Genomic DNA, 144179 nt, shown 5'->3' on the forward strand with positions numbered 1-144179 from the left:
ATGCAAATTGACCAAATGGCGGAACAACAAGTCACTATGATGCGCACTGACCACCAGGGGGCAGATGCTCAATGCAGGAGCTGCCCCCTGGTGGTCAGTGCTCAACGCAGGGGGGGGGGGGGGGGCGGCGCGCGGGGATGGGGGGGGTGGTGCCACTCAGCCAGAAGCCAGGCTCACAGCTGGTGAGTGCAGCGGTGGTGGCAGGAGCCTTCCTGCCTCCGAGGCAGTGCTAAAAATGTCCACAGGGAGCAGGCCTAAGCCATCAGTCAGACATCCCCCCTGAGGGCTCCTGGACTGCTAGAGGGCGCAGGCTGGGCTGAGGGACCAACACCCCCCACCCAGTGCATAAATTTTGTGCATCAGGCCTCTAGTGGTAAATAAGTTCATACCAAGGCACATGCCCCCAACTCCTCTTATATCAGACCAATTCCCTGCTTCCTAGTCCAGAAAACAAGTCCTTGCTTAACTTCTTAACTTCCTTTGCCTCTCCCAACACTATATTACGAACAGCTCAAATCTTGTTCCACCACGTTTTACCTCCTGTTTTTGTTCCTGTTTCCTTTCCAATTTGTCTCTTTTCCTCATTACTCCCCAAAAGAATGACTCAAGACCACACATTCCCAGATATGGAGACAAATCTTCATTAACTGGAATTTCTCATAAGGGAGAGATAATAGTGCATAACTATCCAAGTAATTAATCCACTGCCTGTTCTTTACACAGATGAACACCAAGCAGCTAGAAGCCCTGGATGCTGGCTTTGACTCTTCTGTTAACATCTCAGGCCCTGGGTAAGTCTCACACTGCTGATTATAATCCTGGCTCTACCACTTACTTGCTGTTTAAACTTGGGCAAGTTAATCTTAGCCTCTTTGTATTTTGGTTTCCCCGTTTTTAAGGTGGAGATCATCATAGTCCTATCTGATAAGGTTGTTGTGAGGGTTAAATGAGTTGATACATATAAAACACTCAACAGAATCAAGAATATGGTAAAATGTGTTGGCCATTACTTCATGAAAGGAACTGGAACTATAGGACTGAGTGAGATAGAAAAGGTCCTTGTTCGCCTGGACTTTACATCCTAAGAGGGGAAAAGATAATACACAGGTAAATAACGTTCATTACAGATTGTGATCATGCTCTAAACAGGATGATGGAGTGGCAACGGAGACTTTAGATAACATGCTTGTGTAAGGAAGAAAGATGAGAAGGAATCCATAATTCAAGGAGCTAGAGAAATAAACAGCAAATACAAAGGCCATGAGGCTGGGAGAGTTTGCAGGGTTCTCGGAATAAGGAGAAGGGCCTGGCTGGGGAGCTCAGTTGGTTGAGCACTGTCCTGATCTGCTGTTTTCAGGTTCAAGCCTCAGTCAGGGCACATACAAAAATCCAACCAATGAATACACAAATAAGTGGCAGAACAAGTCTATGTTTCTCTCTCTTTCTCTCTCTCTCTAATATCAATAAATAAAAATTTTAAAAACATAGAAATAGAGAGAAGGGAGATGTGGCTGAAGATTGGTGAGCTCAGGGAAGAGTTGTAGAAAACAAGATTTAGGCAAAGGCCTAATGATATGGGCCCTGTTGAAAGGCTAAATTTATTCTAAATACCATGGGAATTCATTGGGGTATTTTAATCAGGAGAATAATATGAGATCTGTTTTTAAGGGGACCCTTGCTCGATCTCTGTGGAGTGCACAGCCCAAGGGCAACCTGCCCAGCTTACAGAATTTGAACACCGCCCAGGAACTTAAAGGTCATCAAAATTCATCTCCAGAGACCCTCCCAGCTCCAACAATCATTGGTTCTATGATGAAATTGAAAGAAGAGACCTTTGATTTCTTTAATTTCTTAGTAACACAATCAAAGTATATAGTTTCATCACTCCTCTCTCCCTCTGTGCTATTGGTTTTGAATGGTTGAGTTGTGTCAAATAAATACTTTTAATTGTTCTTGCTTCTTTCCTCTAAATTCCCAAGTATTTTTTGTGTTGTTGTTTTTTTTTTGTCTTTTTTAAAAAATATATTTTATTGATTTTTTACAGAGACGAAGGGAGAGAGATAGAGAGCCAGAAACATCGATGAAAGAGAAACATCAATCAGCTGCCTTCTGCACACCTCCCACTGGGGATGTGCCCGCAACCAAGGTACATGCCCTTGACTGGAATTGAACCTGGGACCTTTCAGTCCGCAGGCCGACGCTCTATCCACTGAGTCAAGCCGGTTACGGCTAAATTCCCAAATATTAATCAACACTTTTCCACTAATGAAGTGTCCACTACAAACAGCATCCCAGGTGCTACCTCACTAGGGCCAAACGGAAAGAGCCGTTATCTTCCTGCTTTGTGACAAGAGGCCCGTGTCATATTTTTCTCGTAATATCTCAACAGACATATATCTAATTTGCCATTTAGCATCACCCTTGGGCCTCTTCGAGCCATTACTATTTTCCAGGTGTTGCCCTCCCCATGAAAACTTTTCTTTCCAATTACTTTTCCCCAGATGCCTCTCTTTGAAAATTTTCCAAGCTGAGTGTCGTTCTCTTTGCCATATTGTTTATGTTTTATATAATTTCTTTGGCTTTCCTGGTGTTTGCTGCATATCCTCTTTTGGGGTCATCTGCAAATTTCATTAACGTGTTTGTGAAGAGAATGTAGCTGGAAGGGAATTGTTGAGGGATCCATCCTCTTTCTGTTCCTTTATTAGTTAGGAGCTGGTTCTAGAAATGGAGGAGGAACCCCTTCATCGAAAGTAGAAATCACTTCTGCACTTTCCTTATACACACACATATGTGCACACATATACATACTTTTAAATGCTCTCAATTATCTAAACTTCTCTCTTAAAAAAACAAAACAAAACAAAAAACTCCTGCCCTGGCCAGTGTTTTCCCAGTAGTTAGAGTGTCACCGGTTCAATTCCTGGTCAAGGACATGTACCTGGGTTGCAGGTACAATCCTCAGCACCAATTGGGGCATGTGTAGGAGGCAACCAATCGATATGTCTTTCTCACATTAATGGAAGAAGTATCCTCAAGTGAGGATTAAAAGCAAAAACAAAAACAACTCCTTGCATCATAAAGAACAAATCCTATATGTCAGGGATCCCAAATGTAAGGATCATGAATATGATGCCACTGGGGTTCCCATGAACACCTGCAATTCATTCACAACATATTCACATTATCCTGTCCTTGAGTACAAGTGCAGTTTTCTAGGGAAAAAGCCCATAGTTTTTATTAGAAATTTCCAGGAGTGCATAAATGTAAAAAAGATTAAGAACTACTCTTTTATGTCATTGTTTCTCAAAAAGTGAGTCAACAGTCAACTGTATTGAAATCACAGGGGACACTTATTAAAATGCAGATTCTTGGGTCCTATTCCAGACCCACAGACTCAAAATGGAGATAGGAATGTGCATTTTTTTTTCTTTTTTTCAATAATTGGTTGATTCTTATATGTGCCCTGACCGAGGATCAAACCCACAACCTTGGTATATCCAGACAACTTTCTAACCAACTGAGCTAACCAGCCAGGGCCTTAAGTAGTTTTTATTCTTTTGTTTTTAAATTTATCTTTATTGTTGAAAGTATTACAGATGTCCCCTTTTTCCCCACATTAGCCCCCTCCCAGCCCACACATGACCCCCACTCCAGGCCTTCATTTTTAAGGCCTCAGGAACATGCATGTTTAAATTAAATGTAAATTATTTTTGTATAGAAAATGTATGTTAATTATATAAAATATAAAGATCAAAAGGGAAAAGCTTTCCTCCTATCCTTGTTTCTCGGCTACCAGTTTCTCTTCAGAGAGGCAACCACTGTTACCAGTTTCCTGTGTATTCTTTTGGAATCTGTTAAAAAAAAAAAATCAAACCTCCCATGTGATTTTTATGCATAATAAAATTTGAGAATCATGGCTTTATAAAGACAAAAATGAATATTTGCCTGCATTAAAGACTCTCTTAGATTGACTGCCCCCTGCCCATCTAAGAACCGGATTATCATGAAAAACAACACTCAAGCCAATATTATATGAATAACTTTGAATTTTTCCCATCTCCTCTCAGTAAAGAAAACATCATCAATATTTTTCATTATTTGGCTGGAAGTTACCATCTCTGCTTCCAGCATTTTGTGCCCCCGTCTGGTACCCCACATTGGATTGAGGTGTTTAATACACTGATTAGCTGGTGATCAAAGTGGGATTGACATTCTAACTACCCAGATGCTGGGTATTAATGATGAACAAAGAAAATTATTGACCTTAGGGGGGGTGAGGGGAGGACCTCTCTGCCCTGGGTAAGAGTTTCACTTATTAACTGATAGAAACGCCTGTACCTCAGAAATACTGTGCACACAATTAATGGTTTATTGTAGATATTAACGAGTCCAGACTGCCTTACCCCTGCTCCACTGGGAACCTCCATCTCCATGCTTCTGTGTGAATAGGGTCCAGGGCTTCAAGCAGAGTAAAGTGTGTGTTAGCATGTTCAGATATGAAGCATGCTTGAATATGCGTCCCATAAAAGAGGAGATGTACTTTAGAAGCCAGCCCAAAACTTTAACCCTACTCCGCCCAATTTCACACCTGAAAGGCTAACAAATAATAATGAGATTCTCAAAGTTGTTAGGACATTCAAGTTTTTTAAAAATGAGATAGCACTTCATGCTCATCGGCTTGGCCAGATTTGAAAAGTAAATACTAATTGCAGGCTAGGCTATGGGGAAACAGGAAAATTCAGGCACTACTGGTGGAGAGTATTCTGGCTATACTAAGAAAAATTAAGTGTATGTACATACTGTGGCCCAACAGTCTCAGAGTGGGTACATCCCAGAGGAGTCTCCCACAGGTCCGGTAGGGAATGGTCAAGTATTTCGCTGTGGCTTTTGGTAGTGGAAAGTTGATGGCAATCTGTGTCCCTCTCTAAGGGAATAGATGAAATTAAAGTTGTGGCTATCCAATGTGGAAGACCACCCAGCATTTAGAAGCATCAAATTAAGCACATGTTCAGCAACATGGACAGATTTTATAAACATCGGGTTTAGTGAAAATGTAAGAGACAGAACAAGTTTTATAGCACATTTTATGACAATTAAAAGCATATACATAGGCAGAAATTATATAAGTGGGACAGGGGGTGGGGCTTTCTTTTGGGGGTGATAAAAATGTTCCGGAAGTAGACAGTGATGATGGTTACACAACTTAATGAATATACTAAAAACCACTGAATTTTATAGTTCAGAGGGTGAATCTTAAGGTATGTGAATCATCCTATCTAATAAAAGAGAAACATGGTAATTGGCGTACTACCGCTACCCTTCCCACTGGCTAATCAGGGCAATATGCAAATTAACTGCCAGCCAAGATGGCGGCCGGCAGCCAGGCAGCTTGAAACTAACATGAGGCTTGCTTGCTTCAGTGATGGAGGACTCCAAGGTTCCCCGCCTGCCGCTGCAGGCCTCTGAGCTGCAAGCAACTATGTAACAAACATAGAAGCTAAACAAAACCCCAGAAACCTGCCGGGCTTCAGCCAGCAGGATCGCAACATTGTAAGCAAAGGCCAGAAACCTACTTTCAGCAGCGGAGGCCTAAGAGCTGGAGCCAAGCCTCAAAGCTAAAGCTGGCCCAGAATAAAATAAAAAAAGAAAAAAAGGAGCAGTTGAGAGCTTCAGTCACCCCCAGCCTGAAAAAAGCCCTCAGCTCCTCACCCAGGCTGGCCAGGCACCCCAGTGGGGACCCCCACCCTGAAGGGTGTGTGACCAGCTGCAAACAGCCATCATCCCCTCACCCAGGCTGGCCAGGCACCCCAGTGGGGACCCCCACCCTGATCCAGGACACCCTTCAGGGCAAACCAGCCGGCACCCACCCATGCACCAGGCCTCTACCCTATATAGTAAAAGGGTAATGTGCCTCCCAGCACTGGGATCAGCGGAGCCGATAGGCCTCCCGGCACCGGGATCAGTGTAACAGGGGGCAGCGCCCAAACCCCCTGATCGCCCTGCAGCTCTGTGTGTGACAGGGTGTGGCGCCCCAACCCCCTGATCGGCCCTGCTCTGTTTGTGACAGGGTGCGGCGCCCTAACCACCCCCCCACGGGCCCTACTCTGTGTGTGACGGGGTAGAGCCATAACCTCCCCATCGGCCCTGCCCTGAGTGTGAGAGTGGCGGCACCCCAACCCCCTGATCGGCCCTGCTCTGTGGGTGATAGAGGGCGGCGCCCCAGCCCCCTGATGGCCCCTGCTCTGTGCGTGACAGGGGGCTGCGCCCCAACCCCCTGATTGGCCCTGCTCTGTGCGTGACAGGGTACAGAGCCCCAACCCCCCTGATGGGCCCTGCTCTGTGAGTGACAGGGGGAAATGCCCCAACCCCCTGATTGGCCCTGCTCTGTGTGTGACAGGGGGTGGAGCCGCAACCTCCCCATCGACCCTGCCTTGAGTGTGACAGGGGATGGTGCCCCAACCCCCCAATCGGCCCTATCCTGGCGTGACTGAGGGTGGAATCACAACCTCCCAATCGCCCTGCTCTGTGTATGACAGGGGGCAGCACCCCAACTCCCCAATCGGCCCTGCTCTGAGCCCGACCAGGGGCTGCACCTAGGGATTGGGCCTGCCCTCTGCTACCCAGGAGCGGGCCTAAGCCAGCAGGTCGTTATCTCCCAAGGGGTCCCAGACTGCAAGAGGGCACAGGCCAGGCTGAGGGACCCCCCTCCCCCCCGAGTGCACAAATTTTTGTGCACCGGGCCTCTAGTATCTCAATAAAATAAAAACACACAAACCAACACTGTATATTTTACAGGGATACTTACCTGTAAAAGACCATATCAAGATATTGGAGTGGCTGCCTGAATGAGGAAGGGATGGGATTAGGATTGAAAGGAGGCCTTTTCTTAGCCCATGAACTGAGGAAAATGATTAACTCAATCCTCTGTGCCTGTGGTAAAACCAACAAACAACAATAACAATATTGGTGTTTTCAGATATGAAGCATGCTTGAATATATGTCCCATAAAAGAGCAGATGCACTTTAGATGCTAGCCCAAAACTTTAACCCTATTCCACCCAATTTAGTGTAAAGAGAGGAAAGGAAAAAATGTGTATGGTTTTAAGAAGGGAAAATAATTACACTATAATGGGGAATGAAAGGAAGCAATACTACAATTGTAGAACTGTTAGAAGTGCAACTATATAGGGCCACGTATATAAATGGGCAAAAGTTTGACAGATAGCTGTAGTGTAGTGCAGTGTAGTGGCAGTGTTTCTGCTACTGGTTGTAAAATCCACCAAGGTACTTAATTTCTCTGTAGCTTAGCTGCCTCAATTAAAATGGAAATGATAATAGTACCTACTTCCAAAGGTGCTTATGAGAATTAAATGAGTTAATTTATGCCTGATATATAGTAAACCTGATCTAAGGGTTATTGGTTTTATTATTTTTCTAACTTTTTAAACTGTAGACTCTGGACTCAGACTCTCTGTATGGTTAGGCCCCACTACCCATTAGTGATGTGACTTTCACAGACTTATCCAGTTACAGCCACAGTTTTCTCACCCATTGTAAGGATTAAAAGAGATAATGTATTTGGCACAAAGTAAGCATGCAATAAATGCTAATGGATATTAGTAGGAATGTTATTAATACATTGTCATAATTTTAAAAGTAGTACAAAAGGAATAGAAGGCACAAAATACTAAATTTTTCATCTTCTTCCTAATGTATAAATTCTTCCATTTTTATTAAATTTAATTTGGGGTTATAGTCTTCCCAGACCTTCCTCTCTAGATGAATGACACTTTGAACATCTTCTTCATAGGAGTAATTAATTAATTAGGTAGGTAAGCAACTTCTAGTTCATCTCTGTCATCCTCAGTAGAAATTAGGCTCCATGAAGGCAAGGATGGTATCTGTCTATACCCAATACTTAGCACAGGGCCTAGTACTTTGTTGCCTAACAAATATTTGTTGAATTAATAAACAAGTAATAAAAAAACATTTTAATATATGCATTCTAAAATAGCATAGTCATGAGATTAGAGGCAAGTATCATTTCCTCCATCTGTCTGAGAAGTGAGGAGTTGCCCGTTTTGTAAGCTAGGAAGACAGTCAACATTCAGATTCTGAGGAGCTATTTTGCAGCTCTTCCTTACTAGAATCACACTGCCTGAACCTGTTTTAGGAATCCTTCCAGTTCTAGTAGAACACTGGAAACCCAGTACTTTTCCAGGCCCTCCTGTTCAGTAAAGGAAAAGTACTCAGTCTCTCTGGATTATCCTCACCCAGTATACATTAGCCCTCAGACACTGACTCATGAACGGGGAGGGACCCTAAAATGGTCTTTCATTTCATAGATGAGGAAATGGGCCCAGAAAGGTGGGTTGACTTTCCAAAGCCTAACACTTGCTAATAATCGAGCTGGTACAATTGGAAATAGAATCATTCTTACAGTTCTCTCTCTCTCAATATTATACATATATATGTAATAGTATCATTCATTAAAAACGATCTTTATGAAATAAGTGTTATTACATTATGGAAAATGCTCTTAATATATTAAGTGACAAAAGCAGACTAGAATTATATGTATAATATGTATTTAAATATAAAATATACAAGTATGTGTGTGTATTTCTCAGTTATCTGTCTATATAGAAAAATTTTAAAGTGTGCTATAATATTAACAGTGTATATTTCGGGTTGGTGGTGTTATCGTTTCTTTATACTTATTTTTTTTTACATTAAAAATATATCTTCAATGAGTATGTAATTTTTTATCATTAGAAATTTAGGTTTCAAATTCCTGACCTAATATTTTTGAAAGGTTTTATTTTGACACTAGAGGCCTGGTGCACGGATTCGTGCACTAAGCAGGCGGGCAGGGGGGAGGCGGCGGGGGGGGGCCTCAGCCTGGCCTGCACCCTCTCACAGTCTGGGACTCCTCTTGCAGTCTGCAGTTCGGGGCTTTCGCAGTCCGGGACCCCTAGCTCCTTACCACCCACCTGCAGTGGAGGTGGGAGAGGCTCCCAGACCTGCCGCTGCGCTTGCCAGCTGTGAGCCCAGCTTCTGGCTGAGAGGCACTCCCCCTGTGGGAGCACACTGACCACCAGGAGGCAGCTCCTGCATTGAATGTCTGCCCCCTGGTGGTCAGTGCGCATCATAGCAACTGGTCGTTCCACCATTCGGTCAATTTGCATATTAGGGTTTTATTATATAGGATTAGTCAGGACTGCGGGGTGAGAGAGTATCAAACTAGAGTCCGAAGATATTTTACTGGTCATTTAATCTAATCTGTAAAATGGGGATAATTATATCTACTTCACAGGGCTATTGTGTGAATGAAATAAAATTCCTTTGTAACTCTAAATCTTGATAAAGGTGTTAGGTGGTATTATAATGATGATAAAGTCCTATGGCTTAAAAGAGGTGGGAGAACCCTTAGGATAACATACCTTTGTACTGAGGAGCTTTAGGTTGAGAGAGGAGAGAGATCAAACTGTCAAGAGAAAAGTGAGAGCTTTTATCCCCCAATACTTAAGGGAAACAATCACTTGCCTGACCCCCCTTCTCCTGTTCCTCTATATATCCAGTAAATGCCTCAATGTTCCCCCTTCAGATTAAATCATCAGTGATCTCTTAAGCAGCCCATGCCAGAGGCAGCTTGTAGTGCATGGACAGGATCTAGTGTATTTGAAGGCAATGGCAGGGTTGTTTCACCTTCCCTGCAGAGTGACAAGAAAACCTATGTAGGGCCCTAATTGGTTTGGCTCAGTGGATAGAGCGTCAGCCTGCGGACTGAAGGGTCCCAGGTTCGATTCCGGTCAGGGGCATGTACCTTGGTTGCAGGCACATCCCCAGTGAGGAGTGTGCAGGAGGCAACTGATTGATGTTTCTCTCTCATCAATGTTTCTAACTCTCTATCCCTCTCCCTTCCTCTCTGTAAAAAATCAATAAAATATTTTTTTTTAAAAAAAGAGATAAAAGAAAACCTATGTAGGAACGTGGCCAACTAGCCCCTATCTAGTCTCAAAGCAGAAAGGGGCTATTCCCACTCTGGATGATTAGAGTTTGTTATGAAAAGATGACTTTTAACTGGGATCATTTGTATTGAGCTTTATCCTCTGCAAGGCTTTCTTAATATTTTGGGGTCTCACACATTCTATGGAAATTAACATTTCAAACAAAGCAATGATTTTTTAAGTTATTAAGAGGTACCAGCCCAGCTGCTTGTACAGCTGCAGTGGGTGTCAGAATATATTTCAGTGGTTAAGCGTCAACCTATGAACCAGGAGATCATGGTTTGATTCCTGGTCAGGGCCCATAACCAGTGCAGGAGGCAGCTGATCAATGATTCTCTCTCATCATTTATGTTTCTATTTCTCTCTCACTTTCCCTCCCTCTCTGAAATCAATAAAAATATATATTTAAAATGAAGTAAAAAGTAATACAGACCTATGGTAATTTCACACAAGAGAAATGAAAATGTATGTTCACACAAAAACATGCACATGAACATTTATAGCTGCTTTATACATAAAACTGGAAATAAATGTTCTTTAACTGGTAAGTAGATAAACAACCTGTGATATACCCATATAATGGGATACTACCCAGCAATAAAAAGGAATGAGCTCTTGATAAACACAACAACATGGATAACTCTCAAATGCATTATGCTTACTAGGGAAACCAGATTCAAAAAGCTGCATATTGTATTATTCCAATATACTGTATAACATTCTGGAAAAGGAAAACTATAGTGGAGAACAACTCAGTAGTATCCAGAAGATGGGATGAGGGAAAGTGGACTGCAAAGAGACAGTGAGAGGGAATATTGGGGGGTTATGGCACTATTCTTGATTATGATGGTTATATGAATATGTATTTGTCAAAATGTATAGAATATAAGCCAAAAAGTGAATTTTACTACATAAAACTTAAAAATAAATGCATAAAAATGAAGTCACAAGCCTATGGTACATTCAAACAATACACAGGAATTCAACAAAAAGTCTCCCTCTCAGATCTTTGTGGTGATAGAATAATGGTTCTGTATTTTCATTGCAGTGATGGTTATATAAATCTATGTGTGTGATAAAATGACATAGAATTATACACACATTATGCCAATATCAATTTCCTGCTTTTGGTATCTATATATATAAAAGCCGAGTGACCAAATGGTGCAACGACCAGAACGACCAGTGCCTATGATGCACACTGCAGCAGCCAACCAGCCTGATCCCGGCCCTGATCAGCCCCACCCCCCCACCCCCCAGTGGTGCTGCACCAGATCAGTCCCCAACACCCCAATTGGGGGCAGGGCTGGCTGGCCAACCGCTGGCTTCCCCTCCCCTGCTCTCCACCAGCCTGGCCCTATGGGCCCCCATGGGGCAAGCCACTGGACCCCACCCATGCACAAATTCATGCACTGGGCCTCTAGTTATGCTATAGTTAAAATATAACCATTGGGGAAAACTGGGTAAAGGATACTTGGAATCTGCACTTTAAGTATCTCTCAACCAACCTTCCAGACTCTTGTCCTGTTCCCCACTCCCCAGAGGGGAACATTACAAATTTCTTTTATACTCTCTGTATATTAAATCTAATATATATGTTTATGTGTACATATAAGTTTATACACAAATACTTTTAACACAAACAGTAGCATATTACACACATCGTTCTGCACCTTGCCATTTTCCAACTAACTCTTACTTTGGAGACTTTTCCATATCACAATCACAAGGATCCATGTTATTCTTTTTTCCTGCTGCATAGTATTCCATCACACCGTAGTATCATGACTTATTTCAACAGTTTCTCACTGACGGACATTCCAGTCTTAAGAAAGAATTGAATGTAAGTGATTTAGAAAATTTTAAACATGAAAGATCAGCTGGAGTTGAGACCAAACATAATGTTTTACAGATTCAAGACTTGCCTCCAGAATATATTTTTACCAGAAGGGGGAATGCTAGCAGGAGGAGAAGCAACACGAGGGGAAATTTCCCTGGCCAATGGGGAAGAAGAGGGGCCGGGGGGGGGGGGGGAGTACTGCCGGGTAGGAGTTCGCTAAGGTGCTGCCTGCTGCTTCAGCAGGAGGCCCTGCTCCCAGCCAAGCTTTCCCTAGGCTGCAGTTCAGATATACCAGAGTGCGTCAGGGTTATGCACCGTGCAGTGATGCGTGGCCATGTCCAGCCTCCTGCTGGGACATCCTGCCCAGGCAGGGTCCGAACCCCCACCGCCGCCAGCCCACGCGCGCAGGGAGCGTGCACGTGGTGACCTGCCTGGGACCGGTTCCAGGCGCTGGCTCCTCCTCCCTCAGGCTCTCGCTCTTCTTTCTGCAGTATCACGTGCAGCCGCGCCGGGTGCAGGATGGCGGCAGCGGCAGCTGCAGTGGGTGTCAGACTCCGAGACTGCTGCAGCCGGGGCGCCGTGCTCCTGCTCTTCTTCTCCCTGTCCCCTCGGCCCCCGGCCGCCGCCGCCTGGCTGCTGGGCCTAAGGCCCGAGGACACCGCTGGAGGCCGCGTGTCCCTGGAGGGGGGCACCCTCCGCGCGGCAGAAGGCACCAGCTTCCTCCTGCGTGTCTATTTCCAGCCCGGGCCCGCAGCCCCCGCGGCGCTGGTGCCCGTCCCCACCCTTTCCTCGGGGGAGAACGGCACGGGCGACTTGGCTCCACGGCTCGTGTTTATCGAGGAGCCGCCGGGCGGGAGCGGCTTGGCGCCCAGCGCTGTCCCCACGCGTCCGCCGGGGCCGCAGCGCTGCCGCGAGCAGAGCGACTGGGCGTCGGACGTGGAGGTCCTGGGGCCCCTGCGCCCCGGAGGCGTGGCCGGATCGGCGCTAGTCCAGGTGCGAGTGCGAGAGCTGCGCAAGGGTGAGGCGGAGAGGGGCGGCGCGGGCGGTGGCGGGAAACTCTTCTCGCTGTGCGCCTGGGACGGACGCGCCTGGCACCACCACGGCGCCGCCGGCGGCTTCCTGCTGCGCGTCCGCCCGCGGCTGTACGGCCCGGGCGAGGGCCTGCTGACCCCCGCGTGGCTGCGGGCGCTCGGGGCGCTCCTGCTGCTCGCCCTGTCCGCCCTGTTCAGCGGTCTGCGCCTCAGCCTGCTCTCGCTGGACCCCGTGGAGTTACGGGTGTTGCGGAACAGCGGCTCGGCCACCGAGCAGGAGCAGGCGCGCCGCGTGCAGGCGGTGCGCGGCCGGGGGACCCATCTGCTCTGCACGCTGCTCCTGGGCCAAGCCGGAGCCAACGCGGTCCTGGCCGGCTGGCTGTACACCTCGCTGCCGCCGGGCGTCGGGGATCCGGGGGAAGACTACGGCGAGGCGGGGATTCACTTCCCGTGGCTGCCGGCGCTGGTGTGCACCGGCGCCGTGTTCCTGGGCGCGGAGATCTGCCCCTATTCTGTGTGTTCGCGGCACGGGCTGGCCATCGCCTCGCACAGCGTGTGCCTGACCCGGCTCCTGATGGCGGCCGCTTTCCCGGTGTGTTACCCGCTGGGCCGCCTGCTGGACTGGGCGCTGCGCCAGGAGATCAGCACTTTCTACACGAGGGAAAAGCTGCTGGAGACGCTGCGGGCCGCGGACCCCTACAACGACCTGGTGAAAGAGGAGCTCAACATCATTCAGGGCGCCCTGGAGCTGCGCACCAAAGTGGTGGAGGAGGTGCTGACCCCGCTGGGCGATTGCTTCATGCTGCGCTCCGACGCCGTGCTGGACTTTTCCACGGTGTCCGAGATCCTGCGCAGCGGCTACACTCGCATCCCCGTGTACGAGGGCGATCAGCGGCACAACATTGTGGACATTCTGTTTGTCAAGGACTTGGCCTTCGTGGACCCCGATGACTGCACCCCACTCCTCACCGTCACCCGCTTCTACAACCGGCCCCTGCACTGCGTCTTCAATGATACTCGGCTGGACACGGTGCTGGAGGAGTTTAAGAAGGGTGAGCAGTGGTCTATCTCCTTTCTCAACTCCTACCACCTTCAAAAGTACTACCCTTTCATAAACATGAGGCTTCAGGCACCCAAAGCACTTCTTCCGCGGTTCCAAAAGCTCAAGAGAGACCCCACCTCATGACGCACGGGCCCTTCTCATTTCACTTCTCCCTACCTTCCTTGCAGATGACTGAGCTCCAAGTCTCTTCTCCTTGGCTTGGCTCACAAGATGCCCCATAGTTCTCTTTCATCTCATTCCACTATTTTTTCAGGGCCTATCATTTGCCAGGTATTGTCCAGGATGGACTTTGGAAATAGTCCTTGGAGGTCATTGCTTATAGCTTCCCACTCATTCCTGGAGGAACCTTTACCAGTTCCCATAGCAAGCAGCCTTTGTTTTAAACTCCTCCCAGGGCTGGAAGCTCACTATTTCCAGGGCAAACTCAGTCCACTGCTGGACAGCTCCGCTGCTGACAGTGTCTTGCATTGGAGTAGAAATTTATTTCTCCTAAGCTGCTCTCTGGGTCCTAGTTATAGCCTTTGAATCACATAGAGTAAACCCCAAACACCTTAGACATTCTTCCCCCCTATTGAATTTTCCATCAGCTATTCACTCCGCATATCAAGTACCCACGTTGGAATTAAAAATTGAGTAGGGCAATGAGGTCCTTGTACTTCTTGGAACTGTGGTCCCATGAGGTAGGGTAGATCTGGACCTGAGGAAATATTCTGGTAAAGGGAACCACTAGAAAACTTGCATAACGACATGAAAAGAAAACTTGTATGTTTACTTCAGAGCAGTCACCCCCACTCCTTGATGTCATGCTTATAACATGTTCACTGCATGTCTGGAGTTGGTCTTTGGTAACTGCCTTTTGGGGTTGAGTACAATTCACCCAAGAAACATCAGCCTGGGTACTTTGGTGTCAGTCGTCTTGGCATTCCACAGTTTTGCTGCTCCCCCTAGTTAGCTAGAGTTGACCCAGAAGGCCCCTTGATTGTTTTTCAAAATCAAATCCACCTTCAAGAGTCACCACTGAGAACATTCAGAAGATTATCTCACAGACCCTGAAAACAATTCCAGAAATGATTTGAGAACAGTGACATAGTTAGAAAAAGGTAGAACCGTCTAGATCAGCGGTTCTCAACCTGTGGGTCGCGACCCCTTTGGCGGTTGAACGACCCTTTCACAGGGGTCGCCTAAGACCAGCCTGCATATCAGATATTTACATTACAATTCATAAAAGTAGCAACATGACAGTTATGAAGTAGCAACGAAAATAATTTTATGGTTGGGTCACAACATGAGGAACTGTATTTAAAGGGCCAGAAGGTTGAGAACCACTGTTCTAGATTCTAGAATGACTATTTTGAAGGAGGCACTCATCTATACATATGAGTTGGCATGTTTATTACAAACTAAGCTAAATAAAAATAATAATTCCCCGGCTTTAGAATCAGGTTTCAAATGTAGCTTCCCTGTGACTAGCAGGAATCTCATTTGACTGTGTGTGTTTTAATTTGTTTGTCAAAAATTCAGTTTCGTTGCCTTATCATCACAGGTACTCTCTAGCTCTTTGCATAGAGAGGTGCCTGGGGTCTTCCTTCTGCTACCAAGGGGAAAAGGAGTCAAAAAGCTGTTTACTTTGTGTTGGTATCATGAGAAGGGAGGAAGTGTGTGTGTGTGTGTGTGTGTGTGTGTGTGTGTGTGTGTGTAGCAGCTGTTTTAGCCCAATTTAGGCTACTATCTAACCTTCTTCTGTCTGTCTCCCCCCAGTTTTTCCATAATTCATTCCCACTGCACTCTGGGGTTCATCCATCCACCCAGAATTATTCTTCCACTTTGTGTGCCCTACAAAAGGGAGTCTGGATCTGGGCATAAAAGCTGTGAAAATCTGTATAAGTTTGTTGGGGATGTCATAACAAAATACCGCACATTGAGGGGCTTAACAGAAACTTATTTTCTCACAATTCTGGGTGCTGGTAACCTAGGACCAAGGCTTGGTTTCCTCGGAGGCCTCGCTGCTTGGCTTGCAGATGGCCGCCTTCTCACTGTGTCCTTATCCCTGGCGCCTCCCTCTGTGTTCTAATCTCCTCTTTTTATAAGGATGCCAGGCAGATTGTATTAGTACTCAGCCTATCAGCCTCAGTTTAACTTAGCCACTTCTTACCTGTGATACTTAGGATAGAGTGCAGTTTAAGAGTGTCCCATTGTCATGTGCTTCGAGAAGACATTTTTAATGAAACTCCTGTGAACTTATTGACTCACTTATTTAGTATTTATTGAGTATCTACGTAGTGTTAAGCAATAGGGGAGACAGTAAGACTGCCCTCAGAAAGTTTGTCTACAAGGGCATGCAGTGTTAGAATGAGGACAGTCTTCAGAAGCAGGAATTGTGTCTTACTAACCTGTATATCCCTGGCACCTTGCACAGTGCCTTGCACAGAGTAGGCTACTCAAAAAAAGTCGCTATTGATCTGAAATGAGTCCTGTTGCGGGATTTCTACATCTGGTCTGAAACGGGCTTGTTAGTGTTCTAGCAGTTAGTTTGCAAATTTGGTCGATCACAAAAGAGAAGCAGGCCATTACAGTGAACACCGCGCCAAGGAAGATATGTCCACGTCCCTTCAGAGCCTTGCTCTTTCCTCAAAGTGTGGCCCATGCACCAGCAGCATGGACCTTGCCTGGGAGCTTCTGGAAAGTCAGAATTACATGCCCCACTCTAAATCCACAGCATAAAAGCCTGCATTTTAACAAGCCCTCAGCTGACTCATGTGTACATTAAAGTTTGAGAAGCATTGCCTTTGGAGAACCCTTATTAATGGTGATTGATAGATTTACTTAGGATAGACTAAATACAAGGAATAATTATCAAGGTGGGTGTTCTGTGGCTCCAAGCTATAGAGTACAGTGCTAATTTCTACAAGAGTTATGTTTGCACCATAGGTTAGGAGAGGAAAGCCGAGTTGGGCTACTCTTTTTTTTTTAACTTTTAAAAGTAACTTTTTAAGTCAGTCGTAAAAACCCTTCCATTTCCCTCACTTCTTGGCATCTCAAGTTACTTCACTACCTACACAAACCCCTTAGGAGATAGGAGAGGAAAGTGATAATATTTTAATAGGAGCAACAGTTACCATTAATTGAGCGACAACTCTGCCAGGCACCATGCCAAGCCCTTTACATACTCAGAACAACCCTCCAGGGTTGGTATTATTAACTCCATTTTACAGATGAAGAAACTAAAGCTCAGGTTAATTATCTGACTTGTTCCATTTCCCATAGCTGATAACTGACTGGACTGTGATTTGAACTAGGTCTATAGGGCCCCACAGCCTATTCTATGTCCCACTACCATCCCAGAACTCCTGCCCCCACAGGGTTCAAAGCGGCCATTTTAGCTCTGACTTGTTGCCTATGGCTGATTCACCTCTAGTTTCTGCAGGTGAGAAATGTAGCTTTTATAATAATTATTATTATTAACATGCATATTGCATTTGACAAAACATTTCTACCTGCCTTTTCTTCTCTGACCTTAAAACAACTCTGCAGTTGTAACTGAGAACCCTAAAACTGCCTATGATCATCACTCAGCTTTTACACTCCGAGGCCTGTATGCAAATCCAGTTCAGATGACTCTTTTTTTTTTATTGTTTAAGGTATTACAAATAGTAGTACATATGTCTCCTTTTTCCCCTCCATTGACCTCCCCCGCCCCAGCCTCCTGTACCCCCCTCAGATGACTCTTTCTTATTCATATGGGATTTTACCTCTATAGTTCTGATGATCCCAGGTCTTTAGAAAATGGAGAAAGGGAAAATGGTCTTTCCAGCTAGCATGCTAGCTATACAAAAGGGAACAATATTTCTCCTCAGTGGACTGTGAGTTCCTTGAGGTCAGAGAATGACCCTCATTTACTTTGTATTCCCAGGATAAGCACGGCAGTCACCATGGCTAGGGGATGAGTACACATTTATTGGATAAGTGGTTTTAAATAGCTGACTTCGATATTGCTGTGTTTGAGTGAGGTAACCCCGAGTTCAGAAAAATTAGTGTTGTTTGTTCCATTAACCACAACCAATCTCTCCTCTTCCTCTTGCTGGGTTCTTTACCTCAGTTACTGGCACCACTGTCCCTCTAGTCTTCCAGGCTTACACACCTCTCCTTCACCACCCACCTTCATCCTACTAATCACTGTCTTGTCTGCTCCCGCTTCCATAACAAATCATCATACACTGGGTGGCTCAAACAACAGAAATTTATTTTTTCACAGTTCTGTAGGCTAGAAGTCCAAGATCAAGGTTCAAGCTGATTTGTTTTCTGATAAAAGCCTCTTCCTGTTGACAGAGGGCCACCTTCTCACTAGTCCTCACATGACCTTTCCTGAGTGCATGCTCAGACAGAGAGAGGGAGAGAGAGAAAGACAGAGGGAGGGAAAGAGAGAGAGAAAAGAACAGAAAACACACTCTAGTTTCTCCTCCTCTTCTTATAAGGACACCTTACTGTTGGATTAGGGCTCCCCCCTTAGGATCTCCTTTAACTTATTTGGTTCCTTAGAGGCCGCACTGGGGTCTTAGGATTTCAAGGTGTGAATTTGAGGAGGAGCAACGTCTGAATTTATGGACATTTAGTCCATAGCAATCACCAAAGTCTGCAAAAAGTTTGCCAATATTTCACCCAAATTATTTCTTACATGTATACGTAATTTAGTCCACTGTTTCTTTCACTGGGGTTATTCATTGATTTTATTCAACACATAGTTACCATGTACATGTTGTGTAGGCACAGTAGAAAACACCAGCAATATGGTTCCGGTCTGCATGGAGTTTTCATTCTAATGCAAGAGACAGACATTAAATAAGTGAGGTAGTGATTAGGAGCATAAGCTTTGGTGCTAAACTGCCCAGGTTGCATCCTAACCTTAGACAAGTTTCTTAACAGTTTGTCTCTTTTGTTAGCTGTAAAATTAGGGTAATAATAGTATTTATTCATAGGCGTGTTTGAAATAGTAAGACAATATTGCATTATAGTGCTTATTTAGTAACTTTCGTATAATAAATGTTAGCTATGATTATTCAATATAAACACAAATCTACTACTCATTTGTGCAAATGCCTCCTAAGAGGGTTTGCTTCTTCCAGTTTTTGTCTGCCTCAAATGAATCCTCTCCAGTGCCACTAAAATAATCTCCGGTGATGTCATCCCCTGCTTTAAACTCCCCCCCCCCCCACACTCTTGCAGGATGAAGTCCAAGCTGTGCCCTCATCAACTGCTCCCTGCTCACCCCTCTGGCCTCATCACTCACCACTCCCTGCCTCAGCTGTATGCTCCAGCACCATTAAACTTGTGGCCATACTGTGCTATTGCTTGCCTTTGCCCCTTTACTCAAGCTGTACTCTTTGTCAGGAATATACATTGCCTGACTGACCCCTACTCCAGTTCCTCTTCTAACACTCAGCACACCGGCCACCTCCTCTGTGAAGCTTCTCCTATAAACCCCATATTGCTGGTATTGAACGAACAGGCTCTATTGTCCATATTTAATTATTTGTGCTACCAACACATATAATGAGCAGCTGGAGAGCAAAGAGTCTTTGTAGCTATAGCACCCTAACAGTGGATATGACACATAGTAAGTTTTCAATAAATGTTTGTTGGATGAATGATTGAAGGACTTTAATATAATGGAAGGGATCTACAGAGCTCTAGTAAATGAATTAATTATCCCAGCCCCATCATCTGGGACTATGCAGCAGGACAAAGTCAAATTGTATGTTATTTATTTTTAAAATTTGTATGTGTTGATTTGAGAGAGAGGATGGGAGAGAGAGAGAGAGAGAGAGAGAGACAGACAGACATTCAAACAGACAGTAAGTGCTCAGTAACATTTTCATTGAGAAGTAATCTGGTTGAAAAGTCAGTGTTTTGCTTATGACTCCAAATTCTTACATGAGCTATTTTATCAGGAAGAGTATCCATCCCATTGTTTAATTCTTTAAAAAGCTGCCAAAACATTAGCGCTGCATTTTGTGTCTTTCATAAAAGTTACTTTCACTCAAAGTTATATTTCACTGGTATAATTAGATGTAATGTGCTTTAAAATATGTTAAACGTTGCTAAATAATAATTAGTAATATTTAGGATGAGATGCTAACCTTCTAAACAATAGTTAGAGCAAACAGTAAACAAAGTCTAGTCCATCATGTACAGGCAAGAAGAAAGAACGGACATTAGCAAAAGTAAAAGTAATTAATTATACAAGGCATAATATATTTCTTTAAAAGTTTTCATTATGATTATTATAATATTGTTCCACAATAATTTTTTTTCTCAGCCTGACAAAAGAAATACCAGGTAACAGTAGAATCTAAGCTGGAAGAGGCATTGAAAAACCTGAGAGAAAATCTAATTCACTCGTTTTTTTTAGATCTAGTTATCTTTTCCAGGGTATAATAGCCTTTATTGTCAGGCTTTCTTTTTATCTAATATAAATCCCACAGGCTGCAGTTCAATTCAATTTCCTCTTTTTTATCATCCTTTGTGAGTCCTCTTTTATTTGAAGAATATAGTACCTCACCTCAATTCCATTTTTTAACAACCAAATACATTTGGTTATCTTTCTAGCTCCCTGAAAGCATTTGGATGTCTCACAGGAGGTGGTCTGTGGATTCTCCTAATACGAATTCTCTTAAACTGGTTTACCTCTGGACCCACATTTGGGACCCCTGGACCTTCAATAACAACTCTCAGTTCTCTTTATTTTCTGCTGTCTGTTCCTTTCCAGATTGAGATTTTTCTCAATTCATTTCTTCCTTCCTTTCCTTCTTCCTTCCTTTTTTCCTTCTTCCCTTCTTTTTTCATATGACATTATTCTATGTCAAGCCTCCTGCCCTCCTGGTGCTTACAGTTGAGTAGGGATATATACAATAGCCAATAAATAATTACAAACGGTGACAAGTGATTTGAAGAAAAAGCATAGGGATCTATGAGAGCATATAATAGGGGCCCTGGTTCTGTGGGTAAGGATAGACTCCCGCTCCTCGAGGGCTATTTGAGCGGAGTCCTCCAGGATGGTGAGGAGCGTGCCGGAAGAAGAGCTCAGGGGAAGGGAGCAGACATGCCAAGGCTTGAGGAGCAAGGGCCAGCCTGGGTGCCATGCGAGGTTCCTGGGCCATTTAACATCCATGAGGAAAAACGCCACCTTCTCCAACCAACTCTCCCTCGACCTCTAGTGACTGCCAACATTGTCTGAGCAATTGAATGCAGTAAGAATCCCTGAGTGCCGGGCTACCAGGGCTCTGGGAGATGGATGTGGATACAAGTATGGAAAAGGCCCTGTCCCCCAGGAGCATGGAAGGAGGAAGGGCCCTGATGGAAATGATACAAAGCACCGTGGAGGACAGGCAAGGGCATCCAGACAACATCTGCGGGAGAAGGGAGAAATAATTCCCTGGGAGGGCCTGGGAAGTGGAAAGAGAGGGGCTTTGGTAAGCAGTTTTAACGGAAAGGGGCATTCCAGCTGAGGCAGGAGCTTGAGCTAGAAAAATAAAGGCAGGGAGGGAGCCAAGGCAACATTTGAGTGCTGGCAAAGCAATGATCCTATGCTGCTTTTCTTGCAGTAAAATGGGGGACTAGGTAGAATGAGGGATTTGTCAAACATTTGTTTCCTCCAAATGCTGAAAATGTATCTCTTCACCATTTTTGGTGGTGATATTTCTAAAAGGTTTTATACCCATTTCTGCCTTTCGGAACAAAGGATTCTAAATGTAACTTAATCTTTCCTTGATGACACAGGAGCATGGTCATGAGAATGTAGTAATTTTGTGCAGTATTATAAAGCAGTTCTCTGTCTACTTTTTTTTTTTTCTTCTGCTGCTGGCTATCAGCTGCTGGTTCTCTTCGAGCCGGCCTCAAGCAAATCCCTGCCCCACTCAGCACAAAACCACTCTTTCTGAGCCTATTTGAGAACTCTGTTTAACTGAGAAACCAAGTAAATACACATGTTGGGAATCGTGTGCCTGGTATACAATACACTTGAATAAATATTTGTTGAATAAATGATTAATTAGACTTTGACTAGGAGTTGGGGTACAGAGTTGGTATACAAACCTGGGATAGTTCCTTCTGGGACCAGAGTCAAAGCCGTGCAAAGTCAGACCTCCAGATAATGGGTCGTTACACTGCTATTTTTATAGTGTTGCTTAGCAAGCCAAACTGCCAATCGGCTTAGTTTCTAGTGACTAACAACTATTTTTTCATGCGCCAGTGATGCTGGTTACCATGGTGCTCTGGGTGACACAGTTGGCTTTTTTATAATTGCCTTTCAGTGGCTTAAGAAATTTTTTTGTGATAAATGGGTTGATTACTCTATTTCCAATGAATTGGAGCAGGATAATTACTACACAGGACAGCCTCTCTCACTCCTTATTTTTAAACTAGTAACTAGAGAAAGGGACTTTTGTTTTTCCAAATCAAGGTGGTTGCTGTATGACTGGTAGGGTAACGTTTTTGTCTTTCTCTTTCTGATTTGATAGAAAATGATTTTATTTGATTGTATATGTTTTTTTAAATACCAGCATGTGTTAAGGTAGCTTTTTCTCATCTGATTCCAGTGGAATTCTTCAATATTAAAATATAAACATTAGGACTTCACAGACCTTTATAAACACAGAAGCTGTAATTATTGGCACTGTTAAAATTCTGACATATCATATATCATCACAGAGAAGTATCCTCTAAAAAGCCAAACTGTTTTTGCAGTCCAGGACTTTTTCAACTTATTAAAGTACTAGAGGCCCTGTCCATGAAATTCATGCACGGGTGGGGTCCGTAGGTCTGGCTGGCAATCAGGGCTGACCGGGGTCAGATAGACCGGGGCCTGCGGCCAGAAGGAGGGACGGGGGTAGGGGAGGGAGGGACTGTGGGAGGTTGGCCACCAGCCCCAGGAGGGAGCCAGCCCTCAGTGGGATCGGGAGAAGAGGCGACGGTTACCAGGCTGGGCGTGGAAGGAACAGTCAATGCCACCGTTGAGCACCTCTCCCCCTCCTCCTTCCCTCAACACTGCGCCACCACCATGGCAGGAGGGCGCTGATTGGAGCCTGCCAGCTGGGGGGAGGGACAGGGTGCAAGAGGTTGGCCGCTGGCCCCATAGAGGGAACTGGCCCTCGTCCCCCTGGGAAAGGGGCTGCGTCTGCCTTCACCCACCCCCAGTTCCCCATCCCAGACCGGGGCCCAGCCCAGGGCCCAACCCGGATCAGGCAATCGGGGCCTGCCAGCTCGGGGAAGGAACCACGGGAGGCTGGCCAGCTGGGGAGGTTGGCTATGGGAGCGCACTGACCACCAGGGGGCAGCTCCTGTGTTGAGCATCTACCCCCTGGTGGTCAGTGTGCATCATAGCGACTGGTTGTTCTGGTTGTTTCAGTCATTCCGGTCGTTTGGTCATAAGGGTCACTTAGGCTTTTATATATATAGATAGAATTATAGAGCCAGAAAAGGCACCTAGGGGAACATCTGGTCCCATCCTTTGATTTTAAGGTGGAGAAAACTGAAGCACTGAAAAAAAATAATAAAAATAGCAATGATAAGCTCTTGAGTTGCAAAGCCTTCACACTGGCAAAGATCTTTCCAAAACAGTAGCTCATTTGCTAACCGTGCATGTGAAGTCAGTAGAATTTATCCCTTTTTTGTATATGAGGCACCTGAGATCTGGAGACACAAGTGTCCTGCTCAGTGTTAGTGACTGAGGCAGAACCAGAAGCCACATCTGTGACTTGCTGCCTCCGACCGTGGAGCCACAGACAGAGAGTTGTAGACGCCTGGGCTCAGATCCCAGCTCCTCCTTTTACTAGCTGTATGATTGGGGCAGGTTCCTGTACCACTTCAAATGAGGCTTATCTTCCTTCTTAAAATGAGAATAAAGGTACTACATTGTAAGTTTACTGCAAAGGCTAAAGATAATGCCTGTAGAGCCCTCAGGACACTCCACCATGTGCTTCTTACCTCACTGGTCTAGTTACATGAATAGTATCTAGTTAGACATTTTGTATAGCCAGTGCTGATCCAGCCCATGTAAAAGTCACTGTATAGAATAAACAAAAATGAGAGCTGTTTACTTTGGATAGGGACCAGGAACCAAAATTGAGTTCTGGCAATATCCTTACATTTCTTTTATCCTGTCGTCAGTTAGCATTAGGTTTCTTCACCCATCACTCTGCCCTTCCGCAGGCATCCCAGGCAAATAAAAACACACACACACACAAACATCAGATCAATGAAAGCCTTCAAAGCAATCCACTAAGATGAAATGCCAGGCAAAACACTGGCAGGGTTGGACCAGAAGGCAAAAGTATGGTGGAGAGGTGGGACTATGACTCCTTTCCCCTTCCCCGTTCAAAGCCCTCCTCCTCCCTCGCTAATTCACCAGTGAGGTGCTGGGCAATAGGTCTGTATAGTACTTTCCTCCAGGCTCAGGGCCTTTACAAAGTAAGTTTCATTGCTTTTAAATACATCGAAGATAGGAAGCCTGAGATTTGGCCTGAAATGTGGAGTCTGCAAGGTGTGTTGGGAAGAGCAAGGCTGTGGAGTCAGACAGACTTGGGTGTGTTTCCTGGTTTTGCTACTTAATAACTCTGGGCCTAGGGCAAGTCACTTTATTTTTCTGAGTCTCAGTTTTCTTGTTCACAGATCAGTAATAACGATCCCCATTTTGCAAAGATATGATGAATATATACACCCAGTGAACACTGGCAATCACCACTATGGCAAACACTGGAAAATGGGGTAAATGTTAACCTGTGCTCTCAGGTCAGCTGGGTTAGCTCAGAAACAGTATGGAGATCACTGGAGAAGCTGTAGGTGGTCTTCACGTAAATGAGGACCTTCAAGCGCGTTTTGTCTGGCTTACTTCACGTAGAGCCACGTCTCCCTCTTCTCGCAGGGACCAGCCTAGGTTGACCACACCCCCTCGGCTGTCCCAGAATTAAGTACTCTGTGGGCAACTAAGACCAGCCCTGTTTACCTTTCCATGTATCTTTCTCATTCTGAGGTTGGTTTATGGCCTGAGAATGTCTCCATGAGCCAAAGCTTAACCAGATTCTGGGGTCATCGTGGTGATTTTTAAGCAGGGGGTCCTGGTTATGGTTAGTTGAAGCTGGAGAGAGACAAACTGGCCTCAGGGGCAGCCTCTAAGACCAGTTCTGAGTCTGAGAGGCCTGGGGTTAAAGTTTCCATTTTTGGTTAGGATGTCTTAAAGTTTTCCACAAACCCCAGCTAGGATGGGTCCTATTTAATTCCCTGAATTCAGATATTGGCTCTACCATTTATTAGCTAAGTATCCTCAAACCAGTTATTTTTTGAATGGCAAATGAGCACAGTACATTTTAATAGAGTGGAGGAAAAGAAAGCAAGATATATACCAAAAACCACAGAGGCCTTTAATGGCAGCAAGAAGACTTCAGAAATGATCCTCCCTGGTAACTGGAAGATGTTACTGAGATGGGGAATAACCTCATAAATGACCAGGATGGACTAGAGCTGGAAAAAAACAAAAAGGAGGACTGCTTAGGATATCAGAACAGTCCGCCAGGATGCAGTGAGGAAGCAGAAATTAAGGACTACATAAACTTACAATTGGAACAGGGTAAAAATCTGAGACTTCATTACCTTGTGGATGCTCCTTCTCAGTCTGCTTTGTTAGTTCCTCCTACATCATGTGCAAAGATATGTCCCCAGCACTTGGAGCAGGGCCTCTCTGTATCAGATGCTCAAATATCTGTTGCATTAACGTTGCATTTCTGTGACCTCTAAATGTTGGAATTCTCCAGGACTCAAAAGAGGATCTCTTTGTCTAGTCTCACTCCCTTGGTTATTTCGTGCATTCTACCAAAGATATTGCCAACTTGAGACTTGTATGTCCAGCTGCTACGTGATGTCTCCACTTGGAGATCTAAAAGGCATCTCAACCTTAAGCCTGTCCAAAACTGAGCGCTGCTCTCTTTGCCAGACCTACTCCTCACACAATATTCCCAAACTCTGTAAATTGCAGTTCCATTCTTGCAGTTGTTCAGGCCCAAAGTTCTCTTTCTTTCCCCACAGTCAGTCCCTCACATTGGCTCTGCTTTCAGCATATGCAGAGAATCTGTCTACATCTCACCACCTCACTGCCGCCATCCCAGTCCAAGCCGCCACCATCTCTCACTTGGATGTGTGCCAGAGTTTCCCATGAGGTCTCTCTGCTTCACCTTTGCCCACTTTGTGTCCATCCTTAACATAATTGCTAGAGTGATCCTTTTAAAACGTAAGTCAGATCATGTTACCAATTTTGCCAAAAAACAAATAAACTTAAAAAGGCACGAAACTCTATAATGGCTTTATTTCACTCAGAGTGAGAGCCAGCGTCCTTACAAAGCCCGTTCAGGGCTGATCATAGCTGCACATACCCCACCCCTTACATGCCTGCCCTTGGCTCTTACCGCTGTCTTCTCCCACGCTCTGCAATCACCCGGTTGCCATTCCTTAAGCACATCAGTTACAATTCCAACTCTCACGGCCTTTGCATTTTGTTCTACTGCCAAGATATCCCCCAGATACCCACAGGGCTCCCTACCTCACCGCCTTCAGATCTTTATTCAAATAGCACCTTCTCAGGGAGTTCATCCCCAGCCTCCCCTACCTAAAATTGTAACACCTACTAACTCACTCCCACACTCCCTCATCCCCCTTCCCTGCTTTGCTTTTCCTCTTAGCACTGCGCAATAGATTTTATCTGGCTTGTGCTCTCTCACCCCCATTTACTAGAATGTAAGCTGCAGAGGAACATTACTTTGTCCATTGTGTTCATTGCTGTATTTCTAGCGCCTAGAAGAGTGCTTGGCCCATAGTAGGCATTCAATAAGTTCTTTTGAAAGAATGAAGAAAATACAAATTGGAAGAATGTGAGGATTTCTTCTAAATAGGAGCAAATGAAAAGAAGGTTAAAAATGACTCCTAGGTTTTGACTCTGGGTGACTAGAAAGTTGATGGTGCCACTTATTATAGCAAAGAGGGAGGAAGAGCTGGAATGATGGGGCTTGAAGATCATGTGTTCCTGTTTGGATAAATGATTTTGATGAGACCAGGGGACAGCTCAGGCAAAAATGTCTAAAACAGGATGAGAGTTCGAAATAGACACTGATATTAAGATACCAATTTAGTTCTCAGGAAAGAGGTAATGGTGATACAAAGTGATGGGCTCTGCTGGGATCGTTAACAGAGAGGGGAAAGAAGAACAGAGGATCATGGACTGGAGTAGAGGTTCTTTTTTTAATATAGTTTTATTGATTTCAGAGAGGAAGGGAGGAGAGAGAGATAGAAGCATAAATGATGAGAGAATTTTTGGTTGGCTGCCTGCCGCACTCTCCACACTGGGGATCGAGCCCACAACTCAGGCATGTGCCCTGACAGGGAATTGAACCGTGGCCTCCTGCTTCATTGGTCGACGCTCAGTCAGGCCCACCAGGCTGGAGCGGAGGTTCTTAACTACACCTGCCTACTGGAGTCTCCAGAAGAATGTTTAAACATCCCCATGCCTGGACCATGCTGGGACTGAGGCCGAACTTCTGCATCCGTCACAAGCTCCCAGGTGATACCAGTTCCTCTGGTAGCAATTGTCAAGCGCAGTGCCTCTCAAACTTTAGCGTGTCTACGAATCACTTGGGATATCATTAAAACAGCTATCTGGGCCCCACCTCACCACCCAAGATCCTGATTCTGTAGGTCAGGGGTGGACCCAAGAATCTGCATGTTGAACAGAGGCCCAGGTGATATTCAGTGCTGCTCCCCCAAGGAACACACTTCGTGTGGTAGAAGGTCACCAAGACCAAGGTACGAAAGAACAGGCATTCAATACTTTCTACCAAATGAATAAAAGATGCCGCAGGGACTCCAGGGAGAATTAAAAAAACCACTGTATTTTACAAGGTGAAGGTCATAAGTGAAGCAGAAACCATAAAATGGTCTCTGCTTTCCTTAATTCTATATTTCTAAGCAATATGTTTACTTCCAAGCTTCTGTATTTTATCTTGGGAACACTTTACTTTACCAAAGGACTGTGGCTATTTTTGAAAGAGAGGAAGCAAATCAATTATTTGCTTTTTTTGTTCAAAGCATAAGAAGTGTACTAATAGGGTCCTTGGAAGCTCTTCTCTGTGGACGTGCCTAAACCATTTAGAGGCTATATTTATTAAAGACACGTCAGAAGATACTTATTTAAGTACCAAAATGCAGTTGTGATGTTTCTGCCACTCTCTAACTTTCTGTCTCTTTAAAGCAAGGTTTCCAACCTCAGCACTGTTGACATTCCTTGTTATGAGGCTGCCCTGGCCTCCACTCACTAGATATCAGTAGCACCCCCCACCCCAAATGGTCTCCAGACATTGCCAAATATCCTTGGGGGACAAAGTCAGCCCCAGTTGAAAACCACTGCTTTAAAAGCATCTGCAAACCTAGTCGCCCTTCTAAGAAATCTGACCTGTAGTTTGGGTGGTGAGATAGAACACCCTTTGGATTCTTGGGGCAACAGAAAAGACTAGTTTGACTTTCAGTAGTAGGAAATTTTATTGACCTCGGACACAGCCAGAGCCTAATAGATAGTGTAGTACCTCAAGTTTGTCTTAGAGGAGATTGATACAAAAACTACAAGAAACCCCTTTCCAAGCTCAGTATTTTTTTTAAATATATTTTATTGATTTCTTACAGAGAGGAAGGGAGAGGGATAGAGAGTTAGAAACATCCATGAGAGAGAAACATCGATCAGCTGCCTCCTGCACACTCCCTACTGAGGATGTGCCTGCAATCAAGGTACATGCCCTTGACCGGAATCGAACCTGGGACCCTTGAGTCCACAGGCCGACGCTCTATCCATTGAGCCAAACCGGCTAGGGCCCAAGCTCAGTAATAAACAGTCAACCACCATTCTCTAACCCCATGTCAACAAAATACCTTAACCACTACATCATATGAGAGAGCATTCATCAGCTTGCCCTACAGCTACTCTTTGAGGAGGTTCTTTTCTGTCTTTTCAGGAGTACTTAGCATCTTGTGACTTACACCAAGGTTACCAAAAGGACCAGGTTTTAACTAGACAGCTCAGTGCTTGTTTCTCTTCCTCATTAATAGGTCATCTGACACCTAACCAGAGTACCACAGAACCTACCCATAAACCAGTGGGTAGGTTCAAACTTTAGCCTGCATCAGAACCAGATGTAAAGCTTGTTAATCTACGGAACCTCAGAGATTCTGATTTACTGGGTCTGGGGTGGGGCCTGAGAATTTGCATTTCTAACTAAGTTCTCGAGAGATGCTTGACAAATTGTGAAGTTCTGTATAAATATTAATGATTTCATCATTTTTAGCCTAAATTAATTACCAGGCATCATGCTTTTCTAGTAAGTTGGTAGGAAACTGAAGTTAATGAACTAATAGTTGTGAGAAGGCACCTGAAAAATTCTGCTAGTTTATACAGGGACAGCTCAACCAGAAAGAGCATGGTTCCCATAGAAGGGCAGAGGAGGGGAACAGTCAAAATTTAAGCCCCATCCTCATCAATATTTATTGCTTATTGGCCAGTTGTATATCTTCTTGGATAAATGTTTATTTGCATCCTTTACTCACTTTTTTTATTCAGTTGTATTTTTATTAGTTGTAAATTTTCTTTAGTATGTTCTGGATACAAGCTCCCTATCAGATATATGATTTGCAGGTTGCGTTGGTGGTATAGTGGTGAGCATAGCTGCCTTCCAGATATATGATTTGCAAATATTTTCTCCCATTCTGTAAGTTGTCTTTCACTTTCTTTTGATGGTGCCCCTTTTTAATTTTGATGAAGTCCTGTTTGTACATATTTGTTCCTTTGGTTACTTACACTTTTGGTGTCTTATCTAAAAAACCATTTCCTACTCCAAGGTCACAAAGACTGACTCCTATGTTTTTCTCAAAGAGTTTTATAGTTTTCACTCTTACATTTAGGCATTTGGTCCATTTCAAATTAATGTTTGTGTGTAGTGTGGCATAGGCATCCAACTTTATTCTTTTGCATGTAGATATCCAGTTATCATCCATTATTTATGGAGTTCTCTCTCTATGCCAGGTGCTATTCTAGATTCTGGGAAAACAGAGATAAGTAGAACATAGCTGTTGCCTCATAGTGGGGAGGATCATGCATAAGTAGAGAACAGCAACATGGTGAAATAATGTGTGTATGATGCTTAGTACTGTGCCTGGCCCCTAAAGTGTGTATAGCAAATAGTAGCTGCTACTATAATCATAATATCTATTAATGTACTTATAAATTTCAGTTAAAGAGGTATGTTCAAAGTGCTATGGCAGGAGGGAGTGACTAACTTATCCATGTCTCAAGACTGGCTTCACTTTGGGCCATCCCCATCACTTCTGGGGCCCAGGAAGAGGAGGGCTACAGGAAGACAAGTCTCTCAAAGGCCAACCTTTTTGAGAAAGGAAGGACCTCAGGAGCAGGTGTCATGGGAACATCTGGTTTCCTTGTCCCTGTGAATGTCAGCTCAGAACAGGGTTATGTGATTGCTGATTCCTGTTCCAGTCTGTACCCAAGAAAGAATGGCTTCTTCATGTGTTTGTAGATCTCTACAGGCACTTGAGGGAATCATGAAGGCTGTTTATGGATTATAAAATGTTTCTAAAAAGATTATATAAGTACATTGTCTTGATATTACATAATTAGGATTTAAACTCTCTATTCCCTGGTAATCATATAGTATATCCTCAAATTTATCTTCTAAAGTGTAGACCAATGGGAGATTTTTCACACGGAAGATATGGTATTTTGTGTGAAACATCATAAAATGTTATTTTATTTAATCCCATCATATGAATTGATCTCTTAGTGGCAGGAAGTATGGCTGTGTTATATATATTTTGGGCTCCACAATAAAAAGTTATCCAATTATAGAAAGTAATCTTATGAAATCACTTTTTCAAGTCTTTCCATTATAGTAGTTTTTTGTTTGTTTGTTTTTGTCATCTGCTAGTACATGTTAGCAGAAAGGTGTGAACAAGTGCCATACGTGTAAAAACACTGTGTTGGGGTGAAAAAACTTTAAATTAAGCACGTTCTAATAATCAGTATACCCTAAGTCAAACTACAAAACCCTTCAGTCCAGTTGGATAGGATAGTTGTTTCAAAGAAGGATAATTTTAGAACCACTGAGTCAGAGTTTAGATTTTAATTTAAACACATTATATTTTATCAAAAAGTAAAGGTTTTAGTGTCTGGTCTTAACATCACGTGTTATATCCACTATGGACTTTTGTTCCATCTTGGCTCAGGTCATCAGAAATTTGCTGGCTGCCTGTTATAGGGGAGGTAACCTATCTAAGTCTAATGTCCTGCAGGAGCTGATGGCCTGAGGAAGATAAATAGTCCATAGAGGACACACACACTGCTAGTAATAAGAAGCAGCAACTTGTGTGACAAATGCTCTAACAGAGTTATCAGGGGCTTAGGAACACGGGCAAGGAGAGGCTGGTTCAGATTCAGAATGGGGAAGATCCGGGAGAGCTTTCTTGAGGAGCTGGCATGTGAGCTGAAACTTGAAGGACCAGTGGAGCTGGAATGGGAGAAGGAAACTGTGAGTGAAGACTTCGAAAGTGGAGATGGAGGACGTTGAGGAAGTAGAGGTAATCTGGAATATAGAATGAGTAGGAGATATAGGAAGATAGGGAAGAGGCGCATTTTACACTCTTTATAATACCCAACTCATGAGTCTAGCTTTGATGCTCCCAACCAGGGAGCCATGGGGGGTTTTGAGCAGGGCAGTGGCATGATCAGATCAGTTTGGGAGTAAGTCAAAGGATGGGTTAAAGGTGGAGAAGAAATTATAAACCATTATTGAAAGAAATGCCATCTTTTCCATTAAAAATTCCAATAGGTAGCTTTCTTGTGATTAGAAGTATTTGACACAGAAGTTCATGTATTTAAATTGTAGTGGTTAATTATGCGTCCAGCAAGCTGGCTACTCCTCTTATCTGATAGCAATGACCAAACATAAGCTTATAAAAAGTAACACTGATAAAGCATGAACTTCCCTTTTTTCTTTTTTTGCAAAAATAACATCCTAGTCAGTACCCTAGATTTTCTCCTGCAATGTCTCTTAGACAAGGAAAAGAGCCACCCAGATTTTCATTTTAGAAACAGGACAAGGAAATGTGTTTATCAGCAAATGAAAACAAACCAAGGTGAAGGAAGACTGTAGGTAAGACTCATTCTCTAGGTTAGGATTGAACCCAATTACCTGGATTTGCAATCCAGCTCTGCCATTTATGAGTGACTGTGTAACGTTGGGCATCTTACGTAACCATTCTGTGCCTCAGTTCTTTCCTCTGTAAAATGGGGATAATAATAGTATGCATCTTAAGGGTTGTTATGAGGATCAAATGAATCAATATATAGAAAGTTCTCTGAGCAATGCCTGGTATGTAGTTAGAGCTCAATAAATGTTAACTGTTATTATTCAGTTGTTGGACAATAAAAATGAACTGCCTGTGACACATTACAATTTACAAAGTGCTTTCACATACCCACTAGGTCATTTGAGCTTCAAAATGCCTTATGGGTACATTTTATTCTGTGAATCAGGAATTTGGACAAGGTACAGTGGGAATTGCTTACCTCAGCTTTGCAATTTCTAAGCCAGCAGCTGGAGATGACTTGAAAGCAGAGCTGAATCAACTAAGATTACAGGTCCCCTGCCATGGTGGCTTCTTTGCTAAAATCTGGCTGGCGCCTTGATGGGATGGCTGGAAGGCCAGGCTCAGCTGGAACATGTGGTTTCTACACCAGGGTAGTCATCACACTTCTCACTTAGAGTGTTTCTGCAGCAGAAACCGCATGACCTTTGTGACTTAGCCTCAGCAGTCTCATAGCAAACACTTCCCTGTTCTCTACTTGTTAAAGCAGTCACAACCTGCTCAGACTCACGGGAAGGGGATAGAGACCACGCTTCTTGATGGGAAGCCTATCGAAGAATTTGGAGGCATGTTTTAAAGTCACCATACTGGTATTTCCCCCTGATTCTAGATGAGAAGATCAAGACTCAGAGAGGTCAAATAATTAGGTGAGGATCAGTTGCACAAATGGTAACTAGGATAGTTAAGGGGTATGGGATGGGGGAAGTTGGAGGAGGAAAAGGCTTCTAACCTAATTCTTTGACTCCAAGTTCTTGGTCTTTCAGTAGCTCTATTCATCCTTCTTTAGCTTAGATATACTAGTACAGTTAACCCCTGAGTAACATTGGTTTGAACTTCGTGGGTCCACTTACATGCAGATGTTTTTCAGTAAATATATTTGGCCCTTCATATCCATGGTTTTTGCATCTGCAGATTCAACCCACTACAGCTCAAAAACAGTATTTTCCCATTCCCAATCCTGTTTCAATCAGCAGTTGGTTGAATCCACGGTGCAAAGGGCTGACTGTAGAGTCAAAAGTTACTCATGGATTTTCAACCGTGCAGGCATCAGTGCCCCTAACCCCCATATTGTCCAAAGGTCAACTGTGCTTGCTAATGTGTGAAAGTTAAAAGGAGAAAAATTTAACTGACTTTGTGTACAGGGTGGACAAAAGTAGGTTTATACTTGTGAGTGCGCAAAACACTGAGTTAATAAAGCTATTGTAATCATCATACCCTGCATGTCTTTTTCCATATGAGAAACTGTAAACCTACTTTTGCCAACCCCTTATATTAGGTAACTTTCCTAAAAAGAAACAGATGTAAAAGTATAGTTTCCATTTATATAGGCTTGTATACAAACTTCGTATTTTAAGGAGGTCCTGGGGTGGGTCAGTCCTGAGATCAGTCAGAAAGCAACGTTGTATAATTTTCTCCCTAAGGAAGGATCTCTGAAAACATCCCAGATGCTTAACTGTGATCTCATTTGTTCTCTAGGAAAATCTCACCTGGCCATTGTCCAGCGGGTGAATAATGAGGGAGAAGGGGACCCCTTCTATGAGGTGATGGGCATTGTCACACTGGAGGACATCATAGAGGAGATCATCAAGTCAGAGATCCTGGACGAAACTGACCTCTACAGTAAGTGCATGGCGTTGGCTGTTGTCCAAGGTCATCTGCTTTTCCTCTGTGACTCTCAGAGCTGGCTTAGTGTCATAGACAGTGTGAAAGAGTGTATATCAAGCCCATGCATTCTGTGTGTCAGCCCCCTAATGCCAGGTGCAGGCATGGCAAGGTACTCTGGCTTGAATTACCTGAGTCCCTGAGAACATGCTAGCTCAAAGATTTTCACCCTTTTTTATCTCGTGGCACACATAAACTAATTATATTTGGAGCCGAGTTGACAAAAAAAAAAAAAGCTATAATTTTGATTCATTCACACCAGACAACTATTGTTGTATTGGCTATTGTCATTTTTTTAATTTTACAGTATAATCTAAGGGAAAAGAGGTCAGTGTCCCTGACTAAGTAGTCAGGCATTGCATGTTTTAAAAATTCTTGCAGCGCACTGGTTGAAAATTGCTGTGCTAGCTAAATGTTTATCAGGAAAGAACCTTCAGGAACGAGGACTATGAAGAGGAGACCTCCTGGCCTTTGGATGAAAAAGGAACTAAAGGAAACAAAGTGTGCCTGAGGTGGCCACTCTGCCCTTGACTCTGTCCTGTGTTGTTCCTGTGTTGTCTCTTGAACCACCCAGATACAGACCCCAACACACCCTGGGATTCCACTCAACAACCTACTTACACCAAAATGTCGTGCGCAGTGGAGACTGACCTGAGATTTCATACCGCGACCCAAGCCAAACCTTCAATGTCCCTTCGTCCACACGGCTCTTCTCCCTTATGCTTTTTCAGCCCTACCGGCTGGTTTCTTCTCCCTTCCCCACCCCTGGCTCCTGTCCCTGCTTCTGGCCCTGCTCCCTCCTTTCTGGTCTCCTCACCTTCCTACCCACTCTCCCCCAGGAACGATATGGACTCCTCCATGCAGACAGTGACTGCTTTTGGTTACCGAGTCTTATCAAAGCTTTCCTTGCAAATGTTACAAAGTTGTCTCTAGAATGGGAGTGTTATCTAAATCCATGGGAATCCCTAAACCAGGAAGTGTTTCCTCCGAATTTCAGCTCATGGGACAACAATCCCTTCTCCTCCCCAATTCTCTCCGCGCAGAGGGGTCAGGGTTGAAGCAGGAGAATTGTGAGTGGGAAGAGGAGGTGGCATGCCTCCAGTTCTGCTCAGGGCGTGGTTAAAATCATCAGGAAGAGACCAGGTGAGCCCAGCTCTGGGGACAGAAGAGGGGCAGAGGCCCAAACCCTCTGGGACTCCCAAATCCCTAGATGCTGAGAATGCAAGTCCCTGATGTTTGAATGCCTTTTTATAAGTACTTCACAGGTAGCTTTTGGTTCAAGTCTCATACTAACTCACTAGATGAGTAGAAGAGTTATTAATTATTAACCTCGTTGTATAGATTAAAACAAACAAACATTCTGATGCTTACAGAGGTTGCACAGCTCATAAATAGGGGACCAGCTCAAGAACCCTGACCTTGGGAGTCCCAGGCCACCCTTTCCCCTTTTCCACCGTGCACCACCTAAGTGTAGATAACACTGAGACAATTACAGCACCTCTCACCTTCTGTCCCTGATCAACATCCTTTCACTCCCTCGGAGAGGTAATGTCATCTACAGTGGACACTGCAGAAATTCAGGTGGTCTCAGAGGATCTGTCTGTCCCCCATAACTCCAGGAAAACCTCCAAAAACCAACAGTGATTCTGAGTTGCTGCATTCTGTCCCCTGTGATCCCCACAGCCGACAATCGGAAAAAGCAGAGGGTCCCGCACCGGGAGAGGAAGCGGCATGACTTCTCCTTGTTTAAGCTTTCTGACTCGGAGATGCGGGTGAAGGTCTCCCCACAGCTTCTGCTGGCCACACACCGCTTCATGGCCACAGGTATGACTCTGCCCACCATGTCTCCACCCCAGGCAGAATCTGGAGGGTGGGACCCATGCACCCATCATTTCTAATACTTCGTGACCTAATTCCAGTCTAAGACTAAGAACCACTGTTCCAGGAGAGGAGATTGCCTCAGGCAAGGGTGACAGGATGCCACATACTGTCAGTGCCAGTCCCCGCCTGATCTTCTAGGGAGGGAATGAATACAACCCAACTCTGCTTGTTGATCAAGAAAAAAAGCTAAAGAAACCACTGCTACACTTTTCCCTTCCTCCACTCGCTTCTTGGTGGGAGACAGAGGCCGACCTGCATCCTGTTGGATTTGGGGTACCCCAAACGATCTGTGGGGGAGGGAAAAGCATTGTCCTATCCAGCAACAAGGCCCTGGGGTCCAGTACCCTCCAGAGACCATATAGAGATACGAGTTCTTAAAATATGTAAGTGGATTGTGAATCTTGGGATCTTTAGAAAGAAAAAAAAGTAAGAGGATCCAAAGATAAACTTGTAAAGAAGGTAAAGTTTGTCTTTGAACCTTCTGACCTTCTCACACAGGCCTAATTAATGTGCAGACCTCAAATACACACCCATTACAAAGTGCAATATTTAATTGATCCAGCATATGATTATTGACTATATGATGAGTACCAGTACTATTCCAGGTGTTTAAAAAAAAAGTAGAAAACTTTATGTTGCAATTCTTTAGAGTTTTCAACATGTTATCTAGTTCTGAATACAGGTTTCTTTTAACTACTGACTGATTTCCTAGAGTAAAGCAGCTGTGTCTTTTAATGCTATAGTATGATATAATATAATATCTGTTAACATATAAATGTGATGCAAGGATGCTATACATTATTGAGAACATATCACTTAAATAATTACCATTTCTATTAACTTGGAATTTCATTTCTTTCAACAGATATGTCACAAATAAGTCAGATTAAATTCGCTGTGTTTCACTTGATCATTACAGTGAAAGTTTTGCTGTTTACATGCTTACTTAGCCATGCCCAACTCTGTTTGTTTAACCACTTTATTGAGGTATGATTGACACACACAAAAACGGTACATATTTAATGTATACAATTTGATGTGTTTGGAAATAAGTGACACTATCACCACAGTCTATGCCATAAATATGTCCATCTCCTCCAAAAGTTTTCCTCCCACTCTATTGTTATTTTTCTCTGTTAATATAAGATCTAACCTCTGAGTAAACTTTTAAGTATACAATACAGTATTGTTAACTGTGGGCCCTGTGCTGTGTGGTAGATCGCTAAGGTTTATTCATCTGGCATAACTGAAACTTTGACTAATCCCACCCTTCCATCACCCTCCCACCGCCCCAGGCAATCACCTTTTTGTCCTCTGCTTCTATGAGTTTGACTATTTTAAATTCATCATATAAGTGATATCATGCAATGTTTGTCCTTCTGTGTCTGGCTTATCTCACTTAGCATAGTATCCTCCAGGTTCATCCATGTTGTCACAAATAGCAAAATTGCCTTCTTCTTTTTTTTTTTTTTGTATTGATTTTTTAGAGAGAGAGGAAAGGAGAGGGAGAGAGAGACAAAAACATCGATGACAGAAAAACATTGACTGCCCCCTGCACGTCCCCCACCAGGGACCGAGCCCACAAACCTGGCATGTGCCCTAACCAGGAATCAAACCAGCGACCTCCTGGTGCATGGGTCAACACTCAACCACTGAGCCATGCTGGTGGGGCAAAAGTGCCTTCTTTTTTAAATTCACATGCAACTTTAAATAAAGTCAAGTAGAAAATTAATAACAAAACTGACGTTTCCAAAATGGTGACCTGTTTCTCCTGAGGTGCCAATACAGGGACACACATCCCCAGGGAGCAGGGGAAGGCCTGAGACACACATGGGTTTAAACACACACACACACACACACACACACACACACACATTCACCTGAGTCACAAGAGCCCTTCCAGCCTCGTGCCTGGAGCTCGAATGGAGGTGGCTCTAGACACGTGGCCTGGTTGTGCCCACCCTGACTCCTCCCAGCTGCCGATTCTTCCTGCCTCCCGCTCTCCCCTAGAAGTGGAGCCCTTTAAGTCTCTGTACCTTTCGGAGAAGATCCTACTCCGGCTCCTGAAACATCCCCACGTGATCCAGGAGCTGAAGTTTGATGACAAGAACAAGAAAGCCCCGGAACACTACCTCTACCAGCGCAGCCGCCCCGTGGACTACTTTGTGCTGCTGCTCCAGGTGCGTGAACATTCGAGTCCCTCTGAGGACACGACAAGGGCCTCCCTAGGCTGGAGAGGAATGGCCATGCCTCCCCACTGCCGGGTTCCAAGACTCAGCTGGCTGCCCTGGGAGCAAGGCCAGGTGGGGTGGGTGTTTGTCAGCGACCCACAGAAGGGGCCAAGTGTGACTGGTTGGTGTCCTAGGACTGGGGGGGGGGGGGGGGGGGTCTTGATGGCGTTTAGTCTGACCACTCAAGGATGTTCGTGGTGGGGTGTGGCAGGTACTTCTCCAGCAGAGGGGTTCTGTGACTGAACTTTCAAAACTGCTGTCCCACAGAATCCCTGACCCCTTCCTGTCTCTGCTTGGACATGCCCAGAAGTGGACCTGTCCTGTGCCTTCTCTCAAACCTCAGACACTTCATATTTAAAGCTAACTCTGTCGATATGAAATCTCATCATCTCTGACTTCCACCTGGAGGTGCACAGAGCACATCCACTCTCTTGGAAACTTCTCAGTCTCTGCAGTCCCTGATGCCTCCTCCTTAAGAGGATACAGAAGGAAACTAATGACCGAGTAAGAGCGGGGCAGCATCTTCCCGGTCCTCACCTCTGCCCTTGTGCCCGGATAGGCCTGTAAATGCGTGCCAGGCGTGGTTCCAGCACTGGATCCTGCTGGCGCCCTGGCCTGGCTCCACCATTAGCTCTGTCACTGCTCCATCTCTTCCCAACAATATGTTCTGAACCCTAAATACAGTGACTGGCTTAAAATCTTCATTAAAGTTACAGTAACTTACAAGTGGGCTCTATTTTGTCTGTCCGCCTGCACTCCGTCTGCTCTGACACGGCAGTGTGCCGCATGCCCACTCTTCCAGACAACCTCAATAAAATGACCTTCTCCAAAATGGGTCACATTCGTCACTGTTGGAAATCAGGAAGGGTTCCATCACTTTTTAAAAAATAACATAATGACCCATACAATTTACTGTTTTATGCTTCCTATAAACTTAACTGTTTTTAAATCAAAGCTGGAGGAAGTAAAATATATAGTGGCAAGAGTGTAAATTCAGATATTGGAAAGATCTGGCTTTAAAATTCCAATACTGCCGTTTCCTAACTAGCCTTGACCTAAGTGATTTAACCTTTCTGAGCCTCAAAATTGATTCATCTATAAACTGGAGGTGAAGGCAGGAGGGGCCTCATAGGGTTGTGGGACCGATTGAATGAGAAACCATGCCAAGTACATAACACAATGTCAGCCCCATAGACACACACTGTATGCTACACATAAGCTGTCGTCATTAGTGGTGATGGGTTAAACAAGCTTCACACAGAATCAGAATTAGATTTTATTTCAACCAGATTTAGAGATGGTCTCTTCTCAGAACAAGCCAGTGAGTCCGTTTATAGGACCCTGGGCCAACTGATGCCTGGGCCTGCATCGTGGGAGGGCCGTTGCAGTATGCAAGGAGAGCTCGGGGTTATTTGTGACTGGATGCAGCTTTATAAATTAGGCAATTAATTCACTGCAAAGGGCTACTGAAGCTGGCAGTGCTACTTCTGACACGTAAATCTGGACAGAATTCACATTTCCCTGTGATCAGCTCTTAAGTCCGCTTGTTGTCCAGACAGAAGCTTAAGGTTGTGGTCAGTAATCGAACTGGAAGTGCGTGCACACACCCTTAGCACACTGCCTTCTTTCTCCAGGGGAAAGTGGAGGTGGAGGTTGGTAAGGAAGGCCTTCGCTTCGAGAATGGAGCCTTCACCTATTATGGTGTCCCAGCCATCATGACCACTTCTTGCTCAGGTATTCCAGTTCCCAAGCCATGGCGTATTGGGGAAGCAGTGGGATGTTGTAGAAAAAAGCAGCTGGGTCCAAGTCTTTGCTCCTGTTAGGAACCCTGGGCTTTAGTGTCCTCCTCCATGAAGTGGGAATAAGACTCATTTTTCGTTCAGAGAGCTTGTTTGTGGAAGTACATGGCAGACAGTAATGTTATCAGATGTTAGGGATGGATAGTGGGGTATTTTAGTGTGAAAAGACAAGTTTATTTTTCTTTTTACACTTCCATTTGATTGTCTGGTGTGTTGTGCTGTTGTTTTTCCGAGTTCATTGATGCTGGGGGTGGGGTGGAAGAGGGAGAACCTCGATAAGAAGGTGTATTTCTGAATTGCCTCTGAAACACGTTGCATCTTTCTGCCCTCAGATAATGATGTGCGGAAGGCGGGAAGCCTGGCTGGATCCTCTGCCTTCCGTATGTATTTCTCAAACCCCTCCCTCATGCTCCCCATCGTAGTCCTGCCTCAGCCCCCTCTGGGGACCCGGACCCAGCACTCTGAGCCTGGGCTGGGTCTGGGGCTCACACAAATGCTGGCAGCCTCTCTGTAATGCTCTGCCAGGAACACTGCTTCTTGCCAGGTACTCACAGACCACAGGGCCTTCGTTTCTGTGTCTGGAATGTTTTCTGCTGCTGCTCTGCTCATGTTCAGTGATGAACGGCAGGGAGGGAGGTTGTGAGGGGAGGCGTCATTTATTGTCACACATTTGTGTGTTCTGGTGGAGGTTCGGCCTTTCCTTCTCTGCGGTGATAACTCACCCACTGGCCTTTACTTGAAAACTTAATATGCCGTTCTTGTGTCTGTGGGGTTAGTAGGAAGTGACTGCAAGATCTTGGGATAGAAGTCCCCGGCTGGTGCGATATGTTGCTTACCTGCTTCTCTTTCCTCCTTCGCCACATCTCAGCTGGAGGAGAGGTGTCTGCCAGCTGGCCGTGCATGCTGATGGTGGTGGGGGCTGGCACGGGGCTGCTGGCTGGTTTGCTCTGCCCCTTCTATGCTTTACCTACTTGCTGTTTCCTGAATAGAATTGTTGTGCTTGTGTTTAGAAGGCATGGCATTTATTGTGATGTGAGTGTGATGCTGAAAGAATGATTTCTCTAGAACTTATTTTTACTCACTGGTCTGACTTTTGCATTGCTTTCAGCTGTTATTGTTTAAAGTGGCTATTTTAATGCCAAGTGGAGTGTTTCCTCTTATCATAAAAAGCATTTTACGTAGTGTTTTATATTGGATTTCTCAGAGGGTCCCAACGCTGGATATCAGCCCCTGGCACATGAAAGATAGACACCGTTTTAACATGGAGAAACTAAAGAAGCGACTTGCTCCAAATCACCCAGCATGTTGGTGACTTACATAGATGCATTCCGGTGCCCTGACTATTGCACACAACACAATGAAATACAGATTGGAGAGCCATCATGTTCCAGAGTGCAATCTCTATGTGGGAATATTGGAACAATGTATGGTATAATTTCACATCCTAGCCCAGCATAGGGTGTAGCTACCCACACCCAAGGGGAGGCCCAACATGAGTTGAAGGAGATCTGTAAAATAAAAACCCTGGTTCATTAGTATACTTATATAAGCCAACAAATCTCAAGTAAGGTAGATGGAGGAAACCTCAGTACTCAGAATGAGAACTCTGTGTGGGTGAGGGATGTGCTCCAGGACCGGACTTGGTTCTCTAAAGGAGATGTCCGCCCATCACATGGCTCAATGTACAGCAACTTCCTGGATTCTAAATTTTACCTAGACTTGTTGGCCCTCTTCTGGCTATTCCAGAAGACCAAAAGAGGTGGGAACTCTGGGGGAAGGGGATAATTACAACTCCCCAGCCCACCTAATTTAGATGACATTTTAAAAGTATATATAGTTTAAAGTAGTAGGAAGATGTTATCCGGTTTTCTCCTTTCCTTCATTTCCATCTCTAGTTTTTTGTATCAGAATCCTTCCATTTTATCAATGAGATGGGAATACACTTGCAACACAGGTCTCTCCTTCAGAACTGGTTAACTAAAAGGAAGCATTACACACTTTTCCTCTCCCCACTTTTGAGCATCTTTAGAAATCTTCAGGAGGAAAAAAATCGAGTTAGTCTGTAAGGGGCATAGAGACATTTTCCATTCTCCCCCAGACCCTCTCCACTTAGTGAAGTGTGAAATAACTCCAAAGACTAGCCACACCAAACATGTCAAACTCAAAGGCTAAAATAGGCCAAATAAACAAGGTTTAAGTTTACATGGGCCACAAAAAAACAAAAGCTTCCATTTCCATAAAAATGTAGGTTTATTTCTATAGAGACATGCTGAATACAAAGGGCTGAAATGAATGATCGTTAACATAAAATATAGAACATTTTAATAAAAATTAATATTTTTTCTTGAACATTAACTTACCAGACACTGAATAACTGCACCAATTAATAAGCGTAACACAAATAGACCTATTTTTTTTCTCTTTGAAAGTGAAGTATTTCCTGTTGCGCACACCAAACAAGTCAGTCCAAGACTAATGACGTGGCCATCGGCTGCTAAAACATTCGCTGCTGGTATTAGTGGAGAGAAATGGTGCGCCTGTGCATAAGGCGCGTAAGGGAAATGAATGCAACACGATTATAGAAATCAGTCATTAGCGAACATTGTAGTTCATTATTAATAATTATGTATAACAGGATATTGTAAAAATTAAGTTACGAAACTTTTATTAAAACGTTTCTTACATACTGTTATATTGACTGGGCCTCAAAAATATTCATCGTGGGCCACATGCTGTGAGTTTGACATGCTTGGGCCACACCCTACAGTTGTCCCTGCTGGACTTTCAGCCCCGGGTCCAGCCACCCAGCATCTTTCACTGGCCAAGAACCTTGGCTTGTAGGTCAAGGGAGAGTTTAAGGCTGAGCCACAAGGCAGTAAACTCTTTTAGGATCTCACTTTAGCAAATTGCCCCTGTCCTAGAAGCCAGCCTGTAATTCTATCAGCCTTTGAAGGTGATTAATGAGATGATGAGTTTGCCAGAACACTGCCCATGACCAAGGCCTCAGAGTTGAACTCCAGGTTACAAGTAAGCCACTCTGGCTTTCCTGTGCAGAGTAAAGGGAACAGCCTGCACTGTCTCCTTCATCTTGGTACTGACTGCCAGGGAGCCCAGGAGGACCATGTTGAGCCTGGCGCTCTGGAGGAACTGGGTCTGAGCTCAGGGTAGCCAGAAAAGCAGCCCGTGGGGCTGTGCAGGTGGAGAGAACGAGTCCTTGATTGCTTGGCCAGGGCATGCATTCAATTTGCAGCCCAGAAGTGTAGGATTGTTCTTGAGACTATGGGGTTTCTTATTCCAGTGTATCTCACGACATTAAGGGCCTGTTCGAGTATCCTTTGATATCTCGTATCAGAGTAAATGATTGTCAGGTATAGGGCTCCAGACACACACACTCCCCTGCACCTGTGGGTCCTTTCAGTAAAATCATCTGATGCTGCAGAAGCTGCCTACTTTGATGTGCCATCACCTGCAGGCTGGCTTCATTTAGCTCCTTGGAAGGGACTGGGAATGACCATATCAGAGAGGTGAAGACAGATTCCCATGCAGAAACACCGCTTGATCAGGGTCCAGCGTGGGGAAGGACTAGAGTACTGCTACACACCATACCACATCCAGGCCCCAATTGATGGCCAGCGCCATTTCAGACCCGGTGGGGAAAGAGAGAAGGAAAAGGGGACAGTCAGAGAGGTGCTCTGGAGCACTTTAAGTGCTAAGAAGTGACGATGAGTTAATTCACCAAGTTGATTCCCATTAAGATTGTTGGAAATGCTGCCTGCCACTCTTGTTTCCCAAGCCTCTAGCACAGTGGTTCTCAACCTTCCTAATGCCGCGACCCTTTCATATAGTTCCTCATGTTGTGGTGACCCCCCAACCATAAAATTATTTTCGTTGCTACTTCATAACTGTAATTTTGCTACTGTTATGAGTCGTCATGTAAATATCTGATATGCAGGATGTATTTTCATTGTTACAAATTGAACATAATTAAAGCATAGTGATGAATCACAAAAACAATATGTAATTATATATGTGTTTTCCGATGGTCCTAGGCGACCCCTGTGAAAGGGTCGTTTGACCCGCAAAGGGGTCGCGGCCCACAGGTTGAGAACCGCTGCTCCAGCAGCACACAGTTCCTCCACGGAGGGAGCTCCTAGGAGTCCCAGGGAGGATACAGCTTCCTCAAGGATGCCCCTAGTAGGAGCATGCATTTTGCTCTCAGCCCTCTGGTTGGTGAGCAGATACATGTGGCAGCTGGGAGAGCCTGGTGGGAATGCAATGCTGGGCTCCCGGAGATGTGCTGGCTCAGAGAGAATGCTGCTGCGGATGCACACGCCCCACTGGGGCACTGCTGCTCTTGTCCTTGGCAGGTCTGCTTCCCTCCAAAAGTGTTATACACCTTTTTGGAAGACCTTCAGGAAGGTATTTCCTTTCCCTCTTTCTGGAGAGTGACTTTGTAAGAGGGTGCAATCTCCATGTTTTCAGGGGCACGATTCCTTTTGCAGAGAAATGTGGTGCTTTGAAGATCCAGGAACAGACTATCTCACCACTCTTTGTCTCTCTCCTTTTGTGTTTATCTTCCCCTTCACAACTCACAAACCCTTGGCCCTTGACTCTTTAGTGCCCGTGTCTGTGTCTCGTACCTTCGCCTTCAGCAGAGGGGACTCTCTGGCAGGCTCGCCAGGTAAACATGCATGGGTGTCTTGGGTCCGCATAGATCCAGTGAGGTTTGCAAGAGGCCTTTGGTCTCTGTCACTTCACTGTCCCACATGAGAACAGTCTCTCCCAGCAGGCATTCTGGTGCCTAAGGCACAGCACAATGAACAGATAACACTCCTTTGCACATGTAGCCCAGGCATTGCTAGTTGAGTGGTGTCACTTGTGAATTTAGCTCTCAGGGTTGTATCTGTGTATGTAAATAGAGAAATAATGGGATGAGAGATGATGTGAGTTCTTCCTCAGCATTTGTCTGACTGTAGAATGGAGAGGTGAAAAGTGCAGCAGGAGAAACATAGGAAGGAACAATAGAATATTATTAATCCTATTTTTCCTATTAATCCTATTAATCCTATTTTTCCTCCACCTTTCTTTCAGTGTGGTCTCTGCCTTTAGCTAACCACTAACCCATCCTCATTATCTTCCTAGTAATGTTACCATGTGGTGACCATATTCCCTCTGGCTCTGTTCACACAAAGGATGCTCTATGTAAAATTTCAAAACAACTTTTCATTAGATTTAACCTCTCATTAATTAAATACAAGTTACCAGTTTCTTTTTAATTGGGTAAAGCAGCTCCTCATAGAGCTACACAGTAACTCAAAGATTAAGTAGAATGTAATAAATCTGAGCAGTCAATTAAGTGTTTGTATTGTTTTCATCTCTAGAGGATCATCTGCTAGGCTCAGGGAATAAGTAATGACCAAGCCAAGAATTTATTTGTTCAATTGCTCTGAAGTTGGAACACAATTTCCCACACCCTCTACATCTGTCTCTCTTATCCCAGTGCTATGGTAATGATTCTGAGGGCCCCCCCCCATATTCTCAGTCATCAAAAATCCAGTTGTGTTTTGCTATCTGCAGAGTAAACCCTCAATATTCAAAAAAGGCTATGTGAGACCTCAAACCCCCAAGTTTGCAACTTCAAAAGTATTTATGTTGACTTCTCCTTTCTCCCAAATCACATTTTCCCATCAAAAACCATCTGGTTCCCATGTTTATCTGTACAAGATACATCAACCACATTCTCAAATTTTCTCTCTCACTTGATGGTGATTTTCCACCAAGAAATAAAATTTTTCTCACTTTGTGAGAGCCCATGCCTTCACGATGACCAAAGGACAGTATGTTCAGTATGAGATGCCAAACTGGTGCCTCTGCCAGCTAACTGGTCTACTCCCACATGCCAGCAAAATTAGAAATGACTACATCATGGACCTTCACAATCCTTTACATATGGGGAATCTTGGTGAATGAAGAATGTCCTATGAGTTTCAGCAAAAGGGAAGATGCCCATTTTTAAAAGATTTTCAACCAAAAGGATCAAAGCATTAAAAAAAAAAAAGGCAAGTCAGGGTATATTTTCCTTTTTAATTAACCCTCAGTTAACCAGACAGCCTAGCTAATTGTAACTTCCAGTTAAAGTAAAGGTTAATTCTAGTTCATCAGTGTTTATTATGAAGACCTTCATGGTAACCTAGTGTCAGACAGAGATTAAGGTGTCTCATTCCTTCTGGGCGAGACCCCCTAGCACAGCGGTTCTCAACCTGTGGGTCGCGACCCCTTTGGGGGTCGAACGACCCTTTCACAGGGGTCGCCTAAGACCATCGGAAAACACACATATAATTACATATTGTTTTTGTGATTAATCACCATGCTTTAATTATGTTCAATTTGTAACAATGAAATTGGGGGTCACCACAACATGAGGAACTGTATTAAAGGGTCGCGGCATCAGGAAGGTTGAGAACCACTGCCAGGCACTGAGACTTCCCATCCAACTGGCTGTTGCCATGTGCTCCTGGAAGCTCTTTTAACCACCACCACCCCATTTTCAACCCAATAGGAAACAGATGAAGGACAAGGAGGTGAGAGCAAGGCCAGCTTACTCCAACCCTTGGTTTAACTGCAGAGTGGAGCCCTGACCAGCACAGTAGGAGAGAATGAGAAGTGGGGATGCCTTGCTTCTCCTTTGGCTGGTTCCTCCCTACCTTCTTTTGTCTGGTCTCTATCTATAGCCAACCACCAAGCCTTCCCAGCAGTTGGGTGACATCTTCATACCTATATTATGGTATTGCCACTGTCACTCTTGCTTCTGCTCCATATCAGCAGCAGCAGAAGCGTCAGTCATAGGAGTATTGTGGAAAGCAATCCTGGCACCTTCTGGCCACCATACTTGATTTGTAATCCAGATAGCATATTATGTATAGTATGTCTTACCCCCATCTTACACAGGCAAGAATGTAAATACTGGAAATTAATAGGGCCTTTAAGTTTAAAAGGAACCTTCATTTTATTTGATCCTCACAACCACCTTAGGAGATGGGCAGGAATTGTTGTTGGGAGGCAATAGGTCTGAGAAATTAAGTCATTGGATCAGTGTCATGGGTGTAGTAAGCAGGTAGAGGGATGAGGACTAGAATCCAAGATTATTAGGTCCTGCTCTCCCATAGCCCAGGACCTTGCTGCCCCTCTGAAAGTAGGCATTTTGTGCCCCCCAGAGGGTTGTGACTTGTTTGCATTTTGAAAGCAGATGTGCTAAAGAAGATGGTGCTCACGCTGGAGCGAGGCCAGTGGTCCCTGTACCAGATATCAACCATAATGAGTTTCCTTCTGTTTGAGCCTCAGTTTGGAATGAGGAGAGCAAAGTGGTCTGTGGATTAACTCCCGAGTAGGGTGTAATTAGCCAGCTTTGCAAGCGTCTTCACTTAAACGCAAAACTTCTGACCAACCCGCTGAGAGTATGAGGCCCGCTGCAGTTAGTTATCGTTCCCTCTCCCCAGATTCATTCCTTCTTCTCTCAGCAGAGATGATTTCACAATCCTTCCGAACCCACAAAAGCACAGAGGCAGGAGAGAGGCGGGAGCAAGGGTTCCTTTTCAATGCTTGACTGTCCATCTATAATGTGCTTTGAGATCAACGAGAATAGAGTTTTCTCTCAGAATATATGAGGAGTCCCTAAAAATAATCATTTTACTTTGTGAAATGTGGTAAGTGGAAATATTCCTTTGGGTTGGCTCTTGCGTCGTAAACATTTGGGAACCATTAAAGCCTCATGTAACGTGAGCGAGTTCATCTGGGCTCCCAACTTGGGCTGATTTGCAGAGTTCACATTGTAGCTTTGACGGAGTGCTTTTGACATTTGGTTGTCTGATGTTGACTGTTACCCCAGAATGATGCATGTTTATAACCCTCGTTTGTGCTCTTATAAGCCTCTATAGTTAAACTCCCCGTGCAGTTTGGAGAACACAGATGGCACATGGCACAGTGACCATGACCAATGTGGACTGTTCCCCCTTGGGCCTCATTGAATGCTCCAAAAGATGTACCCAGGCAGCCACTGAAGCTCACTTCCCCCTCAGATCCTCAGACTGAACAGGGAGTGGGGATTCTTCTGTATTGTGGGTCCTTCTCCCGGGATAGAGTTGTGATCACTCTCCTGATACAGTTGTCACAAGTGAAGCAAGAGTCCCAGAGCTGTGTATAGGTTTCCTCAGCCCCTGCCTATCAATGAAGAGTGAAGGGATATTCCATCCAGCCCCAACTACAGTGGCAAGTCCTCTTCCACCCACCCCCAGTTTCACCACAGTGTCTTCTCCACCCCACCTCAGTAACGCCAGTTTGCCACCTAGGGCAGATCTGTCTTGCAGACTGACTAGGCAAAGACTGCAGAATGAGTTCTGCCACACTTCTCCATGGCACCTGGAGGTCTAAGGTAGAAATCCCTGGTCTTCTACCACCCTGTCTTTCCAGGGCCATGATGAGCAAGAGTCGACAAGTGATATACCGGCTGCTTGGCCTCACCCCTGTGAGGGGTCCTGTGGTCAGTTTTATGCATCACAGTTTGGTCTGTTCCCTCTTAGACCTCTTTGTACTACAGTTAGGATTTCCCTCCTCGCTTTACTTCCCCAAGCTGTGCCTCTGTGCTCTTAGGAAATGCCAAGGAGAATTATACAACTTGAACTAGTTTGCCATGCTGCTGGGACACTCGTCTGTTACTGATTTCTTCTCCTTTTTATTAAAAGCATGCCCATGTCCCTTGCTCAGAAACCTCTGCGTGTATGGGCACAATTACCAAAATGCCGAGTCATCGCATCCCACCTATTGAGGAATGTCAGGCTCCGGGACATGAAAACATGGATCTTGCACAACCCTCGATGAGCTGAGACTTTCTTTGTCATGAAACGAGGGCTTCTTTTCCTTTTAAAAATTACTTTTATAGACCAGACCTCTGTAAGATGGTTGGAACTTTTTGTGTTTGGAATCCTCCAGGGTTTTATGAATAAACCTTCAATAGCATTGTTTTTACTTAAAAAAACAAAACAAAAACATGTTTCTCATCCCAGCACAACAGTGATGTTGCTTGTATTTGACATGCAGGTCCTTGTGAGTGGCAACAGGGTGACAGTCCTAAGCTGGGTGTCAGTGAGGAGGAGAGCTTTGGGGGGGAATCCGGATGTAGTAGCTATTGCCTCCGTTTCCAACAGGGAGTAGAAGTAATTCAGGCAGAACCTTCTATGGATGGAAGTTGTTTAGTAGATAAGACAGGGCTGTGTTTCCCTGTCATCTTCCTTGAATGTACCTTGAGTTGAGACAGAAGGGATGGGAAGGTGGAACAGCAGGTGTAGAGTATGTGAAGCACATGTCCGACCAGGCAAAGGGAGGGTTATCAAGGAGTGAAACTGAAGCCACAGGCCCTGCTCACACTCTCTCCCCTTGTTCTAAACTGAATTGAGGACAGGGCCCACCAGGTCAAGATATGGTTTCTGAATTCCACTCACATGCCAAAGAAGCCGCTCTCCTGCAGGACTCCCTAACCGTTGCCAGAACAACGTGCCCAAGGAAGCACCATCCACTGACTTAGCCGGCCACCACCTTAGAACGTCACAAATGGATCTAGCCAAGCCAGAACTCAATCAGTTTGTTTTCAAGGAACTGGGACCAGAAATGAAATACATACTTTTCTGCCCAACTCTACTGCCCTTTACAATCACCTTGGCGCTTCGCTCAGTTCTCCGTGGCGCCATCACTGTCCCTCTCAGTCCTTGGTTACTCTGGAGGAGGCTCTGACTCAAACGAGCCTATTTCACAAGCTTATTAGACAGACAAGCAAACAAACAGAAAGTTCTAATGCTTCCTGTTGCCTCTTCCTCAAGCTGCTATCAGGCCAGCGCCTGAGGCTTCTCGGTGCCCTGTGATTCTCATTGCACATGATCTCACTCTTCAGCTGCCCACTCCTAGCTTCTTGGAGATGTTAGCTTTCTCAGAATGACTTTAAGTTGCAGAGGAAAGGTTTTCTGATTCCAGGATGATTTGAGATCTCTGAAACCTTTTTTAAAATAAAATTTAGATTTTAAACTTAAAAGTTCCTTAAGGGACTCATACGTGCTGATTCATTCATTCTAAACATTTTTATTGAGCACCTACTCTAGGCCATGCACTGTGCTAAGTACTGGGTGTACAATGATGACCAGAAAAGACAAGGTCACTGTCCTCATGGAATTTAGTTAAATTGAGTGGACAATTAAAACTTGAAGGAATGAACAGAGGGCAGTGATAGAGGAAAATAGAGGAATCTTCTTGGGGCAGCCAGACCAGGTCTTCAGGGAAGGTGGTGTTTCAACTGAGACCTAATGACTGGGAAGTGAGAGTGGTTGGGGGAAGGGGTGAGTATGGGAATGTGGGGCTGGGGAGCTGAAGGCTGGGTGGGTAGGAGGTGGGATAAGAGAAGGGGGAGCAACACGATGGAATACTATGCTGCTGTAAAAAAGAAGGAACTCTTACCATTTGCAATGGCATGGATGGAACTGGAGAGCATTATGCTAAGTGAAATAAGCCAGTCAATGAAGGAAAAATACCACTTGATCTCACTCATTCATGGATAATAGAGACCATTATAAACTTTTGAACAATAATAGAGAGGCAGAGCTGCCTCAAACAGATTGTCAAATTGCAGCGGGAAGGCCGAGGAGGGTTGGGGGCAGGAGGGAGGGGCAAGAGATCAACCGAAGGACTTGTATGCATGCATATAAGCATAACCAATGGACATAAGACACTGGGGGGGTAGGGGAGGCCAGGGGATTGTCAAGGGCGGGGGGGGGGGAGGACACATATGTAATACCCTTTGTAATACTTTAAGCAATAAAAAAGAGAGAGAGAGAGAGAAGGGGGAGCAGAGGAAATAGTATCGACTGAGGGGGGAGATGCTTGCATGATTTAGGATCCCCAAGGCGGCCAGTCTAGCAGAGCAAGCAGGGGAGGGGAAGGGAATCCCGAGATGAGATCCAACAGAAGAGCAGAGGTCAGGTCATGGTGGGGCTTAAGGGTCCCAGCAAAGAGTGTGGATTTTTTCCCCATTCAATAGGAAACTGATTTGTGTCTTTAAAATGTGCTTCTGGCCGCTGAGGTGAGAACTGATTATAAATAAGATTATAAGTGGGGAGACCAGACTGTGGGCCAGATGAGAGTGATGATAACTCCGACGGGAGTAGAGTCAGAGAGGCAGACGGGCTTATAATGTCGGAGGTGGAGATAAGAGGACTTGATGTGGGGCTGATGGTGGCAGGAGTCAGGTGGACTCCCAGGTTTCTGATTTAAATAGCAGTATATGTGAATGACATTTACTGAGATGGGGAAGACAAGTGAAATCCTTAATTCTATAATCCTATCGAGGCAGTGAATATTATGGTTTCAATGAGGAAATTACTCAACCTATTGTTGGTTTAATCTTTCTGAAACACAGTTTGCCAGACAACAATAATAGCTTGGCAGCTGACCAGATCATCAGTGCTTCAGGACTCACTCCAAATAGATGCTAATGGGATATTTTAATTGATGGCAACATTATCTCAAGAGACAGAATTAAATTCCTGAAGTTCTACCCTGAAAGAACAAGGAGCAGAACCTCTGAATGATCGGACTCTTCATTTGAACCCCTGCGCTAAGTCTGTGTTATGAGAAGCTGAGGGCTCCTGTTCCTCTTTTTTTAGAAGAAATGCATTGTAGCATCAGTTGGGAAGCTGGGGGGTGGAAGGGTCTTATGCCCAGGTTAAGATAAAGCTGGCGTCATCTTCAGAACCTCTCTCCTGTTAATCCTGGGGAGGGTAATTCACATAGTTCATTTTGAAACCAAGTAACAGAGTCTTAATTGAACTTTCCGAAGAGGTGGTTCTTGAAAATAGAAAAGAAAAAAAACTGAACATTCAGGAGGTCTTACTCCTTCCCCACCCCCATTAGGCCTAGGCAGTGGTTCTCAACCTTCCTAATGCCGTGACCCTTTAATACAGTTCCTCATGTTGTGGTGACTCCCAACCATAAAATTATTTTCGTTGCTACTTTATAACTGTAATTTTGCTACTGTTATGAATCTTAATGTAAATATCTGATATGCAGGATGTATTTTCATTGTTCATGACCCACAGGTTGAGAACCGCTGGGCCCTAGAGGGTGCCCTGACCTAGCCCCACACTAGAGGGCCCCACTTTGGCCCTCCTAAGTCCTGGCCCTCTCTGTGGGGTGAGGAATTTGCAGGGCCAAAGGGATGTGCCCACCCAGAACCTGTGTTCTTTCTTCTAGACCAGTGGTCAGCAAACACATTAGTCAACAGAGCCAAATATCAACAGTACAACGATTGAAATTTCTTTTGAGAGCCAAATTTTTTAAACAAACTATATAGGTAGGTACATTGTTATTAACTTAATTAGGGTACTCCTAAGCTGGCCTTTGCTAAAGACGTCCTCAATTTGATTGAGGTACGTTCACTGAGATCGACCCCTTCCAACTCTCCCCTTCTCAACTCATGCATGAATTGTGCGTGCCCCCCCCATCTCTCCCCTCCCACACACACACTCCCACTTCCCGCGCTACGTATCCCTCGGCCCCCCTGTGCCACATCTCCCGTCGCCCGACCAACTGACACCCCCCCTTCTTCTAACACCACTTCTTCAAAATAGACTTGCCCAGGCCGAAAACCGACTTCTGCGCATGGGCCACGAAGTTTCAATGCACTGTACGTGCGTGCCCGCACGTGGTATTTTGTGGAAGAGCCACGCTCACGGGGCCAAAGAGCCGCATGTGGCTCGAAAGCCGCAGTTTGCCAACCACTGTCCTAGACCACATTTCAGATACCAAAATTCCAGAATTCCCCATTCCAAAAGGGTGCTGGGGATTGGTCCTCCTCATACAACTCTATTTTCTGGCATAAAACTCTAAGGAGTTGGACCTGGCCTTCCAGGTTGTTGAGGACAACGATAGAACCTATTTTAACAGTTTATTAGTGTGATTTAAATATATGCCCTGTGGTCTGTGGGCCTCCACTTGTCCCGGGCCCAGCCATTGTTGGGGCAGACCTGGGTCATCCCCACTGCAGTGCATCAGTGCAGTGCGGATTGGTTATCGGTGCTGTGGCAGATGGTTTTGAGGGCGAATCTTGGCCTTTCTAAAATAAGGTTTGTGAATGGAGTTTATCTAAAGAAACTCAGTCTAGTACAGCCGTGGGCAAACTACGGCCCGCGGGCCGGATTCAGCCCGTTTGAAATGAATAAAACTAAAAAAATAAAAAAGACCGTACCCTTTTATGTAATGATGTTTACTTTGAATTTATATTAGTTCACACAAACACTCCATCCATGCTTTTGTTCCGGCCCTCCGGTCCAATTTTAAGAACCCATTGTGGCCCTCGAGTCAAAAAGTTTGCCCACCCCTGGAGAAGGTCTCATGGGCTGGGTAGCTAACCACGCTCACAAACGGGCCTCACCTGCACTGTCAATGTGAGAACATCCAAACCTGTAGGCATTTTTATGAGAGTTTATGTGAGCCAAACTGACAACATGCCAGGGAGCAGGATCTCACAATGCCCCAGAGAATGACAGCTTTGCTGTTCCTCCGATACATTTGGAATTAAGGAGGGAATGTAAGGTCAGTTACCTGGAGGTGGGAGAAAGCAAGGCACAGAGGAAAGTTACAAGAGTATGTGCTCCCTTGAGGGTGGTTACCTCCCCAAAGCGTCTGATAAAGAGGGTTACCCTGGCATTTCAAAGGCGTGTGAACCTCAGTGCACAAGAGCAATGGACAGGGCTTGCTTAAACCTTTTTGTAGGCCTGGAGCATGACTGCCCAGTTAGAAATTTATGATCAGATCAACCCGTGAGGTCACTTTTCATCAGCTTTCTTTCAGAGCCCCTTTTCTCTCCATGGCACTCAACCCTGGGTGAGGTCTTGGGGAGCAGGAGGAGCCTGAGCAGAGTGGAGCCATGAGTTCCTGTCCTGGGTGTTTGCTCCTCGAAGGAATAAACATCCGTGGGCAGCTGGGCATTTTTCTGGGCTCTGATGGGAGGGGTGAGGGCCTGGTTTCACCACCCAGGGTAGCCATTGTCTTAAAGTCCTGCAGGCCCTCAATAAACAACACCTCTCTCTTCTTCTCCCTCTTTCTGCTCCCCTCTCCTTTCTCCACACCCGCCCCTCCTTGCCTTTTCTCCCTCCCCTCTCCCTCATCATCTGCAGTAAACCGCTCCCCTTCGCGCTGTAGCGGGTTGAACCGCTCCGAGTCGCCCAACCGTGAGCGCAGTGACTTTGGGGGCAGCAACACCCAGCTGTGCAGTAGCAACAACCTCTACACTCCTGACTACTCAGTCCACATCCTCAGCGACGTGCAGTTTGTAAAGGTAACTCCCCCGGGTGGACCGTCCCCTCGATCCTGCCGGCAGAGGTGGCTGGGGGGTCAGGATGTGCATCCCATTCCCCTATGATCCAAGATAATGTGACGATGAGGTTAAACCTCAGAAAGCCAGAGCCCATGACTCTTGTCCCTATGGCTTCCAGCCCTGAAGCCCTCTCATTGCAGACCTTCCTCAGAAGTGGAGGTAGGAAAAAATGGGAGAAGGGAAATTCTAATATGCTAACTCTTATGGTTGGTGGTACTGGCCACATGACTTGTGGGAAAAGAAATGGGAAGTCACAATAGAGTAAGTGGTTCAAATATTTACTGAACGTCTGCACTGCGCTTGGCTCTGTCCAGGCATTGGTGAGTTACGGGAGCGAACAAGACGGCAAGCTCCTGCCTTTCTGTACCTTCCATGCTCCTAGGGCAGTGATGGCGAACCTATGACACGTGTGTCAGAGGTGACACGCGAACTCATTTTTTTGGTTGATTTTTCTTTGTTAAATGGCATTTAAATCTATAAAACAAATATCGAAAATATAAGTCTTTGTTTTACTATGGTTGCAAATATCAAAAAAATTTCTATATGTGACACGGCACCAGAATTAAGCTAGGGTTTTTCAAAATGCTGACACGCCGAGCTCAAAAGGTTCGCATCACTGTCCTAGGGGAAGAAAGATGATTAACAGGTAACGACATAGATAAAACCCAGGTAATTTCCAGGTAGTGATAACGACGATGAAGGGAATACACAGGGCGGGGGATAAACGGAGGCTGCTTTAGAAATGGTTGTCAGAGCAGGCCGAGCAAGGGACATTTTTGCTGAGACCTGAAAGGGAAGGTGGGGAGAATGTTCAAGACAGAAACAGCAGGCAGGAAGGAGCTGGGGGTTCCAGGGTCTGAGCGCGAAGGCAGAGGCGGGTGTGAGATGAGACTGGAGCATTAGCAGCAAAGTCACCTGGCATTTTAGGCCAGAGTACGGCCTTTGGATTCTCTTTGAACTGGGAATTTTTGTTAGGTTTGTTTCTCAGGTCTTTGCATTGGTCTTAGTTCACTCGGGGTGCTCTAAAAATTACCATAGACTGGGTGGCTTCAACAACAAACACTTCTCACAGTTCTGGAGGCTAGGCGTCCAAGTTCTGGGTGTGGTCGGATCTGGTGTCTGGTGAGAGCCCCCTTCCTGGTTAGCAAATGAAAACCTCTGATTGGAATGGTTGGTTCTATACAAGGAATTTGAAAATTCAAACTTAACACAGCTTTTGTTTTATGTTGCTGTTGGTTTCTCTTTTGTTTTGTTTTTTAATGTAAGTTAAGATGATGCTTCAGACCAGCGGTTCTCAACCTGTGGGTCGCGACCCCTTTGGTGGTCGAACGACCCTTTCACAGGGGTCGCCTAAGACCATCCTGCATGTCAGCTATTTACATTACGATTCATAACAGTAGCAACATTACAGTTATGAAGTAGCAACGAAAATAATTTTATGGTTGGGTCACAACCTGAGGAACTGTATTTAAAGAGCCAGAAGGTTGAGAACCACTGCTTTAGACTAAAGTTAAAAATCCCCTCCTCCTGATTTAACGGACTATTAGGACCATGATGTAGGCTCTCTCTTACTGACCTCTCCCACCCCACCCCCACCCCCTGTTTTTTTTTTAACATAAAGAGAGTTTTTGTTAGGAACCTAGACAGAAGTTTGTACAAAATGGGTGTTTTTATTGGTGGAAGCCCCTGTGACTGGCTGCGGGCAGTTTGTGAGGGCTTTCCATGTCCAGATAGAATGAGGTTCTAGAACTGGTTATAAAGTCCAGGAGTAAACCGACTTCACAATATGTTACAATATTAGATAGAAAAGTATGCCTAGATTATCTGGGAAAGATATTAAAGCTGTGATTAATAGTGGTTAATAAGCTATGAAGATATCAAAGAATCCTTATGCTTGTTTTTAAAAAAATGTGTTTTGTAAATGTCATTATTAAACTAAGGATATTTGGCTAATGACATAGTCTGACTCGTGTGACTGCAACCAAGATGCCTCATCACCATCTGGTGGCAGAATCCCTAAATTGCAGGATCGTGTTTTGAGGGATGAAAGTTATAAAATGATAGGAGACATCACACTGGTTAAAGGTGAACTTCTGGCCAGGGCGCTGAAGGCCTGCTAACTCTCAAACCTTGGGCAAGTGCTTCAACCTTCCTAGACCTCACTTCCTTACTCGTAATATGGGCCGTAGGAGACCTCTCGCGCCCACCCCATACAGTCATTATGACAAGCAAAGGTGATAGCACATACCTACATGCTCTGTAAGCCGTTATGCACTATATAGTATATATATATCCCACGTTCAAAGGCTGTTAAATCGCGTTGTTTACCCATATCTTCAGAAAAAAACCACTCTACTGTCATGGTAAACAACCTGCTTCCCTATTTATAATGGTCTGGCCCTCTAGCAACTTCAGCGCGAAATTATAGCTAATTTGCCTACAAATGTCAGGTGGTCATAATAATCTGGCCACTCAGTGTAGATAGAAGGTTCCGTCCTCATATCCCAGCCTCTATCTGCAAAAGCACGCCCTCCTGGGTAACATTAGCACTAGAGCTTTCACCAACGTCTGAGAACCTAATCTCTAGTTCCATCTCTTTAGGATATTTATAGCACTTCCAGTAGTATATGTTATATGATTTCAATAAGTAAATACTTCAATTATGTTTTAAGTTAGAAGTTGAAAAGAGACTGTAAACCAATTTGGTAAAAAAGCTATCAGGAATGAGTTTGATACTGAAAGTAAATAGAAACTTATCTGTGAGCTTCCTGGTCATAAAAGCAAAAGAGCAGAAACAGTGGATCTTTAAGTTCCCATCATAATTCACCTAGAGAAAGGAGCTTCTTTCTGGCAATAATTTCTTGAAGGATAGAACTATAGAAGGCTTCAAAAAACACACACATATTGGCTTCATCTGCAGTTTTGCCAGAGTTCATGTTCTTCACATGGAGGTTTCTTATTTCAGCCTTTGACACAAGCTGGGGGTCTCGTTCTTGCCAAGTCCCCACTGACTGACCCTTAGGAAGAGGACTCTTGGCAATAGTATAAGCCTGTGTGTGCCGCGCCTGCACAGCCAGGTTCAGTGAGCCTGAGAGGAGGCGGTGAAGGATTGAGGAAGAGAAGAAAGCTGGGTCTGGGTGGGACGCTGTCCTCTCTGATGGAGAGCTAGCGACAGTGCCACGGCCTGCAAGCCGAGTCTTTATTTTTATAACCAGTTTCCACGAGGCAAAGTAAGGGCGTGGTTACAACATTCTCATTCTCGTGGGTTTCAAATCTACTCAATTACATGCACCTGCTCAAGCTTTGTTTACTTGCTGCACCTCCCACAGCCTATATCACTTCGCCACGTGGGACCACAGGTTTGGACCATAGGTTCAAGCTTACAACTATAGTCTTTGGCTGTAATTGTGCTGGGATTTGCACGTGGCTTTTGCCACGAGAGGATCATGCCCTCTCATTAGTCCCAGGCTTGAACTTGTCCAAATGCTGTAGCCGCTCTCCACACCTGTGTTTTAAACCTCTCTGTGGGCAACCACCCTGCTAACTGAAGATGCCCTCTATCCTCTCCAGGGTCTCAAGTAAAGACTTAGCTCCTCCAGGAGCACTTTAAGAGTCCAGAGCCAGTACTCAATTGGTTGGGCGTTGTCCCAGGCAGTGAAAAGTTGCCGGTTCAATTCCCGGTCAGGGCACATGCCTAGGTTGCTTGGCTTAATCCCCAGATGGGGGCATGTAGAGGGAAGCCGATTGACGTTTCACTCTCACATCAATGTTTCTCTCTCTTTCCTTCTCCCTTCCTCTCTCTCTAAAAGTCAATAAAAAAAAATCTTTTTAGAAAAAAACAAAGATATAAGCATAACCAATGGAAACAGACAGTATGGGGGTGAGGGCATGTGCTGGGGGGTGGGAGTGGCTGGGGAGAGCTCAATGGGGCGGGGGAGGAGACATATTTAATACTTTAAAGAATAAAGAATTTAAATTTTTAAAAAATAAAAAATAAAACAAGAGTCCAGAGCAAATAAAAACGACAGTGAGAACTCTGGTGGCAAACAAACAAAGGGTCCTCTCATTGTCTTCAACTCCTTGCCTGGTCCAGCTTGGGTAAGGCCCCTAGTTCATGGATCCCAGGTCACGGAGGCCTGGGCTCCAAAGCACCCAGGTGAGGCTGCGTCTGAGCTTGGGCCACATCTATGGAATGATCTGCCCAGCGTCTCCTGAGCTTCTGCCCCTCTCTGCCTCTTCCTCCCAGATCACACGGCAGCAGTACCAGAATGCACTCACCGCCTGCCACATGGACAACTCACCCCAGTCCCCCGACATGGAGGCCTTCACTGACGGAGACTCCACCAAGGCCCCCACGACCAGGGGCACACCCCAGACCCCCAAGGATGACCCTGCTGTCATCCTAAACAACAGGAACAGCCTTCCATGTAAGTCAGTCAGGCGGATGGGCCGGGCTGCCTTGAGGTGAGGACAGCCCTGCCTTCCTCCTCATGGCTGTCCCGAGCTGCCATCTTGTCCTCATGGAGCCCGGGTCTTCTTCAAAGCAGAGAGGTGACACACATGCTGTTCTCCCCAGGCAGCCGCTCCGATGGGCTGAGAAGCCCCGGCGAGGTCGTGTACCTGAGGATGGAGGAGATGGGCTTCACCCAGGAGGATATGACAGACTTCCAGGAGCACAGCACACAGCAGCTCTCGGTGTCTCCTGCAGCCATTCCCACAAGAGCAGGTCCGGGAGGGAAACTGGGCCCCAGGAGCCAGGGGGGCTTCACCACAGGGCACTGGGTGAGGGGAGCCTGGGATCCCAGCCCCCGTGTAAAATGTCCCGCCTCCTTACGCCTCCTAACGTCTACTGGGCAGCTACCGTGCATCAGACCCTGGAAGACAGTGTGTTTGGAACTAGGCTTCCACCTGGGTTCAGAGCCTGGCTCCTTCACTTAGGACAGTGGTTCTCAACCTTGGCTGCACATTAGAATCACCTGGGAATCTTTTTTTAAAATCCTGATTTCTGGGCCTCATCATTAGTAACAAAGAAACAATTTCCGGAGGATGAGGCCCAGAAATTAGGATTTTAAAAAGATTCCCAGGTGATTCTAAAGTGCAGCCAAGGTTGAGAACCACTGACTTAGGAGCTATGCAATTTGGGGCAAGTTACTTTATCTGAAGATTCGGTTTTCTTGTCTTAATAGGTACATTTCCTTATGTTAATAGATACAAATCGCAGTAACTAGCTCATAAAGTAGCTTTGAGCGTTGATGAGATAACACATACAGAGGGTACCTTCCAGTGCTTGGTGCCATGATCTCTAAATAGTGCATAGTTATTGTTAGGGCTACTTTCCAGATTAGGACGTTGAAGTCAGCCATCACTCTCACTGGCAGGGCTCTTCCCTTCCTTTGAGGCCCAGGGACCAGATGTAATCTGTAGGAGCTGTTCTAACACCGTAAGTCTGAGACCGTATCACCTCCCTCTGAGACACTGGAGGCCTCTGTCTTGATGGTGGTGGTGCTCCGAGCTCCCAGAGTCCCAGCAGTCCTAAGGTCCTTCTGTTCTTGCCTAAGATATGCTTGCCCGAGATACGTTTGAACTTGTAGCTAACGCAGAAAATCTGGGACATACATAATTACTGTTCCAGGACCTAAATTTAGGACTGATGCTCTTTTTCTCCCACCCACACTGAATTTAGTAGCTAAAACATGTACCGAGAAATTGTACCAAAAGAATAAGAATGGAGGAGATGGGATAGTCTTTGGAGATTATCTAACCCATCCTCCTCTATGGCACATGAGGACCCTGAGACCTGGAGAAGGGAGATGACTTGCCCCATCGATATGCTGCATTAGAAGCGGACTCAGCCTCCTGGCTTAGGGTGCAGTGCCATTTCCAGCACATCATTTTGCCTCCCAGGTTAGGTTCTTCCTGCATTGGCACTAAGAGCTGGGCTCCTTCCTGGCTCTGAGATTCTAGGGCTTTCTGAATTCTCACCGGGTTCAGTGGGAGAAGACCTGGCATGTGCTTAATTGTTACTGAGCCCTGTGGTTTTCCAGGATCTGTACAAATAGAGGAAGGACACATCACCACCTGTCCTCAAATGTGCTTTTTGTGCGGCAAAAAATGCTGAGTAGAGAACATCTTGTTCCCTTCTCTCTCCTGCCAAACAGGGTTTGAGTAGTTAATTCCCACTCTTGTTCTCTGTCTCTTTGTTCCTTTTGTGGCACTAAAGTGCCCCTTGCTAAAGGCTCCCTGGGCATCCCTCCCTTGTTGGAGCCACTGCTGCCTTAGCACGGGTGCTGCACTCTCACCTGCTAAGAAATGTCAGCCAGAATCATCCCACCTTGGTCCCTGGGTATGCACATTGGAAACACTTGTGTTCTTTCTTCTTTCCTTTCAGCATCAGATAGTGAATGTTGTAATATCAACCTGGATACAGAGACCAGTCCCTGCAGTAGTGACTTTGAGGAAACCATGGGCAAGAGGCTGCTGAGAACCTTGAGTGAGTATCTCCTCACCCAGACGAAAGCCACCTACCAGCTGGGTAGTAGAAAAAGCATGTTAGGCTCTTCCTCATGGAGGAGGAACCAGTGACTCCTTTTGGGAACCCTAGTGAGGTACAGTCGGGGGAATCCATCATAGGCCCTGGGCTGTTATTGCATCCTTGATAATTGGGGATCAGAGGATGAGAAAGGCATGATCCCCAGGCATTACATGGGCCTTACTCGGTTCCCTCCAGGAAATCTCCATTCCATTGGCACTAGCCTGGGTTTGTGGCTTTGTAGAGCTGTCATCTCAGGGGAAAGGTGCATCCTAGTCCTTCAAGATGTAAATATGCTGCCTGGCTGGTGTGGCTCAATGGTTGACCTATGAACCAGGACAGGAGGTCACGGTTCAATTCTTGGTCAGGACATATGCCTGGGTTGTGGGCCCGATCCCTAGTGTGGGGCTTGCAGGAGGCAGCCAATCAATGATTCCCTCATCATTGATATTTCTATCTCTCTCTTCCTTCATCTCTGAAATCAATAAAAATATATTTTTTGAAAAATGTAAATATGCTGATAGCAGCAGCAGGTTACAATGCAGATTGCTTCCTGCCAAACTGTCTCCATTTCTGCTTCTATTTTGAAGAGAGCTTGGACCACCAAGGGAGTATGAATGTCCTCTGAGTCCTACAGATGGATCCTTACAAACTGTGTTTTTCAGGTGGTCGAAAAAGGAAGAGGTCACCCGATGGAGAGAGAGCCTCTGAGGAGAACTCCAATTTAACACCTCTCATCACATGATGGGCAGACAACTTTTGCTGGGTGTGTGACATTCCAGAGCTTTGGGGGAGAACCCACCCTGCTGTCATCTGCTTCTCCCCAAGGCCTCCCACAGGTGACAGAGCATTCTGCTTCCCTCACCACCTCTTCACCCCTGTCAGTTTAGCAGACTTTCCCTCATCGCCTCCAGTTGGACTCAGAGCCTGCAGTGGCCAAGATGGAAGGAGGTGCCTCGAGTGGAACATGCTAGAAATGGCCTCGTCCACAGCACAGCCTGGGACTGGAGAAGACATGACTCCAGGCTGGCAATACCACTCTGGGACCCCTAATGCCCTTTTTGTTCTTTGAGATCCCCTGATGCCATATTTCATGCGTAGCTTAGCTCAGAAGGTGCTGCTGACAGGCACAGCGGAGGCTGGAGCAGCAAGCGTGACGGTGTGTTCAGAAGATGCACCAAGAATTCCTCCAGAACTTCAGGGCAGCTGGACTCAGCCATGTGGGCATGACATTACAATACAGAAAACTGTTGGTGACCAGTTTCCTGTTAGATAAGGGCTCCAGCAGCCTGGGAACTGGGTCTCAGCTGGAGTGGAAAGAATGCCAGATGGAACCTCAAGTCACTGATTTTCCCAGGGACACATCTGCTTTGGCTCCCAATCAGCAGTTACCAATCCATCAATAAATCTGCTCTGGGAGAGGAGGAACCGGGAACAAAGAGACCCAATTGGGAGCCAGAGATGGAGCTTCAGGTTTTAAGTTCAAATCAAAGCAAATATATATTTTCCCATATATATGTGTGTGTATATATGGAAAAATTCTAAGCTGTTGAAGCAAGTTTAGCCATGACAAACCAAAGAGTGCCCACGTCAGCCAAGAAGGATGCAAGCTCTCATGGGACTTCAGTGTGCGTTACACAGGAACATTGAAGAGTCACTCCTCTTTTTCATCCACTCCCCCCACCCCTACCCCTTACTGCACCCCCAGCAAGTTAGCCATGTGTACTTCATTCCAAGAACATAATAGATTTCTGCCATTTCACTTGGATGTGGGGGCAGCTGCAATTCCAAGCATAACCATCAGATGGCAGGATGACTGCACGTACCTACTTGAATAAAAAAGTTCTGATCGGGACACAGAGCCAGCCTTAGGGAAAATGTGGAAGTGAAGGTCTTTGGGACCCCAAGTCCCTTCCTGATCTATCGCCCTGATCCAGTGCTGCCTGCTGAATCTCCAAACCATTCCCTAACTTTTCCCTGGGGTGGGGCACCAGGCGTACCTCCCCTTCCTCCACAACCATTACTCCTATTGCCCCACACCCATTCAGTCAGTAATCACATGATGGTTCCTCTGGGTTATTTGCAGCTTATCCATAGGAACCTTTAACTCAGGGGTTCTTAACTTGGGGGTCCATCACCCCAGGGGGTCCACTGGTTGGACTTCATAGGGTCTATGAAACCCCTAACACTAGGAATTTAGTATCTGTGTTCTTATGCCTGTTTTCCAGAGGGCTAAAGCTTTCATAGATCCTCAAAGGTCCTGGATCCACAAAGGGTTAAAACCTATTTTAACGGAAAGTGGAGCTTTCAGCCCAAAGTTTCTGCAATGCACAGTGAAGTGAGCACTGGCAGTTTGAGACAGATTTTTAATTGTAAGTGGTCTTCGCAAGTGTCCTTGAAATTGATGGGGGGAGCTGGCACCCACCGAGAAGTGGAAATCCTCAGAAATTCTTGGCACAACCTAGGCTGTTGTACAGCCTACACCCCACATAACTTCATCCCCTCTCCCCCTCCGAACCGGAGCAGGTGTTGCAGACAGGAGGGCCACGGCGTGTGGAAGTAAAGACTTTCCAGCTGGTGATGCCTTTTCCAGCAGCGTATTAGCAATGTATTACTGACTTCACATCCTTTGCCTGGCTCTGCCTGAGGCTCAGTAGTGCATGACTTCTAGATAGTTCCAAGGCTACCACCTGCCCCCAACACCTACTCTTGCCTGGTAGGAATAGCAAAGTGTCACCCCCTCACTCCGCCCTGTGCTGGGTGCCTCAGACCCAAACCAGGGGACTGAGTTTCAAGTAAGAACTGTTATGCAGTCTTCTTGCATTACCACTTAGGCCACAGGGCTCAGGCCACTGCTGTTGTGTTACCTCCATCCCTTTGCAGAATCCCTAAGGAGCCTGTAACCACTCTCATTCCTATTCCCCAACCCCACTCTCCCCAATTTTCTTCAGGTTACAAAAAGTTAAAAAAAAAAAAATACTTTAATTTTAAAATAAAGCATTTATGAAGACTTAATGAATTGTAAATAATTTTTCAATAAAATGAAAATGCTTTCCTGGAATGTGACTGGTTTCCTTGCCCTGAATCTGGGAGTTCTGAAGTGTGTTCATTTGAGATGCAGGTTGGGTGGAGCTCACCTGTGATTACCTCACGGGGCCCACCTGCCTGAAGAGGCTTGGCTCTGAAGGCCAGGTGTGAGGCTGCGGTCAAGGTTACAGGAAGGCTCCAGTGCTGTACTTTGGGAAGACAGATAGGTAAGATTCTGCAGAAACAAATGCCAGAAATGGAAATAAAACTCAAATGAGAAGCTAGAGTGTGACTGAGAACAAAGAAGCACTAAGACAATAATTATTTGTGGAACCCATGTGATGCATGAGGCACTGGTGGGTGCCTTCCAAGCTCAAGATCTTTCTTGGGAGGAACACAAAGAGTTGGGGTGGGGGGAAGGGAGGAGCTTCACAAGGAAAAGCAAAAACTAGGAATAACAACTGCTACTTCAGATATTTGTAAAGTCATCAATTAGAAGTGCCAGTGGACTTGGTATCTGTGGTTTAAAAGAAGCGAGTAAGGGAACCAGGGGAGTAGGACAGACAAAGACCAAAATCTGAATCAAGGTAAATGATCTCTTTAAGGTACTCCATCAATAGAATGGGATGCTTCACCAAGTAGTGAAAGAACCTGCCGCTCTCCCGCCCCACCCCCCCCCCTAAAAATGAACAGCTCAGGGACAATATGGCAGAGACTATAGCTCTGAGAGAGGCTGGAGTTAATGAATTCTAAGACACCAATCAGCCCTCAACACTAGGATTTTATATCAACTCAAAAGCACGTTAGAAATGGGCAGATCCTGTTAAAATAACTAGAATTATCTTTCAATATTTTCAAACTCAAGACTCAAATTCTACAGAACTGTATGGGGAGAGTTCCTTGGACTCTCTGGAAAATGTGATCTATGTTCAAGTGGCTCTAATTGACTAGAAGGTGCTCCACTGCATTGGGCGGGGCTGTGATCTAGAATCACCCTGAGTTATGTCAACCCTTCTAGGAATCCATGAAGTCCAAGGTCTTAAGTGATATAAGACAGCTGGCCTCTGAAGGACAAGTCCAGAAAACTGGCAAAGAGCTGGGGTGCAAAGCGTTCACCAATGGTAAGCCTGTTACAAGAACACATTAGGTTTTCTTTAGCAACTAGTACATCCCTTTATAGCATTCTTTTTTTTAATATATATTTTTATTGATTTCAGAAAGAAAGAGGGAGAGAAACATTGATGAGAGAGAATCATTGACTACCTCCTGCATACCGTCTACTGGGGATCAAGCCCACAACTGGGCATGTGTCCGTGACCAGAATCGAACCCGGGACCATTCAGTCCGCAAGAAAACCCAATATCCACTGAGCCAAACTGGCTAGGGCTCTATAGCATTCTTTTTTTATATATATTTTATTGATTTTTTACAGAGAGGAAGGGAGAGACACAGAAAGTTAGAAACATCGATGAGAGAGAAGCATTGATCAGCTGCCTCCTGCACACCCCCCACTGGGGATATGCCTGCAACCAAGGTACATGCCCTTAACCGGAATCGAACCTGGGACCCTTCAGTCCCCAGGCCGACACACTATCCAGAGAGCCAAACCGGCCAGGGCTATAGCATTCATTTTAAGCCATGGGTTACAACCTACTGGTGGATACAAAATCAATTACATAGAGTCTCAATCAGCACTTTTATTTCTTTAGTGAAATGGAACATAAAAGAAGAGAATGGACTAGAAAATATCAGAATGCACTGCATGTAGCAAGAGTATATACTGTTTTGTGAAACTTTCAGTTAACTGTGTGCATGTGATGTAAATATATTTTGTACCTTGGCTGCCCTAAAGAACTAAAGCTTAGGGCTAGGGACACAACCATGCAGAAAGAGCAGGGACACAGACACTCTGGGTAGAGGTGATGAGTTTACTGACAGCCAACACCCACAATTACACATGGCTCTTCAGACAACTTGATCTTTGGGACTAGACTTTGTACAGAGTCAAGCAACAAATAGAAGCACACAAGTGACACAGGCAAGACTCTGGCTTCTAGCAAGGGAGCAAGATATCTACAGCTCATGATCAAAGTACCACTTTATTCTTCTTAAACAGAAAGCTTAATTTGCTCTGGCCTTCAGAAAGGCTCTAACCCAGGCCGCATCTCTTTTCAAGAGATGTTCTCTTCAAGTGGGGCCAACCTCACCAGAGCAGCCTTTTGGTCTTGCAATAGTCTGATCCATGATGTATACAACTAGACTTGTGCAGGCAGGGAACACACTCGACAGAGGGCCGCTTTGGTGGTGCTGGTTTCAGTGGTACCTCTTTACTTGATTTTGGTGACTGCTTCATGGATGGAGGTGGCCACATAATCTAGGTTTTTGGTGGTTAAGCCACACATGTTGATCCGACCACTTGGCAGCAGATAGATGTGCTTTTCACTGACCAGATATTCAACTTGCTTGGCTGTTGAAAACAAAAAGAGATATAATCAGAGTAGTAGGAATCCTTTAAGCCTCAGCAACTCCATGACAATTTTAGTTTTCCTTCTTTGCCTCATAATACAGAGAAGAAAAACCAAAGGAGCTATTTTGTCCAATTGTACACAGGGAAAAATCCTCCATCGATTCTGAAAACTAGTCGTATTAGCTGACTTTCTAATCCCCAAAAAGTTTGATAGCGCTCCTCCTCATGGGAATTTTAATCTGGGACTACCTCCCAACCAAACCTTGCACATCCCATTCACAGGACACGCTATCAACTGAAACAAACCTCAGACTTCAGAACATTCCATTGATACAAAAAACTGGTTATGAAGTGCTTCTTTTGTCTCTTCCTTAACCTGAATTTGCTTATCCCTGAGCCCCTAGAAGCAACCTCCCTTGGACATTTCATTAACACAGTACATTGTACAAGGCCCCGTGCATGAGAGGAGCTGGATAAATGTTGTGTGCATGAACCAACGGGCTAGAAACCTGCAGACACCTCTCTGATCTGACATGTCTTAGCTCTCTCATTCAAACATAAACAGGAGCACTTTCCCATGTGTTTGCAGAACTTCTCATGGATAGAGCAGGTAGGGACTGCCTGTACTTCCTTTATGCCACAATCTCTAGAGCTTTTTTGCTTTGTTGCAAGGCCATGAGAGAATTTCAACCGACTGTTGTCTAGTTTGTACCCTTAAGACACCATCATTTGAGGGAATGGGATGATAATTGTTATGGACTGAATGCTTGTGTCGCTCCAAAATGCAGGTGGAAACCCTAACCCCAATGTGATGTATTGGGAGGTGGAGCCTTTGGCAGGTGATTAGGTTCAATGAGGCCATGAGGGTGGAGCCCCATGGGAGTAGTGCCCTCATGAGAGACTAAAGAGAGCGTGCTCTCTCACCATTCTGTGAGCATGAAGCAAGAACACAGCCACCAGCAGGCCAAGCAGAGAACCCCCACCAGGCCCTGACCATGCTGGCACCCTGACCTCAGACTTCCCAGCCTCCAGAGCTGTGAGAAACACATTTCTGTTGTTTAAGCCACCCAGTCTGTATTTTGTTATAGCAGCCCAAACTAAGATGGTAACAAAATCATAATAATCAGGAGCAAACCCTGTGCCAGCCAGTGTTCTAAGCACTTTATATTAACTCAGTTCATCTTTTTAAAAATTGATTTAGGAAGAGGGAGGGAGGGGGAGAGAGAGAGAGAGATGGCATTCTGGTGGCCCTGGTTTATAGTAACTTCCAGGACCTTTGATGTCCCAATTACTACCAAGCCAGGCACACAAGCTCCACATGCAGGTGAGTGGCCATGTCTGCAACATACGGCCTGGCCAGTGGGTGCTCGGGAATAACTTATTAAATGAATGATCCCTCTATCACTGGAAGGGACAGCCAACTGCAAATAGGCCCTACTGACGGCTGACCAAGATCATTCAAGGCTACCCACTGGACATTCAATCATCTTTTAATTCCAACTAACAATCTAAGTTTTTATTTATGACATGGAAAGGTAACTTTGTAACCTCTTTTTTGAGGGCAATGCTTAAGAGACTAGGAAAGACCGGTTAAGAAATTATGTCCCTGCTATGGGGCGCGGCTACAGTGTTTTGGCCAGGTTCAAGCCTCAGACTAATGAAAAGACAGGGTCCTCAGTGCCACGTGCAAGTCCCATCTGGAGGTCAGGGCCCTCTCAGCACAATCATAGCCAACGGCTGTGGTTGTAAGCTTGAACCTATGGTCCAAACATAACCCCACGTGCCTTGTGGTAGAGTTCAGGTGCATATAGTTGAGTAGGGTTGGAACTCAAGAGAATGCTGTAAACAACGTGATCACGCCCCTACTTTGCCTCGTGGCATCTGCTATAAAATAAAGACACGGCTTGTGGGCGCTGGTGCTGTCTCCTCATCAGGGAGCAGCGTCCCACCGAGACCCAGCTTTCATTCTCTTATCTGTCTTTCCTTAATCCTTTCACCCCCTCCCCCCACCACACTCAGTTTACCTTTGGCCGCAACACCCTGCCCATCCAGGTGGCTCAGTTGGTTGGGGGGTTAGCCTGCACCAAAAAGAATGCAGGTTCAATCCCCAGTCAAGGCACATACAGGAGGCAACTGACTGATGTTTCTCACATCAATGTTTCTTTCTACCTCTCTCACTCCCTTCCTCTCTAAAAAAAAAGTCAATAAAAAAAGTAAAAAAAAAAATTAGGTCCCTGAATAATCATATGTAATATTCATATTTAGGACTAAGGAAGAGCCAAAGGGTACCTAAGCATTTATAACAGACCTTTCATAAATCAAGGCTCCAAGCCATAAACACTGTTACGTTCCAGCTGGCTCTGAGCCACTTCCCAGGCAACAAAAATGAAAATATCTTCGTTATGGGATGCAGGACAGACCACAATCATGCTCTTCTGAGACCCAGGGAGTTTAAGAGATGGATGGGACACACTGAGAAAACCTAACTTGTTCTGGTCTAAAGTTCTCGATGACCAATTAGGCAACAGCTAATGGAGCCAAGTCCAAGGACACTGACTGAGAGGAGTGCTGGTTCCAATAGTGAGCATTTGGGTGTGGGGAGCACTTACTGTTCAACCCTGTGAAGCTGAACATTCCAATTTGCTCAGTGATGTGGTTCCAGGTTCCAGGGGTCTTGAGGGCCTCTAATCGTGCCCTGAGTTCAGATCTCATGGTCAGAATCCGGTCAGCCATTGTCTTCACATTACCTTTCCTGAGTGGACAGTAACATAAATACCAATACAGATTGGAGAGATAATACATGAAAACACAAATGTTTAAAAACCACAATTCAGTCTATAAGCTGAAAATGGGACTACCACTTGCCTGTTATGGTATGTGGGTGCCTGGATGGGGGATATACAGGCCAAAGAGATATGGTTACCAGCAGAAGGAATGGAATATATTCACTGATGGAGCTCAGTTCTAGCCTTGGGTATACTAGCTGTAATACCACCTATGTTTTAACTCAGACTTCACCTAGGTGCTGATCTAGACAGAATGATATATTTTATCAAGACTCATTAAATAGAGATTGCAGATTTAGCTACTATATAAAAATTACTGTTTCAAATAAGATAAAATATATGTAACGTTAAGAATGAAGAGCCCCCAAATTGTCACACTAACTTGAAGTTGGATATTCTATCCTATCAGGAATTCCTTCCTGTTTCCCCACTTTAAGGGGACAAAGCCTAGATGGTGGGAGAGTGGGGGAAACTTGCATTTATTCGAGTGTCCCTTCCTGTATTCCCAGTGCTTGTGAGGCACAAGTGTTGTGTTATGCACGTGAGAGTAGGTGGCAGCCCTATGTCATAGAAATATCTGAGATTCAAAGAGGCTGAAGTACTTATGTCTTGCCTCTGCTAAAATAAGAGGAAGAGACAGTTAAATGTAATGGGGCACTTACTGTTCTGCAACCCCTTGCCCATCAGGTTGTGAGTCCCTTACCATTCCTTAAAGAGCTCGGGGTTAGAGAGGGTAGTGGCCACGATCCGTGCTCCCTGAGCAGGGGGATTGGACCAAGTGATTCGCACAATCTTCTCCATCTGGGAAAGGACCCGCTGCATGCTATCAGGTTCTTTTGCAACCACGGTCAGATTCCCCACACGCTCATCTGGAGACAGAGATGAGAATTAGCCGTGGTGGCCCTGATCGGGGCAGGGGTGGAGGGTGGGGCTGCAACTCAGGAGAGCACTCACTGTAGAGCCCGAAGTTTTTGGAGAAGGACTGGGCACAGAAGAGCTCGAATCCTTCAGACACAAAATAGCGAATGGCCCAGGCATCTTTCTCTAGGCTTCCAGATGCGAAGCCCTGATAGGCTGAGTCAAAGAAGGGAAACAGAAACCGGCGCTGCGAGGAAGGAGAGTGAGTCAGGCAGGACATCCTTCAGGAACCAACCTCAACTGTTTCTGGAAGGAATTTCTAAAACTGTCCATTTCTCCTCTCTCTCTCTTTTCTGCATCCAATCACCACTTTACATCTCTATTTCTCTGTTCAGCTAAACACCAACCCCTAAATCTAACAATTTCGGTAAACCTTGTTTTTTTAAGTCTATCTCCCCAGAGCATCATGATGCCGCCCTGCCAACAGGGCTTAGGGATGGAGGCATGGAGGCAGTGTCTGTCCTACATTGGCAGATTCTTTCCCATGAATTCCTGGTGTGATAAGCTTAGTCAAATGTCAGCTTGGTATCCCCAGGGCCTCTTCATAACCTCAGGGCTATTCTACTGGACAAATACACTGCATACTCTCTATTCTTATCACTCTGGTCTCCTCAAAGGGCTCCCTACACTGAACTTGCTCCTCCTCTGGGCTCACTCTCTATGTGGGCACCACCTCCCTGATCCAACCATCCAAGCCAGCGGCTAAGGTGCATCCTCCTGCCCTGCCTCTGCAACTCATCCCTCACATCCAGTCACCCTCCAAGTTCTATCACTCCTGTCTCCTGGGAGCTCTAGAATCCTTTCACATCTGTCACTGCCATCTACTTCACTCAGGTCCCCATCAGCTCCTACCTGGATTATAACAATAGCCCCCTAACTACTCTCCCAGCCTGTCTAATCTGGACTCCCTCTGATCCATTCCCTGCCATGTAGCCAAGGTGACTTGAAGACAATGCACATCTGATCATGTCACTCTATGACATCAAAGATTTTCATGGCTCCTCATTGCCCTCAGAATGAAGTCAGTGCCGCAGCGCAGGCTCTGGTCCCCATTTACCTCTCTAGCCTCATGACTCACATTCCCCCAAAGCCCTTGGAATCTAGGCCAGGAATCACTTTCACTTCCTTAATCGGGCCATGACCTCTACACCTTGGGTTTGGGCCATGCTCTTCCCCTTACAGGGGACATTCCTGCCCCTCCAGCCCCCACCTGTCCTCATCCCTCAAGTTTCAACATGGAAACCACTTCCAGGAAGGATTCTTCCGCAATACCACCCCTCCTCGCGCACACATACATACTTCCCAAAGTCCGGTCTATGTACCTCTCTATAACCCCACCAACAAAACTGTCTCACGTGGCTGTTTTCCCAAACAGGCTGTGTATGCTCTTTGAGGGCAGCTTTGTTCACTAGTATATCCCCATGCTGCCAGTCATATAAGTTTCCCAGTGAGTATTTTTTAAACACCTTAATAAAGAACATATGTGCACTTTAAACTAGAAATCCCAATCTAGAAAGTTACCCCAAAGAAATAACACAGTGGAGTTTTATTACATAATTGTTCATGAGAGGAAGAAACCTGAGATCTTAATGTCCATCAACCAATTTAGTCAATCCCTATGTGACATGTCCATGCATGGAAAACAATGCTACAAAACATTTAATGACATGTAAGGGAGTTCAAATCAAAGACAAAGTATGTTATAAAATGGTCTAGACAAAATAATCCTGCCTTTGTAAAACAGATATGTTTATATGTGTAACTACACTAAAAAAACACACACCATACATTCTGCACTAAAATATTGACTGGCTTCCTTTGGATAACAGGATTTACAGTTAATATTTATTTTCTTCTTCAGGCTTTTCTCCATTTACATATTCTCCAGTAAATAGGCATGGCTTCTGACATATTAGATGTTAATTCAGACTACTTGTTAAGAGAGGCTCTGGAAAGGCAGTTAGTTACCTTCATGACGGAGGCAATCTGCCTCCACTGCTCTGGAGTTGGGTCTGTTCCAGTTGGGTTGTGTGCACAGGCATGGAGGACAAAGACGGAGAACTCAGGAGCTTTCTGAGGAAAGGGAAGCTACATCAGCTTGGACACGAGCAGGACTCTCTTGCTTATCAACTGATCCAAAAACTTTTCCCTGCTCCCTATGGTTCTGCTTACTTTATCATCTCATCACCCACCTCCAGATCATTCAGGAAACCCTGGAGGTCAAGTCCTCTCTTCGCTGCATCCCAATAGTGATAGGACCGAATGTCTTTAAATCCAGCGGCAGTAAACACAGCATTATGATTCTCTGCAAGCAAAGGGGTAAAAATGTAAATGGTTTTATAATCACAGGAGGTGTAATTGTAAAGGACACAAGTCAATTTCCAGGGCCCTGGAATGTCCACTGGGTGACATCGAGGCGAGGAGTTAAGAATGGTTGTAACCAAAAACAAATTCAACCAGGCTTCTTCATGCTAAACTTATATCCTAATGGTCCCTATATATCTACATTCTATGCCTCCTCTGGGAAGTTTTAACACACATGAAAACATAAGTCTACCAAGAGTCTTGGGAAAAAGTATTCCTAATGTGAATTTAAGCATCATATTACGCGTGTCCTGCCAAAACCCACTGCTGAAGCCATTCCTAAATGTCAGTTGATCCAGGGCTGGATTACATTTTCTGGGTAAACAGTGAGAATCATGAGGATAACTGCCCCTAGTTTCTTTGTTCCTCCTCTGAATACACCTGAAGAACTCACCCCAGGTTGGTGAGGATACATAGATAGGCGTGTCCTTGTTGTTCGTTCCATTGTACCATCGCGCTAAGAACTCGGCTCCGATTCGAAGTGCACCTGTTCCCCCCAAAGACTGCACACCTCCTACCTGAAAGAGAAGAAGCAGGGTCACTGGTTGCTAATGGGGGAGTCAGAAAATATCGGGAAAAATACAGTAATGATGAGCATTTACTTTGTGCCTGCTCTATGCTAAGCCCTTAAATGTACTGTCTCATCACACCTCACACCTACATGAAGAAGATACTGTTATTTGCCCATGTTTACAAATGTGGAAATGGAGGCTGAGAACTGAAGCACATTGCTCAAAGTTACCAACTATGAGCATTAGGGAAGTCTGAAGTCTGACTCTGAGGGGAACTTCCCTTCTGAATACAGAAGAGAACATACCTAGGCCACATCAGAGTGTGCCCTGGAGGGCACACCCCCAATCCCTTTGATACCCATCCCAAGATCAAAACTGCCTTCCATACCCATACGACTGTCAGCTGATTTCTCAACAGAAACCATGCAGGCCAGAAGAGAGTGGCAAGAAATATTCAAAGTGATGAATAGCAAGAACCTACAACCAAGATTACTTTATCCAGCAAAGCTATCATTCAGAATAGAAGGTCAGATAAAGAGCTTCACAGATAAGAAAAAGCTAAAGGAGTTCATCACCACCAAACCAGCATTATATGAAATGCTGAAAGGTATTCTTTAAGAAGAGGAAGAAGAAAAAGGAACTCTTACCATTTGCCACAGCATGGATGGAACTAGAGAGCGGATAAATAGCACATGATCTCACTCATTTGTGGAATATAATGAACAACATAAACTGATGAACAAGGACTGATCCAGAGACAGAGAGGCATTGATTGGACTGTCGGGCCTTGGAGGGAAGGTAGGGGAGGGTCGGGGTAAGGGGGAAAGATCAACCAAAGGACTTATATGCAAGCATATAGGCCTAACCAATGGACACGGACAACGGGGGTGGTGAGGGCATGAGCGGGGGGGAGGGGGGTTAGAGGGTAACGTGGGCATAAGGACACATATGTAATATCTTAATCAATAAAAAATATATTTAAAAAAACCCAAAAAAACCTGCCCTCCAGCAGAAGCCTGGAAAATAATGTTCCAGCTTGCCATTGACATCAATCTGTAATACTGCTTTCTCCTTCCATAATGCAGGCTTAGGAATCCTTAGACATATATTCTAATGAAACAAAGGTGACATGTGAATACTACTTTCTCTCCTTGAGCTTCATCTCATCTTAAAATGACCTCACAGGGGCAATAATAAAAGTCCTAAGTTTTACCATTTACCAAATACCTTCACATACATTCCTTTTTTTATCCTTATACAATCCCATGAAATAAGTTCTAGATCCCAAATTTACATGAGGAAACTGATTCAGAGAAGTGGCTTGCCAAAGAAGACACAGGTGGTGAGTAGCAGAGCTGGACATCAACCCAGGTCTTCTCACGCAAGTCACTAACCCATTGTTGTTCTGCCTCTATATCTTTGATTTTGCCCTTTCATGATTTAAACGAGGTTTTAGCATAACTCTTTCAGTAGAGAAATGTTATAAATTACATGTCGCTTACTATGTCTATAGGATTAAGGAGAAAGAAAGGAAAAGAGTACATGGAAAAGCCTATCTAAATAAAAGGAACCTAAAAACAGTGGCAACCTCTGTGGAGGGGCCTCGGCTATGGAGAATAGTGGTCAAAGGGACTGTGGCCTAACCTGTAAGTTGTCTTTTAAAAATAAAAATGTCTTCATGTATTATTTGTAAAATTTTAAAGTAATTTTTTTTTTTTAAATATATGGTGGTGTCTAGGATCGGCTCTAAGATAATTCAGCTTTGGCAGGGCAGTGGGAGGTATACAAGATTGACCAAATACAGATCATTGTTGAAGCTAGGTGATGGATGCATGGAGGTTTGCTCATTACACTGTTTTATCTATTGTTGTAGATATTTGAAATTTTCTACGATAAAATGGTTTAAAAAGCCCAGCTGGTGTGGCTCCGTGGTTGAGCATCAACCTATGAACCAGGAGGTGACGGTTCGATTCCCGGTCAGAGCACATGCCCAGGTTGTGGGCTCAATCCCCAGTAGGGGGTGTACAGGAGGTAGCCGATCAATGATTCTCTCTCATCACTGATATTTCTATCTCTCTTCCTCTCCCTTCCTCTCTGAAATCAATAAAAATATATTTTAAAAAAAGAAAATATGAAATGCACTAGACTAAGAGGGAGGGCTATGTTCCACAAGTAACAGCCCCAAGTCTTACAGCATTAAGTGATCAATAATGGGGAGTGTTGGGCAAAGGAACAAGTGTCTGCCCAACACAGTTAATAAATGTGTAAGAGTGTACAGTCTTAGGAGAAGAAACTCCCCAACACAGAATCTCTGCTTTCATTTGTTAACAGAATTCCAACTATCAACAGCACCTCAGAAAGAATCCCCAGTTGCCAAAATTCCCCACTTTCAAACTTTATCAAGACACTCCTCTCCCTCTATGGAAACACTGGAATGTCAGAGCAATGTCCCAATGCCACCCATAATCTCTAAACTCTTCCATTTCTACCCGTATTATCCTTCAGTTCCTTGAAGTGAGTCACCCTAATTAAGTTAATTACTTGCCTAATCACCGACCTGGAGCCTCACTGCCTTCTGATACACATAATAATGTGCCCCTGTGTAACCTTCACTAGACCCTGCAGTCCTGTTTATCAGAGCATATGGGTAACAGCATGTGGGGATAAATCAGGTGTCTCCAAGATGTGGTCCCTTCCACCCATGAGGGCGCACTAGACAATGGCCCAGGGGAGCGATAAGGGCCGCTGGTTTAAATTGCATAATATCTAACTGAGCTATTGCAAAAACCTGAGCTCTTCCCCTTCCTACGCACACAACCAAGTTTATCTTCTTCCAACACTTTTATTGGGTAACTCCTCTGCTCAAACCTTAAGGTGGCTTCCCCAGCCCGGGCTGCTAAAAACCAGCCTGCCTGATCAGATAGGTCTCTTTACATATAGGCCTGCTTACCTCTTACCTCTGGCCCTGAACTCCCACTACTTCAGACAAATACCTTCCCTCTGTACCTTGTGGTTCTCAATCCTGCTGTACTTTGGAATCACCTAGAGGGCTATTAAAAATATGCCCGTTGCCTGGCTGGCATGGCTCAGTAGTTGAACACCAACCTATGAACCAGGAAGTCATGGTCCAATTACTGGTCAGTACATATGCTTGGGTTGCGGGATCAATCCCCAGTGTGGGATGTGCAGGAGGCAGCTGATCGAAGATTCTCTCTCATCATTGATATTTCTATCTCTCTCTCCCTCTCCTCTCTGAAATCAATAAAAATATACTGGATTAAAAAAAAAATGTTTTAAATGCCCATGAAGGGAAGGTAGTAAAAGGGCAGGATAGGGTGGTACCCTCCAAGATTCTGATTTAACTGGCCTGGTGTTGGGTCCAGCCATCAGTATATTTTTAAAAACTCCCGTTTATACTAACGTAGCCAGTGTTGAAAACCAGGGTTGTATCTCACTTCCCAAGGTTCAGTGGAAGTCATCTTCGGCCATCACCAGTCTCCTTCTTCTCTGAATCCCTACAACACTGGGAATCTCCACCAAACCACTTCCTGCCACATAGAGCCCCTCACTGGCTGCTTCCAAATGTGCTCCTCTTCCAAGGGTCTCTAGTTATACACAGACTACGTACCAGGAAGCACTGAAATGAGAGGAGCTGAGACCAAGGCTAGAAGAATAAAAGGATACAGCAAAAGTGACAGGAGCTTCAGAGAGCATCTAGACTAGTGGTTCTTGAACTTTTGGGGGCCACAGACTCCTTTCGAAAATCTGATAAAAGCCTTACGAGACCAGGAGCCACAAACCAGTCTTTCGGTGACACGTAGATGAGTCATAGGGGCCAGAGGGCTAGGTGATTTGCCTATGGTCAAAAGAGGGGCAGAGCTGGATCTAGACCCTAGTCTTTTGATCAATCCATTATATTCCCTTAGCTTGGCATTTCCTCTGACTGCTTCAAACCCAGTAGCTAAAATCTGATAATCAACTGGGCAAAAGTGAACCATTGAAGAAGCTGTGCTTTATACAAAAGCACGTTATTTGCACTATCAGGTTCCTGAGGTCACACTACTTAATCCCTGATTCATCGACAGTTCAATAGACATAACACCTAACATTTTAAAACAACTTGAATTTTCAACCTCTTTTTCACCTTCACAGTTCCTAAAGAGAAAATATATATCCTCATCCAAAAACTCACCCGCTTCTCCTGGATTGCTGGGCTGTCATCCCCGAGGGCAAGGCAGGAAGCATGGGTCCGGAACTCCGGTAGGCCCAGGATTGGCAGATACTCGTGGTTTAGGTTACTGTCATTAGCAATCTTCTGCTCCACCTTTCTCACTACAGGCAAAACCCAGGGCTGGGAGTCATCCGTGCGATAAGCTAGAACATGGGAAAGAGTTACATAAGGGACTTATATGAGGCTTTGTCCAAATAAGAGTTTGGAACTATGAACAGGGAAAATTCTATCACCATTTGATCAAAACAAACTAAAGTTCAGGAAGTGACTGCCCGCTTTGGGCCAAGCACTGGGCTAGGTGCTGGGCAAATAGAAAGACAGACATGGTTCCTATCCTTACAGAACTTATAGTTCTTAAATTTATGATCACTGAAAAATAGAATGTTAAAATAAAACTGGGACATCAGAGCCTGATGGAGTGAGAGAATGCATGTGAAAGCACTGAGCGAACTAAAATGATACATCCTACAAATGCTATGTCAGTATTACTAGTGCACTGAGGTCTCTATAGCCATTGACCCACCAATCTGCTTCCTTCTGTATCGCCCCAAGAGGCTTCCAGAAAAAGGCTAGGTGCTACTTCAGATGAAAGCTGCACCTTCAAACATAAACATGCAGAGAGAGGGGTGTGAAAGGAGACCCACCTCCTCCTCTTGTCCATTAAGAACAGAAATGGGACAAATGACAAGCAAATGCCCTGTGACTGAAGATTCCAACAACTGGTTACACAATCACTCAACAGCCCACTGAAACACATCTGTGTCCTCTCTCTGTGTTCTGACATCATTCAGTGTTTACCATTTTAACTGTCCCTCCCACTTCAAGTGCTTCACACTTTTATTGATCTAAATGCATCTATTTCATAACCTTTAATCTTGCTTATAATCAAATTTCTAAGCACTTCTACACTAAAAGTATTTTTTGTCCACTTTGAGTTATCCTATAACTGATTTCCCCCTCCCCCCTTTTATACTACCCTATGCTTATTTGGGGATTATGGCTTTAGAGGGCAGCTGTTCTGGCTTGCACCCAAGCCAGTGATCTCTCTGAGTAGGATTCCTGCTGGGACCATTTGCCTCTCTGCTTGAATGTTTAGGTTTCCAACAAGCCTGTACTTTTACAAGTGATTTTGAAGCTGAAAATTTTAGAGTAGTACTGATTAACTTGGTTGATTTCTGCCCAATATTAATCCCTAACTTTCTTAAAAAATCACTTTGTGGGGTGGTTGATATTATTTACTAAACAACACATGTTGATTGTATGATTGTACAAAATTTAGAAAAGCCCAGAAAGTAAATAATAAACATTATGATTAACATGTAATCCCAGCACTCAAAGATAAGGAGTATGAAAATTTTGGTATACAACCTTATAAGCTTTATTTTACATGATTATATTCTTTTATAAAACATGAATCAGATTGTATATAGACTTTTCAATGTGCTTTTTTCCACTTATCAAAAAACTAATTGTCATTAACTATTCTTCTAATAGGTGATATATTCACATGCCCTCATCCCATCTTTATCCTCCATTTAACCTAGTTCCAAATACTCTCACTCCATGAATAAACTGTCCTTAATTTCTTTTTATAGAAAAGAAAAAAAAGTTTCTTTTTCCGAAATTTCCCTATGCACACACAAGGAAATACAGCTTTGTCCCCCCTCTTTTCACACAAAAGGTAACATATACCATAATATACAGTTTTGTTTCTTGCTTTTTCCACTTGAAGATCTTTTTATATCTGTGCACACAATGTTTTTGTTCTTTTCTACAGCACAAAACTGATGAGTGTACTATAATTTGTTTTGCCGGTCTCTTGTTGATGAACATTTGAGTTGTTTCCAATCTTTGGCTATTACAAAACTTCAGTGAACAACCTTGTACATACGTCATCTTACACGTGTGCAAATATATCTGTTAGATGCAAGGTTGAAATGGCTGAGAAATATGTGCATTTGTTGTTTTTGACAGGCATGTCCAAATTGTCCTCCATCAAAATGTTATCAGTTTACATTCCTACCATCAACATATAAGACTGCTTCCCAACACAGCCTCACCGAGTGGTGTGTTTTTTTGCCAATGTGAGAATGCAAATAGAATCTCAGAGTAGTTTCAATTTGCATATCTCTTATTATAAAGGCAAGTGGGCATTTTTCAAATATATATGAGCAATTTACAGCACAATTTTAGTGGCTAGACAATATTTGTAAATTGTATGTTTTAAATAAATAAAATGAGATAAAGAAAGAGCCACAGTACTATTGCTCTTACCAGTATTGTATACTCTGCAACTCTAAGAAATACTTAATGCAACTGGTGTCAGGGAGGCAGTGTGTCTATATTGTGACAAAAGAGAAATTGGCCAATTTAAACCTCCCTTTCCTTCTTCACTGCTCTTTCCCCAGGTTCAGTTCCAGATGTATTCCCAATGTCTCACCTAAATGGCCTAACGAGGCAGAACTGCAGATTCCTCTTGGGTGATTGGAGCATTATCAACAACCACTGTTCCTGCTGCCCAAGGGATTTTATTCCTGTTTCTGGACTAATAAGTTTCTCACCCATTTTTTTATTCTCTCATTCATCTTACAAGGATTTACTGAATCTATCATGGACCAGGCATTGACTAGAAGTAGCTACACAAAGATGGATAAAATAAACCACTGCTCTCTAGAAAACATAGAGCATAGAGCCATTAATTCTCCTGTGAGGGGTCAGGGGAGATGGTGCAGACAATGAGGTAGAAAGGGTGTAAAAGATAAAGAAAGACAAGCACTCCGCACAGAGAGAACACTGGCAAAGTCCAAAAGGCTTGGAGAGATGTTTTGGAGGATCTGCATTTTCATGATTGGAATGGAGGAATACCAACGAGTGGTTCAAAGAGTCTTGGAGTCTCTTCTAGAAGGAACTTCATTTCACTGGGCAAACCACTGAAAGCATTTAAGCAAGACAGTGACATGGAGCCCTAGCTGGTTTGGCTCAGTGGGTATAGCGTCAGCCTGCGGACTGAGGGGTCCCAGGTTCAATTCCGGTCAAGGAGGCACATGCCCAGGTTGTGGGCTTGGTCCCCGGTATGGGACATGCAGGAGGCAGCCCATCAATGATTCTCTCTCATCACTGATGTTTCTCTCTCTCTCTCCCTCTCCCTTCCTCTCTGAAATTAATAAAAATATATTTTAAAAAAAGAGAGAGACAGAGAGAGAGAGTGACATGGACAGCTGTAATAGGATCATTTGACTGACACGATAGAAAATAACTGGAGAGGAGGATGGAGGCAGATAATTAAGCCAGGAGGTTACTGCAATAATCCCAAAGGAAAATAATGAGGTCTTGAATTAAGGAGCAGCAGAAGGGATAAAGAAAAGGAGAGATAATTAAAAAAAGATTTATGAGATAAAAAAGACAGAAGGTAACCTGTAGAGAGCACCTGGGAAGGTACATGGGCATTTCTTTAATTATTGTTAGCTGAAGCCAGTGATGTTGGCAAAGCCACGTTCTGGAAACACGCCTTGCCAGAGGCAGGAGTGTTGTCAGCTTGACCTTCAGCCCAGGTGCCAGGGGGTGGGTTTTGTTATTTAAATCCAGCCAAGCACCAGGAATGAATACGATCCAAGAATGAACATAATCTCCTTTGTCTTAACTTTTAGTAAAACTTCCTGGTTTTTGCTGTATAAAATAAACACGTTGTATTGGCTCTGAGTCCCTGTCTCTCCATCAGAGGACAGTGGTCCCACCGGCCCCAGCTTTTTCCTTCCATCTCTGTGTCTGTCTCTTTCTTTCATTTTCTCAATCCCCAGCAGCCCCTACTCAAGAACCAGACTGCTCTCTAGCCGTGCTGGATGCAGAGAAAAGAGAGATATTTACAGTAACCAAGTAAATAGATATGGGATCCAGGAAAGAGTCCCTGATGACTCCAAAGTCTCTCTCTAGGGATAATGATTGGTGGTGGTGGTGTTGACCAAGACATAGAACATATGGGGAAGAAAAAAAAGAAAAGGTTGAGGGGAAGGTGAAAATGATGAGTTGTCTTTTAAACATGTTGCATTTGAGGTGGTTGTAGGATAGACCCAGCAAACTATAGCAAATGTGGGTCTGGTTTTCAGGGAAGTTCAGGATGTAAAGAAGCCAAAGCCATTGTAATAACAAGGACCTACTGAATACTTAGCACATACGAGGGACCATGCTAAATGCTTTACTTCTTTTTACTCTCAATTCTTGTAACAACTCACAATATAGATTCTGTGATCCCTATTTTAGGGGTCTAGAAACTGAGATCAGAAAAGCTAAATAAATTTTCCAAGATCACAAGGTCTGTAAGAACCAGACTGTCATACTTAATCCATGTGTCTTTTTTAAGAATAACAGATGTATAGAAAAAGCCCAAAGCAAGCAGGTCCCAGAGGACTATGCGAGTGGCCTTTTTATCAGCATGCTCCCACCTCCATGCAGCATTGCTGCTATCGCTGGGTAGAAACCCTTTTAGAGGAGTCACACGGGTTTCAGGTGAGTCCAGCAGTCTTGCTTTCCAGACGAAAAGGAACAAAATAGAGAACTAAAAGATGAAACCATCACCTCTCCTCCTCCTAAGACTTCCACTTCCTTTACCCATTCCCACTCAAGAGCCCATGCAGATATGCCTCTAAGGCCCTTCTCCCACAAAGGTTCTGGGGAAAGGGCCAGGGGTACTCAGAAACACCTAATATAGTACATCTCTCCAATGATTTTATCTGAAGATGCCAGAACCCGCATTAAAAATGACAACAATCATTAAAGCAAATACAGTTTGGAACAAAAGAAAGCTACGTTTACGTGACAAACGGACCGGAGTCCATGAAGAATGTCTTGCTTCAGGCTGGACCCGTGTCTCCCCAGCCTAAAGCCATTTGTCTGAAACTTTGAGAAGCAGTAAAACTGTCAACTCAGAGAACATCATACTGGACAGTGGAAAACGTGATGCTCTGCTCTAACTATAAGGAAATTATGCAAATTGTCATAGCAAAAAGAAACTCCCTAGAGAAATAATCTGCAAGTAGCAACTAGCTACTGAGATTATGGTTGCAATTTATTCAAAACATGTCCAACATCACTAGAACTTGAGCTGGATAACCACCATTGGGCTTTAGCTTAACTTGGAGGAAAAAGAGTTAAGTGACTCAAAATCAGTGACTAATTAACATTTCCTTCACAAAGAAGATATTGTGGGATGAGTATACAGCTAGGACATACAAAGGCTGAAAAGAGACGTCTTATTCTACTTTATTTAGACCCTTATCCGTGCACCTGTCATCCACAAAAAAGACAGGTCACAGTAATCATCAAAAATAACATTTACATAACACTTTATTTACATATCACATTTCATCGTTATTCATTTAATCCTCAGTCAAGGGAAGAGGCCAGTAATATTATTATCCTAACCTATAGTCAGGAAATGTGCTAGTGAATCTTAAGGGTAGAATTTTAGAGAAAGGGCATTCTGCCCTGCCTCCTCATCTCACCAACTAAGTCTGTTAAATAACCCATCCAAGGTCATGCCACTGAATCTGTACCCAAGTCTCCTGGCTCTTCCCACTACAGTGCACTGACTGCCTCTGGAGCACCTGAAAGTACCCAAAACAGAGGAGGGAGCAGAGACCCAGGAGTGTGAGAGACCTGGCCTAGAATTCCAGCTCCACACCACCAATGGCCATATAACTTGCCTGCTTCATCAGTAATAGTAACAACCCTCCAGAGTCATTGTAAGCATGAAATTAGATTAAATGCAAAAATCATCCTATATAATAAAAGCCCAGTGACCATAACGGCGTAAAACCAGAACGACCACTCGACCAGTCGCTATGAGGTGCACTGACCACCTCTCGGTCCCACCCCCGGCCCACAGGCTCCGATTACTGGATGGCGAACGGGGAACCGTGGTGGGTTGCAGCGGGCCGGGACTGGGGACCGGTGAGGGGAACCGGGTGGGTGGCGGCGGCGGCGGGGTGGGACTGGGGACTGGTGAGCGGGTGGAAGATGGCCCTGATTGCAGGCTAGGTCTAGGGACCCTACCCGCGCACGATTTCGTGCACTGGGCCTCTAGTTTGCTCATAACAAGGAGGTGAAGTTCCTGGGTTCCTGGAAAACATGACAAAGGCACTGTCACAGTTGAAGTGAACTTCTGAGCTTCGGACTATGCATCTGAGCTAATCACAACTGATCTGGGCTGGGAGGGTGCTTTTTCTCTGCATGAGCACTTTACTTCTGAACCAATGCCAGAAACTTTCATTTTGCAGTTCTTGAACTGAAAATTTTTATTCAACATTTTTTGTGACCCACCCAAAGAAATGCCAAAACAATAACAGCAATAGCTAACCCTTACATAACTCCTACTTATGTGCCAGAAACTGTTGTGTACTTTAGATGTATGTAATCCTCATAAAAGCCCTGTAAGACAATTCAAAGGTAACTTAGTCAATAAAATCTGAGGTTTTAAAATATATATTTAGATCAACATCAATATTAGTTCATCACCATATATCTGGCCCCAAGAAATACTTGGAAGTTTGGATTAGACTTAAGTAAGAGGATGAATGGTACCCACTTTAATTCAATTCAAGGCAATCTTTCGATGTTTCTCCCACCCTGCTGCCTGCTAGAAATATCACTTTTCATTTTGTGGATGAAACTATGTAGTATTGATTTAATAATGCTTTCTTATGAAAAATGTCAAACATATACAAAATTTCAAGAATAACATAATGGATGCCCATATACCCATTTCCCAGCTTCAACAAATTTCCAGCTTCAACAAACCCTCACTTTTTAATGGCTTTTTCTTATCCCTCCCCCATAATCTTTGGTGAAGTCTTTTTAACAGGTCATATGCACAGACATAAACAGTCACAGTGGGAAGCCTGATTCTGAACCGCCTTCCTTCCACCCTCTGCTACAAAACAGTCCAACTGTCTGTTTTTAAAAGTTTTACTCCTTTGCCCAGCTAGTGTGGCTCAGTGGTCGAGCGTCAACCTTGAACCAGGAGGTCACGGTTTGATTCCCAGGCATGGTCAGTGTTAGGTTTGATTGAGCAATTGAATTGATACCCCTTCCCCAGGAACTGGCATTTCAGATCATTGCACTATGGACAGTCCCTTTGCTGAAGACATTTCACTTGCGGTGACCACATTCCATTATTCCATTCCATAAAGAAGTCTCCGCCCAGAAAAAGCCCCTTTAAAAGCTGCTGACTCCGTCACTGGGTGCTGGAGGCATCCAGGCTCAGCCACCTGGTGTGCAGATGATTGAATAAATGAATAAATTCACAATCCCTTACCACTCTGACCACCTGTGTTCCTCCTTCAGGACCTAACAGTCAGAGCACATGCCCAGGTTGTGGGTTCCATCCCCAGAGGGGGGCCTGCTGGAAGCAGTCAATCAATGATTCTCTCTCACCTTTGATGTTTCCATCTCTCTCTCCCTCTCCCTTCCTCTCTTAAATCAATAAATATATATATATAAATTCTACTCCTTTTAGGAAAGTCTGTTCCCTAGCATAGAACATCACCCCATTCATTTTCTTCTTCCTGGCTGGACTCTGTATGTGGTCCAGAAAGTGTGTGGAGTTTCAAACATCCAAACGACAGTTGATAGAAATAAAAATTTCCCAGAGAAGATTAAAGTTAAAGGAATTTAAGAGGCACTTAAAGTCCAAATCTTTTTCTTGGCAGAAGAAGAAAACTGAGGCCCATGCTCTGAACTGTTCAAGGTCCAAGAAATACAAGCAAGAAAGGAAGGCAAGGATGTGTAGAAAATGAGTTTCTTATGCCTTTCCACTCCTTTCCACCCTCTCTACTCCTTTCCTACCACTTCTAAAAGGCTGGGACATTCTTCCCAGGTCCCCCCAGGGAGCATTAACCTGCCACAGAAGCATTTTCCATCTCTTTTTATCTCACTTAACACCTACTTCTTGAAGGCAAAACAAAGCCCATCTTCAACACCCCCTACACACACACACACACACACACACACACACACACACACACACACACACGGCCTGGGAAAGTACCTGACTGATACCTGGTAGCCACTCACATATTTACCGGCTCAGAACAAAGCTCCCCAGGGCTGAGTTCTCCCTTGTCCATTTCCCATCAACAGGACTCCAAGCCTAGCGGGCTCCCTATCTTACCCTCTCTCCCTACAATCTTTGGCCGCCCACTTCTTACGAAGTGAAGAATGTAGTATAAAGAACACGGAAGGGCCCTAGCTGATTTGGCTCAATGGATGGAGCCTCAGCCTGCGGACTGAAGGGTCCCGGGTTCGATTCTGGCCAGGGGCACATGCCTGGGTTGCGGGCTCGATCCCCAGTAGGGGGCGTGCAGGAGGCCGCCGATCGGTGATTCTCTCATCATTGATGCTCCTATCTCTCTCTTCTTCTCTAAAATCAATAAAAAATATATATATTTTTTTTAAAAAAGAACACGGAACGGGGATTGGGAAAACTGAGCTAGTGTCCTGGCCGCTACATCTGTTCTGTGTGACCTTGGACACATCTCCCTTTGCCAGGGGCTCCTATACCCATGTGTAAAATAAGCAGGTTGAACTAAGCCTCCATGATCTTGCCCCTCCGCGGCCCCTACCCCAGTGCCAAGCTGGCCTCCGCCTCTCCCTCCCACAGTCCCCACAGCCCCGGTTAGGTCCGCTCCGCTCCCCGGGCAACTCACGCGCCTGGGCACGGCATCTTTACCTCCCACTCCCAGGTTGACCTTGCGGGGGTCCGGATCCTCCCGGAAGTCGGCAGTAAGCTTAAAGACCAGGACCGGCGGGGCCTGCGGAACTTCGGCAAACACTGACGGAGGCGCCATGGCGAGAGAGCTGGAGTCCGTGAGGCTGGAGCCGCTCGGTCTGGTTCAGCCGCGCCGGCTGGAGGAGACTCTCACCTTCAACTAGCCGGAGGGGCGGGCCCGCGGCCTCCAATGGTCGAGCCGCGTCCGGAGCTTGGCAACGCGCTTAGCCAATCGCCAGCTTCTGACGCACAAGACGTTATTAGCCAATCCGAGAAGAGATTCTGATGGGCGGCATAATACCACCAATGCAATGGACTACGTCTGAGCTGGGGGCGTGGCGTATATTGATTGGCAGAGCGTGGTCCTATCGCTGAGGCCATTTTCCGGGCGTCCGAGGACGGTGGGGCGGAGCCGAGCGACCAGAGTGTCCCGGAGGCTTCGTCATCGACCTTCGGGGGATCTCCAGGTACCGGAGCGGCGGCCGGCGGGAGTTACGGCGGAGGGGCCTTCCGGTACCGGTACACGCACGTTCCTGACCCGGCCTGACCTGGCCCCGACTGGTAGCCAAGTCCCCGGGTCTGCGCTCGGGACGCCAGTCCTCGGGCCAGGACGTGCAGCTCCAGAACCCCTCGCGGGCGACCTTGACCATCGCCGGCTGTTAGCTCCAGAGGGAAATGGGGGTGGGCCGCGCGCCTTGGTCTCAGGCCGGGGACATCCTACTCAGAGAGAGAGGGAGAGAGACCGGGAGCTCCTTTCTGCCGCTCTTGCCGTTTAGATGGTTGTTTCCCTTTCCTTGCAGAGAAGCCTGGTCCTAAAGGACCTTCGGGGTCTGGGCGCCGCTCCTGTCCTGCTTTCCTCCCGGCACGGACTCAGCCCGATCTTGTGCCCTCCGCTGGCTGGTTCCCAGGCTGCCTCTTCTCTCAGGCAGGCTGTTCCTTCCCTGAGTATTCCTCCTCCTCCTCCCGACCCAACCTGGTGACCTACAAGACCCGAGTAAATGCCTCCTCCGGAAAGTCTTCCCGTAATCCTCACTCTAGTCAAACCCGCCTCTTTCCTTTGCGTCTGATGTACCTTGTGAGCAGTATTACCGTTTTAGAAAATGCCCTCGTTAAGAACCCACGTCCCCGCTTAGATTCTGGTTCTGCCACTTGCTAACTTGTGCAGGGTTAGGCAAGTCACCAGACCTCTCTGTTCTTGCTCGGTAAAGGGGAGGTGATAGTGTTTTCCTCCGGGGCTTATGTGAGTTCATACTTACGAAGTGGGTGGGGGTTTTTTGCATCTATGAGCACCCCCTACGTGTTAGCATTTGTGCCCATTGCTCAGCTGCCACACCCCGTGTAGGCGGGCGGCTTCCTTTGGCCAGAGAGCTCATCCTGTGTAAGTCTCCCTCCGTTTCTTGCACTTAGTCAGTGTTTTCAGTAAAGGGTGGAAGGAGGCGTCCGTTCTCTTGGTGTGTCCGAGGAAAACCGCACCTCAGCCTCTGTTCATTGAGTGATTCAACAAATCTCCAAATGAATTTTCCACTCAGAGTAATGAACACAAGCCAAGAGGGCCCGGAGCAACACTTGCCCACCTTGGGTGGCCTCTGCTTCTTTTCAGAAACACTGCCTTTGGTTTTAAAGGTAACCGCCCACAGTGTCTCATGAACAACACCTTCCTCTCAGGTTGCAAGTTTAAAGGTGAAATGACAATGAACTTTCGGGGCTGCCAAAGGCGCTGGCAGAAGGCAATAGCGAGAGGCGTGTTTTATGGCCCAGCCTCCCCAGAGGCCGATGAGAGGCATGATCTTCACAGTGTTGGCCAACAGTATGGTCACTCCCTACGTCATTCCCTAGGGGAAGAACAACCTGGGGTTAGCTAAACACTATCAGCGTAGCTAAGTCCAAATAAATATTTATCGATAGCCTAAGCAGCTCCGTAACCAAGTCCGTGCTGAGAGGGGCAAGTGCCATAGGCATGCAGTTTTCCTCGTGTCTGCACGATCTCGGTTGTGAATTTTCAGGAAGGGCAAGCAGTTACTAGGTGGGTGGGTGCAGGGAGAGAGGTTGGAGGCAACATATGTGGGATCCAAGTCTCAAACATTTTTCCTTAGGAATATGAGGTTCTTGGACATTAAGTTCAGTGCCCTTCTGCCCTGAGCCCTGCAGGCTGCCCCTCTAAGTAAAATTCCAGTCTTGGAATAAACAAAATGCTTTCCAGGCCATTGCTAATTATAACACTTGGACTTAGAATTGATGCAACACTGCCTGGCTGCTGAATGGATAATTCAAGTCAAAGACTTGAGAGGCCAGCACTGCCCAGACAAGTAGGCAGCCAGGTAAAGTGAGTGTCCAGGGAAAGGGCAGTGAAGGTCAAAAGGAAGATGTTTAGCTAACCTGAGGTGGTTCTTCCCACAGGGAATGATATAAGGAGTGACCATACTGTTGGCCAACACTGTGAATATCATACCTCTAAATCAATGATTCTGAAGCATTTAAGCAACCTCCCTACCATCCCCTTCTGCCTCCCCACCCCCTCAGCCCCTAGTTTCTTCCGAATTGTAAGAGAAGATCTGGGATGAACCCCTTTACAATATACTCTCTTGGAAGAAGCGTGCAGGGCCCAGAGCATAAGAGGCAGGCGAGGCCAGGGCAGCAGTGAGTACTGCAGGACCTCTAAGCAAACTCCACACCTGCTTACTGTATTCAATCTTGCCCCAGATGCCCAGAGGTCTAAATTTAGAAACAAGTCAGGGGAAGGAGGAGTTAGTCACATTTTACTTTCAGTTACAAAGTGGTTTGAAATGGTTATATTTGGGTATATGCTGTCACTGAGAGTGGGGTATTATTTAGCAGCTGAGCTGTGTGCTGAACGCATATTTCTTTACAAACCAAAACTGTAGCTTCTGGTCCCAGGTGCTTCGTGCAGATATAGCCAAGTCCCAGAACCACACCACACACAACTAGTCCCAAAAATGGCACAGAAATGCCATCAAGAAACCCCAATCACAAAGACGAATCTCCTGAGGGTAGACCCCAAGGTCCTGAGGAACATGTGCTTCACCAAGGAGCACAATAAGAAGAGCCTGAAGAAGGTGCAGGCCAGCAACGCCAAGACCATGAATGCATGTGCCGAGGCTGTTAAGTCTCCCAAGCTAAGGAGGTCAAGCCAAGATCCCAAAGGGTGGCATTTGCCTTGGAGATTTATTTACTTTGGTCATTGAATGATGAGCTGCATAGCAGAACAATGCAGTCCTTGTTTTGCCTCTTACTAGTTTTGAAACTTTGAGTCAATTACTTAATGTGTCTGAATTTTAATATTCTTAACTGTAAATTGGGGCAAAAAGATTTTGCTTAGTGTTGACATACACATGCCTTTAACACAGTTTTAGAAATTATCATTGCCATATGATACACTTTAGCCCCTGAATAGCTGTAGGATAATGATTTAGCTAACTCTCCTTGAAGTCTTTTTGCTCTGACCTCTCTCTTGCAGGCATACACTCTGAAATTTTTTAAAAATGAAAAAGAAAGCAGGAAACAATTTTAAAAATATTTCGAGTTCTTTAAGAAGTCTTGTAGTGAGCAGTAAAAATCTCAAAGCAATTTAAAGGTAGTAAGACAACATATTTAATAAGTTTAAGCAATGTTAATAACTTTGTATTTCTGTATTACCTTTTTTGAAGAATAGAAAGTGTTTTAGAAACTATTCCTCTATTCTTTCAACATCCCTAGGTGACTGTCATTATGTGCAGTAGAAACAAAAAGAAACTGGATTGACTTAACAGAAAGCAAATGAAGACATTCAAATGACAAAAGAACTTCAAAGCTACAGACCTTAATTAAAGTCAGAGGAAAATTTCCTCTCCTTGTCCTGTTTCTCCCTAAATGCATCACTAATACAGCCTCTTACTTCTAGAGTAATGTGTTAGCATTTTTCCCCAAATTGTGATGTCCTTTTTATTGAGCCATACGCTTTGATACGAGATGGATGTAGATGAAAAGATAATGAAGGAAATAAATTCAATGTGTTTGCTAAGAACATGTTTATTTTAGACTAAAACAATATACTATAATAGATTGTCTTAATCTATTCCACATAGCTAGCAGGAAAATAGAAGTACGTTGTTAACATTTCAACATCCAACAGTAGAGGGCAGCACTGCCCATCTTTTGCAAAATACAGGGTATGGCAAAAGTGACATTACAGGTCTTCTTTGGAAAATAATATAATGAATTATTAAATAATAATAGAAGAGTAAATTCTGTGTTTCATAAGCCTACTTTTGCCTCAACATGTATTGAGTGCTCATGAGAAGGAAAATAAAAGCAAAGCTCTGGTCATTGTATCTGTGTTTACTTTTACCTAAGTATTTTTCTCTTTTATTAATTTATTGATTTATTGGTTTTAGAGAGAGAGAAAGGGAAGAGAAAGCAACAGGTTTGTTGTTCCACTTATTTATGCATTCATTGGTTGATTCCTGTATGTGACTGAACTCGAAACCTTGGTGTAGCAGGATGACACTCTAACCAACTGAGCTATTCGGCCAGGGCCAAAGTATTTTTCTTATTGTTTAGGTGATTACAGAGAAAGAATGTCAGAGCCTGTATAGCCTTGCAGTAACTGGTGGAAAACGCAGAAAGTTTTAGGTTCTCTGCTCAGGATATGGGTTCCGTCTGGCAAAGATAAACAGTAGCTTGACCCTGGACAATCAGATAGGGTTATTGTTAGGAACAGACCAAATGCTCATGTGCTTTCTGGGTTGGAGTCAGTCTACTGAACTAGCAGGATGTGGTTTAAAAATGTGTATAACTCATGTGGTGTGAGCGCTGATAACTGCTTTTAAATTAAAATTCACTGGCTATTGTGTTGTCTGTGTTAGTTTTCCTCTCAACACCTGAGTCAGATCAGACCTATCTTCACGATACCACATGTCTTATTACTTTAAGAATAATGTCAGACATGACGGGTAGGAATGTCTTTCATGAGATTGCAGTCGGCTGAATGGCTGTGTGTATATATACACAGGTGAAATTGAAACCTTGTATGCTAATCCTCATGCTATTGCTGTATGATTTCTCTATCCACTAAGAAGCAAGAACAAATCTGTTATTTTGTACTAAAAGTTACATGATGCCCTTGAGCAGGATGACTGAGAAGAGAGAATAATCCTAATCTAGCACACAGTATCCCTAATACATTTGGACTCTGCTCTAACCCTCAAAACGTTTTTGGCAACACTTCTTCAGTGCCCATCTAAATAAATCCCACCAGGAGTAAGAGCTAGAAGACACTTGAGTCTAGTTCCCAGCTCTGCCTTGTGAACTTGGAAAAATTACAACCACTGAGCCTTTGTTTTCTCTCTTCTAAATATAAATAACACCTCCCACATCTAGAAAAGGTCAATTTGGAAAACATATATTAAAATGCCTTAAAAGCCATGTAAGTACCTAACATATTTCTATCACTGTAGCTCAGAAATGCCTGCCTAGCCCATAAGATTTTGTGTTTCTTTTTCTCATTTAGTATCATTATATTGCCTGAGATTGTTCATTTCCATGTGTTCTGAACTTTTGCCATAAACTTGATTGTTTGTTCCTTGTGAACTGAAACCATCAATTATATTTCCTGGTATCTTTCACAGCAACAAGATATTCCCATGCAGAATTAACTTTTTTATTTAATTATGGTAAAAAAATAAAAAATTGCTATCATAGCCCTAACCGGTTTGGCTCACGATAGAACGTCGGCCTGCGGACTGAAGTGTCCCAGGTTCGATTCCAGTCAAGGGCATTTACCTTGGTTGCGGGCACATCCCCAGTGGGGAGTGTGCAGGAAGCAGCTGATCGATGTTTCTCTCTCATCGATGTTTCTAACTCTCTATCCCTCTCCCCTTTTCTCTGTAAAAAATCAATAAAATATATTTTAAAAATTGCTATCATAAACATTATAAAGTGTATAGTACAGGAGTAATAACTATATGAACATTGTTATACAATGATCTCTAGAACTTTGTCATCCATAATTAATTTTTAACTATCTTCTGCATCACCATTTCCAAAGCATTTATTGTATTGATTGGGCACAAACAGGAAAAAGATATAGGAGTTTCACTCTGTAGCTAGGGTTGTCTGGAACAAGGTCATCAAAGATTTCCATTCTGTTCTAAATTCTACCCCCTTTTAAAGAGATTCTGCCCTAGTCTCTCTCTAACCTGTAAATCAGCCATTTTCTATAAACCTGGGAATATATACCAGAAAGAAGGTGCCTCCATAAAGTGCTTTCAATGAATTATTTATATCTAGCATATAATTAAACATTTACATGAAGGAAACTGTCATGTTAAAATATAAACTCACTTGCCAATTTGATTTTCAGAATTTTGTTTACTGAAGATAAGTACTCTTTAATTATTATTGCTATAATAGTAGCATTTTTATTTAGCTGATGTGTGTGCGGACTGGGACTGGTATATGGAAGGAAACTCCCAGGAGAAGACCTTGCTTTAGCTATAGATACGTGTGCTTCTAGAACTCTCTCAGGATAGCATGAGCATATTTAACTCACAATATGTGTTTTTAGAAACAGTGTACCCTTTCTAGCACAGAATTACATCTAATGTTGTGATTGTCAATTATGTCAAATTTATTTGGGATAAGAAATTTGATTTTCTTCTTTGTATCAAACCTAAAAAGAAACTCGATAGATTTAAGATGTAAATATTTTAAACTACAAACAAAATAGGGAAAATAAAGGAGATTTTGAAATATTACTAAAATAGACTCTCCCAATCATGACACAATCTCAAAAGCCATAAAGAAAAAAAAAAATGAGCCCTAGCTGGTTTTGCTCAGTGGATAGAGCGTCAGCCTGTGGACTGAAAGGGTCCCAGGTTCGATTCCGGTCAAGGGCATGTACCTGGGTTGCGGGCACATCCCCAGTGGGAGGTGTGCAGGAGGCAGCTGATCGGTGTTTCTCTTTCATCAATGTTTCTAACTCTCTATCCCTCTTCCTTCCTCTCTGTAAAAAATCAATAAAATATATATATTTTTTAAAATGACTTTGTATGGTGATATACACCATAAATAAAAATATGATGACTTGGAAAAGATATTTGCGGCATACTTCTCAAACACATCCTATATAATAATCCTATATGATAAAAAGCTAATATGCAAATCGACCAAACAGTGGAATGACTGGTTGCTATGATGTGCAGAGGCCACCAGGGGGCAGATGCTCGATGCAGGAGCTGCCCCCTGGTGGTCAGTGTGCTCTCACAGGGGGAGTGCTGCTCAGCGAGTAGCCGGGCTCACGGCTGGCAAACGCAGTGGTGGTGGCAGAAGCCTCTCCTGCCTCCACAGCAGTCGGACATCCCCTGAGGGCTCCGGACTGTGAGAGGGCACAGGCTGGGCTGAGGGGTTCCTCTCCAAGTGCACAGATTTCATGCACTGGGCCTCTAGTCTATTATATATTCAGAGCATTTTATTGATAGAAAGATGATCTAAGGATATGAAGAAATCAGGAAAGAATAAATACAAGTGGTCAATAAACATATTAAAATTCATCCTCATTATTAAATTAAATCCACATTAATTTATCCATTTTGCTCATAAGATTGACAAAAATTAAAAATATTGATAAATTAATGTTGTTGAGAATGCAGGGGGAAAGGCAGTTTCATGCACTGTTGGTGAGATGTCAATTGATAAAACCTTTTCAGAGCGCATTTTGGCAATATCAGCCAAAAAGTGCAGATACCAGCCAGTCTCTTCTCCAGGGATTTATCCTAAAGAAATTTATACAAGTTTACAGGAAAAAATAGATATAGAGTTAATACAGTTATGCTTTGCAGCATTGCTTTAGTAGAAAAATAATAATGACATACTTTCCAACAGATGTGTTATTTATAACCTAAAATCAAGTTTTTATTGAAAAATAACAGATTTGAAAGAGCCTTCACAAGAATACAAAATTGAGACAGTCTAACAATTATAATTATGTGGAGTAGTGGGGGAAAGTAGTTCTTCAAAGCACTACAGATGTAGTACTTTAAAACTTCAGTAGTCATGAGAAACTATTTTGATAAAGAATAATGTCATGTGCTACAGTTTAGAACAGATCTCGAAATTGAGGGACCTATTGAAAATTACTTGATAATAAAATAGTGATTTTTTAAAAAATATAAATTCTAAGACACTGTATCCAGAATCTAAAACAGTTTCTGATATCTAGTAAATATCAATAAATATTGGCTGAAAAAATAAATGAAGATGATATCTTGATCTGGTTTGTTATAAAAATGGATGCATAACTGCCTGAGTATTAGCACTTGATGCATAGCAAATGTTCAGTAGTTCACTACTTTCCTGGGGGCCTGTCTACCACATTATAGGAGTTTGTTTATTTAAAACCATGTATATAGTGCTTATTACAGGTACTGTTCTAAGTGCTTTATAAACAGCAAATCGTTCAAATTATAATCACCACGGAAGTACATGGTCTTCTTATCCCACTTAACAGATGAGGCAATTGAGGCAAAAGCAAGTTGTCTGAGATGGCACAGCTAGACAATGGTGATCCTTGCTCCACTGTGCAATGTTGCCTCTACTGTGACAAAAATGTATTGAATGAAAGAATGGATGAGATTTTATTGTTTTCATATTGTGATTTTTTTTTCCCCACAGAGAACTCAGAATATTTTATTTTAAGTCATAGTTAAAAATCACAACTTTCCTTTCAGAGTAAGGCATATTTTTTAAACATTTTAAATGTATTACTAGTTAGTTAATCATGTTTAAAAAAAAAAAAAAAAGATCAAGAGAGGTACTTGTTACTGTGATGAAGTCACTGTATTTGCTTTCTGACATCATATTAATTTCCATACAACAGTTCCAAGTTCCGAACAGAGAAACATCCTGCTCTAGAAGTGGAAGAGGCATAAGGGCTTACAGGGAATTACAAAACAATGTCAAAATTATTGAATGGGGTAAGGCATTGTGTATGGCTTTAACCTTCCACATGACTGAAGCAGTGGATCTCTAACTTTTCCAATCAGGAATCTTTCTAATGTAAGCTAAGCTTTGTAGACTTCTTGAGTTATTTTTTAGTTTTTGTTTTAATTTTAGTTCTAGCCTTAGTTTAACTTCATCTTATAACAAAAAACTAGTGTTTCTTTTTCTTCATGATTTATTCATTCATTTGATTAATATTTATTTACAATCTACTATGTGCCAGGCATTGCACTAGGAGTTAAGGATAACATGGTGAACAAAAAGAAAAAGTCCTTATCCTCACGATTAATGAGGATGACAATAAGAGCATTGAATAAGCAGAATTACTAAAATTATAGCCATGGTAAGTGCTCCATATCTTTCACATCTAATTCCTACTCCAGCAGCACATCTTGGATCCTACACCTTGCACATATTTTCAATTTCTGGAATCCATATTGGCAACCAATGTTTTCGAGAGAAAACAGCCCTTCTATAATAATAAAAGCATAATATGCAGATCAACTGAACATCAGAACGACCGTCCAGAGGACCACACTATGACACACACTGGTGCCAGGCCAGCCAAGGCAGGTGTGATGTGATTGGTGGGGGAGCCCCACCATCACCCCATGACCGCCCTGCAGAAGGAGGCCCAGGCCACCGGCTGGCAGGGCAATCAATTGGGGGGCTCCGTGATCACCCCAAAGAGAGAGGCCCAGGCCACTGACCGGCGGGCTGTGGCAGGTGGGCAGAGCTTCCCTCTATGGGGCAATGGATCACGGGACTCCCAGACTGCAGGCCAGGCTGAGGGACCCCCCACCCCGAGTGCACAAATTTCGTACACTGGGCCTCTAGTTAAAAATAATGCCTTTATTATAGTATTATTGCTTCTAGCTCTTTTTTTCTAAAAAATAAAAGCAAAAACATCGTTTTTAAAAGTCTAATTTCCATTAGTAAAATATAAGTATTTTTATCTTTGTGATTCAGTTGAGAAATGTGAAGCAAGTAAGAAATTTACTCTTGAGAGTAATAGGTTTATTAAGTTAAAGAAACAAGTATCAAGAGAAGGGAGGATCAGAAACATTTATTTATATATTTATTATTCCTATCCTACATAGGACAAAAATCTCTAAAGGCTAAAAAGAAAACTGACGACAGGCACTGTCCAAGGAGAACAGCCCTGTTCTACAGGGTGAATGTATACTGCCAAGAGATTTACAGCATCTTATGTCTGATGGACACGAGAACCAGTGCAGGGCTGCAAAGTCTCCTCTGGAAGAGCATTGACCCAAGAGAGTAAACAGTAGGCAGAGACAAGTCAAGTTCAGAGTTGGGTCTTCTGGTTCCCCAGGGGAGGATTGGGCTGTAACTGAGTCATGAAAGGCCTCAGTGGAATGAGCACTAAAGGCCCCATAAGCTCCCATCAGGATTCCTCCAAAGGCAAAGTTACTGGTATAGTCAGAGACAAGAAACAGTATTGGGCAAGCTCCAGAATTACAGATAATGTGACGACAGCCAGTAGGCTTAGAATCCTTCTAGAGACATCTATAGGATGCACCCCTATGATGTCCAGTTTCTTCCATTGGAGTGGATTCTTCATTGTATTTAGTTCACCATCTTTTATCCAGGTGCTTGCTAATCAGAGCATAGACCTCAGACCAACAGCATCAGTATCACCTATGTGCTTGTTAGAAGTACAACATTTCAGGTCCCACCCTAGGCCTACTAAGTCAGCATCTGCATTTAAAGGAGATCCCCAGATTTTTCCTCAGCACATTAAAATTGAGAAGCATCATTTTGCCCCCATCAGCTTCTGAGATCGTAAAATAGATAAGGTCATTTCTGACTCAACTTGCTCAGAGCTTTGAAGATGCCCTGAGATTTTTTTTAAAAGAAAAGCATTTTCAAGAGAGAAAATTGCTACACAACTATTAAACATCAAATTTCTTTTTACCTGGGCAACTTGATTTACTTAAGCTATTTTCAGAGTAGACAATCAGTGACTGTTTAACGGACTCAGTCTATAATTGTTGTACTATCTTAAAATGCTCTAAAGCTCTGTTCTGTTTTGTTTAATGTATAAATCAATGATTCTGAATCTTTGCTGCACATTAGAATTTTCAGATTTTTTTCTGACAACCAAAGCCTAAGCCTTTCCCAAAGATTCTGATTCAGGAGGTTCGGGGTGCAGCTTGGACATACGTAATTTTTTAAAGTTCCTTGGGTGATTCTAATGCTCTGCTGGAGTTGAGAACCATTGATAGAGATGAATTGAGAGAGGAACAGAATTAGACATACTATACAATAAACAAACGTAGAAGTGACAATAAAACCAAAAAATGGCTTGAGCTTTGCCTTTGATCTTGAAATTTTGCATTCAGGAATCTGTCCTATAAGAATATGTGTACAAAGATGCATGTGCACAGAGGCTCATTGCAACATTGTTTGTAATAACAAATATTTTAAAAACAATTTTAATAGCACCAATTAGTGAGTGTTTTATCCCTATAATTCAATACTGTGCTAATGTTAAAATGAATGAGGAAGACACATCTACTGGCATGAAAATATATCCAAAATATATACTATTAAGTTTTTAAAACTTACATAACAATATGTGATATATAATCTCGTGTGAAAAGATAAGTATCCTATCTAATGAAAGAGAAACATGGTAATTAGCGTACGACCACTACCCTTCCCATTGGCTAATCAGGGCGATATGCAAATTAACTGCCAGCCAAGATGGCAACAGGCAGCCAGGCAGCTTGAAACTAACATGAGGCTTGCTTGCTTCAGTGACGGAGGAAACCAACATTCCCCGCCTGCCTTGCCGGCCTCTGAGCCTGCAGTTTGAAACATTGTTACAAATATAGAAGCTAAACAAAACCCCAGAAACCTGCTTTCAGCCAGCCAGGATCTCAGAGCTGGAGTTATACATTGTTTCGATTATAGAACCCAAACAAAACAGATACCTGCTTTCAGCAGTGGAGGCCTAAGAGCTGGAGCCTCAGAGCTAAAGCTGGCCCAGAATAAAAGAAAAAAGAAAAAAAGGAGCGGTTGGGAGCTTCAGTCACCCGCCAGCCTGAAAACAGCCCTCAGCCCCTCACCCAGACTAGCCAGGCACCCCAGTGGGGACCCCCACCCTGAAGGGTGTGTGACCAGCTGCAAACAGCCATCATCCCCTCACCCAGGCTGGCCAGGCACCCCAGTGGGGACCCCCACCCTGATCCAGGACACCCTTCAGGGCAAACCAGCCGGCCCCCACACGTGCACCAGGCCTCTATCCTATATAGTAAAAGGGTAATATGCCTCCCAGCACCGGGATCAGCGGAGCCGCGAGGCCTCCCAGCACCGGGATCAGTGTGACGGGGCAGCGCCCAAATCCCCTGATCACCCTGCGGCTCTGTGTGTGACAGGGGGCGGGCCCACAACCTCCCTATCGGCCCTGCTCTGTTCGTGACAGGGGAAGGTGCCCCAACCCCCTGATCAGCCCTGCTCTGTGCCTGATAGGGGGGAGCTCCCCAACCCCCTGATCGCCCTGTGGCTCCATGTGTGACGGTGCGGCGCCCCAACCCCCTGATCGGCCCTGATCTGTGTGTGACGGGGTAGAGCCATAACCTCACCATCGGCCCCTGCCCTTAGTGTGAGAGTGACGGTGCCCCAACCCCATGATCGGCCCTGCTCTGTGGGTGACAGGGGCAGCGCCCCAACCCCCTGATTGGCCCTGCTCTGTGCATGACAGGGGGTGGTGCCACAACCTCCCCATCGACCCTGCCTTGAGTGTGACGGGGCGGTGCCCCAACCCCCCAATCGACCCTACCCTGAGTGTGACTGAGGGTGGCATCGCAACCTCCCGATCCGCCCTGCTCTGTGCATGACGGGGCGGTGCCCCAACTCCCCAGTCGGCCCTGCTCTGAGCCCGACCAGGGGCTGCACCTAGGGATTGGGCCTGCCCTCTGCCACCTGGGAGCAGGCCTAAGCCAGCAGGTCCTTATCTCCCGAGGGGTCCCAGACTGCGAGAGGGCACAGGCCAGGCTGAGGGACCCCTCCCTCTCCCCCGAGTGCACAAATTTTTGTGCACCGGCCCTCTAGTCCTATGTAATAAAAGGGTAATATGCAAATTGACCCTAACAGCAGAGCGACTGGGACACAATGACCACCAGGGGGCAGATGCTCAATGCAGGAGCTGCCCTCTGGTGGTCAGTGTGCTTCCACAGGGGGAGCTCTGCTCAGCCACAAGGTGGGCTGCCAGCTGCCAGTACAGTGGTGGTGGTGGGAGCCTCTTCCGCCTCCTCAGCAGCGCTAAGGATGTCCGACTGCAGCTTAGGTCTGCTCCCCGCTGGCAAGTGGACATCCCCCGAGGGCTGCCAGAGGGATGTCTGACTGCCAGCTTAGGCCCAATCCCCCGGGGAGCGGACCTAAGCCAGCAGGTGGTCATCCTCCGAGGGGTTCCAGACTGCAAGAGGGCGCAGGCGGGGCTGAGGGATCATGTCATGCACTGGGCCTCTCTCTCTCTCTCTCTCTCTCTCTCTATATATATATATATATATATATAAAGATGACTGAAGAGTATTCATCAAACTATTGACAATGGTTACCTCTGGGAAAAGAAATGAGAGAGGGACTTTTTTGCTGTGTAAACTTCTAAATATTTTACAGCAAAAATGTATCCATGCACTATTTGTATAACTATCCAAAACACATTCCAGGACTGTTGGCTGTCATACCATCTGTAATCCTGGATTATAGACTATTTAAACTAATTATTATTTTAATATTATAATCTTGAATGAATAATTTTATGATAAATAGTTTAGTGGCTGACAAAAATAAAACAAATCTATAATACCTACACAAAACAAAAACTGACACCCAGGGTTTTCTTTATTAAACCTGTCACTTTTCAATGCTGGGATTACTGAAATTGAGTTGCTCTGACGTCTCCAGATATTCTCCCACCTGGAGATTATACTTGGCATCAACTCTAACAATCTCTCTGGTTCCTCTGATACTTCACCCGTGCAAGCAGATCCCACCTCTAGAAGGATCTCTACATTAGCACTTTGTAAATTCTCCCTTGTTCCACCCCTAAAAATCACTTGGAACAGAAGGCCTCCTACAACTCAGCCTTGCTGAGAGCCAGTCTCCCGCATTTTAAGCAATGAAGACAAGCACACTGATTAAGCTGTAGCATGAAGGGTGTGCGTCCTTTCCAGGGCAAAATTCTCAAAGTCTGCTGTGTTGGCTCTTCCTCTTTGAAATGGTGGTTAAGCACTGGAAGTGTATAATGAGATAAATTACTTATGAATCTGTGCCTCTCAGCCCCAGGCCACTTCTCTTTCTCTGAGAGAAACTCAAGGATTTTACCCTAATAGCATTGGAACAAAGTCAGGGCTGACTGAGGCAGGCCGACAAAGAGGGAGGCTTCCAACCGTGGTGGGGCCCTACTGACAGCTCGTTAGAAACTGTCCCTCTCCTGCTCCTCCTTTCATTTCTTCAAGTTACAAAGCCTGACAGAGTTTGATGGGAGAACCGAGGCAATAACATCCCCCGCGGCAACCAAGTCCCTGCTCATCTATCTTTGTTTGACAGATAAGAAGAGTAGATGTCACCTACAAAATGCTTCACTTACCTGAGCCAAGTGTACCAGGACAGCCCTGTCGCCTACAGGACCTTACAAGAGGAATCCAGACAAAGCCCACCAACTACAATTAAGATATCTCTCAAAAGAAAATCATTTTAAGCAGACAATGTGAAAGCCAAATGCCCAGTGTAGGTGTCCTCAGAAAAGTGCCTAACATCTAATAACTCAAAGTTACGCTTTGATTTTCAAAAGTCTTTGACAGCTGGTGACCATCTAAAAATCTGAGAAACCGGTCTGAGGTTCCATGCAGAATATCTGGGCCTCCAACCTGACCAGAATGCTAGGAAGGGGAGTGTGACAAAACCACACAAACACCTCTCCACCCCAGATGGCAGCTGGGACACCCTGGTATCTCAACAGTCTGTCCGCGGCGCTCTGATTTTAGCATACCACAGAAAAGTCAGTGAAGCTTGTTTAGAATGCGGATTCTGGTTCAGTAGGTCTGGAGTAGGAGCAAGGACTCTGCATTTTAACAAACTCTACCGTGATTTTTGGAAGTAGGTGATCCCACTTTGAGAAGCACTGCTGCTACCTGCTGCTGCTTGGGGCAGGGCCTCCAGCAAAGGCTTTTAATGGCGTTTACAGCATATCCCTTAGCAAGAGTTCCCTCAACAAGCCCAGGACCAGTTCTCAGCAGCTGTTCCTGTTAGAGTCTCTAGGATTGTCCTGGAGGTCACAATTGTCCCAGAGGCTCCTTGCAGCAGCAGAGGCATCTCCCAGAGACCAATATCTCAGAGCCCTTTCTAGAAGGCAACTCCAACATAGTCCTGCTGAGCCCAATGCTGCTACATGGTCATAGTAGCTGTTGATTTTAACCACTTTCTTTTTTATTAGATCACAGGTTCTTAAACCTTGGTATGCATCAGAATCACCAGGGGAGCTTGATAAAGTCCATGGAGCTAGGACCCATCCCAGAACCACCTAGATGTAGGGGCAGTTGATCAGTAGTTTAACAAGCTACCAGACGATGCCGATGCACACCAAGGTTAGAGAACTTAGCATCCAGAACAAAAGCAACAGTCATAGAAACACTGTTTAAAGTCCAACTACAGTATTGCAAAAACTGAAATCTTACTGTCCCTAATAAGTCTCCACCCAAGTGCTCAAATACGTTCCTAGAGGGAAAAGCTACTAGACTAGCTAACTTACTAAGTACAGCTACTCTGTGGTTTAATAAAATCTATATTCAGAAGTCTAAACTTTTAAAATTAGAGATTTTTTATCAGTGCAAAAAAATTAAAGCAATAATAAATATTTACTATGTTCTTATTATGTGCCAGGTACTGCTCTAAGCATTTTTGTGTTAAAATAGTTGATATTTATTGAGCACTTGCATTGTAATGAAAAAGATTATTTCACTTAGTCCTTCACTTCCTCTACGCATTTTAGATAATAGATAAGGAAACTGAGGCATAAATAAGTTAATTTACTTGCCAAAAGTTGTATGAATGTTAAGCAGTAGAGTCCAATTCTTAACCATTATGTCACCTCACTCATATTAATAACAAACAATAGTGCTTTATTCAACAAATATCTAAGGCTATTAAGTGCCAGTATTGGGGATTCTGTTCTAAGTATACAGAGACAAACAGGACAAATAGGCTCCCTGCTTTCCCAGGGCTCATGATCTAGTGAGCAATCCAAATGTGTAAACAAGCCATTCAATGCAGTGAGGAGTGCAGTACCAAACCAGGAGGCGCAAGGAGGATTTCTCAGAAAAACTGAGGTGTAAGATGAGATCTAAGGATGAGTGTGAGTTAACCAAGAAGTCCGAGAAGGAGAAGAGAAGGAGAAAGGAGTTGAAGGCTAAGGAGATGGTAGTTACACGGTAAAGGCCCAGAGTTCAGAGAGCACATAACACAGTCAAAGAAATGAAAAATGGTTTGGGAGCCTGGAGCAGAAAGAGAAGAGGAAATGTGTGAGCGATGAGATCAGAAAGATGAACTACAACCAGATTTGAAGAACCATGTAAAACATGTTATAGGGTTTTAGCATTTGGTAAATGGAGATCCATTAAAAGACATTAGGCAGAGCGCGTAGCTGAGGAGAGAGATTGCCTGATCCATTGGCTTGTATGTCATGGGCACTGGTGGTCACTGAAACCATGAAAAGAAAATATTACCCAAGGAAGGAGAAGAGGGCCCTCAGCAGCCTTGGGAACATCAACATTTCAGGGTTGGAAAGAGAAAGAGGAGCCCCCAAAAGAGACAAGAGGTCGGAGGAAAAATTAAAGGTGACATATAGTAAGTCTTTACTTAAGGTTTTTGATAGGTTCCACGACTTTAAGTGAAACAACATGTAATGAAACTGATTTTACCATAAGCCAGTCGATATAAAAAGGAGTTGGGTTTTTTTTTCTTCTGAATGAAGCCATGTTATTTGAGGATCTGCTGTAATTTGCTCAAGATTGCAAAGCTAGTGACAAACTTTGAATTCAAAATGTCTATCATTCCAAAGTCACTTAACTTCAACAGCTCTTAAATATTGTTTTCCCTTACTGCCTAAAATTATGGTTGATATAAAAATTGTATTTAGAGATATTTTTTTCAGGAGCTCATTTACGGTATACAACAAAATTTTGTCAAGGAATTTGTTCAGTGCACCCTTGAGTTGCATTAAGGAAGCAAGCTCATGAAACATGCTTCTAGCTGCCTCCTCATCTCTTTCTTTCTGCATCCTGCCATATCTTTGGTTTAAATATGCTTGTTCTACTGAAGAGTGTCTCCTAAGCGTCGGCCTGCGGACTGAGGGGTCCCGGGTTCGATTCCGGTCAAGGGCATGTACCTGGGTTGTGTACACATCCCCAGTGGGAGATGTGCAGGAGGCAGCTGATCGATGTTTCTCTCTCATCGATGTTTCTGACTCTCTGTTTCTCTCCCTTCCTCTCTGTAAAAAATGTGCAGGAGGCAGCTGATCGATGTTTCTCTCTCATCGATGTTTCTAACTCTCTATTTCTCTCCCTTCCTCTCTGTAAAAAATCAATAAAATATATTAAAAAAAAAAAGAGTGTCTCCTAAGACAGAGCTGTCCCCATACACAGTCCATTGGAAAAGTCGTGGAATTTCTCTTCAAAAGTTCTCCCATGTGGCCCAAGGGCACTTATACAAACCCAGGAACCACTCTATGTATCCATAATTCTCCAAGAAGCAAATCAAACATTAGTAATGATCTTTTTCCATATAACATGTGTGTCTTTTCCAAAAGACAGATTAGTGAAAACTATGTCTGCTTTTGTTACCTATTTGTTGTTTTATTAAAGCAAGAAATGCTTGTTGTAAATGTATATGTATATGTATATGTATATGTATATGTATATGTATATGTATATGTATATGTATATGTATATGTATATAATTAAGTGCAGGATATATAACAGTTTGGAAGTTACCAAGTAAAAATAAACTATTAAATTATTCTGTCTCCCTGACCCTATTGCCCATAACTCCAAATAGTATTTCCCAAATTGTAATATATACAATTTTGTATATACCCTTACATGCATTTTTCTATACACATATAAATATAGATTTTTAATGAAAAGGATTATATTATCTGTACTATTATGAGACTCACTTCTTAAACTATGTAGTGGCCAACTCTTTATGTCAGTGTATAGTTTTATCTGTGTTATTCTTTCCACATACCAGTCCACCATATGAAGGTACGATTATTTAACCGTCCTCTAACCAGTCCATTGGTATTGTTTCTGGGCTATTTTGGGAGGGGGGCACTCTTATTCTACAGAGTGTAAGGGATCCAGAAGCATGTTGCTTGGACTCAGTTGTGAACTGGGCCTTTTCTGTCCTTACCTTTCCTCCGTTTTTGAGATTGTTGGATGTCTCTTCCTGCTATTCGCTCTAATCTTGCCACTAGTCAATTTAAGGTATGTTTGTTGCTTTAAAGATCTCCTTACAGAGTCTAGGATTCTTTGGAGGAGGTAAGTTCAACAAATAAACTATTGTCCTAACTTTACATTCTCATTCTAGAGCATTTCAGAGGCACTGGAAGAAGTTCCCTTGTTATCTGGGAATCAGCTTAAAAACCTCACCATGTTTGAGCTGTGTTTTTCATCTCCTTTTAAAGAGCATCCTAGCTAGAGATTGACTGAATATATTTAAGTAGAAGGCATGTCCTATAACTTCAAAGTTTACTGTCTCCTACAGTCTGGTGGGAGGCAAAATTAGCATTAGGGAAACAATTAGAGAGCAGCTGAGTGCTAAATTCTGTGTTACAAGCCCTGGGCACCAGGAGCTCAGGGAAGAGAGGCCTTGGAGGCAGTCTGTGCCTCCATGGAGAAGGTGGAACTTGAGCTGGGTTAGGAAGCAGGAGGTAAAATTTAAAAAGTCTACCAGGTAGGCAAAAGGTGGAAGGTTTTTCAAGTACCTGGTAACTTTTCAGGCGTTTTTATTATCTGACATTTTTAGATTTTATTTAGGGTCTGCCTACCCCCATGACAACATAAGCTTCATGAAGGCTTGTTCACTACTGACTCCCCAGGTCCTGGTATATAGTCAGTGGTCAATGGATATATCAATGAATCAATGAACCAATGAACAAATGATCATGGGGTGTGTGAGGAATACTAAGAAGACTGGCCTCTTTGAAAAGAGGTGTCTCTCCTCGAGAAATGGGGGACTTTCCAACAGACTGCCAGAGGGGCAGCTAATTGGGCCTTTGTGAGATTCAAAACACAGGGGCAGGTAGAACCAGCTAAAATTAGGGAATGGGAGCCCCTGACAATTGCCAAGGTGAACCCTGTATGGAGTGCAATATAAGCTAAAGCCCAGACAAATAAGAATTGTTATGTACAGCCATCTGGACTCTGTGCTTGGTCAGCAAATAGTTATATTAAAATAAAATAAAGAAGATTGAGCCTGACCGGTTTGGCTCAGTGGATAGAGCGTCGGCCTGCGGACTGAAGGGTCCCGGGTTCGATTCTGGTCAAGGTCATGTACCTTGGTTGTGGGCACATCCCCAGTGGGAAGATGTGCAGGAGGCAGCTGATCGATGTTTCTCTCTCATCGATGTTTCTAGCTCTCTATCCCTCTCCCTTCCTCTCTGTAAAAAATCAATAAAATATATTTTAAAAAAAGAAGAAGATTGATTTATCTTGTCCTTTCTTTGTTAAGAAAAATGCCTGGCCAGAGTGGCTCAGTTGGTTGCCAGTTTGATCTCTAAGCAGGGCACATACCTGGGTTATGGGTTGGAACATCGGTTGGAACATGTACCAAAGGCAACTGATCTATATTTCTCTCTCTCTCTCTCTCTCTCTCTCTCTCTCTCTCTCTCTCTCTATATATATATATATATATATATATATATAGTCCTCGGGTGAGGACAAAAAATAAAAAAAGAACATAGTAAAATGTTAGTGTTATCACAATACTTTTATTAACACCTACTAGTATTTATTATTTAAGCAGATGGGTTCATTGTTGTCTCACATTGAATCAGTTGTTGACTGAAAAATGTTTGGTATCATTTGGTTTGGTTTTTCTACATAAACTTGTTTGGTAGATCTTTCCATCCTATGCTTGTACAATTGATTATTGGACCTAAACGCAGTGCTTCACATTCCTGGCGCAGCCCCTCTCATTGATTTTAGACCATCTTTCACCTCACGGAATTCATTTTAAACCTCGGTCCTATCATCAATCACAGCAGTTATTCCTCTTAGCTTGGTGTCATCCATATATATGATCTGCAATCCTCCAGGGATTTGGATGCTTAGAGATAATTTGGAGAGTTCCAAAGGGCAAGGATGTTTACCAGTCAATATACCACCAGCCATGCACAAAAAATAAATGACATTTGGCACCAGGTCTTGGATACGTAGTGCAAAACTTAAGGGTAGAGTTGAAAAAGGAGGAACTGTTGGAATTCCAGGTTGAAGCAAGCCAAGGTCAGAACCTCCAGTGTGAGCAACCCAGAAAGAGTTCTTCTAGGAAGCAGCATTTTAGAACTGAAAGCGGGAAAGTAGCTTGGCCGCTTTGGAGGCAGGCAAGGAGGGATGAGGGGCAAGTTGCTCAGTTTACAAGCAAAACTGGAGGTGAGAAAAGGATGATCAGCCAACCTAGTCTGTGCACCCCACTCCCTGGCAGACACCAAATTCACTGAGAACCACGGACTATGAATATCCGTCCGCTCTCGCTCTCAGGTGTTTCAAGATGTTCCTCCTCCTCTGGCTACTCTCCAGGCTTTTCACGGGAATTCTGCATCATCGAGTCCCCTCTGCACCTCTCCCCTCACTCTGTGTCTGTGGTAAAATCAATTACAATTGGCTTACATCTCCAGTTATGGCTACATTTTCCATCTGCTTCAAACATGCACACCCTTCGACAGCACCATTCCCCGCTCCTCCTACCTCCCCACCCCATCCCTTCTCCCCGTTAACTTTATCTCCTTAAGCAGCTCAGGAACACAGATGTTTTCACCCTGTCGCTCCAGCACAAGGGTATTTTCCCAGTCTCTCTGTGTGTATGCTCCAGGCACCGACTCTCCGGCTCTCCGGGGAGGGAGAGAGTAAATGTTTTCATTCCAAACCCTCAGGGTCAGGTCTTGTTTGTCTAAACTGTGTTTGTTGCCATAATTATCAGATTAGCTGATCTCTGGCAGCAAGTTGGGGGGCAGGAGTGGGGGGGGGGGGAGTATTAACCCTTTTAAAGATGGTTGCTGTGCGTTGTCATGGGCACACAGTGGGGAGGAGCTGCCATTTCTCTTCTGACCTGGAAGATCTGGCTACAATTCTTTGTACCAATCCCAATAGGCCTCAGTTAACAGTCTGCTCTGAGTCAATCCAACCATCCAATGGGCTCCACTGCTGGGATCCAAAAGGCATTTAGCAGAGATGGAGGGTTGAAAGGGCATCTCTCCAGGGATCCGCTGGAAAAAGAAAGAACTGGAGCTTAAAGAGGATCTGGACAAGGAACTCAACAAAGGGTATGGGTGTCTCCCAAGCCAAATAAGGAAACCAGGCGTGTGCACTGGGGGTTTCAGTTTGTCCCTCAACCCCTCCTCCTCAGCATAAATGCTATGAGACTACCAGGCCCCATTTAGGTTTGTTTTGGGGATTTCTGTTGTTCCAAAGAATATGAAAATCAGTTTTCACCACTGCCGTTAAAAAAAAAAAAAAAAAAACCCAGCAGTCTCCCCTTGTTAAGCCATTCCCAAATCTTAGTCATCAGATCAAATGGCTGGTCATTTGAAGATTTTCTCATCTGTCCTTGCCTCTCTCCCATGGCAACACTGAACTTCTGTCTGGCCTCTAAAGAACCATTAATGCAGAGATAGCTTTCTTCTTTCAACTCCAAGAGTAACAACTCTTTTGCCTTTTAATGATCTCCTTTACAAATGAATAGCTCTTATCGTGCGCCGGTGGGGTCTCCTCAAAAGTTTTGTAGGCTCTTTGAGAATAAGAACTATGCATGAATCCCATTCATTGGTTACCTGGTGGAGGACCTAAACATTTAAATAAGAGGTGCTTATTAAATACTTGTTAATAGCACTCTTCTAAGCTTCTTGTTTTCCATTTCTCACCTTTGTTCCTTTCTGTTTTGTGTTTGATTTTTGTTTGTTTACAGATTCTTTATTTCTAGAATGGTCCTCCAATTCATACTCATCAATTAAGTCCTTCCTCTTCACTCCAAACACACACACTTACAGACATGTACACACACAGAAACTAACATTTGCTGAGGGGCTATATACCTAGCACTATGCAAACATATTTCATGTGCTTTGCAAATACCTTGTTTGAAATCCACAATGGCTTGTGAGATAAGTGCTATCCCATGAAAGGAAGTGGAGACCCAGGGTTAAGTCACATACACAAGTTTTCAGGATTCTAAGTGGTGAACGAAGATTGAGCCCCAGGTGTGTGTGACCCTAAAATCAAAACAAATTTCATCTTTCTAGTTACTGAAGAGGAGAAACGTTCAAACAACTAATCTAACTAATATTCAACCAGTGTCTCTTCAGTACTTTTTTACCAACCAATTCAACTATAATATCTGTGGTTGGTTGTTTGTTTTTTAAAGCAGCTGAAACCCAACAAACAAATTTTGAACAATATTATCCTATAAAATAAAAGCCTCATATACTATGTGTCTGGTCGTTCTTTCAACCAATCAAAGCGTAATATGCTAATGATAAGCTAAGGCCACTCAACTGCTCGCTATAATGTGCACTGACCACCAGGGGGCAGACAGTCAACCAGTTGACCAGTTGACCAGTTGACCAGTCGCTATGACATGCACTGACCATCAGGGGGCAGACACTCCAACCGGTAGGTTAGCTTGCTGCTGGGATCCGGCTGATCAGGACTGAGTGAGCCGGGCCAGGCACACCCTGGAGCCCTCCTGCGGTCCCTCCCTGGCTGGCCAACCTCCCAGGCCCTGATGGTGCACTAGTGGGATCCTTCAGCCTGGCCTGCACTCTCTCACAATCTGGAACCCCTTGGGGGATGTTGGAGAGCCAGTTTCTGCCCCATCCTGCTCAACGCAGGAGGTGCCCCCGGTGGTCAGTGTGCTCCCACAGGGGGAGCGCCACACCGCCAGAAGCCAGGCTCACGACTGGCTAACGCAACAGCGGTGGCAGGAGCCACTCCCACCTCCGCAGCGGTGCTAAGGATGTCTGACTGCCAGCCTAGGCCTGCTCCCCATCAGTTGGACATCTCCCAAGGGCACGCAGACTGCGAGAGGGTGCAGGCCGGGGCTGAGGAACCCCCTCCCAAGTGCACGAATTTTGTGCACCAGGACTCTAGTATACAATAAAATAGTTTAAGAATTGACTTAGCATTAGTTATAAATTGAATTGGACTACTTCATGTCCATGTCCATACTATTTGTAAAGCTGTCATTGCTTGAAGGCAAATATGACTTTAAAATATTCTATGTAGCCCCCACAGATACTGGGGAAAAACCAAAACAAAAAACAGCTCCTGACATAGAATATTCCTGTGTTCTGAGAGGATAAAAGTCTTTTCTCTACTGATCCTGCCAGACCTGGTTCTGAATATGGAGAGCGCGCAGAGTCCTTGGGAAGAAATGTTTACAACCAGAATTGGACAGGAGTTTCCCTGTCATGTTCCTGGGCTGTCCCAGGGGCAGAATTCAGGTGGATTTCCATGGAAACAAACAGCCAGCCAGACAGCTCCCTTCTCTTCTGCCAGAGAGGTGTTCTCTTCAACATGCAGCCAGCCCTTTGTTCTGCTCAGGGTCTACCTCTCCCTGATACCTGCTCTCCCACTGCCCCCCTCCTCTATTTTTAGGGTTAACTTAACTTAATTTAATTGTCTTAATTTGTTGTTGACATTATTACAGATGTCCTGCATTTCTCCCTGCGCCTTTACCCACCTCCATCCAGCCCCTGCCCCCCACCACCCACTGCCTCTTACATCCTTCACGATAGGCCATGCAAGAGAAAGACTGGACAGATCTTGACTAAGTCAACTGAACTGTGTTTGTCAGTTGTTCTGATAAGAGAGTCAACAGCAGAAAAGTTAAAATGATTGTTTTGTTCTGATCCAGAAATCTCACTCTAACTTGGAGAAAAAATCACTTGTCTACATTAAAAAAGTTTTAAAATATATTGGAAAGTGGAGGGAGAGATGACACAAGTGCTTGGGAAGAAAGTAAAAAAAAAAAAAAAAAAGACTTATTTTTAAAAGATAGGAAAAATAATAACCCAGCTAGTGTGCTCAGTGGTTAACCATTGACCCATGAACCTAGAGATCTATGGTCTTGGTCAAGACACATAACCAGGTTGTGGCTAGATTCGGGCCAGGAGACAGGGGCGGGCTGGGAGGGGGGGAATTGATGTTTCTCTCTCATCAATATTTCTATTTCTCTATCTCTCTCTCCCTCTCCCTCTCTAAAATCAATAAAAAAAAATATCTATAAAAAAAAGATAGAGCCCTAGCTGGTTTGGCTCAGTGGATAGAGCATCAGCCTGAGGACTGAAGGGTCCTGGGTTCAATTCTGGCCAAGGGCACGTACCTTGGTTGCAGGCTCAATTTCCCACCCTAGTCAGGACACGTGCAGGAGGCAACCAATCGATGTGTATTTCACACATCAATGTTTCTCTCTGTCTCTCTCCCTTCCACTCTCCAAAAATCAATAGAAAAGTATCCTCGATGCCTGGCTGGTGTGGCTCAGTAGTTGGATATCAATATATGAACCAGGAGGTCACTAGTTCAATTCTTGGTAAGGGAACATGCAGGAGGCAGCCGATCAATGATTCTCTCTCATCATTGATGTTTCTCTCTCTCTCTCTCCCTCTCCCTTCTTCTCTGAAATCAATAAAAAAATATTTTTTAAAAAAGTATCCTCGGGTGAGGATTAACAAAAAAAGAAGGAGAAGGAGAACAAGAAGGAGAAGGAGAAGAAGAAATAGGTGATTTTGGCAACTTGTGGCAGAGCATTAACCACCTGTGGAGCAAAACGAAGCAGATTCTTACAAAAAAAAAATTTCAAGTTCCTGAAATAACTTACTTGATCCTGGCTATGAATGATGATCTTGTTGTCATTAAGACATTTTAATTCCCACCCTACTAACTGTGTGACCTAGGTAAGGCATATACCCTCTCTGGTACTTATCTGGAAAGTTGGGGATTGGACTAGATGACTAGATTCAATCTTTTTTTTTTTTTTAATATATTTTATTGATTTTTTACAGAGAGGAAGGGAGAGGGATAGAGAGTTAGAAACATCAACAGAGAGAAACATCGATCAGCTGCCTCCTGCACACCCCCCCATTGGGGATGTGCCCGAAACCAAGGTACATGCCCTTGACCGGAATCGAACCTGGGACCCTTTAGTCCACAGGCTGACTCTCTATCCACTGAGCCAAACCGGTTAGGACTAGATTCAATCTTTAATTGATGTGTCATCATATTCTGGAACCCTGTAGAGAAGAAAATAGTAAAATTGTTCTTGAGAAATCATGTTTTCTCAATTTAATATATGCAAAATGCTCAGAACAATGCCTGGCACACAGTAATTCCATAGAAATGTTTGCTATTATTATTGTACATGACAATGAGGCTGATGAGAAAGGATTTATGCACTACAAACACATGTTTACCTCCACATCTGTAAATTTTAAAAAGACAAGTAACCCAGTACTCTGATCATAAAAGGCCTTCCTCTTGCAAAGACCTTGATAGGAGTGGAATGACCTGTGGCTACTGAATATTAAGAATAACTATCATTCATGGAAAGATAGTTCGCTAAGCAAACAACCACCATGACCAAACATAGGAATGTTTTCTTTGAAAATTCAGCTTTCTTATTTGGCCATGGAATGAATTGGGCTGCCTTGGGAAGTAGTGAGTTTTCCTCCCCTGGATTCAGGGATGTCAGGTAGCTGGATAGACTGCACTGACTTTGAAGGACCTTCCAACCAGAGTCTCCATAATTCCAAAAGAAGCCGACTCAGACGTCCTAGGTGTCCCAATCCTGTGGGCAATAGAGGAGCAGAGGCTGGGCTTCAGCCAGAATACTTAGTCCTGTAAGAGCATAATATCGGCCTCAAACATCTTGCACCTTAAACGGTGAAGCTGCCTCTTCTAACCCTTGGTGGAAAGGTGATTCATGGGGCATATTTCTGAGCAGGTTCCTAGTTCATTCTCTCTCTTCAATGCTGACATTAAAAATGAAAGTACTTAGAGGGAAAAGGCCAGATAATTAGGGAAGGGCCAGAACCCAGAGCTTTGGAGTTTTGTTTTGTTTGCTTTTCTAGCTTTTTTTTTACTTATGAAGAGATGGTGTTGTTGTGGCCTGAAAATGTAGACCTGAATACGAGTAGAACCTCATATGCAATATTGGAACAATATGAATGGCAACTAAGACAGAAAAGGAAAAAATAATAAATAAGAACAGAAGGTCAAAAGGGCAGGAGATGGAGAATTGGAGAGGCAGAGGAAGAGAAAATAGGAAATTAAGGGACTTTTTTTTAAGTTTATATTCTGAATAAAAAAATGAAGAGACATTTAAAAAGGACAGGGATTGCAAAGGAAGAAAGATGGTAACCTGCATCAAATACTAAGGAAGGTAAGTGGGAGAGAGTAATTAAGGTTAAAAAGTCTATTGTAACCTAAGTTATCTACAGGAGATGATAGCTGCCTCTTTGTAAAAGAGATTCTCAGCCAGAGATTTCAGGATCTGTCTACTCCCCAGGGATCTCAGCCTATCCTATATAATAAAAGGCTAATATACAAATCGACTGAATGTTGGAATGACCGGTCACTGTGACATGCACTGACCACCAGGGGGTAGACGCTTAATGCAGGATCTGCCCCCTGGTGGTCAGTGTGCTCCCACAGGGGGAGTGTCGCTCAGCCACAAGCCCTGAGCCAGGCTCACAGCTGGCGAGTGCAGCGGCAGTGGTGGGAGCCTCTCCCGCCTCTGCGGCAGTGCTAAGGATGTCTGACTGCAGGCTTAGGCCCGCTCCCTAAGCCATCAGTCAGACATCCCCCCGAGGGCTCCCAGACTGCAAGAGGGTGCAGGCCGGGCTGAGGGACCCCCCAAGTGCACAAATTTTGTGCACCAGGCCTCTAGTCCAATATAGCGCTGATCAGTTGTTAACCCTGTAAATAGAAGCAAACCTTCCACTGCAGTCTTTACCCTGTCTTTCCTCCCTTCACTTCTTTCCAGTTCCTTCTTGACATCACTGTTACCACTCTTAATTGACTGTGGGATGGTTGTTCAGGAGAACCTTCAATGCTTTCCAATTCTCCAAGTCAACAATTCTCTACTTCTGCTTTCATATCTCTTTCTTCTTTCTTCCTTTCTTTCTTTCTTTCTTTCTTTCTTTCTTTCTTTCTTTCTTTCTTTCTTTCTTTCTTTCTTTCTTTCTTTCTTTCTTTCTATGCTGTCTCCTTTACTTGGATCTGAGGTTCAAGGAATAATGTAAGGATGTCCAATGGGAGCAGGGACAACTCACAGGACAATCTAATGGTATTTGGCTCAGTATCTCTTTTTCTGGTTAACAACAACAACAACAACAACCAAAAACAAAACAAAAAAACAGAAGGGTTGGTTTCAGGCCCACAGAGAAGTTGCTTGGTATCAGTTTTAGACATCATTGGAAGCAGAAGGTATGTATTAAAATAGCTGAATGTTAATTTATTAACAACAATAATGATAATGAAGTAAGTGATGAATAGTAACCATAGAATCTGCCCTTGAGGAGCTCACAGACCAAAGGTGGTACACAGCCCCAGGTCCCTCCAGCTCATCACTGTCTGGCACAATGCTGAGCATGTGACATTCATCCTCATACCATCCCAGTGACGCAGGTACTGTTGCTGCCATCCCCCCTTTTTACAGACGAGGACGTGGAAGCCGAAAGGTTAAATGATTTACCAAGATCGTTCAACCTGTGACAGATTGGAACTCAAATATGCTTGGAGGCACCTTACCAGACTACCTTCGAGAGTCCACATCCTGCATCAGTCGGAGTCCATTTAATGGCTCAAGATTGACTGCAAGAGGAGTGAGGTCCCCACATTCATCTCACTCCTATTTCAACACTCATTTTGAGGATTCATGCTTGGAAGCCACTCCCATGAGCCCCTTCTCACTGTCACCTGTGATCCAACCTGCTTTAACCTGTCTGTTCTCTTGCCTGTCTGAACCTGCCGGTGCTCACCCTGAGGGATCCTTGGCCCTGGGTCTCTCCTTCTCCCTCCCCCCACTCTACCCTCTCCACCAAACCATCCCCAAGCCTAACTGCACCAAACCTTCCCAGCAGGAGTCCTTTACCTCCCGCTACCCGGGCATGCTTCTGGCCTTTGGGTTCCTACCTGGGCTGTTTGTCCCCTTCCTAAACCAAACGAATGACTAAATCAAGCAACATACCAGTAAACCTTCAGAAAGACATGAAGTCCTGCTGTCTGAAATCTTGTCCTCCAATCCAAGGTATGCTGTCCTCTTTTCAAGTGCTTTCTGCCCATAGCAACAGTCCAATAAAAACCTTCACTTGGACTCTACGCTATTTGGGAATTTAAAATCACTAGTTTGGGAGATCTGCTAAGTATTCATGTAACCAGGATTTGGGGATAGAAGAGGACAGGAATGCTTTCACATGACAACTAACAATATGGCTACTGCACATCATGTCATCAGTTTTTCCTTTCTCTAACAAGACTTTGTTTAGCCTAGTTTGAGGATTACTTTGATCTGAAAATAATAAAGTAATATTAAAAATTATAATTCAGACTTTTTATTTTTTTGTTCAACCTCCCCATTCTACCTTGCCTTCTCCACTCCCTCCAGGCATCCCAAATGATACCATGTATCTGAATAGAGCCAGGCATCTTATGAATACTCAGTAAATATTAACTAACTGACTGTCTAAATGAATTCATCTATTAGCCTCTGATATAAGTGCTTTCTCTGTCTCTCAAATTCAGATCACTTCCTCTCCTTTTACTAACATGGGCATTCATGCATCCAATTCAAACAGCCGTTTACCTGGGGCTGCCGTGGCCTCCACAAATGCACAGCCTGGGAAAGGGACAAGATGGTACAAGAACAAGTGCCCCCGTAAGGGCTGCAGCAGTGGGCAAATGAAAAGAACATAGGCCTTGTTTGACCACAGAAGACCTGGGTTCAAAGGCTGCCTCATCTGTGAAACTGGAGTAGTGACGCCTGGCTCACAGGGTCATTGAAAACAGCGAACATTTTGGGAGGCTGTCGAGTGCTGTGTTCACTTACCTCTTCAGTCCTCCCTGCTGTCCTACATAAGAGGGACGTGGCACTGGAGGCGCACAACTGTTGCCCAACCTAAGGCCTCGGAGCTAGTGGGGGCGCTGCTGGAATTTGAACACGCTCAGCTCTTCCTGGCAATACCGGGTTTGTGGCAGTGGCCTTGAGAATTAAACTCCTGTCGGTCCCTTCGTGCTACGTGTTCCATGTGTCAGTTTCCTCTAACAGTTGTCGGGAGAGAAGGATGCTAGGTTCCAGGTATGGAAATCCGTCACGTTACTTTAATGCTGGAGAGATGCGAAGGTGCTTTCTCTGGGTCAATGGTCCATTTGGTCCCCAGACCCATTGTTGGATTCTGCTTCCACCCCTCTAAGGTGTTCGGGGGTGCCGATGGGGAATGGGACTGCAGCCAGATCAACCTGCCGCGGCCACGCTGGAAGGACAGCTGTAAAATTACAAAGAGGCCTCTCCGGTCCCTACATCTGCTCTGATGCGTTTAGCTTTCCTGCTTGCAGTTTGGTTTGATCTCATCTTACATTCACAGTAAATGTTCCTTTACTTTTGAAAAGTGCTTGTCTTGTTTCTGTTCAAAAAAAGGGAAGGGAGCACTTGTCTCCACCCAGGTTGGCTCAAGGAGAGGATGGAAGTGTCCTTTGGGTTAGGTGAGGTGGCAGTAGTGGGAGAAGTGTGGGAACTGAGGAGCTGGGCAGAGGAGAGGGGAGAAAGTGGGAGGTGAGTAGTCTGTCAGTGCAGGGGACCCCACCACCAACTCCTCCCAGCAGGTGTTTTCAGTCCCCCACAAAAGGAAGTCAACGCTCCAGGTCAGAAATGGAGATATCCTAACGCCCTGGAGTAAAAGGGAAAGACTGGGTGGAGGCAGTCTTTCTCTAAGAATTTGACTACTCCAGTTACCTCTAAAGACTGGAATCGTACAGTAGTTGTCCTTTTGCAAATGGCTTATTTCACTTAGCATAACGGACTCCCAACTTTTAAACTAGGTATATTCCAAAGTCATTTGAAAAGTGACTATGGAGGTGGGGGGAGGGCGGGAGGAGCGGTGGGGTGGTCTGGCGGGGTGGGGGGAGGGGGTGTGCATGGGGGGGAGGGGGGGAAAGGGGAAAAAGAAAAAAAAAAAAAAGAAAAGTGACTATGGATATGAATCACAGTAAATGTTTTAAATAAAGTAAAAATTCAGATGCTCCCAGGCTAGCACAATGCAATGCCAATATCCATATGGAAGATGAATGAAGCGGGTTCTTCCTGACCTGGAGGAGGGAGTTGATACAGATAAAATGCGGTCTCAATGAAACCCCAGATACAGCTTTCGGGGCCAGGGACTCCTTTCCTTTTCTGGAATTCCTGTGTGTTGCCACACTTAAGAGTTCAGAGGGTGTTGACCTTAGGATTGACAGCATCTCCCTTCATATTGCCCCCTCCCTGGATGTTCATATAGTTCATAAAGAACAGACACAAGTTCAGTTAGACAAATCACAGTTATTTAGAACTTGCCACATGCCAGACATAGTCAACAATTTAAAGCGGATTGTTTTAAAGAGGAAGTTAGAGTGGGCAACATAATTACCTCCCACCATCTCTACTCTTTTCTTCGCCAGATTATGAAGCAGCTATGGAATCTAGGCGGGTTGAACCTTCCTTCAGTGCTCAGAATTATCTTGGATTGGTTTAAGTGATCAGTAAAGCCCATCACACCGGCCACAGTGATTGGTATAATTCCAACTAATGAGACACGTTCACTGGAGGTGAACTTGGAAGCACAAAGTCTCGGACATCCTACACTGAGAGAGTAAGCAGCCTCATATAAGGCAATGCATGGGCATCAGAACCCTTGATGCTATGGCTCAGGCTGGCCCACCCTAATTTGCCTCTAGTTATCTAAACCAACAAATGCCCTTTATTGTTTTAGTCCCAAAGGGTCTTCTGTTACTTAAAACTGAAATCACTCTAACTGGTACTGAACTGTGTCCCTCTACCTCAATGTGATGGTATCTGAATGTGGGGTCTTTGGGAGGTTTAGATGAAGTCACGGGGGTTCCCTTAGTAGCTTCATAAGAAGGGACACCAGAAGAGAATCTCTCTCTCCTCTCCTCCCCTCTCCTCCCCTCTCCTCCCCTCTCCTCCCCTCTCCTCTCCTCTCCTCTCCTCTCCTCTCCTCTCCTCTCCTCTCCTCTCCTCTCCTCTCCTCTTCTTTCCTCTCCTCTCCTTAAGGAAGCTGTCTCTAAGCCAGAAAGAGAGTTCTCACCAGAATCTGACCATGGCAGTTCATGGCTCTGAAATGGTCTCACAAGCCAACTGCCTTTGAGGGACTCTGAGAGTGGTATCATCACCTAAATAAATGAAGATGAGGAAAAAGTCTGAGGAGGAGGAGGAGGAGGAGGAGGAGGAGGAGGAGGAGGAGGAGGAGGAGGAGGAGGAGGAGGAGGAGGAAGAAGAGGTGAGAGGCAGTGTGGTAAAGAGCAGTGCTTCTCACTCATTTCCACCAGAACAGCAGAGAACAGTGAAGCACACCATTGGAAAGCGTGGGGGCAAGGCCAGAGAGGGTCCACATTAGTACCAACAGATAGCTTTAAAATCTTGTGTTTTATCATAAAAAGTCATACAAAGTCATACCTTACATTATAACATGCCTTTATATTTTTTATATCAAAATGTTTCCCTAAAAATCTTTGAGAAGTGCCATTTTATCCCAAATCTTTGAAATAATCTCCTGCCCACCTGTCCATCCTGGCATGCCTTACCCCAGAACAATTGCATCAGAAAGAGCACTGGACTGGTTGTTTTTAAATCTGGGTTCTTTTTCTGATTCCATTTGTTCCTAGCCGTATGACCTCACAAGACCACTTGCCTTCTTAAAGCTTCTCCTTCCTCATGCATAAAAGGGAAGATGACATCTTTTCTACCATTCTTGGAAAGCTCTCAGTCTCCAAGGAGTTAATGTGAGAGAAAGGACTTGGAGACCAGGAAATTCTGACTCCTGAGCCCTGTAAGGTGGTTTCAATATTATTCCAAGACAGTTTTGGAAGTTTCCCAGCCCAGATTAATTGATTCTAGGGCTAGCCTTTTCTATCTATTCATTCTGATACCTTCTGTCCAATCCTTGCACCTGTTCTAGGAGGAGGAGGGGCTATTTATAATCAGCTCTCAACGTAGGTGGGAGAGGAGTAAGATCTTATTCTCATGTGCCTCTACATCTCTTAGTTTCCCTTATTTCCACATTGTATGCGGGAAACGTATTTATACATTTTACGTATTTATACGTTCTACCAGTGTAGTAGAGCGCGGGACACGTATTAATACGTTTTTTATAGACTAGCGGTAGAATGCGGGTAACGTATAAATACATAAACTAAAGTTATCGTAATTTACTGAACGTTGCCATTTGTGCAAAAAATTAGCAAAAATGGCCCGCGCCACCTGTTAGCGCGCGATAAAAACTACCCGCAAACAATGTGTTTCTACATCTTCCATCTTTATTATGAAACCTCAAGATTCTCTATTGAGAGGAATTTCAAGCCTTTACCTTTTGTATTTGCCTTATGAACAAATCACCTACAATATAGGATAGAGCAGAAAAGACAAGTTGGTTTCATCTTCAGCACCAGCTCTGATTCATTGCTTGCTTGGAACACTGTATTAGGAAGTAAAAGCTACTCAATAGGAAAGATTGCAGAGATCGATTTGAGATGTCTCCACAGGCACAGGGAGTGAGAACTGACTACCCCTGGTTCAGAGGCTCAAGATGAGTCAACTCTAAAAAATGCAGCAAATATTGAAACCTCAAAAGTTTTCAGAAAAACCTCAAATGTGGGAGTTTTCATCCTGGGGTCTTAGACCCCTGGGACATTTATGAAGTCAGAATTAATGGCTATGTCTATTTTTAATAATATGAAAGGCCAATTCCTTATCTGTGATAAGGTTGACGAGGTTAACTAAATGTCAAGTTCCTTTCCTTTTAGATAGAACAGTATCAACTCCATTCACTTAACCTTGAGTGTATCATGTAGTCACTATAACTTACATTCGTTGAAATCACAGAAAGTTTTAGAATGTTATTGGCCAGACAGTCCACCATTGAACCCATGAGCAACTGTGGACATGACGACAGAGCAAAGACCTAAGATAAGCGACTGCTCGCAGAGAACAATTGCTGATTAAGAGGTTGGAAATCACTGTTTTAATGAACTTCAGTGTCAATATTAATGCAACTGCTTCAAATCCTACCCCATATTTCTGAGAGCTCTAGGAGTTTCAGGTTTGGATGAACGCTCTACAAGTTTATTACTACTTTAGCGTGTGTTGCTTGAGACTTTTTAAAAAATAACAAATAACTTCCATTAAATAATTAAATGCCTTCTTGTTGTGGAATTCTAAAGGGCTTAGCACTGTGTACATGCACTGAATTTAAGCTTTTAGGAATTCATTTTACCACTTTAGTGCTTTCAGTTTGCTTGAAAGCAGGCCCTCCTGGGTGAAAGGTCCGGTTGGTGTTTAAAAGCTGTCAATTTGCCTTCATCTGCTCTTTAGGCCACTAGACTTCCTGGCTGTGCAGAGTGTTTGTTTAGTTTTAGTCAGGTCCTATTGTGCTACAAGAAGCCACACAACAACAATGAAAGGCATACTAATTAAATAATTTTGGAATTAGTTATTTTATGTTTTTTTTATTCTGGTTGTCTTTGGGGCCTTATTTTATTTCTATGTTCTGAGCTACCCTAGAAAATAAATCCTTGCATTTTAAGTAATAGCCATTGAAGACAGGGCTCTGAGATGGTAACATTTTACAGAAAACCCCCTTGGAGAGTGACGGGGAGGCTAGGGAGGCCTATCGCTGGAGATGAGCATGAAGGAGATTACAGGCAACTGGGGTCTCTCCTACAAGCAAGGGGGAGGGGTTCTAGAAATGAGTCTCTCTGTTGGTACCTTCCTGCTCCCCATTCACTTTTCCTCATTCTCTTTAATTTTGCTTCCCTCTCTCTGCATTCCTTTCTCCTTTTTTTTTCCCTTTGTGTTTCTCTCCGTTCCCTTATTTATCATTTCCCTCCCATTCTCCTGCTGTTTCTTGTCCCCTTCTTTCTCCCTCCCCAAATCCTTCTTTTCTGTGTTAACTCCTATTCTCTTCCCGTTTCTATAAAAACCATTTTCCACTTATGGCATCAGACTGTTTCCTCAAGTGTGTTCTATCAGGTGCTAGATCCCTGAGATGCATTAAGGAACATTTTTTAAAAGATGGGGGGCGGGACAGCAAGCTAGGTCTGTGGTTAAGTGAGCTGATAAAACAATGCACAACCACAACCCCCCTACTCCCCCCACCCCCAACCCCTGCCTTGGAGTGTCGCCCATTAGCATTTGACGGTTTCTGAGAAATCCTGCTGTGAGAGACTGGTCTAACCTGGCTTATCCCACTCTTCCCAAACCTCCTTGACCTCAGGGTCTTTTTCCTCCAAATGAATGAATCTCATTGAGAATACTTTTGAAAACCCCCAGGTGGAGCCTCCAGTCTTGGCTCACCTTGGGGCTGCAGAGCACTGACCGCATCCAGCAGCACCTGGAGTCAAGGTGTCGTCTCACTTGTCTGAGCTTTTCTCCAGCCATCGCAGCCCGTGCCTCCTTTTCTGTTCATCCCCTTCACAGCCCACTGCTGCAGCCACCTACCACTCAGACTGGCCAAAGTTCCGTACGGCTCTCCTCTTGTGCTAAACGTGTGGGACTGGTCGCTCTTTTTTCTTTTCCCTAACAAACTGTCGGAGAACATTTTGGAGGAAGAATATGCAGCATGGCAGAGGTACAGGCAGGGGACTGTTTTGATTCCCTGCTGGTGGCAATGTAGGTTGGTATAATCATTTGATGGTGGGGGTTGGGGGGGGGGGATTTGGGCAATTTGACAATATGTGGCCAAAGTCTTACAATTCTAAATTTGGAACTTTAGCCTAAGAAAATAATTAAGGATGTAAGCAAAGATTTAGCTACAAGGATTTTTTAATGGAGTGTTGTTTATAATTGCAAAAACTTGGAAACAACCTGAATGTCCAACAGTGGGAAACTGTTTAAGCATACTGTGGCATAGTCATACGACAGGGTGTTATGCAGCCCCTGTAAATAGAGTTTTAGGAGAATATAAAGTAGATGCCCAAAATTAATTCTGTGCAAAAAATATATATACATATGTACAGTGTGAACCGTTTTTTTTTTTCAGAATCAACATTCACTGAGTGTAATATATACATATAAATATGTAAAAGCTAGGAAGAGTATTCACCAAAATTTTGCAGTAATTATCTCTTACTGGGTAGTGGAATTTCAGAGCTTCCTTATTGATTTGTGCTTTCCAATTGTTATATAAAGAGCATGTGCGTTTTGTATATTGAAAGGAAACAATACGTTAGAAGATTTAACGAAAATGGTTGGCAATTCCTATACAAGCTTTGTTGCCAACTGAACCCCCAGATTGTCCCAAATAGGGCCCTGTCAACACCAACTGGGACTTTTCTGTTTCCTGGGGAGTAAGTGGTCCATGAGAAAGGTCAAAGAGAATGTCAACCTTCCTTCTGCTATCTGAGGGAATCTGGATACAAGAGCTGGTTTCTATGTTGTGATGCCGCAATTTACTGGGGGGTGGGGGGAAGATCAACACACCCCACCATCTATTTATTTAATATTAAAAATAATATTTCACTGAGTTTGGCTGGCGTCAGCTCGAACAGTTACTCATACAGGAATTCAAACAAAAGCAGCATTGGCGCCAGGCCAGTGGGCTGGTGCTGGGTGGTCCATGTCCATCCTGAGCCCAGAGGAGCGCCTAGGCTGCTTTCAGACCTGCTTCGGGTTGGGAAGATGATGTATTCATTTATTTATTAGAAATGTTTTAACAGGAAATGCTAATAGTTTGCATTTAGGGAAAATTGCCTTGGAGACAGCTGGAGGAACCCAGCAGACGAGGCTGGGGAGGAGATTGTTGCTCTTGGCCTTGGAGCCGGATGGGGGCCTGTTGTAGGAGTCTACACTGCAGCCCTGCACACCGAGTTCGCCGAAAAGATCCTGGTTGCTTTGCTCCGGGAGCAGGCCGTTCTTTCAGCTGCCTTATTTCCCTTCTCTGTCGCCATGTGTTTCTCAGAAACCTCAAGGTGTGTTTTCCATGTGGCTGTGAACACAGATGTCGGCTCTGCTAGGAATGAACAGGCCCTGTGCACACAAACCTCCAGGTGGGAGCAGGGGAGCCGAGGTGTAAGCAGGCACACGTGTAACTCGAACCCACTTTTAGCGTGACTGTGGGCTGGTGGAATCATGTATGAGTTCAGGGGTTATATGTGCACATCTTTTCTGTGGATGAGGGTGAATGAAAGACAAGTGTTTGCAGGGGATTTCAGGCGTGTCCTCAAGCTCCAGGGTACATTCCAACGTTCGATCACATTCATGAGTGGTTTTGCAGATCCCAGAGAGAAAATGAAACCCAGACGGGAGCAAAATGTATGCATATGAGAGGAACATGAGCAGGTTAGTATACTTTTAAAAACTCTCTCCCAGCTGTTTAGAAGAACGTAGAACTTCACTTGTGGGGGGAAGGGTGTGGCTACAGTCTGTGGGGAGTGGGGTCCAGTGTCTAACCCAGTCTGGCACGACAAAAGGGCTGTTCCTGTGTTTCCAGATAACAATGGAGGTGAAGCCTGACCCTGGAAACCAGTCAAGATTCCCAGAGATAAACCCTCAGGCAGCAAGAACACTGTCAATGAAAAGAAACTGACCTTTCGCCTTCTGGAGTCACAGAATTCCCACAAATGCTGTGTCCTCATCAGCTCTGGCAGGACTCACCACCCCAGCCCCTGACTTCGACGCCAATTCATAAACAGCAGGCAGGGAGCTGCTGGAGTCTCTGAGGAGAGGGCTGTGCCAGTCGTCAGGGCAGCTCCACCTCCAGCACCTCGAAATACAGGACCCTCTCCATGTTCCCCCAGGCTCACAGAAGCATGAGGGACCCCCTTAATGGGGTTTACTTTGACAATGTGGCCTGGTCTGCTGCTGCTAAGCCTTCCACCTAGCAGACATACGGCATTCAAAATCTGAACTGAGAGCCTTGGGAAGGATTGCACAGCCTTGGAACAAGAGGCAGAAAGTCTCAGGGCAGGGGTGGTAGAAGCCCTGGGTAGGGTGAGGAAGAGCAGGATGAGAGCTGTTGAGGAAGAGAAGTTTGTGTCTATGACAGTGAGAGGTAAGTAGGAGGTTGAAAACTCATGACATTCTTTCTTTAAGGTCACAAAATTAATCTCTTGGAGCCTTGGGTTCCTCAGCAAAATGAGAATGTTAGGATTTCTGGTATTTAAATCCAATGAACTAAGACTTTATTCCTTAACAGCTGCTTCCCCACTCAATCCTAAAAACCATCAAGCATCACATAAGCCACTAGAACAATGGTTTTCTACCTCGGCTGCCCATGGAACTGCTTGGGAGGCTGTTGGCAATGTTAATGCGGGAATCTCACCTCCAGAGGTTCTGGTGGACTTGGTCTGGCTGAGGCCTGGACACCAGGATTTCTCTCTTCTTCCCTGAGTCCTCTTGTCAACTCCTGCCCTGAAATGCAAGTATTTTCTAAACTGTCCTTAACTCTTATCTTTCTCTATATGTTTCTGCTAATTCATTCCCACGTCTTTAACTATCCTTCTTTGGGGATGATGGTCAAATCCATCTCAGTCGCTCATCTATTTATCCAGCTTTCTTTTGTCTATCTACACCTGGAATGATGCTGTGACTCCCCAAACATGCCCCGTTCCGAACTCAACATCTTAACCTCAGTGTTCTTGCATCCCTCGGTTTTCCAATGTCTGTAATGATATACTCTCCATTCTCCTGTCACCAAGGCTCAACCCTAGTGCTCCTTCTGATGATGTAAAAAGTGTATTAACATGAACATGTTAGTACATAACCTCTCTGCTGTAACACAAACCTCTCTGCCTGCCACCCACCAGGGAAGAGAACATTGTCTGTGATAGTGTTGGGAAACCTCCTTTCTAAGGAGAGTTCTGCCTTTTTCAGGGTGGTTCCGAGGTTTTGTGATCCAAAACCTGGAGAGTGGATATACAGAGACAAGACTAAAGAGGCAGAAGGGAAGGAGGAGGGGAGCTAAAGACCAGGGCCTCGTGGGCTGAGGGTGTTAACAGTTTCAGGAGAGAAGAAAAGGAAAGTGAGGAGTGAGGAAAACAAGAAGCCTCAGTGCTGATGAGATATGAGAATTACTGAGGAGAGGAAAAGGAAGTCTAGGAATTTCCCTAAAGCTATGAATTGCATGCTTTTTAATGTCCTTGGAGAATGGCAAGCAACATTTTGAACTAGTTTTAAAATAGTTTGGATTGCTAGACTATTTTTTTTTTTAGTTCATCACTGCTTTGAGCCTGGACCATGTGGAACTTCTATTTGGGTCATACATGACACCTCATTTTCCCTCAATTGTCACATCTAAACAGTTGCCAAGCCCTACGATTTCTTCCCCTTCCAGCCTTATCACTCTCTCCTGCCCAGCAGCACCATACACGCCAGCTAGATTTCCTCATATCTTAAACTTTTTTCCTTTGGACTTTGGCTCATTCTGTTTCCTACCCCCAGAACCACTGCCCATTTCCATTGTTCTAAGTTCTTTCTAAGCTTCAAAGCCCAGCTCAGACTGTACCTTCTTAAGGAGACTTTCCCTGTGGATGGTCTCTACACATTCCACATTCCTTCTTGTCCTTGCACATGTAATTCCCCAAGGCAACAGTATTAATGATGATAATACTGATAACTAACATTATATTGAGCTCATTCTGTCCAGAAACTTTCTAGGGCTTTGCAGATATTATTTTATTTAATTCTTACAACAACCCTATGAGGTAATATTGAGGGAACTAACTAATGAAGAGTAAGTGATTGCCCCAAGGTTGCACAGCTATAATTGCCACAGATATGATTTGAACCCAGGCCCTGGAGCCTGCATTCTTTCTATAGTGCACTCACACTTTAATACTTCGATGCATGCCTGGATTATCCTTGTCATTCCTCTCTGTCCACCGGCAGTGTTCATTTGTTATGACTTCGAATTTTGTACCTTCCCCATTCAACACTGTGGAATGAATGCTTGTTCTTCACTGTCGTCAGATTTACATAGTCACTTACCATTTCCCACTGGTATCCACATAGAAGACATCAGCATGCGCGTGATCAGGATTTTGACTTGCAGAGATCCACTTTAGGCTGAAGTCTTCAGGGACACTTAATCTAAGAGCAGGGAGCGTATGTTTATAAATCTTACCTTTGAGTTTCATCTTCTTCCTCATAATGTCTTTGACATGTCAGCTGTAAAGCAAACCACAGAATGGCCATACTTGAGTGAGGTGAAGATTTAATGCTGCCGCGCTAGTTCAAGTGGCTATACCTAGAACTACAGTTGTGTTTTGCCAGTCACTATGAAGTACACACACAGTGATTTAATGCATTAAACCAAACTGCACTTGGTTTATAGTCAGATGCAGCTCTGCTCTTATATCTTGGAGTAAGCAATGGGGTTGCTATTAAAACAAAGGGCAATTTACTTGGTCAGGAAGAGTTTTCAGGTGAAGAAAACTAGAGTTTTCATTGGGAAATACATAAATCAATTATTTTTAATTCTATAAAACAGACTTTTAGGATAAAAGCATGCTTTAAATTTTAAATGTAGACTTGCACTTTTGACCAAGATGGAGGATTGGTCTACTCCCCCACCTGAAACAATCCCCCGAAATTGACAAAATATCTGAAACAACAGTTTGAAAGGCACTGGGGATTAGGCAAAGAAGGATAGTGATCCCTGAGAGGTAAACACTTCAACTGTCTCAGATTCCTGCCTTGAGATAATTTCTAGGCTATAGTCCAGAAAGGGGGGACCCACGCAGATCTGGGCAAATCGAATCAGTTGAGAATATAAAGCTGATACAAAGTCAATATGCAAAAATTACTGTAATGGAATTTCTATATATTGATAATGGGCAATCAGAAATCAAAATTAAATAAACAATACCATTTATAAGAGCATCAAGAGATATATAATGTGTAAGTATACTAGTAAACCAAACAAAAAACAATGAAAGAGTCTGTGCACTTCTGCTCTTTGAAAGACTCTGCTAAGAGAATGAAAGGACAAGCCACGGATGATTGAAAGGAAATAGTTTCAAATCATATAAGTAACAAAAGTCTTTTATTGAGAGTAAAGAAGTCTCAAAACTTTATAATAGAAAAAAAAACTCGCCCTGACTGGTTTGGCTCAGTGGATAGAGCGTTGGCCTGCGGACTGAAGGGTCCCAGGTTCAATTCTTGTCAAGGGCATGTACCTTGGTTGCGGGCACATCCCCCGTGGGGGGTGTACAGGAGGCAGCTGATCGATGTTTCTCTCTCATCGATGTTTCTAACTCTCTATTCCTCTCCCTTCCTCTCTATAAAAAAATCAATAAAATTTATTTTTTTAAAAAAGAAAGAAAAACTCAATAGTAAGCAACTAACCCATGCAATAAGAAAATGGCATGAGATCTGAATGGATATTTTATCAAAGAGGACATACAGATGGCAAATAAGTACATGAAAAGATGCTCAACTTCATTAGACATTAAAGAAATACAAATTAAAACCACAATGAAATACCACCACGTACCTACCAGATTGGCTAAAATTAAAATACAGATCATACCAAGCAAGGGTTGGTGAAGATGTGGAGGAACTAGAACTATCATTCACTGTCAGTGAAATATAAAATGGTCCAACCAATTTGGAAAAAATTGGGCAATATCTTTAAAAATTAAACATATAACTTTCACATGACACAGCAATTCCACTCCTAGATATTTAGCCCAAAGAAATAAAGGTGTATGTCCATACAAAGACTTGTACATGAATGGTCATGACAGCCTTATTTATAATAGCCAAAAAGTGTGGTCCCTGAACCAGCACTATCAACATCACTTGGGAACTTGTTAGATATGCAAATTCTTAAAAAAGGTGAAGGGATTTAGAAGTAAAAATTAGTCATAGCCCATGGACACAGACAATAGCCAGGTGAAGGCCTGGGATTGGGTGGCAGATGGATGGGAAGGGGCAAAGGAGGAAGGTTTTAGGGGATATCTGTAATACTCTCAACAATAAAATAATTTTTTTAAACAATGCAAATTCTCATACCCCACCCCAAACCTACTAGATGAGGTGGTTTATAGGTTCACCAGTTTCCCTTTGGACTGGGAATTTGAGATTAACAAATCCTTTAGGTAATTCTGATGCACGCTTTAGGCACTAGGAATATCACAATGAACAAGACAGACACAAACCCTACCTTCATGGAATTCATGTGTAATGGGAACTCCAAATCACATGGGACACAGAAGAGGGGCCCCAATCCAATGAGCATAATTAAGAAAGGCCCACCTGTGGTCCTGCATCTTTCCTGGAATCTTACAACCTCGTATCATTCAGGCCTGAGAAAAGGGGAGTGCACTCCAGGCAGGAAGAACAGCATGGCCAAGGCACAGAGGCATGAAAGAACACATCCAGAGAACTGGCAATACCATTGCGAAGGGGGCTTCCCATAAGCCCAACCCTTAGAATCTAACAGCTTCTCCCTCCCTCCACACCATGCTTGAGGCAGCCTCTCCTCCTTACACTTAATAACACTCTTCAGGGTCTAGACATGCACAGCTTTCTACCAGCCCATTCTATCAACTCAGAACTCTACAATTCTGACACCATGTGTGAGAGAGTCTTAGGCAAGAACCCTCCTGTTCTCTTCCCACCACTGCCCAGATGCACCCAGCCTCTCTCCTTCTACCACCTCCAGAAAAGGCCTCCAGGTGGAGCCCTTCACTCAAATCGGTTCCCACCTAATTTACTCTCTACTGCATTTCCTCCCGACAACCCCAGGCCTGGAACCAGAGCCATCTTTAACCTGAGGAAGAGGATCTCAGGAAGCAGGTTCAATACACAAACCAGTCGAGTTGTTCATGTGCGCCTTTCCCTTCATTCAAGCAGCGCAGGGTTCATTCTTAGTTCTCTGCGCACTTCACCAGCTTCCGCTGAAGCCTATTGTGCTCCTACCTAAGACTTCCCCGACTCCACCCACGGTGAGATGGATGTTCCCCACCACTCGATGAACACTTCTTTCCACCCAGGCAATGCATGTGCAAAGGATGGTTCCCCGGATAATTTGACATCTGGGCACCAAGGAGGATACATTTTCTGGGGGATTGGGAGGATTTAAGATCTAACATGTCGACATTCTTCCCCTGCTCTCTGCCTAAGAGAGAACCAGAAGGACATTTCCTTTACATAGAGGCTGCTGTTGAGAAGCAAGCTGCACACTCCCTCATGGAATAATCACTCGAACCTCTTTTAGCCATCACAACAATCATGCTGATTGCTTCTCCTGACCATCCCCCCACCCCCCACTCCCGCTGGGCTTCTCCATTTTTCCAGTCATACTTAACACCCAGGATGGAAAATTGGACAGCAGCACAAAGGTAGGAAGGAATTGTCACCAACATTCCTGAGAGCAAGAGCCACAGGAAGTCACATGGGTATCCCACATAGCACCTAGCACAGTGCCTTATCTAGCTAGTCCAGACAGATTCATTTGTAACAGACACAATATAGCAAAAAGTGTATGATGTTTGGAGAATGGAATCTGCAGTGGTACAAGGTCGATGCCAAGCCTTCCCCTAAAGTCCACAGAGATATTCACTGCTTCCAGTTGATTTCCGCTTACTATGTATGAGTTGAGAAGGTGATTTAATTGCTCTGTCAGACAACATTAACCGAGCATATGCTGCCTAATGGTGCTATGGCACTGTAACTAGATGGAAAGTCCCATAGGGCCAATTAGGTATAAGGAGTTACCCTGCTAATGACACAAACGACTCTTCTAATAAGCTCTTCCTTAAGATGCCTATCCACTCAGTTGGGGACCACCGAACTACAGGGCAGTTGTGGTGGATTAAAGAATAACTGTCCATTTCTTTTGCTCCTCCTGTTTTGATGTGGAATCTAATTCCCCTTTCCTTGTATCTGGCTGGCCTGAATGACTTGCTTGACCAATAGAATGTGATGGAAGCAATGTTCTGAGACTTTGAAGATTAGATCATTAGAAGCCTTGCATCTTCTACCAGGCCTTTGGGAACAGTTGCTGCCCAGTAAGCCAGCTACTACATAAGAAATCTGATTACCTGAGACCACCCTGCTGTCAGGAAGCCGGAGTTGGGAAAGGCACGTGGAGAGAGATGGCTTACTAGCCCAGCTTCACATGAATGAAGAAACCTTCGGATGACTCTAGCTTCAATTGTCATCTGATAGTAACTGAATGGAAGACACCACAAGAAAACCAACAGAGCCCGGCCGGCGTGGCGCAGTGGTTGAGCATTGACCTCTGAACCAAGAGGTCACAGTTTGATTCCGCATATGCTTGGGTTGCGGGCTTGATCCCCAGTATGGGGCATATAGGAGGCAGCTGATCAACGATTCTCTCTCATTATTGATGTCTCTCTCTCTCCCTCCCTCCCTCTCCTTTTCTCTCTGAAATAAATTTTTTAAAAAATTTTTTAAAAAGAAAGAAAACCAACAGAGTTCATCAACGTCTAGAACCACCATAGATAATAATAAAGTATTTGTTCTTAGATGCTACATTAAAAACAAAACTATGGTTAGGTAAGAAATCATCTTTGGGGGAAGCTGGGTGATGGGTACACAGGAACTATATGTACTATTTTACAACTAATTGTGAATTCCAAATTATTTTTTGTTATTAAAAAATAAGACACTAACTCCCCACCCCCTCGATCTGGAGAAGATTCATTTGGAAAGAACTAAAGACAGCTGGAGATTTTTCCCGAGCCATGTTCCAGATGCTGACAATACCACCGCTGGCTGCTGCCAACAGGTGTGTGTAACCACGGCCCTAAGCACATTTGCTGGCTTGAAAGCTCAGGGGAAGACTATGATTCCCCACCCTCCCATTGCCAGTGACTCAGCCTCTGTCCCAATGCTTCACTCATCACATGTGGGTCTCCTACCAGGGAAACACCCAGCTCTTCTTTTTGTCTAGTGAGGAGAGAGATTGCTTTAGTTTTTCACTTTTCAAAGACTGACATAATGATATGAACAGGCATGAAATATCACTCAGCCAAAGGAGAGAGATTTTCTCTGCTAGTGTTTTTTTAAATACCCCTTTTCTTTGGTTAAAAAAAAAATCTCATAACAAACAAGTGAAGTCATGTCCTCATTCTGCTGTACTGTAGAGCTATTTCTCCTCTCCAGCTCTTCAGGGAGACCATGCCCCTCACAGATGGCATCCCCAGAGAACAGACCTCAGCCCTCCTCCCCAGATTCAGCTTCCATCACAGAGGGTGTCTGAGAAGAGCAGATTTTCCACCTCTGGGGCATGACAAGTGGAAGCAGACACGTTGAGTTGGGTGAAGGTGGTATATAGAAAGAAAAATTAAGGCCTGACAAGGTCAATAGAGCAATCTACAAATATTGGAGTGTCTACATTTTCTAATATAATAATATGAGAAAGTAAAGACAAAAGACCAGCAGAAAAGCTATTGACTTCCAGGTCCTGGGTTGACATCCCAGTGTTGCCATTTGCAATATGGCCTTGGGATAGTTTTTTTTCTCTCTGAGGGGACAAGAAAATTCTCCTTACCCACCTCAGGAGCTTACAAAAATCACAAGTGAGTGCTTTGTCAACCACTGAGCCAATGAAGGCTATTATTATCACATACCATTGTGTAGTAAGAGGTCAGAGAAGGAAGAGGGAACTGGGCAGGAGCTGTCAGAGAGGACTTGATGGAGGACATTGGTCTAAAGTGGACCTTGGAGGAAGGAAAGGATTGGAAAAAGCAGAAAAGTCGTTCCTCCCATGGGGATCTGAGGGAGGGATTTGTATCCTGTGGGGGAGGGATAAAAGCAAGAAAATTTGACCTAACCTGTGAAAGGGGTTTTGATTGAGGAACCACATGGAAAATAAATGTAGGGAGATAAGGGAGCCTCTAATTTTGAAGTATCTAGGAAAAATAAAGATATAGGAAAAGGTGAAGATACTGGAGAAAGGATGATTATCAACTTCTGCACTATACCACAAAATGTATCCAATTTCAACCTCTAAAATATTGATTGTTCAGGTATATACCGCAGAACCACCATAGTGAACAACACTGGGCAATGGAAATTATGATAATAACTAGAGGCCTGGTGCACGACATTCGTGCACTGGGGGGAGACTCTCAGCCCAGCCTGTGCCCTCTCACAGTCCAGGACCCCTTGCTCCTTACCGCCCACCTGCAGCAGAGGCAGGAAAGGCACCCACCACCACAGCTGCGCTTGCCAGCCATAAGACCGGATTCTGGTTGAGCGGTACTTCCCCTGTGGAAACACACTGACCACCAGGGGGCAGTTCCTGCATTGAGCATCTGCGCCCTGGTGGTCTGTGCGCGTCATAGCTATCAGTCATTCCGCTGTTCGGTCAATTTGCATATTATGCTTTTATTATATAGGATAATCCTATATAATAAAAGAGAAACATGTAAATTGACAGTCCCTCCTCTATGCTCACCAGCCAATCAGGAGTGAGTATGCAAATTAACTCAGCAAAGATGGTGGGTTAATATGAATACACAGGCGCCAGGCAGAGAGCAGAGTGGGAAAGCCGGCAGCCTGGGGGACGTGGCTCCCTCGGTCACTCCCCCAAGCGGCCAGAAGGAGAGCAGAGAAGGAGAGCTGGCGGCTTGGAGGACTTGGCAGAGTGGGAGGCTGTGGGACAGAGAGCAGGAAGAGAAAATCAAGAGCACGGGGAGCACCAGGAATTCTGGGAATGGTAGTTCTGGTGGCAGCCCCAGGACCTGAAGCAGAAGCCCAGAGAGTGGGGAGCACCAGGAGTGCTGGGAATTATAGTTCTGGTGGCAGATGGATCTCCTAGACCAGCCGTGGGCAAACTAGGCCCGTGGGCCGGATCCGGCCTGTTTGAAATGAATAAAACTAAAAAAACAAAGACCGTACCCTTTTATGTAATGATGTTTACTTTGAATTTATATTAGTTCACACAAACACTCCATCCATGCTTTTGTTCCAGCCCTCCGGTCCAGTTTAAGAACCCATTGTGGCCCTCGAGTCAAAAAGTTTGCCCACCCCTGTCCTAGACACTAAAGCAAAGTGAGCCTGGAGCAAGTTACTGTTGCGGTGGGAGATGGAGGGAAAGCAAAGGTGAGAGACATAAGTAAAATCAGAGTGTCTAGGAAAAATTAAAGGGAAAATATCCTAAAACTTCCAGGAAATCTCCACCAATGAAGCAAAGGGGAAAAAATGCCTCTATTATTCTGTGAGCAACAAACCAAACTGGGTTGGGGGGTCTCAGACAATTTGCTCATAAGATTGCAAAGACAGACAGAAACTCCTGGATTAGAGAGGGATCCCCTGAGGGCTCCCAGATTGGAAAGGGTGGAGGTCGGGCTGAGGGACCCACTCCCAGTGCACGAATCTTCGTGCACCGGGCCTCTCGTAATAATATAATAAGTTACATTGGCAAATGCTATATTGGGAAAGGGACACTTTGAAATTTATTCTTTATGCTCTCAAAAACAAAATTATATTTATCCAGTTGGGTGTCTTCAAAAAGATGCAACAAAGCATCAATCATAATTAAAAGGTTCTAGGAAGGGAACCCTGTACCTCTCTTTTTCTTACAGTGATCTACCCTAGTGCTAAATTAGCACACTGAGAATAAAGGGCAGCATGTGTCTCTAGACAGTCCTTCACCAAGATTCAATCTGGCTAGAATCCCACAGCTCCAGTCTGTCATTCTCCCTGATCATGACCTATTTTTAGATGGGGGTATTCCACAGTAGTAAATAAATCCCCTTACAGGGTAAGGACCATGACTCATGAAAGGATCTTTCTTTTTTTCTTGTAGTTGTTCCTAACGTTTCATTGGCATCTTACTAATTGGGGGAGGGGCGTCCTTTTATTTAACCTAAGCTTCCTCCTCATGAAAAGAAAATCTCTGGAAGAGTCTGGTTGAATGCTAGAGAAATGCGGGCATAATACATGTTAGAGTAAATTCAACCACATTGTGACTAAAGACCATTTGAAAAGAATTATGTGCTCTGGCCAGTGTGGCTCAGTTGGTTGGAGCATTGTCCCTTGCACCAGTCTCGGTTCCATTCCTGGTCAGGGCACATACCTAGGTTGTGGGTTTGATCCCTGGTTGGGTACGTGCAGGAGGCAACTGATCAATGTGTCTCTCTCACATCAATGTCTCTCTATCTCTCTATCTCTCTCTCCAATTTTAAAAAAAGGAATCATATAGGAAGACCTCCAAAGTTGCTTTATTCTAGTCCTACAAGAATAATTTGACAGTTTTTCACAAAAACTATGGCTATTCTTTCTAGTCAAATTACTGCTTGCAAAACAACTGCAAAGCCAAATAAATATAATGCTTTCAAAATGAGAAAAACTCAGTTCATGCCTCAAGACCTAAAGTCAGAAATTGTGTCTTGTTCTTTATATTCCTGTTACTTAGCTCAATAAATGTTTGTTAAATTAATACACTGAGTAAAACCTAATGATAATAGTAATAATAATTATAACGTATCATAAAAAATAAGAAAAGGTGATGAACTTCTGGCTCCAACACAAAAAGAAAATGAAAATTATTAGTAAAGAAATCCTGTGTATCCAATGTGAGTGTAATCATGTCATCACTGGGAACAAACATCTATTAACTTTCCACAGTCCAAAAATAACTATGCTAGCTCCTGAGTCTAAAGAGCAAAGTATAGCCATAATTCCTATCCTGAGGGAGCTTACAAATTATTGGAGAGAACAATACATGAACTTATTCAACAGAAATATTTGAAAACAATTATCTACAGGCTAGCGTGAGAAAGATGGTATGTCAGAAATTGTGCTGGCAAGTCGGAGACTAGGTGGAGTTACTCAGGAAACACGAAATTCCTTATCATCAACTACTGTTTATTGAAACTGATTCTCCCTGATCATGGGGAGAAGAAGATGAAGTTATGACTGAGAATAAGGTTGAGATTGAGGATAAAGTTGAGGATAAAGTGAAAATGAAGATAGATAATGAGGGTAGAGGCTAAAGAGATGGGAGTAGAGATGGAAGCTGAAGTTAAGGAAAGACTGGGGCTTGGTCATCTATACATTCTGGAATCCTATCTAATAAAAGAGAAAAATGGTAATTGGCGTACGACGATACCCTTTTCATTGGCTAATCAGGGCTATATGCAAATTAACTGCCAACTAAGATTGGCAGTTAACTGCCAACTAAGATTGGCAGTTAACTGCCAACAAGATGGTGGTTAATTTGCATATGTAGGCACAATGCAGGGAGGCGAAAGGGAAAGCAGGAAGAAGCCCCCTGCCACTGACAGTGATCAGAAACCCAGGGGGGAGCTAAGAGCTGGGGGGCAGGGCAAAGGCGGCCCTGGGGCCGCCTTTGCCCTGCCCCCCAGCCATGATCGGAGAATCAGGTGCCTTTGCCGCCCTGGCCAGTGATAGCAGGAAGTAGGGGTGGAGCCAGCGATGGGAGCTGGGCACAGTCGAAGCTGGCAGTCCCGGGAGCTAGGGGTCCCTTGCCTGGGCCTAAAGCGAAGCCCATGATTGCGGGGCCGCTGCAGCTGCAGGTCCCCGCTGCCCGGGCCGGACGCCTAGGCCAGAGGTGTTAGGCCTGGGCAGGGGCGGAGCCTGCAACCACGGGGAGCTGGGGGTCCCCTGCCCAGGCCTGACACCTCTGCCAGGGGCCTCAGGCCTGGTCAAGGGGCTGATCCGGTGATTGGTGATCGGAGGGTGATGAGGGTCAACTCCTCTGGCCGAGGCATCAGGCCTGGGTGGGGGGCGGAGCCAGGGATTGGGGGGATATGATGGTCCCCTTGCCCAGGCCTGAAGCCTGGGTCAGAGGCGTCAGGCTTGGGCGGGGGGTGGAGCAAGCGATCAGAGGGAGATGGGGGTCCCCTGTCCAGGCATGATTCCTGGGCCAGAGGCCTCAGGCCTGGGCGGGGGCCAGAGCCAGTGATCAGGGGGAGATGGGGGTCCCCTGTCCAAGCCTGACACCTCCGGCGGAGGCATCAGGCCTGGGCAAGGGGCCGATCAGGCGATCGGAGGGTGATGGGGGTCTATGCCTCTGGCCGAGGCATCAGGCCTGGGCTGGGGGCAGAACCAGTGATGGGGGGAAATGAGGGTCCCCAGTGATGGGGGGAAATGAGGGGTCAACGCCTGAGGGCTCCCAGTATGTGAGAGGGGGCAGGCTGGGCTGAGGGACACTCCTCCGCCCCCCCACACACACACCCAGTGCACAAATTTCGTGCACCGGGCCCCTAGTATTCTTATAAAAGGGGTAGTGAATGGATTTCCTTCCAGTACTTTGAGCAAATTATTTATCCTTTTGGACTCCTGATTTCCTTTTCTGTAAAAGAAGATAAAAAATAATTCCCCCATGTAACCACAATCCCATACATTTTCTATGACCGTGGATGTGGTAATATACATAAAGCACCTCTTGGATACATGGCACATAGTAGCTACTCAATAAATAGTGGTTGTCTTCCTCAGATATTGTCTGATGAATCCTTTTATTCTTGTTAATTGTCCATGGCCATTGTTCCAATTCTGCTGCTAATTCACCACATGACCTCAGGCAAATCTCACCTCCTCTCAGAGACTTGGCTTTTCATTGATGAAATGGGGATACTAATGTCTGTTCAATACACCTCTCGGGCTTATGAGGATAGTATATGTGAAAGAACCATGAAATGTATCAAGTGCTGAGCAAATCTAAGGTATAATTAGAATTAGGCCTATATGTGTCACTCCCGAAAATAGTATGTCCATCACCCAAAGGTAGGGTGAGGCTGGAGAAAGACTAGATAACTTTAGTGAACTAGTTATTGCACATGTCCCCTGGGATTGTAGCACCAGCTCTGTGGTGCTTCCATAGAGAGACTTGCACGTCAAGGATGTTTAACTGAGCTCTTCAAATATTAAATTGCAATTACAATTTGAGTTTAGAAAAGCAGAGGGAATCAAGTGATCCACAGTATTTATCAAGTAACCACAGAGACCTTGGTACATACTCATATTATTGTAAAAATTAACATAACTTCTCACTTCCAGGAGTTTGGAGGTGATTCCAAGTTAATAGAAAAGGTAAGGCCACCAACAGTAGGCACAGACACACACACACACACACACACACACACACACACACACACACACACAGATATCCATATCAGGACACAGGAAGGACCAGGCTTATTTGCAGGTTGATAAACTGATTCCAGACCCCAGGAAAATATTCTGTCAAATTCCTCAGGGGGAGGGGGATTCAACTGCTATGAACCTAGAATTCAGTTTTTGTTTTTCATTTTTTTTGAGAGAGGGAGGGGGAGGGAGAGGGAGAGGAACATCAGTTTGTTATTCCACTTATTTATGAGTTCATTGGTTGAATCTTGTATGTGGCCTAACCAGGGATGGGACTGAAATCTTGGCATATCGGGACGACATTCTAACCAACTAGGTGGCCCGGCCAAGGCTATAATTCAGCTTCTGTTCTCTTCCCCCAAACATGCTGAGAACAAGTAATAGAGTTGATTTTTTTATGGGATAGTTAAGGGGCTTTTTGTTTTGTTTTGTTTTCTTGTTATGTGTGTGTGGTGTTGTTTTGTTGTTGGGGTTTTTTTGTTTTGTTTTGTTTTTTACAGTACAGAGGTCTTTTATTTTTTAAAAAAATATATATTTTTATTAATTTTTTTAGAGAGAGGAAGGGAGAGGGAGGGAGAGAGAGAAATATTGATGTGAGAGGGAAAGATCCATCAGCCATCTCCTGCATGCCCCCTACCCATGACTGAGCCTGAAATCCAGGCATGTGCCTGACTGGGAATTGAACCAGTGACCTTTCTGTGGATGGGATGACTCCCAACCAACTGAGCCGCACCAGCCAGGGTGTATTTGGTTTCTTTTTAATACCTCGTATGCAATGAATTCATAGAGAATAGGTCCCAGCAGCTCAGGCTCCTTTCCACCGATTCTCACAGAGTGTGCTTCTCTGGGTGGAGCTTCAGTTGAATCTAGGTGCCCTTCTTTTTAGCATTCCTCTCTTTCTGATCATTTTCCTTCACACGTTTTAGAAAGCTATTTCAGCTCTTAGGATGATTAATATGTTCAGTAAGTACATTAATTCTCCTGGCTAGAATCTTGTCCTTAACTTAATAGGGAAAAAACGAAAAGAAAAAGGAATCTTGCCCTTAACTTGTTTGTTTACAACAATGCCAACAACATGCTGGGTAACTGTAGACCCCTCCAGCTTCACCATGAGAACATTTGTGGGGCATTCCTCCTTCAAGAGTGCCCATTCCCTTGATTTGGACAGTATCACCTTTCTTGTAGACTTGCATGTATGAGGCCAGAAAAACAACTTCATGTTTCTGAAAGGCTTTGAGAACATGTAATGGATGCTTCTTCTCTTTCCCTTGTGTTGGTCATTGGGTGAGTTACTGGAAGATGGCAGTTCTGGCCAGAAGAAACAAAGCAGATAGTTAAGTTTTAAACTGAGCTTATATGGTGAAAATCATGTATGCTTAAAAAATTATGCCTGAAAAGTCCTTAAATTAGCCACAAAGTAAAATGATGTGCCTATACTCTCATGTGCCTCTCTAAAGACATCTCCATAATTCAGTCTAGTCATATATAGTATCTTTAAACACTAGGCTCACACTCACTGCAGCAAAATGCTTACATTGCAACAGGCACACAGCAAATGAGACCAAATGAGTGAAGAGCAGATTCAACTCTCTAGTCTCACTTCCGCTCTGGGTAGAATCACCCATGCTAGTTAAGTTATTGCATTTTTAAGCCCCAACTCTCTACTGAGGCAGTGTTTACCTGCCTCTGTGTAAAGAGGCAAGCTTCTTTCAAAAAGTCCCTCTTTCAAAAAAAAAGTCTTTATTGATATGTAATCTACAAACAATAAAACATATCTATCTTAAGTATATGGTTTGATGAGTCTGATAAATGTATACACCCACGTAATCACCAACACATTAAAGAGATAGAACATAATCATCACCGCAAAAAGTTCTGTTGTACTCCTTTGGGGTACATTCCTACCCCTAACACTAGATAACTATTCTCTTTCCTACAACTTTCTAGAATTCCATATAAATAAAATTTCCTTTTCCAAGAATTTCATATATATGGAATCATATAGTAAGGACTCTTCTGTGGGAATGACCCATTTAAAAAAGGTTTAACCCATTTATAGAAATATAATAATTAGCCCATCTGGCTTGGCTCTGTGGTTGAGTGTCCACCCATGAACTAAGAGGTCACTGGTTTGATTCTGGTCAAGGCACATGCCTGGGTTTCAGTCTCGATCCCCAGTAGAAGGCATGCAGGAGATAGCCAATTATTGATGTTTCTCTCTCACTGATGTTTCTATCTCTCTATCCCTCTCCCTCTCTCTCTAAAAAAATCAATAAAAAACATATTTTAAACAGAAAAATAATAATTACATTAGGGGGTGAAGCCTTTGTATGTAATTTACAGTGAAGAAGGAACATAGTGTGGCAATAAAGAAGGGAAGTTGCTCCATAAATATGGGATGATTTGCTCAATCCTGTAGGTGTAATAATATAATTCCCCCATTGACCATTGGGGGAATCAATTGATAAGCTCAGAGGACCTCAGTAAGGCCAACTTCAGTAGAAGGATGGCTGGGAAGGATCATTGTGGAAGATGAAGGCAGATAAAAACCATTTAGAAAGGTGTGGAGGTAGGAAGTAGAAAAAGCCTGGGAACGAGTGTTAAACCTTATTTGCAGTCATGGTTTTGTCACTAACAAACCATATGACCTTAGACAATTCATATGCTTGCTCTGATCCTGATTTCATCTTTCCTATATAATAAAAGCCTGCTATGCTAAGTGTCTGGTCATCCTGTTGTTTGTTCAACCAATCAAAGCATAATATGCTAATGATATGCGAAGGCCACTCAACTGCTTGCTATAACGTGCACTGACCACCAGAGGGCAGACGCTCCGACTGGTAGGTTACCTTGTTGCTGGGGTCTAGCTGATCAGGACTAAGGGAGATGGGCTGGACATGCCCTGGAGCCCTCCCACAGTCCCTCCCCGGCTGGTCAACCTCCCACATCTCTTCCTGGCCCCAATCGTGCACCAATGGGGTCCCTCAGCCTGGCCTGCGCCCTCTCACAATCTGGGACCCCTCCGGGGATGTTGGAGAGCCAGTTTCAGCCCAATCCCACAGGCCAGGCCGAGGAACCCCACTGGTGCACGAATTCGTGCACCAAACCTCTAGTTATCTATATAATAACTGGACTACAGACATGATTTCTGAGTAGCTGCATTATTACACATAAGTTTCATGAGGGCAGGGACTTTGTATCTATTGCTGTGACCCCAGCACCTAGGAAAATGCTAGCATCCAGTAAATATTTGTTGAATGAATGAGTAATCTAAGATCTCTTGTAGCTCTGACATCGTATCACTTTCGTTAGAATCACCTGTTATAATGTTGGCTCCTCAGGTCCTGCTAGCACTCAATGATTCTTGGCCCAAACTACTCTTTGTGCCACACAATTATGTACCCGAGGAGGCTAAAGGTTAATCTTGCTCACCCATTAAAAGCCATAGAGATAAACATTTCCAATTACGAAGGAGAAACAGCCTCCAGCCCCCCAGAAGAGCCAAAGGTGGAAGACAAATGGGGAAATGATCTGACCCTATAATTTGTGGCAGTAAAATTTATGACATATGGGACTTCTAATGTGGTACACTTAGTGGACAAATGAGGCTGAAAGATCAGGTGTATGACCTTCTAGAGTTACCAAGAAGGTTGTAAGCATAGTTTTCCTTGCCAGCTTTCATTCTGAAAGTTTGGCAACCTCTATCACATGGCAAAAGGCCTGTCCCAAAGGTTGCAAACTTCGAGACCTTTAAGAGCTGAATAAGTAATGAAGGAAGTTGAGAATATGCCAAAAATAAAATGTGAGAAGTGTGGTGAACTGGACAAGGCATACTTACGCTAAAAAAAAAAAAAAAATGAATTGAATCGAATTGAATTTTTAAAATGGTTTGCTGGAAAAAAAAATACTGCTTCTAGAATTAGGGCCCTGGGTTTGTAATCAGGTTTGTAACCCGGGCGTTACTTCATGATTGTATTCATGATGGCAGGAGCCTCTCCAGTGGCAGCTCTTTGAAAAGCCCTGAGCCCACAGTAAGATCTTAATAAATGCTTTTTAAAGTAACAGATTGTGAGGAAGGTCTGGGATTTTATTGGGCTGAAAAATCTGATGGAATGAGTCCCTTTTATCATCTCTTCTCTCCACCTTACTTTCCAGTAAAGTGTCAGTTCTAATGCCTGACTGTTCATCTATTTTCACACTTCCAGCTTGGCAACGTTGAAGCAAACTTGACTCAGTGGGCTCCAAACACTCCAGTTCTCATTTGTCATCTCTGTCTCTCTGCCTACCTCCCTTCCTCTCTCCCTCCATGACCTGGTATTCTCAGGACAGAGCTAGGTCATTGTATTCCTCATTCCCCATCCCCTACATGAATTCTGACCCTTGTATCTCAACTTTATCTTTCTTAACCCTTCAAGTTCATGGATTTCTTTCTATTATAAAAACTACCCAGTAAACCTATTCACCCAAAGGTATTATATGATTTCAGCTAAAATCATAGAAACAGAAAGCAGAACGGTGATCACCAGGGGTTGGGGGTGGGGGCTACAAGCCAAGAAATGCTGTGAACCAACAGAACTGGAAGAGGCAAGGAGCAGATTCTCCTCTAGAACCTGCAGGAGGAACCAGCCCTACAGAATCTTGATTTAAACCCTATAAGACTCAGTTTGGACTTCTGGTTTCCAGAGAAGCTAAGAGAATACATTTCTGTTGTTTGAAGCCACTATAGTTTGTTACCATAGCTGTAGGGAAATAATACAGAGAACTCATTATGTCATGAGTCTCCTTTACAGCCCAGCGGGATCTTCATGGAAGTGAGAGGAACAAGAATCCTTGGGGATAAACAGAGATATTCACACTCTTTGGGAAAAACGCATTTTTGGACCTGTCTTGACCACTGGGGGAATCCAGTTAAACTTTCCTTTGCCTTGGGTCTGGAAGGAGGCAAAGAGCTGACACTCCCAATCTATTTACAGTCATGCAAGAATCAACAGCTAAAATTGTCATTTTTGCAGTTTTTAAAACAATAGAGTTTGTTGTTTCTTTTCTAAACGCATCAGCAGGGCCAGTGGAGAAGGTCTGGAAAGCGACAGCTAAGATTAGCTTCCAACCTCCCCACTGAGACCTTGAGTGGCTGTCAGCTCTGCAGGGAACAGCAGCAAACCCTCACGCAAATGGCCTATAAAAAAAGGCCTTGTCAGAGGCACCTTGACCTGCCAGGGCTTCTCTGGTACGCGGATTCCCAGTGGCCCTCCCAGGGTTACGCTCCCTCGCATGATGTATTTCCCCTGCCTTTTTTAGAGCTGCATTATGCTTGCTCCAGGAAACAGCCTCTTCCTTCTCATAAACACAGCCTTGGGTTCCCGACCAAGCGCCCTGCCACTCCGCAGCTCCTTGTCCATCCATCACACCTTGCTGTCACCCTGGCTGCGATTGTGGAGAACTGGTCCAATTCCAGAGGTGAACCCAGGGTGGGGAGAAGGAAGGGGAAAGCCCTGGGAGCAGCTGAGGGTCACACACACCCCAGTTCCAGCCCACTGATAAGTTGCCTGGAAACTGGCTGGCCTGCACAGTGAGCAAGCCTTTCCGATGACCCAGCGGGTGTGATGGAAATTCTTGATAAGGTCGGCACCAGAGCGGGGCTCTGAGTGTGCAGTGCTCAGGAGTAGGCTAGAACAGAGACCCTATGAAGAGCCAGGGGAGATGTAGTGAAATGTCCTGGCTCCTTGTAAACAAAGTGGAGATGGCTAAGGGGGGATTTGAAGGGTCATCATGACCCACCCCCAAGTATATGCTCCATCGCCTCTGGCGGTGCACCTGGAATTCCCATCAATGGCTTTAAAAGAGATACCACTTGTTGAGTACTTACTATGTACCATGTGCCAGGCACTATTCTCAGCACCTCACTTAATTTTCTCCATCATCCTATCAAGTAGCTACCATTTGCCCCATTTTACAGATGAGGAAACTAAGGTACAGAAATGTTAAGTAAGTTGTCAAAGGTCACAGAGCTGCTCCTCTCTACTCTCCCTGTCTCCGTCCATCTCCTGCCATGGGCTCTACCTACCATTACTTCAATGATCCCTAACTCTACAGCCATACAGATTCCTTTCAACCAAGCTCAAGTCTTGGCATCTTCTCTGATGCCTCTTCTTCTTTCCCAGTGTCCAGAAAATTCACAAATTCTTTTAGTTATCCCTTGGCAAAAGCTCCCCAAATGCTTCCTCCCCCAAAGCAGGCCCTCATGTGCTCACCTCCAATTCCAGGTGAAGGAAGCAGGGACTGGTCTATGCAAAGATAATTCTTTCCCAAATATCTTTCTCAAAAGCACAGAATCCCACACCACCAATTCATCACTGTGTATAAAATACCATCCTCTCCTGCAGCCCTCTTTTAAGATGCAAAACTCCTGGGAGGAGTAATATTTGGTTGTGAAGTAAGAAGGTGAGTTAGAATCCCACCTCTGTTCTTTAGAGTGTGGCCTATAGCAAGTTCTTAACCTCATAGAACCTTGTTTTTCTGGACTGTAAAATGGAACATTAATGTCTTCCCTAGCTACCTCATAGCTAACATTGTTTTAAAGAGATATTTTTAAAAGACTTACATTATCTTCAATATTTATCATTTTTAAGGATTCCCAATAACTTTATGTAAATGGTTGTGTTGGGTCCCTAGAAAAAGAACAAGGAGCTAGCTTGTTTCTATTATTTTGCCTCAGGGATGCCCTGTAATTCTATCATGTAGTTTTGTATATAATTATACATATAGCACCACATTATTTTATATATATAATCACTTGTAATAATATCAGATTAAGAAGAGAATTGAGAAAGAGTGGTTTTACTAAAATCTGGGGAAAAAATGTATATAGGGTAAAATATCATTATCTTAAAATACTCAACAAAGAAAAAGAAATCAAGGAAATAAGAGAGAAAATGTTAATTTTTAAATTTAGATTGTGTGTATATGAATGTTCATTATCTACTTTGACATGGTTCAAATTTTTAAGGATTTTAATATGTTATAGACAGAAAAGTAATTAATAATATAGAAAATGTTCATCATATGTTATTAATTTTGAAAAGTGAGTTAAGGGGCAATATATGTAATATATTACCATATTTATACCCCAAAAAAGGAGAAAAAGAAAATAAATTATACCACGAACAGCAAATGCCTATCAAATTGTTACTTGGTCATTGCTGGGTGGAATCATGTTTTACATCATTGAGACTACACTGTGAGTACATTTTTGACATATACCTTTCTTGAGAGACTATTTAACATAAGCATCTTATGTTCTTCAATATTTTGCCTATTTATCATTTTAAGAATCATTGTCATAGTGCATGGAAACCCTTCCCCGTTTCAAAGAGCATATAGCTCCTGATAATGACAGATTGAATCTTTGCGCTGGTGGTGGAAGCTTGTATCTTAAAATACTTTCAGGTTAATCCAGAATTTCCTCCCACCACCATTCACCCTGTTAAAATTCCACCCTCCTTCAAGGCCCAGCTCAAATCCCACCACCTCCAGGAAGCCTGTCCACCATCCCGGGAAGCCTCCTTCTTCAACCTAAAAGGTACTTGCTAGCTAGTCTGCCTCTGTTTATAGC

At 44.3% G+C, this 144179-nt stretch overlaps 2 protein-coding genes across 4 annotated transcripts; one reads left to right on the forward strand and one right to left on the reverse strand.

Annotated features, from left to right (window-relative positions):
* Window positions 1-12369: 12369 nt before the first annotated feature.
* On the forward strand, window positions 12370-63976 carry CNNM1 (cyclin and CBS domain divalent metal cation transport mediator 1). Of its 3 annotated transcripts, none has more exons than XM_059661021.1 (12): window positions 12370-13933; window positions 33877-34020; window positions 35746-35886; window positions 37954-38123; window positions 39809-39908; window positions 40306-40353; window positions 44592-44654; window positions 54187-54347; window positions 58633-58813; window positions 58963-59112; window positions 60775-60876; window positions 61581-63976. In XM_059661021.1, the coding sequence occupies exons 1-12, from the start codon at window positions 12370-12372 to the stop codon at window positions 61658-61660; spliced, it is 2904 nt and encodes a 967-aa protein (XP_059517004.1). In that variant the 3' UTR covers window positions 61661-63976. The 3 variants fall into 3 exon arrangements, with proteins under 3 accessions (XP_059517004.1, XP_059517005.1, XP_059517006.1); XM_059661022.1 differs by having other exon boundaries at window positions 60781-60876; XM_059661023.1 differs by lacking the exon at window positions 44592-44654.
* A 1643-nt stretch (window positions 63977-65619) lies between these two features.
* GOT1 (glutamic-oxaloacetic transaminase 1) lies at window positions 65620-86152 on the reverse strand. Its single transcript, XM_059661024.1, has 9 exons — window positions 85943-86152; window positions 77182-77363; window positions 72872-72995; window positions 72306-72418; window positions 72082-72186; window positions 70150-70300; window positions 69899-70064; window positions 69019-69161; window positions 65620-66409 (listed from the first exon to the last, which is right to left on the reverse strand). The coding sequence occupies exons 1-9, from the start codon at window positions 86058-86060 to the stop codon at window positions 66270-66272; spliced, it is 1242 nt and encodes a 413-aa protein (XP_059517007.1). The 5' UTR covers window positions 86061-86152; the 3' UTR covers window positions 65620-66269.
* Window positions 86153-144179: the final 58027 nt, after the last annotated feature.

The sequence above is a fragment of the Myotis daubentonii genome, chromosome 13 (assembly GCF_963259705.1).
Source record: "Myotis daubentonii chromosome 13, mMyoDau2.1, whole genome shotgun sequence".
NCBI classification, from domain to species: domain Eukaryota; kingdom Metazoa; phylum Chordata; class Mammalia; order Chiroptera; family Vespertilionidae; genus Myotis; species Myotis daubentonii.

Excerpts from the sequence above, each read along its gene's own strand:
- CNNM1 (XM_059661021.1), top strand. The coding sequence starts at position 12,370 with ATGGCGGCAGCGGCAGCTGCAGTGGGTGTCAGACTCCGAGACTGCTGC. Across the intron at positions 40,354-44,591 it reads GGCTGGATCCTCTGCCTTCC|TGCCCGTGTCTGTGTCTCGT; the intron begins GTATGTATTTCT and ends TTGACTCTTTAG. Across the intron at positions 58,814-58,962 it reads CAACAGGAACAGCCTTCCAT|GCAGCCGCTCCGATGGGCTG; the intron begins GTAAGTCAGTCA and ends TGTTCTCCCCAG.
- GOT1 (XM_059661024.1), bottom strand. The coding sequence starts at position 86,060 with ATGGCGCCTCCGTCAGTGTTTGCCGAAGTTCCGCAGGCCCCGCCGGTC. Across the intron at positions 77,364-85,942 it reads GGTCAACCTGGGAGTGGGAG|CTTATCGCACGGATGACTCC; the intron begins GTAAAGATGCCG and ends CCCATGTTCTAG. Across the intron at positions 72,419-72,871 it reads TGTATCCTCACCAACCTGGG|AGAATCATAATGCTGTGTTT; the intron begins GTGAGTTCTTCA and ends CTTTGCTTGCAG.